We start from the raw sequence: 123,460 nt of genomic DNA on the forward strand, positions 1-123,460 counted from the left end.
AGTTCCATCCATGTCGTTGCAAATGGCAAGATCTCATTCCTTTTGATGGCTGCATAATATTCCATTGTGTATATATATATATATATATATATATATATATATACACCACATCTTCTTTATCCATTCATCTGTCGATGGACATCTTGGCTCTTTCCACAGTTTGGCTATTGTGGACATTGCTGCTATAAACATTGGGGTGTTTGTACCCCTTCGGATCCCTACATTTGTATCTTTGGGGTAAATACCCAGTAGTGCAATTGCTGGATCAAATGGTAGCTCTATTTTCAACTGTTTGAGGAACCTCCATACTGTTTTCCAGAGTGGTTGCTCCAGCTTGCATTCCCACCAACAGTGTAGGAGGGTTCCCCTTTCTCCACATCCCCGCCAACATCTGTCGTTTCCTGACTTGTTAATTCTAGCCATTCTGACTGGTGTGAGGTGGTATATCATTGAGGTTTTGATTTGGATTTCCCTGATGCCGAGTGATGTTGAGCACTTTTTCATGTGTCTGTTGGCCATTTGGATGTCTTCTTTGGAAAATGTCTGTTCATGTCTTCTGCCCATTTCTTGATTGGATTATTTGTTCTTTAGGTGTTGAGTTTGATAAGTTCTTTATAGATTTTGGATACTAGCCCTTTATCTGATACAGACATCTCTTTCTCAGAGTTCTGGAGGATTGGAAGTTTAAGATCAAGGTGCCAACAGATTCCGGTCCTGGGTGGGAATGCTCTTCCTGGTTTGTTTATGGCTACGTTCTCACTGTGTGCTCACATGGCCTTTCCTCAGTGCGTGTGTGTGGAGAGAAATCTCTCTCTCTCTCTCTTCCTCTTCTTATGAGGGCACTCATTCCATCATGAAGATCCCACCTTTCTGACTTAATCTAATTACTTTCCAAAGTCCCTACCTCCAAACACCATCACACTGGGGATTAGGGCTTCAACATACACATTTGGAATGGGGGAGGAAAAAATATTCAGTCCATAACACCAATTAATCCAAAGCCCATATCTCCAAACATATAATTTTATCTAATTCCCACACATTAAGTCAGTATTTCCCCTGCCTTAAACCATCCCGTGTCCCAGTACCAGACAACTAAAGACTACCCCTATAGCCCAGAGCCCACTGAAATTATTCCAACTATCTCAATTCTAAACTTGCTCAAACTTGCCTACCCTGCCTTGCCCATTTCTTCACACACACACACCACAAAAAAGTCTCTATATCATGCTCTCCCCTTGTTCGTTCTGCCTCCTGACCAATCCTGAAACTTCCCTATGTGGTCCTGCCCAGTGTGATATGCCCCTTTCTCTTGGGAACTGTGAGTAATAAAGTTTTTCAATGGCATTAACCTCTCCATGTCATCACTCTATTGCTTCTATAAATGAAATCCTGAGTACACAATCAAAACAATGCCACAGACTTAATACTAATGAGAGAAGTTATGATTAATTTTCCTAGTCATTTTGTTAGTTCCTCAGGGCTGCTATAACAAATTGCCACAAACTCAGTGATTTAAACGACAGAAATTTATCCTCTCACAGTTCTGGAGGCTAGAAGTCTGAAATCAAGGTGGGCCTCTGAAGGCTGAAGCCTGTTGGGAACAATTCTTCTTTGCCCTTTCCCAGCTTTTGTTGGCTTCCAGCAGTCCTCAGCTCTGCCAGCGTCCAGTCTCTGTGTCTTCCCATGACCTCCTTATGAGGACACCAGTTGTTAGATTTAGGGCCCACCCTAATCCAGTATGACTCTATTTTAACTAATTATATCTGTAAAGACCCTTTTCCCCAATAAGGTCATATTCTGAGGTTCTGGGGAGACATGAATATTTGGGGGACATTATTCAACATGGTACAGTCACTCTCCAAACTGCCGTTAGGACTAGTTGTCACATCAGGCTGCTCACACAGAGTACTCATGTTGCTGGCTATGCCTACATCCAAAGCCCAACTTCAAGATGAAGTTTATTATCTAATTTAAAATATATACAGATTCGGCTGAGGTGTTGTGGAAAATGAATGTCTTTAAAGCAGTACTTCTCTAGAGAATGTATTTTTTGTTTTAAAGACCTTATTTATTTATTTCCAAGAAAGTGCCAGCATGAGCAGGGGTAGGGGCAAAGGGAAAGGGAAAAGCAGGCTCCCTGCTGAGCAGGGAGCCCAAAGCTGACCTGTCCCAAGACCCTGAGATCATGACCTGAAGTCAGACACTTAACTGACTTAGCCACCCAGGTTTCTCCCAAAATATTTTTAAGGTTAATTGACTCCAGGTGTGTGTATTCCAGTCTGTTAGAGAAAGCCAAGATTGGTGATGGGGCTCCTTGTTCTTGAGGCAATAGCAGTGGTTCCGTGAGACATCTGAGCACAGCTCAGCCAACCAGCCAGTATGTCCTGACAGTGGAACCCTTTGAGAAAGTCAGCTTCCAAAAAGTTGATTCTGGTTACTTCTTTTCCCATCCAAACCTAGCTGGCAAGAGGCCAAGGAAGACAATGAGAACTTGCAGGGCCAAGACTAGGAAGAAAAAGAAAGCCTAGATATGTGAGTTCAGCATTTTGACTCTCTTTCTTTTTAGAAATTTGGGACACAAATGGTGACAGAGAAGCTCCATGAGAAGTGGGACCAAAAAATGGAGGGACAAAAACATGAAGCTCAGAAAAATTTACCTGGCAAACACTCCAGACATTCAGTTGAGATTCTGAAGGGCTTCATCCTAAGAGTAAATGTAAATGGGAGATGGGCTTCACAAGAACTGCAGCCTAGCTTTGCATTATTTTAATCCCAGATTACATTAAGATGAGTCCCCTCTGGCCAAACTTCCTGCCAGAAGTAAAGGTCAACCAGAGCTTCAAATTGCCTTTGTAATTCTTAATGTACAATGTCTAGAACTCAATAAAGAATAATGAAGCCTACAGAAATAATAATTGACCCAAACCAGAAAGAAAATAGAGCCATAGGAGACACAAATATTGGAGTTTTAATTTTAATTTTATTTTTTTAAATATTGGCATTTTTAGACATGATTTTAAAATAACTAGGAGAATATGTTCAAGAAATTAAATGACAAGATGGAGAATTTTGCCTGAGAGCTATAAACAGTAAAAATCAAATGGAAGTTCTAGAACTGAAAAATACAAAGTAAGAACTAAATGAATTGATTTAATAGTAGATTAGATGCAGCTAAAGAGAAAATAAGCAAATTGGAATGTAGGTCAGAATAAAATATCCAGACCAAAGCAGGGATAGATAAAAGATGTAAAGGACATATGAGACACAATAAGGGGTCTTAACATACATCTAGCAGGAGTCTAGAGAGGGAAGAGGGCTGATAGGACAGAATCTGGGAAATATAAAGAGCTCCTAGCAGCAAAGAACTCAAAAGAAAAATGGGCAAGAGACTTGAAAGATACTTCTACAAAAGGGTGTTATGGGCTGAATTGTGCCCTCCCACTGATATGTTGAATTCTTAATCTCTAGTACCACAGAATATGACTGTATTTGGAGACAGAATCTTTAAAGAAGTAATTAAGTTCAAATGAGGTCATTAGGATGGGCCCTGGTCCATTATGACTGGTGTCCTTATAAGAAGAGGAGATCAGAACACAGACACACACAGAGGGAACACCATGTAAAAACAGGGAGAACCAGACATGTACACATCATAGAGAGCCCTCAGAAGAAGCCAACCCTATTGACACCTTGATCTTGCACTTCTAGCCTCTAGAATTATGAGAAAATAAGTTTCTGTTGTTTAAGCCACCCAGTCTGTAGTACTTTGTTTATAACAGCCCCAGCCAACTAATACAGAAGGTATTCGTAAGGCCAAGAAATACACAAAAAGGTGTTCTACCTCATTAGTCACTAGAGAAAAGCAAATTAAAACCATGGTGGGATACCACCACTCAACCATCAGAATAGCTAAAAATTTAAATGTCTGATAGTGCCAAATGTTAAGTGTTACTACAATTATTGACCCAGTTAATAGATATTTATAAAACATTATCCAAGGTACTGTGTTAGAGAAAGGAGCCACAAAGATAAACAAGACAGATACTATCCTTACCTTCCTTGAACTTATAGTCCAAGAGGGAAGATAGATAACTAAACTAGTTAACAGAAATAATATGTACTAAGTGCTGTGATCATGAAGGTGTAAGATGCTTTGGGGACACACAGTAAGAATGCCTAGCCTAATATGGGAGTAAGCTCAGTGGCGATTAAGGACATGGATAAGCATTTCAGGGCTCTTCTAATGAGAGATAGACTGAGATATGCAGGTTCCACAAGCAGGCTAACAACTGGTGTTCCTTCAGGGAGATGGTTTTCAAATAACAGCTCAACATTTGTGCAGAGATGAGTCTACATCTGTTTGGAAGAAGAGCAGAGAAGATCACAAGGTCTGCTTCAACCCCTCCCCTATTATTCACAGCCATCTCACTCTGGCCTCAAACTCATCAAAACAGAAGTCTGCAAATAAGGCTGGCTTCATGGGTGTGTTAACCTGAGCTGTTGCACAGGCCACACACTGAGAAAACCTGTGTTTAGTTTAATTTTCTGCTCTCAAAATTTTTAATAATTTTTTAATAAGGGGCCTCACATTTTCATTTTGTACAGGCCCCTTAATTTATGTAGCTGGTCCAGCCTGCAACTAACTACACTTGCAATCCTTAAACAGCTGTTTAGCATACTCCTTGGAAGTTTCATATGGCCAGGATTGTTGTAGATGCAAATTCTCTGGGCCTACTACAGACCTGCTGAATTAGAATCTGTATTTTAAAAGTTACCCTGGCAATTTAATGCACATTAAAGTATGAGAAGTATTCATTGAGAACACCTCATCCCCCATATGTGCTGAGAGTGAAGCTAACCCCCCAACTTCTCTGGTGGGCATGTGACTTGGCCTGGCCAACAAGAGCATTGCATTCCTGACAACAGTGATTGATTCGTCTGGACATATGTGTGTGACGCATGTTATGCCAAACACTCTATTGGAATTTATGTAGGAACTACTCAGCTGAGACCATCTCTTTTTCCCTGGGACTGCTAACCGTAAGAGTGACCTGAGTCTTGATAGGTCAAGCAAAAAATGCACCTATTGGTATACACACATGATTATAGCACAACGTATTTCTCTACCTCTGAGAGTCCCCTTATGTAGAAATGACCAGGAGTTTATCCATCCTGTCTCTTTTGGTACTAAAGAGTAGAAAACCTGACTCAACTGAACTTAAAATGGAAATTTATTGGATCAATTAACTCAAAAGTTCAGGGTAGATTTAACTTCAGCTACACTTTGACCCAGGTCCTGAGGCAACAGCATCAAGACTCAGTTTCTCCCCATCTCTTAGCTTGTCTTTCTGTAACGTTGGTTTTATTTTCAGGCTTCATGTGGTGGCCACAACAACTCCAGACTCAGGTCACTCTTACTGTTATCAAGTTGCAGAAACTCAGTGGGTAATTACCAAATTTCCCCTTCATTTTACTTTAAGTGATACCAGTCCTGGATCAAAAATATTTTTTCTTGTGTTTTTCTACTGTTTCAAAACATGCCTTTCAATTGTAGCTATTAATAAATGACCAGTCAATTTCAGTGTGTAATAACATATTTTCTTTTGGGCTGTAACTTCCTTGGGCAGTTAGCTGAGCCAACAATGCTGAGAATGAAAAGCTCCTGTTTTTACATCAGGAATACATGGCTAAAAGCTTTTCTCCAATGCCTGCCCTTCCCCCCACCCCTATTCTTTTTCACCTTTAATTGTAGCTTGAGTTATATTATCAAGGAAATGATTAACCAACATTTTTTCTTTAATACAATATCAGAGCTTTTTTTCCTTCAAAGCATTCCAAAACTAAATTTTATTTATCTCTGACTACCTGGTAGGTAGCTCAATGCCTTGCATAAAGTATTTTCTCAATATGTGCTTATTGAATTCTGTTAAATTAAATCTACACACCCTCATAAGCAGGCTAAAGTTTATAAGGTTTGTTAAGGTAACAAATCTAACTTGAATATAGATCATTAGAGCTGGAAGGGACTGAGAGATTCTTTAACTGAACCCTTTTATTACACTCTCTGTCTCTCCCTCTGTCTCTCCCTTCCTTCTTCCCTCCCTCCCTCTCCCTCTATTTTTCTCTCTCCCTTCCTCCTTCCCTCTCTCTGTCTGTCTGTCTCTGAGAAATAAAACGTTATAGATACAACTAAAGCCCACACTACTATTCCCTCCCTCTGCCCTTCCCTCTAGGTAAGCTGTATGGTAAAGTTGGTGTCTATCAACCCAGTCTGTTTTTATACTTTTATGATGTATTTTAATGTCTGAAAATTTTTATAAATGGAATCATATTAATGGATCCTTTTGCAGTATGCTTTCTTTCCCCACTCATTCTTATATTCTTGAGTTTATCCCTGTTGATACATGTGGATTAACTCTAGAACAAGCTTGTATATGAGCACAAGGAACCATGTATACAGCTGCTCACTGTGGCAGTTTAGTAATAGTGAAAAAGTCAAAACTACTCAGTGTAGGGGAATGGATGAGCTATTTCCTATAATGGAATGCCAGTCCACATTTAAAACAGAACTTCTGTGTTTTACATGGTCTAGAGAGGTTATGTGAAATGACACGTACCACTCAGGCAGGTAATGGGAAACCTGAGCTTGTACTCAGGACTCTGGGTTGAAACCTAGTGCTCTTTTTTTTTTTTTAATCTTATATTTTGAAATAATTTCAGACTTATAGAAAAATCATGAAAACAATACATACAAAGAATTCCTATATACCTTTTACCAGATTATTTTTAACATTTTGTCACTTTGTCCCCCCGTCCCCTCCTCTTTCTCTTGATGCAGTTTCTCTTTTTTTAAAAAAATATTATCCAAGTATAGTTGACAAAGAATGTTACATTAGTTTCACGTATACAATATAGTAATTCCCCTTCTCTGTACACTGTGCTTTGCTCACCACAAGTCTAGCTACTATGTGTCGCCATACAAGCTATTACAACATCACTGACTATATTCCCTGTGCTGTGCCTTTTATTTCCATGACTTATTCATTCCGTGACTGGAAGCCTGTTTGTTATAATTTCTTTCTTAAGCCATCTAAGAGAGGTTGTTTGCATATATTATGTCCCTTTAGCTATTCTCCAGCGTGTTTTCATACAGATAAAGATACATTTTTAAGTATTCATATTACAGGTATCAAATGCAGGAAATTTAATATTGATACAGCATTTTAAAAATAATCTACAGTTTGTATTAAGATTTTGTTGAATGTTCTAATAATAATCTTGACAGCAAATATCCCCTCTTACTTGCCTTTGGTATAGGATTCAATTCAGGATCATGTGATGCATTTGGTGGTCAAGCCTAGATTTTAAATGATTATTATTGCTGAATCTGAAAATATTTCACAGGTGTGCCTTTTGTAATTCCTCTATTACACATACCTGCTGACTTTAATATATTCTTGGTGTAACTGCTATATTCTTGGTGCTGTACACATTATTATTACCAAGAAGATTCTAGCCTTGCATGACAAATGTTAATTTAAAGAAACAATTTAAACAGCACCTCCCATATGTTGAGGAATTCATACTAGGACACAGTGCTAAATGAGGGACATGGTGGGAGTGAGGTGACCTATGTGCAGAAGCTAGAGACAAGATGCAGGATCTCTCTGACTCAGTCCCCTCAGCTGTAAAATGGTGATGATACTGCCTCACAATTTCTTGGGAAGTTATGTAAGGCATGGGAAGCACCTGATATGAATTTGTAGAACTCACTTATGGCAGATACTTTTTTTTCCAATTTGTGCACTGAGATTTAGTTTTACGGCAACTAGTAGCCCTTACGTCTGTTCACGTTAGGAGACGTAGGAGGTGACACTTAGGTCATTTTTTCCCCAGTTTATGACAAAGCTACCTGGTTCCTGTGCAAACACAGATAAAGTGCTTTCTCTTTTACATGTTATACCACATAAAACTTGGTTCCATGCAAAAGATTTTTGTTTATGTCAGCATAGAAAAGGAAATTTGCATCACTTCACTTGAACATTTTGGTTAGCCATGCTTTAGTTGCATTCTGAAATTCAGTCATATAATTTATTTATTTTATTTTTATTTTTTTAAAGATTTTAAAATCTTTAAGACATAGAGATAGACAGCACAAGTAGGCAGAGAGGTAGGCAGAAGGAGAGGGAGAAGCAGGCTCTTGGCTGAGCAGGGAGCCCGACATGGAGCTCGATCCCAGGACCCTGGGACCATAACCTGAACCAACTGAGCCACCCAGGTGCCTCTCAGTCATGTAATTTAAAGGGATTTTCCTCTTCTCAGATAACATGCAATATCTTTATCGAAACATAATTATTGAGATGGAAAGATAACAATTATATACATTTATAAAAACAAAAACATTAGAACTTGGTTTCTATTTTAGTCTTCCAAATAGGATGCAAAATGAGTTGATAATGCAATCTAGTGGTCCTTCATAGGCTTTTAAATTTTATGGTGTTTTCTTTCAGCTGAATTGCATTTATTGCCAATTCCTCTGTCTGTAATTACAAAAAAAAATTGATGTAGGGAGAAGTGTCAGGATAGCTTGAGATTTAACCCCAGTAACAATTTACTGAAAACAACATCAAATACATCTTTGTGTGATAGTCCCTATTCAATACCAGGTAAATTAGGATACAAGATAAAACAAATGCCATCATTGCTAATCATCACTAAAAGAAAGTGATATAGATTCTAGGAGCAAAATACAAAGCTTTTTTTTTTTTTTAATTCTAAGGGATTATAATAGGACTCTCAATCATAAATAACAGAAATACAACTCTAAGAAGCTTAAGCAAAAAGACTGTATGATAAATGTTTCTCATATACTATAAGTTATGAAGGTGATTGAACCTTATTAAAATTAAAACCAGGGATCCAGGTGCATTTAGGGTTCCCATTCCATCTCTCTTTGCCCTTTTCTGTTCATCGGTTTATTCTTTTTGCTCTATGTCTGCAGACCATCCTCCTTTTATTCTGGCCACACAGAGAAAAACATGACCGACAACAGCTTCTGAACTTTGCATCTAAAATTCTGTCACTGAAGAGAGTCTGTTTTTTTCCAAAATTCCTGAGGAGAGCCTTTGATTGGTCCAGCTTAGGTCAGGTGTGCACCTCTAGGCCAATTGTTATGACCAGAGGCAAGTCCTGGGGCAGGACTCATCCACAGTGAATGAGGATACCTCATACCAATCAACTGCAGCCAGCTGACCAAGGTGACACCAAAGGAACACGTGGAGAAAGAAAGCGGTAGTTTCCAGAAAAGGGGAACTGGGGAGACAATATATGATCACCATAGGGGTATACTCCATCCATTTTTTGAAAAAATAATTTCTGATGGCCTATTGCATCCATTGTGATTAATTCAGATATGGCTAGCAAGACCAGCAATAACAGTCATTTAAAAACATTATTCTCAGGGTGCCTGGCTGGCTCAGTCTGAGGAGCATGTAACTTTTGACCTCAGGGTCATGAGTTTGAGCCCCACATTCAGTGTAGAGATTACTTAAATAAATAAATCTGTAAACAAACAAACAAACAAACAAATAAAAATATTAGTCTCATCTAAAAGTAAGAGATAAGTGCTCCAGGACAGCTCCTCAAAATCATCTGGGATATGGCCTTCTTCCATCTTTCTGCTCCACTATCCCCAGTGCATGGCTTCCATCTCCAGGTCACCTTATGGTCCCAGATGGCTGCAGGAGCTCTAGCTATTATGCCCAATTTCCAGTCAGGAAGGAGAAAGGGGGAAGGGGGAGGGGGAGAAAGGGGGAGGGGGGTAAAGATTTATCCATTTGTCTGCCTCCCCCTTTAAAAAACCTTCTTGGAAATCCTTCTAACAGCTTCTATGTATATTTCATTGAACAGAACTCAGTCACATGGCCACACCTAGTGGCAAAGGAGGCTGGAAAATGTATCTTTTGGGGGGGGTGCATTGTTGCTTCATTACTGGAGGAGTTCTGTTAGTAAGTAAGAATGTGAGAATGGACATTGAATAGACACTTCGAAGTCTCTACCACATTTACTATGAGACAGATACTGCTAAATGGGAACAAGATGAGTATGATATGTAAATCGATACCCATAGCCAGTCCCTGAGGAGGCACAAGATGAGGGGAAGAGTCCAGTGCCAGCTGGAGACATCAGCCTGACCAGGGAATTTTGCACCTCTTTTGCTTTATGGAACCAAAGGAGAGAAGACGGGTGAACGGGTGAAAGCAAGTTTGTAGCTGGGGTATAGTGAGGTGTCTGGTCCACATCTGTTGTGTCTGAGAAGAAGAGGTGATGGAAGAATTGCTGCTAAATAATAATGAACAAAGGCAAAAGTTCTTTTTATAAGAAGGAACAATTATGTGGGTGGTTCTCAACCCTGGCAGCGCATAAAATACCCCCGATGAAAAGGTATCAATGAGGATGGCATGGTGAGCAGGCTTTGGTAGTTTGTCGTTGTTGTTGTTGTTGTTGTTTAAGTTCTCCAGGTGATTCTAATATTTAGGTAAATGAGAACCACTGGTCCATTTCTAAACAGCTAATTTCCTGTATGTTGTAAAAGAGATCTGGACTAGGAGTCAGGAAAGTGAGAATTGTCCCCTGCACACACCAAGCCAACCCCAGCTTCATTTAGAAAATGAAGATTTTCTAGATTGAAACACAATTACATGGCATTTGAAACAACAAATAAATGAATAGGTACATTCTATGCATTATCTCTACTTGGCTATTTTAGGTTGAATTTACTGACATTTCCTTAAGCCAAAGTCCCTATCAACTATGAGAATGCCCAGTCTTTTGGAATTCAGCTATTGTTTTTTACGAGCAAGCTATTTAATTGATGTTCTGTAAGGTGAAACCCCTGTTTGCTCATTTTCTTTAATACATCACGCAATTCATCTGGCCCCGATTATCAGCCAGAGAGCTGTCTAATTAGTGTGGTGGCCTGAAACCTTTCCTCCTGAAGAAATGAAAGGTACTGTTTGCTCACTGAGGTGTTGTTAACTCTGCCATATACATTTCTTTGAAATAACAGTTTCAGTCAAAAGTAAAAAAGGTGGTTGAAAAAACTGTCATGTTGAAATGATCTAAGGAATAAAAACTGCACAGTCAAAAAGAAAAATGCTTATGTTTACATCATATTATTGCCTTCTCATCAGTCCACACAGTGGCAGTTTAGAGAGAAGTAACAATGATGGTGATAATAGAGTGTTATGGAAGAACTTCAGAAAATACATTGAGGTCTGAAAGTTCTTGGACACCTTCGTGTAATATTGATTTCCTTCTCATGTGAAGCAGATGGAATTAATAGATTAGACCATTGCTAATTTATTCATTCTTTTAACAAACATTTATTGAACATCCCACTACTTGGCAGGCACTGTTCTAAGCATTAAAGATTTATGGGAGGAAAAAGAAGACAAAATTCCTCCCCTCTTGGATCTTATATTGTAGGTGAGAGTGAACAGATTAATGTCTAAAAAGTGCAGCGTACTTGATTTTAAGTGGTGGCGAGTGCTTTGATGAAGGAAAAGCAAAGGAGTATAGGAAAAATGGGCTGGGGGGTGGGGGGTTGCAATTTTAGATAAAGTGACCAGGGAAGGCCTAAAGGTAGTGTGTTCATGAGCAATGCAACAATCTTGGGGAAGAGCATTCCAGGAAGAAGGAATGGCAAGAGCAAAGGCCCTGAGGTACTTGCTAGGTGGCCAGTGGGACAGACAGAGGTAAACTAGGTAGGGCCTCGTAGGTCACTATAGTGACTTAGACTGCTGTTGTTTATGGGATAGGAAGCTGTTGGCAGGTTTTAAACAGACAAGTGTTGTTTCAGCAGGATCATCTAGGTACATACAGTTGTGTTATTGAAGATGGACCTTAGAAGACTTTTGCAATAACCCAGGCAAGGGATAATAGTGATTGAACTAGGATGATCAAGTTGAGGTAGTAAGAAGTGATTTAATTTCTGGATATGTTTTGAAGGTAGGGTGGATAGGATTTCCTGACAGAATAGACACGAAGAGTGAGAACAAAGTCAAGGATAATACCTAGATTGGTGAGCACTGGAAGAATGGCAATACTATTTACTGAGATGGGGATGTCTGTGAGAACAGAAGACTTGGAAGGTCATCTCATATGGGTGTGAGGCCACGAGGATGTGCAAATGGGTATGTCAGACAGACAGTTGAAGAGTCTGGAGTTCAGAATAGAGGCCGGACTAATCTGTTGTCATGATGTGTAGATAGATAGTGCTTAAAGCCACAGGAATTGATGAGGTCAACCAAGGACAAAGTAAGGCCTGAGCTGTGGGGTCTCTAATGTTTATGTGACAGAGATACTAGGGGAAAGCAAGAAAGGAAGCTGTGAATGAGTAGTCAGAGAAAGAGGTCATGGGCTTGTGGTGTCCTTGGAGTGAAGTGAAGAAAGTATTGTCGGAAGCAGAGAGGGTCAGCTAACCGCATCTTTTTTAGCAAGGTACACCAAGGTCAGTATCCCTGTCCCAGAAAATTAGACAAGGAGAGAACACCTGAAACTCCAGTGATTGCCCAAGGTCATAGAGTTGGCATGGGGTAGATCTGAAATTCAAAAACCCTGATTGTTTGACCTTAATCCAAGGGAAAAAAAAAGGAGAAAATAAAGGGAAAATAAAAGGAGAAGGTTTAGTCCACCTATTTGCAACAGCAGGTATATTTGTAGTTCTACATGCTTTTTTGCAAATTTTTTGCTAAATGAGGATTTCCACTGTTTAGTAAAACAAAAGAAACAAAGTGGAAATTTAAAAAAACACAAGAGTTTTAAAGAGGCTTTTAAAAATGAACATTTCATTGAAGTGCTGAAGATAGGTTGAAATCTATCCTGTATTGTGTTTCCAAAGCACTTCTGGGTTTGTCTCCCCGCCCCCCAGCAATACAATTGCTTTTCCGCATTGCTCTGGGCTTTAGCACGCTCCCTCCCATCCCTCACAGGGTTCTGCATAGGCTGTCTGTCTCTGTTCAATCAAATGCAATCTCCAAAGTAGCACATTGAAGGGAATGTGCAATGAATACTAAAAAAGGAAACCTGAACCTGCAAATACGTGGCAAGCTGGCAGCTTCTTAAAATCCTAATCTCCTCATTTAATGAAATACAAGTGATTTTCAATTTCAACAACTAAGACAAAATAAATCTTCTACATTGACTACCAAAGTAAAATGGGGGCCGAACTTCATTTAAATCCAGATAAGAAGAGGTTTGGGATAAGTATCACATCATCTAGTATCCAGTGAATATCAAATTTTGCATGTTTACTAGGAAGTCCTGAACACAAGCAAGAGTAGGGTGGGAATTGAGGGTCAGTCCTATTTACTAGGTGGACAAGACTGGTCCTGCAATACCTAACAGTGCATCTTTGCAGGTTCTCTAGGGCTCTTTCCTCACCTCCTCTTTACTCCATACATCTACTGCCTACCAACATTCCCTGATTCTCTCTCCTCTCGCGTACCTCATATTCCCATACTTGCCGCATCCATTTAGGCATCTATCCCTCCCCCCACCATTCTTATGTGTGTGTAAGGATCATCTATACAAAAGGAATTATTACAGGAATGGGCTTAATAGTGAAAAATTGTAAACAATCTAAATGTCCGTAAACAAAATAGGAAAATATATTAAAACACGTTTATTCTATGAAATACTATTTAACTGCTGAAAGGAATAAGATAAAAGCTATATATAACAACAAGTGAAGATTTCCAACATATATTGCTAGGTGAAAATAGCAAGTCACAGAGCAATACCATATGTTAACCATTTGGGTTAAAAAAAATGGGAAAGAAAAACATTAACTTGTTGAGAGTCACTACTTTAGATGATGGGGGTGGGACACAGGAAGCAGGGGTGTGAAGAAGTACTGTCACTTTTCACTCCATTTACATTGGTATTACTTAGATTTTTCAAAGTGTTTTTTCGTGAATTACTGTGTAGCTTAAAAATTAACTTTAAAATGTCGCTGTTGTATTCTTTCTCACTTCTAATAATATTCTCAAGCAGGATATGAACAGAAAGAAAACAGTCAGGTTTATTGACTTCCGTATCTCACACTTGGGCTCCAGTGTTTGACTATGATTTCCTTCCTGTGCTCTGACAGAGTCACTAATTTTAGGTATGCCTTTATGGTTAGAAACTGCATTTTGTTTTGCTTGAATTTTTGAACCAATAATCTCAGGAAAGAACTATGTTTCTGTAATACTTGTGTAGTATAGTGGTTTTTTTTTTCTTTTCATAAAGCTAGGCCAGAATCCTCTTACCATCCCAAATAAAAATAGACCATTTAAGAATAAGTTCCTAATTTGTTGTTAAATGCTAATTATGAGAATTAGACAATAAGTTGTTTTCCTGAATATAAGCATAAAGGAAATGCATCTTCAGAAAATTGATGGAAATACTAGATATAAAAGATGCAGTGTATCCTAAATTAAGTTGAAAAATGAAATTAGCAAAATGGCTAAAGGAGTTTTAACATGAAACATTAATTGGGATTTAATGGTATAATTTTAGCAGTGGGAAAGAGACATAATAACATTCTATCAATCCTTCGTTGGAGTTCCTTGTAATATTGCCTTAACTGTAGCTTCCAAGAATGTGTTACACAATCCACTCTATGAATCAGAATCCAATTATTTTATATTGGTTTTTCATGCTTTTACCCAAGAGAAATTCATAAATTGTTTTTAATTACTTCTTTTATTTTAAATCAATAGTGTCTGCCAAGTGGATAACATTTCCCATTAAAACATCACCTCCTATAATTGGTATAATTACTTTGTAAAAAGATAAACCGCAACACAATTTGACAATCGTTGGGTTTATAAAATCTAATTATGTTCACTACACAATATTTTATTCTCAGCGATCACAAAAAGAGCAAAATCTTGAACAAAACCCAAACATTTATGATAAAGTAATTGGAAAGAAACAAGTTAATTGTTGCATATAGAACTGCCTCTATGAGCAGTCTTTGAGAGAGAGATCCTTTTTATGCAGCTGTTCAGGAAGTAAGGAGGTTTGAGGGTGTTCTGGTCCCCTTCACCTGGGCTGGCAGTCTTCTGGCTGGAGATGGAGGGTTTGGTACAATCCCAGGATACAGGTTTTTCAAGGAGGGCCAGAACCCAGGTCACACAGGTTTGGAAGAGAGAATCCCCAGCCTGGGATTTTCATCCTGCAGGCATAGGCTGATGCAGAAGAGGGTTGTTGGAGACAGGCATGACCTTCAACATCTGTTTCAGCAGTTGCTTTCATCTATTTTAAATTTTGGGCTTCTGCAACAGATTTCATTTGGAGAAAGGGTATCAGTTGCTAAAATTTATTTTTGAAAAACCTCTGCTCTATGCCACGGTCACTTGCTGCCTCTATGTCAAAGGGAGGATGACTGGAAATATAAGAAAAGAAAAAAAGCTGGGAAAATGCTTTGATTGAACCAGGAGCACATTACATGAGAACCACATGCTAAAACTCATAAGCCTTTTTATATCATCAATTGTATATCTAACTCTGGTAAGGACACATTCCTAATTTAAAAAATGATAAAACACACACACACACACACACACCAAGAAAACAACCTCAAACTATACTTCACTTGTACCTCCCCCTATTGCTTCTATATAAGAAAAGGGAGATAGAGTGTGAGGAGGATTCTAGAACAGGAGGAAATTAGATGTCCCTTAATCAGCTTTAATATTGTCTGGAACTGGGGTTCCATTTTGCTTCAGCATTACTGAAGATTAATCTGCTTCTCTGTATTTGTATTTCTTTCCTCTTCTTCCCTTTCAGTGGTATCTTGAGAGACTTTTTCTGCCTCTTTCTTTCTTCCTCCTGCTCCTTAACCCATACCAATAAGCGTGACATCTCCACTTAGGAAGTGGCAATTTACAAACATTGTGAGACTCAGAGAAAGAAAGTTAATACTAAGCCAGATGGAAAGATAAAAAGATATACACGTGTCCCCCAAAATCTACAGAAGATTCTGGCTGAGAATGGGAAGGTGGCAAGGGGGTGGGATTAGGGCCAACTTGTACAGGAGACAAAGAAGTAGAGATATGAGCCACTGGAGAATTTTTCTATAGAGGAATTTAAAGTGGCAAGCTGACTCTCACACGCTGGCTCCTACCTGTGATTCAGACGGCAACGTCAGTGTCCCTCCCTGGGAGAGAGCTTCCCTGACTGCCCAGCAAAAAGTGGCCATCAAATCACTCTCCACTTTTTTTTTTACATTTTACCTCTCTACGCCACATTTATCATTATCTGGAATTTTTCTTCTTTATTTTTTCTGCCTCTCTCCAGCCTTATCCTTATCCCCTTCCCCACTAAAATGTAAGCTCCTTGAAGGGCATATACTGTCTGTTTCTTGCCCCTAGAATATAAGCCCCAAGGCTGCAGGGACTTGGCTGGTTTTATTGACATCTGTATTGCTCAACATGCCTTGCACATTTAATACTTCAGGGGATAGTTATTGAATAAAAGAATCATGGAAAGAAAACTGTTTCTTACTGACAAGGTTGCATTGTGATGAAACAATTGAAACTTTCCCTGAGTTGGAGCAATGGCAGGTATGTTGCCTCCATTATAGGTATAGCCTCAGTGTTTAATCTATTGGGACCAACAAGGGCTAATGGTAGAGATGGAACTAGAAGTATCTTCTCTGTGCTAAACAGTGATGTGGGTATGGAAGAGACACCATAGGAAGAGAAAGGAACCTCCTTCTCACTCCAGGGGACAAGAAAAAGTTCTAAAGGAAGCGCTCACTGCAGTGGAAGCATACATAAATCAAATAATGCTGCAGTCCCTTAAGCTTGACAAAAGCATTTTTGATGTGTGGCAGATTACAATTATACTGAAATACACTATGAAAATATTCTTCCTATGTTAACAGATGTCTTCATCAGGTTGGTAAACATCAAAGATTTGTCTCAGTCTTTTGCTATTTTTTTTTTTAAAGATTTTATTTATTTGAGAGAAAGAATGAGAGAGAGAGAGAGCACATGAGAGGGGGGAGGGTCCGAGGGAGAAGCAGACTCCCCGCCGAGCGGGGAGCCCAATGTGGGACTCGATTCCGGGACTCCAGGATCATGACCTGAGCCGAAGGCAGTCGCTTAACCAACTGAGCCACCCAGGCGCCCAGTCTTTTGCTATTTCTATCCCAAGTATGACCTGCCTTTTTGCTTCATTATATTCTCCCTTCGAAGAAGAATAAAGGAAAGGCATATGATCATTTACAAGTCATGCTTAATATTAGCATTTCATTAGTGATTTAAAATATACTCCTTTTAGAATATGTAAAGTACAACAAATATACACATATTTTAGGATAAACAGAATAGAAATTCATAGCAAGGGGTATGTTTTTTACATTGTGAATAGTAATGTTCCATTTTGGAGCAAATGGCTTTAGTACATGATAAAGTAAAATAAAGATTGTCAATGCAAAAAAAAGTGAATTATAACAAATTGCTTATATGCTGGACATTAAAGTATTCATAGATAGAGCAACCATATGATTTATCTTCCAAATGGGATGCCTCTAAGAGTGAAAGAGTGCACTGGTCATAATTAACACTGGGTCAACAGACCATAAACCAGCATAAACCAGGGAGTATGGTCATCTTCCTCATGGGGATACTTAATGACAACACAACTGCTTTTAGGGTTTTTTTTAATTAAAAAAAAAAAGCCAAAACAAAACAAAATAGCTTGTTCATGTGCTAAACACACAGTAGGCAACTGGTCCTTTTTTTGATTAACTACTCAATTTGTTATAATAAAATTAAACTATTTAATCTGAATATAAATTATTATTGTTGACAACTGTTTAGAAGAAAAAGAGAAACTCAGTGGGTAGTCTACCCTATTTTCAAATTATTCTGATCATTAGAACATTTTTTCCTTGGACCACAAAAATTAATCAGAATAGAGAAGTCTGTGGGAGGCCTGGGTGTCTCAATCCGTTAAGTGACCGACTCTTGACTTTGGCTCAGGTCATGAGCTCAGCATCTTGAGATTGAGTCCCATACTGGGCTCCTCAATAAGTGTGGAGCCTGCTTGTGATTGTCTCTCTCCCTCTGCCCCTCCCCACCCTGCTCACGCACTCTCTCTTAAAAAAAAAAAAGAAAAGTCTGCTGAGTACCATTTTCAGCTGAAAAATATGCATTTCATATTTTAAGATCACCTATCTCTCAGTATTGACCTGGGTGGCAGATACAGTTCACCTCCAGTCCTAGACCTTATTGAGTGTAGCTGTCAGGAGCACCATGTTGAGAGGACTCTGAGGTTACCTTAAGGCTTAGCAGAAAGGCTTGTGGTAATCAGTTAGTGATGTCTGCAGGAGACATGGGCTATAGGGCAATGGTAGGTGTGGCAAGAATTGCCATCCCAGATTTGGACAAATACTTGTTTTAACAATAATTTTCTGACATATATCTAATATATAGTTGATTACAAAAGGAATAATTACATCTTGCTGATACTGCATCTGCTACTTCAGTTCTGCCATAGTGTAATTAATACACCAACTACACCACAGGACGACAATGCCATCACGCTTAACTTGAATGAAGACAGCAGTTTCATCATGTCATCACATCATTGTTTTATAACTCTCTTAGTCCAAAATCAAAATAAAGAAAAATCAAATCCCTAATACCTGAAAAGAAAGTAGTAGAAAAAAATAATACAACCAACATGCCAATTAATGCTCTCTGATTCTATTCTTATTTTGTTGTTGGGGACTATATTTTTACCTACCCAAGAGAATTTTAAGCCATAAAATGAAAATTAAATTTGCTTCTCCCATTGCAAACAAACATTAATGTCTCAATTTTTTTTTTAAGATTTTATTTATTTGACAGAGAGAGACATAGCAAGAGAGGGAACACAGGCAGGGGGAGTGGGAGAGGGAGAAGCAGGCTTCCCGCGGAGCAGGGAGCCCGATGTGGGGCTCGATCCCAGGACCCTGGGATCATGACCTGAGCTGAAGGCAGACGCTTAATGACTGAGCCACCCAGGCGCCCCATAATGTCTCAATTTTTAAGAACTATTTTCAACGTTTATTTCACCACCACATATCTTGTATTATTTATCCTTCATACAACAGAGAGATCTGTTCTGTGCCTTGCAATGAGTGGAAATAAAAAGGATATAATTGTTGATACTTTTTAAAAAATACAGAAGCTGTACCTAATACCGGTGCTTCCTTTGTGACTATGAAGTATGTTCCATCTTTGGATCTTAACTCTCTAACTTTAAAAAATAGGGCAGAATTAAACTAAAGAGGAGATCCAACTTCAGATTACAAGGCAGCTTTCCTATATTGACTTTGACTATGCAGCTCTATTTTTCCAAGAGTGAAATCGTATTGAAGTGGTTTTCGAAAATATTTTGTGGAAAATAAGAATTAATAGATGGCAACTCCTCATTCATGACCCCCAAACAGGAAACAAATTCGTCGGGCAACAGGGTCTGTTCTGGAATAGTTTCATTGGGTGAAGCATTTTCCAAAAGCATGGCAGTTTCTCCCTCAACTGAGTTTTGTATGTCCAGAGGATTGCATTCTCCTTGATTTAAAATGAGGCTTAATTCTTCAAGAAATAGTGTGTTGCTTAGCGAATTCCTACTTGAGACAGAAAAAGCAAAATTAGGGTATCTTTTAAACCTGGCATTTTCCCCCAGGTCTAAGGAATCAGCCGGTGGTTTGAGAGTTGAGGAAGATGTGTCATCATTTTTGCTGAGATGGTTTCCTCCAGTGAGAAAATTTGAAATCTGGGGTTTATACCCAGTGCTGAGACCAGGAATATACACAACTGTAGTGTTGGTGAGTAGTGACTTCTGCAGGCAGTCTCTTGTCTCCAGGGATCCTGTATTCTTTTCTGTCTTGTAGTCTATGGGCTTGTGTTCTTCTGGGATTTCTATCTCTGTAATCACCGGATCAACATATAGGACCTGTTCGCTGGAATTATTATTCATAAATTCACTTTTTTCCTAGGAAGAAAGATTTTATTTTTATTTCACAAAAGGCATTTAAAGGAGCTAACTGGATAATTAAATAAGGACTGGAATCCTGCTTTCCCTCAGCTTTCCTTTGCCCTCCTTCTTCTGATATTGTTTCTCTTCCCATACAGTTTCCTCCTTTTGTTATCCTCCTCTATTCCAAGTCTTTATTAAATTCTCCCACGAGGAGACTGAAGAAAGGAATAATAAAAATAATCCCTGTTTTGCACACGTCTTGGTTTAAAAATTTTAAAGAGAAAGATGTATCTTGCATATTAACTCGCATACGATTTCAGGGCCTTTTAATATTTGGAAGTTCAATGTGTTGGAATATTTCTTAATATCATGGAGCATTACTACAAGAAAATATCTCATTGCTTAAATAAAAGAAAGGAAGGTGGGAGAATCCTGTTTTGCTTCTATTTTCAAATAAGGTAGTAATAAATGCTTTGTGCTGAGGTTCTAAAGGTGTGCAGCTACTTACAATTCAGACAGGAACAGGAGGGTCAGTGAAGAAGGTTTTCATTTGTGTAAAAGCCTGATGACTCTTCTGGGTAAGAAAATGACTCGAGGCCTCACAACTGATGGCTGGCTTCTGAAGGCAAATAACTCCCACCCAATGCTGTTATAAAATGATAGCCACTTGCTATCGACTGAATGTTCGTGTTCCTACAGAATTCATATGTTGAAGCCCTAATCTCTAGTGTGATGATATTAAGTGGTGGGGCCTTTGGTGGGTAATTAGGTCGTGAGTATGGAGCTTTCATAAATAGAATCAGTGCCCTTATAAGAAGAGACATGAGATTGTGATCTCTCCTTCTACCCTGTGAGGATACTGCAAGATGGTGGCTATCTTCAGGAGAGCTCTTACCAGGAACTCAGCCTGCTGGTGTCTTAATCTTGGACTTACCAGCCTCCAGGGCTGTGAGAAATAATGTTTGTTGTTTAAGCCATCCAGTCTATGGTATTCTGTGATAGCATTGCAAGCTGAGTAGAAGACTGCCCCTTAGTCTTTGGGCAGAAAACAAAACTTCATCTGAAGGTTTGTTTCTAATTCCAGGAGCCCAGAATGGGAAGGAACTCTGGCAAAAAGAAAGACCTTGAATAAAGCAGCATGAAGTGTCTTTCAAATTTTCTTCAGCCTCAGCCTTCTTAGGGAACATGCCAGGTTTGGGTTGGGAAGGGCAGACATGTAGTCAAAGGTCAGATGAAAGTCAAAGAAACTAGACTTGCAATAAGAAACGAAGAATGCAAGGTGGCTGTGTTCTGTAGAGGGAGGTATTTTCCTTACTTCAGGCTGGCAACTGAATGATGTGGGTGGGAGTCAGACTGCAGTGAAGGACACAGAAGAGCAACAGGGACCATTCCAGAATGAAGGCAATGAAGGAAGAAGAGGACCTGACCACAACAAGGTCAGGGACAATTATCTGAGCCACAGAAAGTCCCCAGTCCCCTTGGATAATAATTAGTGGAGGAACAAGATAGAACTAGCAAGTGGAAGGGATATAAGATTACAGTATTTATTATCTGTAGTTTGATGAACATATGCTTGTCCTTCAGTTACTTGTTAACTATGTACTTCGTCACATATGTGGGTTCAATTGTTCTAAATCACCCCTCCACTATTAGGCAACATTACCTCCTTCAAAATCAGCCATGTGCACACCCTTTCTCACCTTCAAGTATCCAGAGACAGGAATCCTCCCTTCTGCCTAAGGCGAACCTTTCCATCTCACCCCTTTAGACCATCCCCTCCCCTCTTCTTCACAGTCTTGTTGGATCAATATTCCCTCTTTCTCTGTAATAGTCCCTCTTAAGCCTGTCAAATTTAGTATAAACATGCTTCTGACTCACATCCCTCCGAAGCTACTGTTGTTCATTCACTGCACGAGGATATGAGAGCTGACCACGTATCAGCATAGCTCCTTTCTCTACTCCCTTTTAGAAGAATGTCTTCATTCTCAACCTCTGCTTCTTCACTTCCTAATCACTTCTCAACTCACCAGTGACCTCCCCCTTGCCACATTCCACTGAATGTTACAGACCCTCTACAAAGTGGTCAGCACCATGGGTCCTTGTTTCTTGACACTTTGCTCTTAACCTCATGATGTTCATTCTCTGACCTTCCTCTTCTGCCTCTCTCCTAGGACCTTGTCTATTCCAATGGAAAAGCCCTTAGTTACTCCTCATTGTCTTTAGCAGTAGTTTTCAACCACTTAACAGTGTTCTCAACCTCAGCTGCATAGTGGAATCACTTGGGAAGCTTTGGATAATACTGATGCCTGGGTCTCTCCATGCCCTCCCTCCCTCAGAGATCCTGGGATGTGGCCCAGGCATCAGGATTCCAATATGTAACCAAGGCTGAGAACTACTACCTTAGGGATTTCTCTGGGGTTGGGTAAGGAGTTGATTAATGGGTTCATAAGAGTTCCAAACAAAGCCACTTTTATTTGTTTTATAAATACTTGTCTTCCTCACATCTTTAGAACAAAGTGTTTCTAGGGGTGTCTGGGTGACTCAGTCATTTAAGTGTCCAACTCTTGGTTTCTGCTCAGGTCATGATCTCAGGGTCGTGAGATCAAGCCCCGTGTTGGGATCTGTGCAGAGCATGGAGCCTGCTTAAGATTCTCTCCCTCTCTCTCTCAATCTCTCTCTCTCTCTTTCTCTGCTCCTCCCCCTCCACTCATAAAAAAAAAAAGAAAGAAAAGAACAAAGGATTTCGAGGGCAAAATTAATTTTTTTTAAAGTTTGAACATTGTTGTCAACAGAATGAAGTCTGAGTTCTGTAAAGTTCTATAACAGGACCTTTTATGATCTGATCCCAGTCACCATTCCAGCAATATACCAACCACTCCTCACATCAAGCTTTTCAATAAAGCAACACCTAACAAGCTCTTCTCACTCTGTGCTTTTGCTCATGCTGTCCTCTCTATTTTGAATGTTTTCTGTTTCTCCTAAGCAACTCCTTCTCATCTTTCCATATGCTTCCCGTATACCCCCATCATGTTTGGTCTCATTTCTGTCACTGCACTTACATCAATGCACTGCAATGCTTGGATGATATGTCTGTCCCATCAGCTGGGTTTTGAGCCCCTTAATGGTGAAACCAGACTACCAAAAAGTAGAAGGAGCACACATAGCAGAATCTTTTCCCTTCTCCATAATCAGCAGCAGTTCCTCCATACTTGGCAAAGTCCCCTATAGTCTCCGGGTCTTCCCAGCACACCTTTCTCTTCTTTTTGAAATGGAAACCTGGCCCAGCCCTGGTGACACCATCTCCCACAGTCCTCTCACATCTATTTTCTCAAATCCACTGGACCTCAGGAGTGAAGCAGATCTCACCTGCTTCTCCAATCTCATGTAAAACAGAAGCCTCTTTGTGTCTTTGAGCTGCATTTTATTGAGCTTTTCTACCCATCTCCTTTTGTCCCCAAAGTCATCTATCAACTATTGGCCACAAGGTGACTGATACCTGGCCCACAAGCTTCCTCTTCTCTTTTCTCTTTTGAATAGCATTGTTTCTTTCTTCCTTCTCTCTTTCCTTCCCCTAACCTCATGCCCTCATCTCTAAGTATAACTTGAAATATGTGTAATTCTGTCTTGACATATGTTTATACAATTATGCTAAAATGTACACACATTTATGTATTTGAACAGAAATTCTATTCTAATTATTGGATTGCACTTTTACTCTTAGCTGCCACTTAGTTTTTATTTGATGGTGTTTGGTTACCTGTAGCATTTTTACAACATTACTGTTTTCCATATTAGGAATATCTTCATGAAGCCACTTTGGTATTAGCAATAAGATTCTTCTTTTAATTCTAGGAAATAAAAATGACACGTTTAGAAGAAGCATTTTACTTAAAGATTGGTGCAAGCCATCACATAGGAGGCCAGGAAATCAACTGGAATGGAATGCATAAAACTTCCTGATGCAGATTTCCATCTCCTACTTTAGAAAGTTAAGTGGGAAGTTGATTCACTATCTTTTCAGATTTCCTCCTCCCTCTATTGCTCCGCTTTTCTCTAATGAGCCAGAACATTTCAAAACACTCACACTAGATTCAAGGTAAGTGGGAGAACCACCCTGGAAGTAAAACTGTACACGTGTTAAATATGGCTAACCATTATAAGCAGATATCAGTGTGGAAAGGTTTGGAAAATGTAAGGGATATTTTGCAGAGCTTTCCAAGTCAACCATAGCCACAGAAAAATATTGAAGAAGAGAATGCTATATAATAAAAAGGTATAATTCTAGCTCCTCTAATTCTGAATTTGTACTGATTTCATACAGGGTTGAGGTGATAGGGATGGCTCCAAATGTTGTTTATGTGGATAGAGTAGGAGGCTGCAGAAGTTGTCTTGCAGTTGTATGGCACAGTGAGAATACTGGTTTTTCCCTGGGCTGTGTGCTTATTAAGGAACACTAGGGTGGGTGATGGAAAGAAAAGGGAGAAGCTGTGAACACCCCGCTTCTTCCCCAAGCTACCCTTGGCACTGCCACTGTGTCAGAAGCACTTTCTGTATTTATAATACAAATTGACTTGAGCAAAGGTTGCAACAGGAACTTAGACTAAACTGATCTCTGGCACATTTTTACCTGTAAACAAGTACCTGTTAGCAACAGGTCAAACTTGTTTATCTGTTTAAGCAGGTTTTCTAAGGACTTTTACTGAGTAACAACCAATATCCTGAATGAACTTTGCTCGCTCAATTTGACCTTCAACTGTAGGGTAAAAATAATTTCTTTACACATATTTATATAATGTTTTATGATTCAGCTTTTTTACTAATTCACACTCTCTTTCTATACTTAAAATTGGACCAAATTAGTAAGTTCATGTTATTACAGAAAAGTTTTTATACAGCATGCTGATAACAGTGAGAATATCTATATATATGTGTGTGTGTATATATATATATACACACACACACATACATATATATACACATATATATATTTACCCATTTTGGGTTTCAGTTTAGAATGTTTTCCAGTTTTGTTTCTGAAGTAAGGCTTTTATAAGTAATGTATAGTTATAGTAAATAACAGTGTCTGTTTATATATAAAATAGTTGTATTGAAATGGTCTCGTTTCATTTATCTTTTTAAAAGGAATACTTATTTAAATAATTAAATTAGCAAAGAATTGTCCTATTTTCTTATTTGTCATTGCCAACTGGAAATTAATTTTTAAGTTATTGTAACAAGCTTAATGCTATTTAAAATTTCACAGTATCTTTGGACAATAACATAAATACTAATATTTTTATGTCATACAAGTTCAAACATTAAGAGGGGCTTTATAATCAAGTATATTTTTAAAACTACCTGAAACAAAGTTTTATATTAGTTTGCCCACCTCATAATGATATCAGGGATATATTTATTAATGGGTAATTTAAATTTTGAAATATCACTAACTTCTGAAGAAAAAAGCCTACTTTGTAAATTTAAAAAATCACAAGTGTACCTTACTTAGAATAGCTCATTCTAAATCTTCCTACTGCCTTTTGATTATAAATTTAAAAGAAAGAAAAATAATGTCATGAAGCAAGTGATGGCAAGAAAGAGAAATTCAGTGCTATCAGTTAAAGAACATTTGTACAGTTAAAATTTGTGAGTTGTTAGCTGTACAAGGAGACTGCCACATCAAACAACTGTGTATTCACAGATTAGAAATACTCAACACATCTAGTAAAATTTAGAAAATTGAAGGCTTTGCTTTCCTCAAAGCCTCATTTATCCATCACTAGGCATTGATCTTTACTAATTCCATACTGGAAAACAGTGATCGAAGGCCAAGGAGAATGGTCATGGGAGCTGGTTGCTAACACACCAACACAACTTGTATCAAAGTGATGAATTCAGATGTTGCCACACTTCTCTTCACACTGATTCAGAGGATTTGTTTGGGTAGGATTCGAGGCAGGTTATGACCTAACCACTTTAAAGAATCCAGGCACAGTGAGCAGGCTGTGTAGCCTGAGAATGTGGGTTGTGATGTCAGCCAGGTCTGGGCTCCTGACTTAATGCTTAGTGACCTTGGGCCAATCACTTAACCTCTTGAAGCCTAAAGTAAGTGATCTGTAAAATAAGCCTTTGGGTTTTCCCAGCAGGGTCATCATGAGGTCATCATGAGGATTAAATGAGTGACATGTGTCAAGAGTTTGGCATGGGTTGGTAATCATTAAACACTACTCATTTTATTTTTTTCTTTCTCTGACTAAAAATGTTGATGGGTTTTCCTAGTAAATAACTGAATTGACTAGGTTTACTATATATGGTCTAAATCAGAAAATAGAAATTCTACAGAAACCTACCCCGTTCGGAGTGATTTGTTAAATATCCCAATCAAAGAAAGAATTGACAACATAACAGCAAAGAGGACCATTCCTGATAAAAGTCCAATGTCTTGTTGCCTGTTGTCTGAAAGAAAGAAAAAATAACTTTAGCTAAGCATTAGTGTCCGTGGGATGTCAGAATCATTGTTCTCTCTACTCTGTGCAAAGCAAAATTCATTGAGCTCAAAGGAAAAAGGGAAGGGGAGAACAAAATTAACTTTTACCTTGGGCTGTGTGTATAGTGACTGTCCTTCCAAAATGCACAACAGTACCTTTCTTTTCTGAGAAAATTGGGCTGCACATATCTGGTATCAGTGGGTTTCTAGAAGTGCATCTCTGGCAAATGTGGTCAGCATTAGACATTTTTTTCTGAGCTTGTGCATGCATATTTTATATAAAAGGGTTTAGTGATGAACCTCGTTTGTTTTGTCTGACACAAGTGAGAATTCCCAGTTGCTGGTAACAGAGTCTAAAGCTGGCCACAATCACAACTGAGGTTTATTAGGTTTTCTTTTTAACCTTTCGAGCAAGACAGAAGTTATGTAGAACTTGTCACCATTCTTCAAAATGTATTGTTCATGAATTTTTTCTGCCGAGAAAGGATATTTGCTCTACTTAAAACAATATATAAGAAAGAAATTCAAGTTGCTATATATCTTGCACTCACATTTTATCTTAAAAACAATGCTTTTCTTGTGTTTTGAAGCATCAGTTAATCACCCCAAATCTTTAAGTAATTAATATGATATATTCAACATACATTACCTACTGGGCTCATCACATTTTCTCCCTAGTTTATAAAAAAAATCCTGTTTTCTATTTTCAAATATAAACTATCCATTGAGACATGACTATCACGCTCGAGTTCTGAGTGATGATGGATATTGGCCTCCTTTCGATCTCTCATTCCTTCCTTCCTCATTCCCTTTAGCAAATATTTATCAGATACTTACTATGTGGCAGACACTTCACTGGCCCTTGCCCTCATTATCTCCCAGCTGCACCTGACATGCACCTGGGTGTCTCCAGGCTGCCTGGTCCCTCTCCTAAAGCCAACTGGTGAGCAGGGGCCAGGCCAGTGTAGCTTAGCTTACTCCAAAGTCCTGGGGGTGGGGGTGGGGGACTCTGGGTGGCTCAGTCGGTTAAGCATCCGACTTTGGCTCAGGTCATGATCCCAGGGTCCTGGGATTGAGCACTGGGACCGTCCCATGTGGGGCCCTGTACAGTGGGCTCCCTGCTCAGTGGGGAGTCGGCTTGAGGATTCTCTCTCTCCCTCTGCTCCTCCCCCAGCTTGCATGTGCGTGTGCTCTCTCTTTCTCTCTCTCTCTCTCTCTCAAATAAATAAGTCTTAAAACAAACAAACAAACACACAAACACGCCCCTCCCTCCCATGCCAAATCCCAAGGGAGATATGGAATTAGTGTTTTTCTTGGAAAACTCTATTGCTGAAGATTTCATACCACCTAATGGTGCCACATACCTTTGGGCATTAGTGCCTGGGAGAGAATAGAGAAGTCCCACAATAACTGGGGCCAGGCTGCCAGGCATAGGGGTCTAAGGATACAGCAGAGTGATCAAGAGACAACCGTAGGTATGTGGGTTCACATTGGGCTCTGCCCCTTACCAGCCCTGTAACCTCAAGGCATAATTATAAACTCACTGAAACTCAAGTGTTCTGTAACATAACTTCTGTAAAATAGGGATCATAACGCCTATCTAATAGGGCTGCTGTGAGCTCCTGGCCTCCCCAGTTCCCACAGAAATGTCAAGGTGCAGACCTGGGTAGGTGTCTGTATGGGACCTAAGCACTTGGCTCATTGATTTACATGTACACATTCAGAGTGGCCTCACTTGCTTCATGTTTCTTTATAATACTTAACTGCCACCTGACTCTTCTCTTGTTGTTCTGTTTATTGTTTTTCTCCCCATCTGTCCAAAATGGAAGCTCCGTGAAGACAGGGCCTTTGTTCATTTTTTTTACTGCTGATTCCCGACCCAGAACAGTGCCTGGCACATAGTAGTTGCTTAATGAATATTTGTTGACTAAGTGAATGAAAGTCCCAAGAATGTCAATGTAACCTGCAAAAATTCTCATACTATTCCTGCCAGATTTTTATGCAGGGAGATAAGTGGTCTACCAGTGGTCAGAGGTGAAATAGTTATGCCTAAAGTTTTTCAATTTGAAATTTCTGTTTAGAGTTATATTTGTCCATTGCACAACCTGATCTCATAACTTTTTATGCCTAAAACATTTAGGTAACCTCATCAAAGGAAAATACTGAGTCATACTAATGAAACAGGAGCTGGTTTATACAAGAGAAAGAGCACAGATTTCAGGATTTGAAAAATAGGATTTGAATTTTAGTCTGTCACTTAGTGTGACCTTGGACAAGTTCCTTAGCCTCTCTGAGCTCCAGTTTTCCCATCTATAAAATAGATATATGACACTTGTCTCATCTGGTTGTTTTGAAGATTGAATAAATGATGTATACAACCTCCTAGCACATGGTAGACACTCAAATAATGTTTTTTTTTTAAGAAGGAGTTTAGGGGTCTTGAACCCCAGCACCCATTGAAATGAAAATGTATCCAACCCATAGCAAAAGCTGGTGCAGTCCACCTAAATCATTCTTTAAATTCAGTTTTAAGTGGATCTTTATTGATTATTTTCCTATAGAAAGCATATAGCATATCTTATTATTAAGAAATTTATGCCTGACACATGATTTTTCAGTTGGAGGATTCAAATGGATGATTAGTAAAGACTACCCAAAAAACCCAAGTAGTATTTTCTTACCAGAAGTAAGGTGTCCTTTAAAGATGGACGCAATTAGATGCCCAGAATTCTGAGTATCATGTTGGAATGATTTCCGTGTGACCTGGGGAACTTCAACAAAATGAAAATAGGGTGAGCTTCTTACATTTTGCATTCACGTTACCCACATTCTTTTAAGAGTTTCTTCACTTGTTTGGAGATGATTAAAGTACACTTAAATAGGCTTGAAAGTTGAATAAAAGCAAAGGCCTTCAAGTATGTGTGTCTTTTCTTCTCCTTTTTATTTAATTGGGCAAATCCTAAAGAAGGAAACACTGAAAGGACAATAAAAACTACCTAGGGTTTGTAAAACTTCAAGGTGTGTCCTCTAATTTCATGAGGCTTCTAGGCAACAAATACCAAGGAGCTTTATTTAGTTCACTGACCAAAAAATGCACAATAACTGGTCTCTACTTGATTCCTTCCAACAGATGATGCAATAAAGTTTAGGTTTCCTGAAGAGCCTCCAAGATGTGTCACTTTTGTCTTTGCACAATCTTTGACACACTGTTGGTGAACAGTATCTTGGCTCCATAGAAGAAGCCCAGTTTTGATTAGCAGACACTTTGAGATTATAACACAGGGGTGGAATGCTATTAATGACTTCCCTCTGCTCCTTTCCCACTGGCTAAGATCCTGGCCAGCCCTGTCTAGTCATAAAGACTGTCAGGACATGGCTAATGAAAGCTTCTGACTGGGGTGTGGTGAGCAGCCTTGGCAGCTAACTCTCTTTCACGCTGAACCCAAAAGAGTCCTGGAGCTTTCTTACTCATCTCCTCCCTCCTGAGAATTAAAAGCTTCCAGAGGTGACTTCAAGGACACTATTCTTCAGCTGACAGAGACATTCCTGAAAACGGTTCTAAGCTCTGGATTCCCAAGAGTGCCTCAAGCCCTATTTATTCAGCTATTGTGATTTTAGTGTTCAGATTTTTCTTTTTGAAGAATTACTTGTGGGGCCAGGGAGAAATCACGACTTGAGGCAGCTTTAACTGCCACCATGATATCACAGGCTTGTATAACAAGCTAAGTGGCACAGACAGCTCTCTTTGAGAAAAATATCATGGAGTTGGAATAAAAAGATTCCTATGGTCTTTGGAAATTTTTGAAAAAGGTCGACTGGGTGCAGGCACAGGCTCAGTAGTTTTCTAAGAACAATGGGTAGGGAATTTTAGAAGGTGAAAACATCAGAAGAGCCAAAAGTTCTTTTCTGTGTTTTTATTCTGTCTTCTCTACAGTGAGAGGAAAATGTTGCACTGTGAATTGTGACAAATCAGAAATTCTTTTTGGCTTCTCAGTGCTTCACTAAGTCTCTTTTGTTTCCAAGTATGCAGTTCCATCAAACTCTGGGAGCAAGGTTATGCCCCAATGGTCACCAGCCAAGTTTATTCATCTAAATTAGTATTTTGTAGGCTGATGTTCAGTCTTTGGGAGCCAAGCAGGAGTCTGCATCTACATTATTTTGAAATTTTAAGACTAGACATATTACATTAAAATATAACGCAATTTTCAACTTGGCAAGATCATGGGTTTATAGCATATGTTGCTAGATTATTTTTGTTTTCACTTTCATTATTTTATAATTACCGTTTTTATTTAAAAGTAATATGTGGTGCTGTGGGGCTTTTAATGCAGGTTAACTTAATTCTGTTGTATAAAGTACAGGTGATTATTTAGCAGTGAAACTTCAGTTATTAACTTGTTTCACATAAAAATAATGTTCATATCTAACTAGGGCTTTATTAGCCCTAATAGGGAGAATAAACACAATCATCCTTTAGGGTCTTTTTGTTATCATAGTTTCAAATCAACCAGGTGCCTTAATTTGAATTAGATTAAAGTCATTTAAAAGAGATGATTAATTATCAGAGGGTAATTTCACAAAGAATCAGCTATCTGAAGTAAGACAGTTTACAAACAAGATTGTCAGAGAAGAAATCAAGCCAATGACAAAATTTTTAAGCATAGGACTGAAATGAAGTTATATATTGTATATTTTTCATGGTCTACTGCCACCAAGTGGCTAGGTCATTTCTTTTAAATCATACCTAATATTTACATTATAAAAGCAGTAACCTTAATAGAGAAAAGAATTTTAAGAGGAAAAATAAAAGGGAGAGAAAAAGAACCATCCCGAATCTTGTCCCCTTAATCCACTTGCTGTTAGTATTTTATAGTATTTCCAAGTGTTTTGACACAGAAAAGCATTCACAAACGCAGAATGATGTACACACACACAGAAACTTTATAACTAAAAAACATTTATGTCTTTCAGCTCTAATCATCAGTGTGTTGCCTAATGTGCTAGAAAAATCTCATGATATTTTCATTATTAATTTAATATCTATGTTGCTATATCCATAATGAGACAATTCTGTCCCTGCTTGTTTCCCTCACAGCACATACCTGAGTATACTCAGAAACTCAAATTATCTCTAATTTGGTAAGAATTTTTATACATCTTACACAAACTGGTATTAGACTTTAGAATTAGTCTTGCCAAAGACAGTGCATTTAAACGAAGTTAGTTTTTAAACAAAAAAATGTAGTCTCCTATTCTTGAACAAGACTAGAAACATATAACATAACTACATTCTGTACCCTATCAAATGCCAGCCTATTTTAATCAAATCTGCTCAAAAGTGCTTGGTTTTAGTCATAATGTATTTCTTCTGTTTCTGAGGGATGATACCAAATCCGTCTCCTGAGTCTTTCACTCTATGCCTATACCATGGGGCAAAGTGTATTTTATTATTCTTTTTAAGTGACCATTCATTGAGTACTGAATATTTTCCAGGTAATATACTAGACTTTACATGCTTTCTCTCAATTAATCCTTACAACAACCTAATCAGGCAGAAAATATCATTGTCCTCATTTCACGGATGAAGAAACAAAGGTGTAAAAAGGATAGATGACTTAACCGAAGTCACCTAGGTAGCGGTCAAAGAGTGAAAATTCCCATCCAGTCCTGATGCATAGTTTGTGCTGGTCACTGGCTCCATTAATTAATAACCTCACTTCCACAGCAGGATGGCTCTGGATGGGGCAGCTCAGTCAGTCCTGCAACAGCTGCCCCCATGCTGAGACTTACCCATCGCTCCTCTGGGGGCTGGCCATGGTTTGTTAGAGCTGCTTGGCCTTTTAAGACTCCAGCCCACACCACAATGGGCTCTGGTTGGGCTGACCCATGCAGCATGGATTCCTAGAATCTTCCAGCCTACAGTTATTTCCCTACTGAAAGCCAACTATTTTCTTTGATTATACAAGCAAGGCACACTAATTGTAGGATGCTTTTGAAAAGTATGGAAGAGTATGGAGAAGAAAGTACAATTTTATATTTGTCCACAGACTAGAAGCAATCATTTTTAAAAAAATATTTAACAGTCTTTTGTGTATCTCTGTACCCTAGTGAAGATCATTCTCTTTACTAAGTGTTGTGTCTTGTTTTTTCTTTCTTTCAGTATTATGTCATGAACATTTCCTCATTTTATTAAAAATTGTTCAAAACTGTCATGCTAGTAACGATATGATATTTCATCATGTTTGTACTGTATTTATTCAGTCATTGCCCTGTTGAGAAACTGTCTGGCTTGGTGGTTTCAAACGCCATCTTTGGATTCAGACAAAACTCACTTCAAATCCTGGCTCCACCACCTGGAGTTGCATGGTTCTGGGTAAGTTGATTAACCCCTCTGTGACCAGTGTCTTCATTTGTAAAACGGGATAATAACAGTACTTCACCCCTGAGATCTATGGGATAGTTCATATCAAGCACTTAGTACCATGCCTTACACAATTTGGAAGCTTAATAAGCATTAGCTATTGCTATTATTGGACTTTTAGATTGTTTCCAAATTCTTATTATATAATTAGTTTTTGGATAAATATCATTGTACATAAATCTTTTTCCCATATCTCTCCTTATTTCCTTTTTTTTAAAAGATTTTATTTATTTGTCAGAGAGAGAGAGAGAGCACAAGCGGGGCAAGCTGCAGGCAGAGGGAGAAGCATCCCCACTGAGCAAGGAGCCCGATGTGGGACTCAATCCCAGGACCCTGAGATCATGACCTGAGTGGAAGGCAGATGCTTAACCGACTGAGCCACCCAGGCGTCTCTCTCTTTATTTCCTAAGGCTAGATTTCTGTTAGTGGAATTACTGGTCCAAAGGGTATGGACATTTATAAGTCTTCTTGACTTATTTTTGCCTTTGCCAATCTTGGTGTCAAAGCCATGCTACCTGAGGCCTGTATCTTAAAGGCTTTGACCAGAGCTGACACAAGAAACTTTCTAGACCCTTCTTTCAGTAGGTTCTAGATATGAGGTGTCATATTAATAGAGACAATGGGTGTTTTTCAAATTATTTTTCTTAAAACACAAACATCTCCTTTTGTGTTCTCGCTTTCTAATCTTCTTCTTCTAATAATCTCATCTGTTTCACAGTGTTTACATGCTATTTCCCCAGGCCAGTTTAGGTCTAGGGTTGGAATTCAGCATTATTGGGCTAAGGGTAAGGATAAGGATTTGACACTAGTCTGAGTCAGTTGGCAAAGCAGAAGACCTATCAGAAGACCTATTTGATAGGCAGACCTAACAAATAGGCACCAGAAGCCCAAGGCAGGGAAAATCATATGTCAGAGCAAACTCATTACCACACCTAGAAAAATAAGTCAAACGATGAATCATTTAATGAGTTACAGTCTCATCCTTGTGTATTAAGGATAGGAGAATGTGCTTAGATGTATTCAAGGGATTATCTTCATGCTAATGTTCCTAGGCTCTAAGTACTTGGTATGTATAGGGAGAAGAAGGTAAGAAAGAGAAATATATGTATTGTGATCACATGTTTAAAGAAAAAGATTAAGAAGAGGAAAAAGTAAAAAGCAGCAGCAAACACAGGAAATTTTCCTAAGTGACATGGAATACACAGAGGCAGGGGTCTGATGTCAACGTGTAACAGAACTCTATGTGCAGGAATGGGCAGCTTCCAAGGCTTACTCAGTAGCTTAAGATTCTTCAAAAGTGCAACCTTGCTCTCAAGCATAGCATGTGCCTATTCCTGAGTCTGAATAGTCTAGTGGACATTTATCCTTTTTTAGTTGCCCAGCACCAGGATGTACTTCTTTGCGAGCATCCTAAAATAGGTAAGAAGCAGGTAAGGCTTCCCACTGTGGAAGCCTCAATGGAACAAAGACTCCCTCTCCCCATTGCCAGCAAGTAGCTATAAGCAGATGATCTAAACCTACCCGATCAGATGCTTTCTTCCCTCCACTGGCACAGAACACTCAGCTCCAGGAAATTTCTTATAGCAGCATCTATGTTCAGGGTCTGGTAACAGTAACACCATGGGGAGTTCAGGCAGGGCACAGTGCAGGCAATGGCCGTGTGCCAGCTGCAGGGTCCTCACCAGATTTTTCATGTGCTGCAGTTTTGGCTGTGGTTCTGGCTCCTGCTCTCCCTTGTATCCTATTTAGTACCATTTGCCCGCCCTCCTACTGATTTCTAGCTATCTTTCCAACAATTCCTTTTCTGTTAAGAGAATCAATTTATTTATTATTATTTATTTATTTATTTATTTATTTTGGCTGGCGTCAAATCACGATGACTAGTAAAAATTGCAGTAATAGGTGGTGGAGTTAGATAGGTGAGGAGATGTGGTAGGACAAATAGTGATCTTCCCACCTCCCCCAAAATGTCCATGTCCCAACCTTGGAACCTTTGAGTTTATATATATATTTATATAATTTATATAGCAAATATTTCTTATATTTATATTTAGCTATATTTATAATTATTTTCTGTGGTATATTAAATATTTATAAGTAAATATATAAATTATATAATTTATATAGCAAATATACATTTATATATATTTATGTAATTTATATAGCAAAAGGGACTTGAGATTGGGAAATTATCCTAGATTGTAGGGGTGGGTCCAAATGAAGTCACAAGAGTCCTTACAAGAAGAAGGCAGGAGGGTCAGAGAGAACAAGATTGGAAGACACTATGCTTCTGGCTTTGAAGACGAAAAATGGGGCCACAAGCCAAGAAATGAGGGCAGCCTTTAGAATCTGGAAAAGATGGTGAAACTGATTCTCTCCTAGAGCCTCCAGAAAGAATATAGCCTTGCTGATATCTTGACTTTAGCACAATGATACAGATTTTAGATTTCTCACCTCCAGAATTATAAAATAGTAAATTTGTATTGTTTTAAGCCACATAACATGTGGCTTATGTTTGTAATAACTTGCTAAAGCAGCAATAGGAAACTGATACAGAAGATTATTACTTCCTCACAGCAAAGCATAATCTTTATTCTTTATTAGTGGATATTGTGAACCTCAGAGAGATTGTAAAACTCTTATGCATCTTTTTTTTTATTCTACAGAACTCTGATTCTTTATTAGGAATAGGCCATGAAGAAGATTAAATAAATCCAGATGATTAAACTGATAGTATTTCAGGGAACACTGTGTGTCTGTTTAACCTGGTTTTAATAATCATGAATCTATACATTTATAATCCATTTCAATGTGAATGAATCAGAAACCCCTAATTACAAGTAACGGAATTTTTGAAAAAGTACAGTTCTGTGTACCAGCCTCTAATCTGCGTTCTATTTAATATCACTTATATTTAGTTCCATTGACATAACTTTTGTTTTTTTTTCCTCTTGTAGTCCCTGAAAGTTCTGAAAAATTAATAAGACTCTTTAAGGAGTCATTAGTAATGCACCAACCAATGGTGTTGTGTGAGAACAAAACACAGTGTGGTTTAATATCTTGCTCATACTTGCTTTCCTCTGGAGAATTGTCAAAAAAAGAATAATATGATTTCTCTGGGAAACTTTCCTACTTCAAGTAGCAATTCAAGCAAGTTAATTAATCATTATGAAATATGACTGCCCTTCCCTCAGGCCTCTGACTTGTCATTAAAGGGATTATGGAGGCTGTGCCTTTCCTTCATTGCAAAGAGACTTTATACAGCAGAGTTGGACAACACTCTTGCTCAAAAGTCATCTGTTCACCTTTTTTTTTTTAATCAGTATTATTGAATTTAGGGAACTGACTTTCACATTTTCAGTGTTGGCTTTCTACACTCACAGATTATCTTTTCCCCTTTGGGGCTCTTTCTGTACTGCTTAAAGACCCCAGGAATTTTTTATAGTGACTTTCCAGGTTGGTGGTCTAAAACCTCCAACTTCAGCAGCCCTCAGTGGTTCTCAGAGCTTCAACCGAAGCTTCACATCCAGAGGCAGGGCAGGGTCTGGGCAGAGGGGATAACGTGGGACATGATGGTTCACCGGCGCAATGGTCCTGCATCCTGTGCTTCTGGGGATCCTGGGCTGCCCAGGTGGGCTGGGGTGCTCAGTAACTCAGGAAGCAGTGGGCAGGAGGAAGAGGAAGCAGAGAGGTGACCAGATAGTACTAGAGATAATGGCCTGAAATTCTCATGTACCCACTCTGCTCTGACCCCCAAAACCACTATTACTAAGGCAATAGCTTGGGCCATCAGGTCTCCCCGTTTCTGTCCACGTTTCCTGCCCACACCCTACGTCATTTTTCATGACGCTTCTCTCTCTTAAAGGGTGTGTCTAAGCCCTAGAGCAGTGGTCCTTACAGTTTACTGCAGAAGTATCACTTGGCTAGAGGCTCAGCAATCTGCATTTTAAACTCGTACCCAAGCATTTCCAGTGCAGGTCGTCCACAGACTCCACTCTAAGAAGCACTGCCTTCTAGACACTTTATTGGACCAGGACCAGCTGGAAAAACACATGATGAATTGCCTGTGGAGGTCCTGTCTTTAAGAGAACCCCTTTTTCCACCTGTACTTTGTCTTTATCTCAGGCTGCTCCACCCTAATCCCTGTTCTCCAGGTTCCTGGAGTCCTGTGGCTTCATTTTCATTGCCATAACACAAACCTACTTCCCCATCTTGTATTCAGGCCAGTATAGAATTAGCCGATAGCATCCTGTGGTTCCCTCTTTTCTCATGTATTTGCATTTTCATAACAAACATTACATTAAAAGTGAACTTCTCCTGGCATTGTCTTATTTTTAGCTAACGTGTAGAGGAGGATTTGGTTCAGTGGCTGAGGGGAGGAGGTTGGCACAGGACCCTCTTAGGTCTCTTAGGAAGACCAGCAAAGCTATAGTGCAGGTGCTGGAATTGTACAGGATGAGTTACGCCCTGGCTCCACTGTTACCAGCTTTATAATGTTTGGCAAAACTGCTTAACCTCCCTGGGCTTCATCTTCATCTGTACAATTGGAATAAAACTTTTATAGGGCTTTGGTGTTGAGTAAAGGACAATTCATATGTAAAATGCTTACCACAGTACCAAACACATGGTAAGCATCCAATAAATGTTACCTATTATCTATTTATATTATATTATTTATATTTATATATTTTATAGATAATAAAGTATATGTATTATATATAATTTATATTTATATCTTATAATTCACATATACTATATATATGAATTATATAATATATGTTATATTATACTATTTTATTTTCTATTATTTGCATACACAATTTATTACCAGGATAAAAAATATGCATCTCCAATCTAGAGAAACTTCTCCTGTGTGTTTGCTAAAGCCTGATATTATATTCTGAGGTTTATTTATTTCTTTTTTAGTATAAGACTTTGCTTTCCATTGAAGTCCAAATACTCAGGGTGCCTGGGTGGCTCAGTTGGTTAAGTGTCTGCCTTCAGCTCAGGTCATGATCCCGGGGTCCTGGGATGGAGCCCCACATGGAGCCCTCGCATACGGCTCCTTGCTCAGCAGGGAGCCTGCTTCTCCCTCTCCCTCTGTCTGCTGCTCCCCCTGCTTGTGCTCTCTCCCTCTGTCAAATAAATAAATAAAATCTTAAAAAAAAATAAAGTCCAAATACTCTAAGGAAGGAAAAGAAAATAAGGCTAATAAATCATTTAACTCTTACTATAAATGAGTTTTTTTTTTTTTTTTGGAGACTAGGTTTTTAAAGACCAAGGAAAGCGATACAGAAGAATGCTGGGGGGTTTGCAGGACAAGCCATATCTACTGCATGATTTGCCCTGCAGTACCATCTCAGCATAATTTTGAAAACACATTGCTTTGAGATAAATAGCCTCAGTGATAACATACATAAGGATCTTAGAAAGTAAAATAGCAAATTCCTGCATGGAAAGATCATTATTGCCTAAGCTGTCTTTCTTCATAAATAAATGAACCTTTAATTAGTGGGAAAATTGACTGGTCAAAAAGCCCCATTATCAAACAGGTTCGTTAATTAAAGTGTTACAGAAATTGTATCGTTTAATTTTTTCAATTGTGAAGCAATTCAGACTTCAGTTGTGAGGTTTGATTCTTACTGCTTTTATTTGTAAGGTATTTATAGTGCTGTGTAATTTATTTTTTTATGATTATTTTTGCTGTCTTCTCTAGAAGTCAGAGATCTTTGTCTCCTTTGTTCACGAAGATTCTGCAAGTACATAGCAAGTGGCTGGTGCATGGTAGAGGTTATTTGAATATTTCATGAATGACTAAACGAACGACTGTCTTTTCTTAGATATCTTTTTAAAAAGCAATTAATATTAAAGATTTATTAAAAAGCAATTTGGCAACTTGCATCAAGCATCTTAAAATGTGTTTAAGTCTTGATTCAATAAAATCTAAACACGTAAGGAGAGTTTATATAAAGAGCTATTCCAAGAAGATTATTGATAATGGAAAAAATGGAATAACCTAGATATTGTTGAAATAGGGAAAGGAGTCAATGTATTATAGTACATCCATACACTGTGTGGCCATTAAATAGATTTTTTAACTTAACAAGGGAGACTAAGTAAGAAAATCAGGATGTAAAACAATATATACACCACAACACCAATCATTTAAAAAATGACAAGAGAAAGACACATACCTATGATTTTACTTATATGTGTAATATAAAAAACACAACAAATGAACAAACAAACATCTCTCTTAAATACAAAGAATTGGTGGTTGCCAGAGGGGAGATGGGGGGGCGGGTGGGTAAAATAGATAAAGGAATTAAGAGGTACAAACTTCCAGTTATACAGTAAATAAGTCATGGAGATGAAATTACAGCATAGGGAATATAGTAAATAATATTCTAAGGATGTTGTATGATGACAGATGGTGACTACACTTAGCATGGTGATTAATGTGTAGAATTGTTGAATCAATGCCATACACCTGAAATTAATATATCATTGTATGTTAATTATACTTCAATAATAAAAAATATGTGCACAGGAAAAAACATTAGCTAAAAAATGTAAACAGCAGTTATTTCTAGGTTGTAGATTACAATAAATTTGCATTGCTTTTACTAACAAAAAAAAGAAATTTTGAAAATATTTAATATTAGCACTTTCCCTACACATAGTCACCGTTTTTCATTTAATGTGTCTTGGAAGAAATTTGTACCAGAAGAAGTTTATGGTTCCTCTTAGCTACATGTTAAATTGGATAGATGCAGGTTTTCAGGGATATTTAATTTTAACTAGCATTTTTGCCTCTTAAGTGATTTTTTTCCCATTAGGAAACAAAAGACTTTACATTTAGACTCATTGTATGGTGGCTGTGGTTTCTATTTTCTTCCACCTGAGATTTAGGACTTTTGCCTTTAAAGGAGAACATTTGTGGTCCTATATTTAACTTGTAGAATATTTAATAAGCTGTTCCTTTACTTTGAAGTAATGAGTTAAAGAAAGAAATTGATGAAATTGCTGAGAGCTGGTGATGACTAAGAAAACGTATGTTCTTGCTTAGGCACTATTAGTCACTAGCAATGTGCTATTTAGCAAGTCATGCCTCAGTTTTCTTATTTGTGAAATGGTGCCAAATTGACTACCAAATGTGGCTGGTGTAAAGATCAGACAAGCTTATACATAGGTGTACTTTGCAAGTGGTAAGTAAATATTAGTTATGAATTTGAATCGTCTTGATAGACAATTCTAAATTTCATTTAAAAATAACTGAGTTATCAACTAAATTCTCACTGTTACAAAATGGCACCTAAAGTCCTAAGAACTTTTAGCAATATAAATTTAAGAAAGAATATTTAATTTAAAAACTAACTTTTAAAAAGGAACTGATAGGGCCCCTGGGTGGCTCAGTCAGTTAAGCATCTGTCTTTAGCTCAGCTCATGATTCCTGGGTCCTGGGATCGAGTCCCACATCAGGCTCCCTGCTCATCAGAGAGACTCCTTCTTCCTCCCCTTCTGCTGCTCCCCCCCTTGCTTGAACTCCCTTTCTCTTGCTCTCTCTCTCAAATAAGTAAATAAAATCTTCAATAAAAAATAAAAATAAAAAGGAACTGATGGCATTGCAAATTATTCCCTTGCTGATGCATTTCTAAGATTTGGGCATTAGGGGGCGCCAAAAGAACTGTTTAGTTAGTCTGCCATTTCACTCCCTCTGTTGATGTGGCAGCCATCAACGTTTATAATGTATACCAAAGTGCTTAAAAAAAAAAACTCAGTTCCCAGATGCTATATTATTATAATAAAGATGGTATTAACAATCCTGTGATTATAATTAAGTGCTTCAGCTCTGAAAAGAAAAATTTCAATCTAAGATATAAGCTCCCTACAATAGGGAGACATCATGAGGTTAATGGGAGCCATTATGGAGTATTATGATACTTATAATAGATTCACTTTGTTTGCTTACTATTGAAGTCGATTTAGCCAAGATTTTATTGAATGACATGTGTAAATGGATAGAAAATTAAACTAATCATGTTAAGAGCAGGGAAATATCTAAACAATAGGTCAGCTAGCTTTTGCTGAGAAGAGAAATAATCCCATTAACTTTCAGATTACTTTGCACACAGTAGGTTATCAATATTTATTGATATGATTTGATTTGTGTCTCTCTTAGGAGAATATATTTCATCAGAGTGGTCTAAAGAGTTTAACATAACCCTAATAATGTGTTTCAAAAGAAAGTCTTAGATAATTATATGCCTCACAGTCAGTCCAGATGCTTGTAAGAAATGCTTACTCTTGAGCACCCCCACCCACCCACTCCCTTAGGCAGGTGGACACAGACCCTCTGGGAGCAGGGACAATGAACATTCATACCAGGTGGTTTTAATTGGGTTTTATGCCCAAGAATGTTTGAGAACCATTACATAAATTGTAGTCAGCCTTAACAAAATCAAAACAAAATGACAATTTAAATGTAACCACCTGCCCAACAGTAGTTTTGTCAGTATTGTTACAAGTCAAGAAGAAAGAATATATATATATTTAGAAAAGACAGAGGTCAAAAGAAAAGCCTAAGAGATTAAATATATAAATACACTCACCTGTTTCAGCTGTTTTATGAGAAAAGGGTGAACTCCAGGGCTGCCAATACTTTTTACCTGTTTCTTGGCATCTCACTTGAAATATATAATTAATGTTTGACTCCAAGAAGAATTCTGACTGTTGCTCATATGTAAAATTGGTGTCAAATTCTTTAACCTAAAATGAATGAATAACAACGATGCAAAATACAGTGTGCTTTGAAAACAATTACTGCATTTAGACAGAAATGTATGGAGCACCTATTATGTTCCAGGCACTCCTTTGGACCCTGGGAAAACAAAGAATAGGGCACTTTATATAAAACATGACCATAAATAATCAAATACATGTTATTTAACATTAAAAGTAAAATACACATTGCTTTGTGTTTTACAGTGCTCTCAAGCTTTTAAATCTCAAGTCCAAAATGTAATATATTCTTAATTTTGAAGTAGCTGATTTTAATGGGATGGAAGAAGTGGGGGACCTAAGAGCAATCGTTTGAATCTAGAATTTCTTTCACCCTACCCCTTCAATCTCTCTCTCTCATTCCCTCTGCAGTTGGATATTTACATCAATAATTCTTCATGAATGATGAAATAATTTTACTTTCTAGTGATGACTTTTGGAAAAAATTATTCATAAACTAAGCTGTTAAATTGGTCCTTATTGTAGACTTTTGTTGATTCTATAGAACCTATTATATATATATATATATATATATATGTTTGTGTGAGAGAGAAAATAAAACATTTAAGAATGTTGAGCTATGAAAACCCAATGGAAGATAGTCATGCACATAACTGAGGTCTAAACTTACAAATCCTTTTTGGGGGCACTATGATTTGCTATAAAACGTAATGAAAGATGACCCCTTAACAAGCTGGTTCAAATAGGAGAGAGAAACCAGGGTATTTACATACCTTCCGTATGTTGTGATAAGTGGATTGACTGAAAAAAAGTGAAGCATGATTGAAAATAACCACAAAATATGTCTAGAATAATGCACTTAGGCAACAACCAGGAGGAAACAGTTACTAGACACTCATGAAAAAGAAAGTTGAAACTGTAAAGATTAAAAAAAAAAAAAGAGCAAACTATCAACCCTACTGAGGGATTCTTCTGTGAAAACCCAATCTTAACATAAATCTTTAAAACTTTAATGTATTGAAAATGTAAAATTCATGAAAATATCTGTTTGGGGGATGTCATGCTCCATCTAAAGTACCCAGAGTTTCCATAAGCTGTGTCTCCACCCTTTGTCCTTGGAATTTTCTGCCATGTAAGTATGACGGGCAGGCATCTAGGGTCTCCTGGGATCCAGGAAAGATTTTACTTGTAGCTGAAGTTTGACTTTCAAATGCACTCTGCTTCTGTTTGCTTCTCTTGGAAGGGAGTTGTTATTCTCTAATATGTCTCTTGCCATTACATTTATAGATCAGTCCCCTTGAAGAAGAGAAGTACACTAAAGCACAGCCAGAATTCTAAAATGGAAGAATTTTATAGAACTGTTAACAGATTTGTTTCTACCATGAGGCAAGCCAGGTGACTGATGAGGGTCTTGTAGGCACAAGATGATACCTCAAGGTATTTTCAGAGGCTAAAAAGAAACATTGAGAGAGGTAATTGAGTGCCTGTGTAGAGGGTATGATCTTGAGTACAAGAATGACTTTATTTTTTATAGCAGTTAATTTCTACTTAAAGCCTCAATTCTGAATGGAGATGAGGCATAGAAACTTATTCTCCATCAGTTTGAGATACCCTCTTCTCTTAGGGTTACATTAAGTTTCTGGGAGCATCATTGGGTGGAGGGAAGGAGAATCTCTGACCGAGTCAGGAAGTTCTCTAATCCCCACTTCCTCCAGCCCCCTACCTGGGGCAAGGCCCAGGGTGAAGGGGTCCTTCTCAGGGACCTACCACTGTCTAAACTCTTCTGGTTCCTTTTCCTAACTCCCTCTAGCCTTCCAACTTCCCCCGCTCTCTGCCCAGTTAATCTTTACTTAGTGTTTGGTGGAGGAGGGAGTGGGGTGTTGATTGAGACACTTAGTCGTGACTAACCACAGTTCTTCCAAGTCTTGGTCTTACACCAGCATTTACACTTTTGAAATGTGAAGATCAAAGATTTGACCCTTTGCTATCTGTGTACTGTTCTATTAGCCTTACCTGGAAAAGAATGAATGCTTGGTTTTATGCATGCCATAAACTAAGAATCATTTTTACATTTTTAAATGGCTGTATGAGAATCATAAGAATATTTTGTGATGCATGGAAATTATATGAAATTCAAATTTCCATTTCCAAACTTAAAATTTTACCATGCCCATTCATTTGTATATTGCCTATGGCTGCTTTCACACTACAAATGCAAAGTTGAGGAGTTGGATCAGAGACCTTATGGCCTGCAAAGCCTAAAATGTTTACTCTCTGGCCCTTGAATAAAAAGTTTGCCACTTTCTGTGTGATAGTGCTCTTGCAAACATGGTGAATGTTTCTAAAACCCACTGAATTTTCGGTAAGAAGTATAGCAAGCATCTACCCCACAAAGTGATACGGTACAAGAAGGGCAATGATTCTCTCTAGGCCCAGGGAAAGTGGCTTTATGACAGGAAATAGAGTGGCAATGGTGGGCAGATGAAGCTGATTTTTTTGGAAAACACTAAAAAGTACAAAGAAGATTGTGCAGAGACTTGAATGTGTTGAGCCCAACTGCAGATCTAAGAGAATGCTGGCTATCAAGAGATGCAAGCATTTTGAACTGGGAGGAAGGGCCAAGTTCCATTTCTAAGTTTCACATTTTGTTTTATTATGAAGACAATAAAATCTTGAGGTTATGTTAAAAAAACCAAACAGGTTGCCAATACCCTAGTCGAGTTTAATTAGAGAAATGAGCCACCATTAATCCACTTACTTGAATGTGCAGCAAAGACTTTTCTGCCTTACCATCACTACTGTTGGGCACTTATTAAAGGCAAACAATAATATCAATAGCTAAGGTTTCAAATGTTATCTACATGAACTACACATTATAAAAATCAATGGAGATACAAAAAATGATTATGGAACAGCCTGCCTTTAGGGGGCTTATAGTTAAAGGATGGGGAAATAGAAGAGTGAGCCAGTAAATAGATACACAACATGGTAATGCTCCTGAGATGGGATACACGGAAGTGGGCAAGGATTGCTGGTGAAGATTGTGAGCTTTATTTTTAACACAAGTTTGAGGTGCCAAAGAGAAAGTCCATGAAGATAAGCAACAAGTAGATGAATATTTTCCCTGTGGTGTCAGCCTTGCAGAATCACCTGAAGGACTGGCTGGTTCCCGTTAATACCTCAAAGTCTATGTAGCTTAGTTAAAGGGGGATGAAAAGCAACCTCAATTCAGTTATTTTAATTTTTCGGGAGGGCTTCCTTTGCTCTACCAAACTTGTTGCATGGCTCTCCTGGAGGTTAAGATAAACAGTAACAACAGCTAGTATTTACTAAACTTGAACTCTATTCCAGACTCTGAGCTAACTTCTTAGATTATTTGATCGTCCCCACAACCATATGAGGTAAGTTACTGTCTTATTCTTACTTTAGATATGGGAATAATGAGGCACAGAGAAGATAAGGAACTTGCCCAAGGTTGCATAACTAGAAAGTGGCAGAACCAGGCCTTAAATTCTAGAACCCGTGCTCTTAGCCACATGGCTTTCCTGCATGGTTGCCTGTCTCTTTGAAGTAAAGAACCTCCCTCAAGTAATATCTGACGGAGGCACAGGTGAAGTAGAAGATCAAACCTGGCTTGAGGTCTTTCGAGCTCTACATCCTCATTTGTGTAACGGAGCTGATACTTACCTGTCCCAAAGGATTGTTATGAACATTAGATGAAATAACAAATACTCTTTCAGCTCTTTGATTTGCCTGCTTCTGCGTTACCAAGTCTCACAAGTCCCACTAGTAGCACCAGCAGGGGGAGCAGAGAACAAGAGTTTGAACCAGTAAACGGTTTCTGAAAACCTATTCAGAGTTACTGATAGTGTAATTACTTTCTATTTTCTAAACATTCTCATAGCCTATAATCTCCGCCTAATTATGCCAAATAAGGGAGTTTTGTATTATCAATATCTTCCTATGATCATGACACTAAACAAAAGGCCCCAGGTGTTCTATTAGAATAAAATCCTATTGACTCAGTATCTGAGACTCAGAGGATTTCAGTTGGGTTGTTTTCAAATTTACCTAAATTCCACATTTACAAGAAGATTGACTGTGGAGTTGTGTTTTGTTTTTATCCCGCTTGTCCCAAGCTTTAAGTACGGGCTTGCTAGGCACACAGATGCCACAACTGTTTAGTCAGTGAGTCCAGCAGGATCTTCACTTGGTAATTGACCAAATGATGCAGAACATGGGCTCACATCTAAACGTAATCTAAACTGTAAAGTTCATATCACATTTCTGATTTATAAATGAATGGTGGTAAATAAACAAGTTGATGTCAGGGATTTATTTTTAGAGAACAATCTTTAAAGTATGTCATGAAATCAGTATAGTTTTACCCTCACCTTCTTGACACTCTAAACACATTGCTCTGCAGCAAAACTGATGGTTAGCATGACTCCAAAGATAAGTATTAAATATATACCATTTTTTTAACTTCCTGAAAACAGATAAAGTCAAATATGTTACATAACTCTTAATTAAACAAAGCTAGAAACTCCACTCCTTAATTAGTTTGACTAAATGGCAGTTTATTGTACTTAAACATAATAAAATGGCATTTCTTTTAAAATACACCAAAATTGGAACTTTTTCCTTAGACTAGTGTTCTTCCATAGTTCAAATTAGTTTTTATTATAATGTTCACAGGTGCTGTCACGTGACGTGATTTCATTAATGAATCTTGTACCTATGCTTCTCCTAAGTCAATTGGTAACTTACCATTGGTATTTAAGGTTAGTTTGTCTAGACATTCACTTTTTACCTTAGCCTCATATAAGACTGAGGCCTATATTAGTAACAAACCTTATATTTTGAGTTGCATTTTTAATTTAAAAAGAGGCTCCCATAAATGTGAAGTCCTTTTTTTTTTTTGAAGTTATTACTGGAAATGCATTTAAATTTCAGCATGGAATGCTTACATCTTATATATCATCACTGATGTAAATTTCACTCTAGGAGGCACAGAATTACAAGGAGCCTAATAGATCACTCTTAGTTGAACACTTGTCTACTTAGCAACTTAAAAAAGGTAAGAGGACATTTTCAGGAGACATCTCTCCGTTTGGAAGCATATGGTAATGATTATTAAAACTAGAGTGGTTTAGGGCCCCTGAGTGGTTCATTCAGTTGAGCCTTGGCTCTTGGTTTTGGCTCAGGTCATGATCTCGGAGTCGTGGGATTTAGCCCCGAGTCAGGCTCGCACTCAGCGCAGAGTCGGCTTCAGAGTCTCTCTCTCCTTCTGCCCCTCCCCCTCTTCCTCTCTCTCTCAAATAAATAAATAAATAAAATTAAAAAAAATGAACCTAGAGTGGTTTAAGGAGCGCCTGGCTGGCTGTCAGTAGAGCATGCAACTCTTGATCTTGGGGCCATGAGTTCGAGCCCCATGTTGGACGTAGAGATTACTGAAAAAAAAAAACAAAAACCCAACAAGCTAGAGTGGTTTGAGTATCAGACAAACAGATAAAAACATGTAAAATAGATCATGTGGGTTGGCTTTTCTTTCATTCACTTACGTGCTAAAGAACAGTGGAAGTTAGCTTACCTTCCAAGTTTGGTTTGTTGTAGTCCTGTATCTCATTTCACAGGAAACCTTTTCAATTTTTGTTTGACTATGCCAGTGAATTATAGTCTTGGGCACTGTAGTATTTATATCCTCAGCCTTGGAAATGATGGATACAGAAGGTATCACTAGAAAAATAAATAAATAAATAAATACTCAGCAGTTTAAAACTTGCCTTGGGAGAGATCAGTATCTTTTCATCAATATATAGACATGTTAAAACTAAACAATTGCATGATATAATTAACAATGAATTTTTTCTTGTTTTCTAAGCTATTATGTAGGAGAAAACTGCTGCTGTTAAGTGAAATTCTATTCAACCTATTTTCCATTTCTTTTAAGTGGGACTCTTATAGTTCACTTTCCCCCACCCCCTATTCCCTTCTAATCCTAACTAATGAAATTCCAAAGCCTGGCTTTATTAACAAAAGAGAGTGAAAAAGAGATAAAGGAGATATCTCTTTCTTCCTGCATCTGTTTAGGGAAAAATGATGTTTTGCCTTCTAAATTTAGTTCAGAGAATCTGATTTGATAAGATATTAAATTGAGACCTTTCACAATAATATTTTTATTCTCTTGTGTCATAGGGAAACTTATATGAATAATTAAATCTATTGCTAACTTATTTTGTTATCTATTAAAATAAATCTGTACTTGAAAGTATGATTTGAACAAAGCAAGTCTCATAAGACTCTAAGGCTTTACAAATTATTGCCATGCTCTGTGATAATAATTTTCAAAAGGAAACTGAAATTCTGATGGGTTATATTACTATCGTTTTGTTGTACTAGGAGTAATGGTGTAACTGGAATCTCTGTATTTCTAAACTGTATTAATTCTTGTACACTTGTTCTGTCTGAATAGAATGAAATCACTGGCATTTCCTATTTCTCCTATGTGCACCACAGAATGATGAAAACCTATGATTTTGTTAGATGTATTATTCAACAAAGAACTGAAGAGCCTACATATGTGTTTTTAAGAACCATTATTATAGCTTAATATTCTCTATGGATTAGTTTCCTTTTCATTTATTCTAGATGTATAAAGTATTCTTTGGGAATATGATTGTTTTATTATTAATGATTTATTATCTAAAATTATATGCCCTGGTATATGATTTATAGAGAAATTTAAAATTAAAGATTTGCTGTTTAGTAGCACAGTGCTACAATAAAATCCTTGGGCTAAAGCTAACATAGAAAGGAAGTAGTAACAAAATCAGTCTAATTAAAAAGCTTACTGTACTTAACTTTTATTATCTGAATGCCACAGTTGATTTCCTTTTGGTAGTGTAGGCTTCTTGTAATAAGGATCAGTATTCGCAGATTTCTATAGTCAGGGAAGTGTTTCCCAGGGCTCTGAGACCACTTGGGACCATTTAAGCACCCTCAGGCTAAATTACCCACCCACTCTTCTCTCTCATTCTCTGAGTCTGGCCTGCTCTTGGTAGAGTAGCACAAGCATTCCTGAGACCCTTCTGCAGAAAGAAATACTCTGGGGACGAAGCAAAAGTCTGTTTAGTCCTATGAGAAATGCAGATGGAATAGTAAGTCCTGTTTAGGATAGAGTCTTAACACAGGGCAGGTCAATGCAATAGAGAGCTAAGCTTTTAGGTTTGCATGACCTCATATGTTTTCAAATAAACATGCTACATAATAAATACTTGACTATGTACTTTGTTAAATGACTCAAATGTTGAATGTTTGCTCTCATTACTTAGGTTTCAAATGTTCCCATCATATCTTAGGTTTTTAAAAAACTGTCAAATCCATCATAGATGCCATGTGTTTAGTTTTCACTTGTATTGAAATGAAGAACCAGATTTATAGTTGTTTGGTATCTTCCCAACAACATATATTTACCTACGTGAGAATTAACATTCAAAAATGGCAACTGGAAGACACTACGGGGCATTTATTTCTCCACAGGAGAAGCTGAAGCATCCCTCTCACAATCACTTAGGCACAGTGTTACTGTACTATGAGCCTGGGACTGCCTTTCAGCACAGCCTCCCTAACTTAATTAAAGCCCAATCCTGTAGCTGTTATGTGAAAATTGTTCTCTGGAGAGTCCACTGTCCCCAGCTCCATAAAACAGTTCATTTATCTAACATGCAATGTCTCATTCTTAAAAGTGTCATAAATGAGTATAGCTCATTTATTATATAGCATGTTTATTTATCTGGTGGCTTTATTGGGTGGAACATCCTACACAATCAACCTATGTTTTTCCACCTGAGTTTCGAAGAGTCTGTTTTGAGGTTTAGAAAAGAAAAAAAAGCAGGTGGAAGAACAACTCCAAACAAGAGGCTTCCTGGTTCGCAGTGTGAGAAGTCAGATTTGGAGGTGGTGGCCAGATGAGATTTTCCCTTTGTGGGAGGCGGGGTGGTGATTAACCTTATTCGCAAGTCAGCAAGTCTGCAAGGAAATCTGGCTGTCCTCCTTACTAGCTGTGGGACCTTGAGCAAATTATTTTATCTCTTTCTTTATCTGTAAAATGGGCACAGTAGAACCATGTATGATGGTTTCCAGAATTAAGTGTGATTTGCATGCTAATTGTCTGGAACATTGTAGGCGTTTAATAAATTGATTGATGTTAGTAAGATCATAAGATCACAACGATATTAATAGCAGTAATACCACTACCAATAATTTAGTTCTAAAAAATGATATTGCCAAAATGATACAGGACACGGTAGCCTTTAAACATCATTAATCCACTGAGGGGAACCTGTTTTAAGAAAAGGACTTTTTATGGCATCCTACCTCAAATGGTAAATTTACAAAAACATGTGCACCATGGTCAAGAGAACTATACATGGAGGAATATATCATCATAGTCAGCAGTGTTTGTTTTCAAATCCAATATTCAGAGCATAAGGACAGACTTTTAGGCCAATCCTGTTAGCTGGAATAGTTGAGTTTGGTTGAGGCAGAAGTTGAGAAGTTGAGATATTAGTTCCAATGAAAGACTCCAGTGGTCCCCAAAGGATACCCAAGAAGGTGTCACATCCCCTAGATCACTAATCAGCAGAGAAGTTGTCAGACACATAGCATGCTTTTAAATAAAGATTGAGGGTAGAAGATGAGGATATTGGAATTAGAGCTACCTAGCTCTAAATTTTTAATGTCATCTAGCCTTGGTTCCCTCAAGTAGAAATTATAATCTCTTCTACTAGGGTTGTTGTGGGAGATTAAATGAGGTAATTTATGTAAAAGCAGTTAGCACTGAAAAAGTGCTCCATAAACGTGAGCTTAACTGAAATCATCCTTAATAATAAAAACAGAAATAGTTGGTACTAGGATGTCCAAACAGAGGGTGATTCACTTGGTGCTCTTTGGCTGAACTTTGGCTTTAGGACTGGGATGTAGCTGTAAAAGGCTCAGGGGCAATTACATTTTGGAATTTATCTTAAGGAAAAAGAAAACAAGGGTGCCTGGGTGGCTCAATTGGTTGAGCATTTGCCTTTGGCTCGGGTCATGATTTTAGGGTCCTGGGATGGAACTGCGTTGGGCTTCCTGCTCAGTGGGGAGTCTGCTTCTCCCTCTCCCTCTGCCCCTCCCCCCATGCTCGCAGGCACTCTCCCTCTCTCTCTCTCAAATAAATAAAATCTGTTTAAAAAAAAAAGGAAACGGAAAACAGCTACTATGAAAAAATTTATCCAAAATGTTGTTCATGGCAGTATAGTTTATAATGGTGAAAATTTGAAAACAGCCTAAATCTCCAACAATAAGGGACCAAGTAAAGACGTGCATTAAAAATTATACTGTAGATTAAATCAATAGAAGTATTTATTCTATATTATAAGTTTTAGAAGGCAAGGTCTAAAATATCTGAAGCAAAACGTTAACATTTGTAAAATCTGGCTGGTAAAAACAGAGATGACCACATAATTCACCATTTTTTATGTTTTTTGAAACTTAAAAAAAAAAGCCCATAACCTCCAAAATAGTATGTTCAGTAGAATCATTTATTATGCTGTACTTCTCACAATGTAAGACTCATCACAGTTTATTATAATCCTTGTTTCTTTCTATCTTCCCTGGTAGATTTGCAAGATATTTAGGGCAGCAGATACCTTGCTTATCTTACTCTCCCTAGCCCTTAGAACAATGCTTGAACATATGAACTTCTTGATAAATATGTGTAAAACTGCATGCACCCCTGTAGAAATAAGACTGGAAGGATATACAACAAAATGGTAGCAGTACTTATCTTTGAGTTGTCTCGGGCTGGTCAATTGTGGGTAATTCTTGTTTTCTATATCATGACCTGCAGGAACTTCAGGGGAACTCCTTTCAGATCTAGACTTCATTCGTCTAGGTCAGCACAAATAAATTGTTTAGTTGTAAAGACATACTATTTCTCATCCTTTACCTATATCATCCAGATTAATTTGCAGTTGTTTTGACTTCTCTGTGCCCAATGCATTTGCAGCTTGGACCCAAACCAAATATTTCTTGCCACCTTGCAATGAATCAGTGGAGATGTTAATATAACTTGAAGAAAGATATTGTTGCTCTTCTTCTGTCTCTAAACTTAAAAAAAAAAATTATGATGACCAGTTACATTTGGTTTGAATGAGTTATTCCTCAATTTTTTATGCTACTTTTTTAGCCTGCTTTCAGAATACAAAAATGATTTCAGTTTGAAAATTTTTAAAAATAAATTCAAGACTATTGAGAGTCACACTATGACTTTCATGGGCCCTAAGTCGTTTTGCCTTTATGGACTCATTCTTCCATCAAGAAAAAAATAGTATATATGTGTGTGTGTGTGTGTTTATATAGATACATATATATGTTCATATAGATTATGTTTTACAACATTGATATAAAAGCAAATATATTAATATTACATCTTAAACATATTCTTTGACCTAATGGTTTATTTTTTCTTCTGATTTTATTTTATTTATTTTTTAAGATTTTATTTATTTACTTGACACAGGGGAGGGGAGAGAGCAAGCACAAGCAGGGGGAGTGGCAGAGGGAGAGGCAGACTCCCTGCTGAGCAAGAACCCGATGTGGGGCTTGATCCCAGGACCCTGGGATCACGACCCGAGCTGAAGGCAGCCGCTTAGCCAACTGAGCCACCCAGGTGCCCCTTTTCTTCTGATTTTAAATTAAATTAAGCATTTTCATGGACTCCTCAAAGTATCGTGGGCCCTGGGGACTGTGCCCACTATGCCTACTGGATAAGTCGACTCTAGACAGAGCTTGAAATAAATGTGTACCCTCTGGGAAGGAGCAATGCATAGGAGCTCAGTACAAGGGCTTTGAGTCAGACATTTCTACCAGGTGTAGAGTGAGGGGTAAGAATGGCAGGAAGGATCAGGATAGGGTGAGAGATATGGATGGGGTAGAGAAAGACCGATCTTCCAGGGGAAAACAACAACAACAACAACCCCCCCCCCCACCGGGGCATGTTCTAAAGTGAATAAATGAAGTGTCATGCCATTTTCAAGGAAGTTTAGAAAGTTCATTCTCTGGAGCATGAATGTGCAAGAAGTAACTTGAAGTAGAGCAGACAAGATCAAAAAAGACTTCCTGTGGACTTTGAAACGAGAACTGACCAGATCTGGGGGCTGGTTAGGTAAGGGGAAAGGAAGTCATTTGCTGCCAAAGAGGATGGAGGAGATAGAGGGGAGAGGCACGGTTTGGAGTGAAACACAGAGCTTCTAAATCATCACTTCAAATTATGTTCTTTTAAGTTTTTATCATTGAATGAGTGAGGATCTCTAATCAGCCAATTTAGCTTAGTGAAATTTCAAATGTTATTGTTAAGGCTAAAATTTTAAATTTTATTAATTTCCATTGGCTTTGGTTAGCAAGTTTGAGCCTCTTTGTTATATCTGTTAAAAATTTCTGGGGCACCTGGCTGGCTCAGTCAGTAGAGCATGCAACTCTTGATCTGGGGGTCCTGAGTTGGAGCCCCATATTGGGTGGAGAGATTACTTAATCTGTCTTAAAAATTTCTACTCCACAATATCTTTAGGGGGTAGGGGCTGGATGTAGTGGTGAGGGGAGTATTGGGAAATGTTTCTTCCATCCTTTTCTGGTTTCTGGTTTTTGTGAGGAGAAACTGTCCTCAAAACTCCCCTGTTCTGTTTTGTCCCTCCCTCCCTCATCGCTCTTGAAGGTGGGCATGATTCTACTTATGAAGAACTGGCCTGCATACCTCACAGTCCCTTCCTCTCTCCCGTTTTCCCTTGGGAGTCAGAAGACCACAGAAATGACCTTTTCTGGTCTTCTCCAATAAGCTGTAAGATTTAGAGGAGTTGGCCCCCAAGTGGGGATGTGCAGCTGTCTAATACTGGCTGTGGTTCAGGGCAAGGGTAGTAAATCTGTTTATTCTGGGAAGATCAGTATTAGAAAGTTCACTGTTGCCACATACCAAAACCATGCTCTCCATTAACAAGCTTCTTCAGTAATAAATATTATAAAGTATTTTAAATGTTTAGTTATTTAAATATATATTTTAAAATATTTAAACATAACTATTTTTATATTTCTATTTTCACCTATTGGCTTTTTGATTTCTCTCAGCTGGTTTAGAACTCATGAGGAAAATCTACAGAGGTAAATATTGAGCCACCTCAGACTCTTATACACCATTACCTATAGTCAGATCCATTCATAACATGAAAGTAGTTTTCACTAGACTTCACTAAGTTTGCATTTCTTGAACCCTTTGAACTACCAACTCTTTTTATTTCCTTTTCTTAAGCTTCTCAGTCAGATTTTCTACATCCCTGGTAACTACATCCAAATTACCATTTCCACTTGTTCTTTAAGCTTTTTGTTGTGCTTTCTGCCTTCACTTTTCCCATGAAACTACTCTTCTAAAATGGCATCCTTTCCAAGGTGAAGTCCTCTGAATCCTCTTTGTAGCATCCGTCCCTCTTGATAACTTACAAATCTTCCTTCCCTTGGCTACCCAGACCGTGTCTTCTGGGTGAGAGAGCCTACATCTTTTTCTCACACCTGCTTGGTGATGTCTTTCCTCCTCCAACCCTCCACTTAGGTTGCCCTCCCTACTCCTCTAACCCCACCACACAGTGAGGGTCAGCTCTTAGTGCTTGCCTTTTCCCTCAGCTCACTCATCTTCCTGGTTTCAATCACAACAATGGACAAAACATTCCACACATAGAGCTTCTGGGTATCTGCACTCTCACTGGGAGCTGCATTTGGAGATCTGCCTGAGACCAGAACTGTAGCATATTTACAACTTGTAATTCTTCTTGCCCATTTCTCTGTTGTTGTCAATAGCGTGCTGCCTTTCTGATGTCCTCAGTTTGCCATTTTTAACAACTTTTCCTCCATCACTTAAGAGCCAACCAAAGAAGGTGAAGTATTTCCTTAGCTATTATTTTCTTATCTTTTGTTTCTGTTTTGATAGCTGTGGCCATGGTCTAAGCCCTAGCTCTGTATTATCTGTTTGATATATTACTTGTAGATTCCTGCATTAATTGTATTACATTGTGAAACCTAACTTTATATACATCTACTAACTTGGAGGGAAATAACCTTGGAATTTGAACAAAAGTGAAAAGACAAGTCCCCAAAATTTTTACATTTAACAAACAGAAACGCTTCACGAATTTGTATGTCATCTTTGATTATGGGTCATGTTCATTTTCTCTGCACTGTTCCAATTATATACATTGTGGCGAGCACTGCTCGGTTTCTTTATCTAATACCATCAACTTTTTTCTGTCCTGGGGGACTGACTTGATACGATTTATGGGAAAGGAAGAGTTGAAAAATCACAATCATTTCATCTCTACAGCTGCACTTCAGGTCCTATTACTACTATGCATCTATTCAGCAATGCCCCGAATTTCTCCAGCCCCACAATACCCCAGCCCAGATTATAACTTGCCGGCCACTATGATCTGTTAGAATCCAAAGTGGCATGCTTGCTGAGACACAGAACTCCAGGGGAGGAAAGAGGAACCAGCCTCACTCTACCAAGCAATAAATGCATTTATGAATCAAAATACTACAGAATTTACATATCTGTATTTTAAACTTATTGCCACCATCAGAGCAGGATAATCTCAGCAGGCAACCAAGGAATCTAAGGCTGACATTGCTACGTGGATGGGGGTGAGGGGTCTACCTGGAATGAAGGTGGCAGCAGCTACTCTAGTTCAGCTTAGGTTTTTAACCCTCAGTGCATATTTTCTGGTGCTGCCTCTTTCCTCTCAATAGCAGGGAGATCACTATGAACACCAGGAGAAGACAAGGACATATCATAGTGATGAAAAGCAGAGGGCTTGGGTTTTAGAAAAAAAACAGGTTCAAATCCCATTTCTTCCCCTCAATAAAATGTGGGAGTTGGAGCCAGTTTCTTAACCTCTATGTACTTCAGTTGACTCATCTGTACAACAGAAAGAATAACATTGATGTAATCATGAGTAAATAAGTGAGTGAGATAAGGAAGCATGGAGCAGATGGCTTAACAACAATAAAGGGCTTATTAAACACACATTTATTACTGTGAATTAAAAGGTATTTATGATAAGACTTTTACACATTCTAAAGAATACAAATGAAACCTTAAAAGTTGTTTTATTTCAACAAGCAAAATTTCTTTTATATTACTTGTATCTGAAATCAAATCCTTCCATTAAATTCAGGTGTTTGCATAGTTCCCTTATATATTTTTTTTGAAATAAGACGGAATGTAAATAAATTACAGAGAGTTTGTTTTAAGGTATGCTAAACTCATGCTCAATAAGATTTCAAATGTGAAAATAAGAAAATGGCAAATATGGTTAAGTAGCAAGTAGGGCATCTCTGAGTATTTTCCAGTTAGAGAAAACCACATGCATGTCCTTGGTTTGTGGCTAATTCTTTTATCTTTTATATTGAGACCACAGTCAAAATGGAAATATATTCTTAAACCAACATTAACCATAGTTATTAGGTAATTTAATTCTGCTTTTAAAGTCTAACTTCATGTTAGCACCTAGATCACAAACACTGTTTTAGATGAAGAATCAGTAATAATGAATGAATGACTATAACTTTGGGGCTATTTTTACATAAAACCATATATTACAAAGTTTTCAAATTTCTTATTTCTATTTCTGGTTTCGGTATGCTTACTAATACATACCAGATTATTTTTTGAAGGGAGTCAGCATGATTTATATGTCTCTGAAGTTTCCCATGCACCTCACTCTAGTTGTTTTTAATAAATTTTCAATGAACACTGACAATTTATGATGAAAATGATGAATAGTGTTTTCCATTTATTTAGCCACTCATTCAACAGATATTTATTTAACATCCACTATGGTCCAAGCACTACTTTAGACACTGGGAATACAACAATGGACAAAACAGATAAAAGTCCCACTTTTTCTTTCTGAGCCCATAGCGCTCTTAGAAATATGGTGAATGACGAGAACATTCACCATTCAAAACATGGTGAATGTTCCTAAAACCCACCGGACTTTCTGCAAGTGTGGCAAGGACCAACCCCACAAAGTGACACAGTACAAGAAAGGCAAAGATTCTCTTTATGCCCAGGGAAAGCAGTGTTATGACAGGAAGCAGAGTGGCTATGGTGGGCAGACTAAGCCGATTTTCTGGAAAAAGCCTAGAACTACAAAGAAGATTGTGCTGAGGCTTGAATGTGTTGAGCCCAACTGCAGATCTAAGAGAATGCTGGCTATTAAGAGATGCAAGCATTTTGAATTGGGAGGATATGAGAAAAGAAAGGGCCAAGTGATCCAGTTCTAAGCTTCATATTTTGTTATATCACGAAGACAATAAAATCTTGAGGTTATTTTTACTTCATTTGGTTGGAGTTGGTCTTTTAAGAGGGAAATAAACTAGTGCCATCAATAAAATTCCCCTTGTGGGGCAGTTTATACTTAAAAAAAAAAAAAAAAACACAGATAAAGTCCCAACCTTCATGGAGCATACATTCTGGTGGAAACAAATAAATATATGATATACCATGTGGTGATAGATGTTTAGAAGAAAAATAAAGCAAAAAGGGGTTAGGAAGTGCTAGAAGTAGGAGTGGGGATTTTTTTTTTTTTTTAAGGAAGTTGAAGATGGGGAAGGCCTGTCTGTCTAAGAAGGTGACTTTCCTTCTCTCTGGAGGAAGAGCTTTCTAGAGATATGCAAAGACCCTAAAGCAGAATCTTGCTTGTCTTGTTCAAAAGAACAGCAAGGACATCAGTGATGTTTGGTGTAGGTGAGGCAGATAGAAAGGGATTAAAGATGAGATCAGAGAGTCTGGAAGACGGAGGGATTTCAAAGTTATTAGAAGGTCACACCATTGAAGGACTCTGGCTTTGATCTGTGAGAGAAATGGGAGGTTTTGAGCAGAGGAGTGACACAATCTGAGCTGCATGTGAAAAGAATTACTCTGGCTACTTGCATATAATAATAACTATAGGAAGGCAAAAGTGGAGACTAGGGCACCAGTTAGGAAGTTTTTACTAACCCAGATGAGAAATGATATGGTTTGGCTCAGCATTGCAAAGTGGATAGTGAGAAGAGGTCACATACAATAGGTTTTGCTGATTAATTTTGTTAAGGGCATGGTAGGGAGGAATCTAGGAGGACTCCAGTGATTTTGACCTAAATAATACGAAGATGGAGTTGCCATTTACTGAGAAGGGGAATGCAGTGTGGGTAAAAGAAACAGGGTGTTTGGTTTTGAACATGTTAGCTTTGAGATATCTTTTGGATGTCTAAGAGAGAGTGCTGAATAAGATGTTAGATATATAGTAGCTGTGGACAGGGGAGATGTCTAGACTCAAGGTAGATAAATTAGGAATTTACACTATAAATTTGCATTATGTCTTTTAGGTAATGAGTATAGATAGAGATGAAAGGAGATCCCATGAATAAAGCTATGGGTACCTATTACTTTACTAGAAATGAAGAGGCATCAGCTGAAGAGTCTGAGAAAAAAGCATCCAGGAAAGTTGGAGGAGTGGTGTCCTCCAAGCCAAAAGAAGGAAGTGAAAAGCTTAATTAAATGCTCCTGATAGGAAGATAAGGACTGAGAGAAACCACTGAATTTGCTAATGCGGAAGTCAACAGTGACACTGATAAGACCTGTCTCAGTGTACAGCAAAAAATTGACTAAACTAGATTCAAGAAAAGATGAGAGAGAAAGTAGAGACAAAAAGCACAGACAACTGTTGAGTTTTGCCATAAAGAGGAGCAGAGAAACAGGGTAGTGGAGAGAGGAAGGACCAAGGGATTTTGCATTTTTCAAGAGGGCAGATGCTGCAGGTTGTTTGAAAGCTGGTGGGAATGATCCAGTAAAGATAGAAGAGGTGATCATGCAGAAAAGAGAGGAACATTGTTGGAGCAATTTTCTCCAGGAGACAGGAGGGTTAAGATCTAGCACACAAAGTGGAGAGTTGGCCTCAGGGCAACTGTAGTTCATCCACAGTAGTAGAAAGGAAGACCAAGTATATGGGTACAGATATCAATGCATCAGTAGATGGGGGAGGCTTATGGTATTTCTCATTGCTCATATTTTCTCAGTGAAATTATAAAGTAGGTCATCAATAGAGAATGAGGAGGGAGAAAAGCCGCGGGAGACCAGAAATGAGAGAACAAGTAATGAAATAATTATTGGCTTAGTGGAGGAATGAGTTGGCCAGTGATAGGTAGCAGGATACTGGGTGGCTATCTGGGCCCCACTGAGATTAATGGTCATGAATATAAGTCGCATCAGTCAGTAAGTCTATGTTTGTCCCCATCCAGAATTAGCTTTCCTAGTATAGGTGCAGAATCAGTGAGGACATGGATTTAAAAATATGAACTGCTTAAGTCCTAGAAGAATTATTGAAATATAACATCACAGCCTTAAAAATATTTGGAATCATGCCAAAGAACTCTTTCTGATTATTAGGAATATGCATATAGAGGAGAAGAAGAAATGGCAAAAACAGGCCATATGAATTGACAGAATAGGCAATTGACCCTAGGGGGTCTAAAATAATATCTCATCTAGAAATAATTGCCCTACCGGTCTTTCACAGTGCCTGAAATTCCATCATTGGTGTTATTCTAATAACTTTATGACCTTGTCATGCACAGAGATGGTGCCTATCCACAAAAAAATCTCTAGAGTTTAACATAGTAACAAGAAGGCACAAAATGTTAAATAAATATTTGCTAAATTGGCTTGAATGGAATAGAATGAAGGGCCATCATGCATTCATTTTTATTCAACAAGTATTTATTGAGTAGAAGACACTACAACAGACATTGCAAGAATTTCTAAGAAAGCACATATTTTCATGAAGCTGTTGAGGGTAATAGACAATAGTCAGTAGATGTTTATTAGCAGAGTTTCTTCTTTGGTTTCTCCTATCACCACTTATTGATATAAATATCTATCTATCTATCTATCTATCTATCTATCTATCTATCTAGCAAAATACAGAGGGGTAGAGGAAGGTATGTGAATGGCCATGCAACTCTGCTGGTGGGGTCACCACAAAGATACTAGGGGGAAAGAAAGCTCTTGAAGCAACACAGATAAATTCCTCTGTTTTACAACTTCAACCCAACACCAGAAGGGAAGCCCTGATGACCTATAGGCTGCAATAGAGGGAATGCCACCTTTCTGCCACTAGTGGAACAAGTGGGTGGACTGAGGTAAAATACCTCTCCTGTATATGTGATTTTACTGGAAAACAGAACCACATGGGTTGGAAGTGAAATCTTGCAAATGCTGATCTCTATACCTCTCTGCCAAAGTGGAAAATAACCTAAGAACCAAGGATCCAGAATAACCTTTTTAAACTACCTCAACCACAGACTTTTTCCTGGGGGGAAAGACCTTTCTGATAGTTAGAAAAATTAGCTTTCTTTTCTCTAGTTTTTTCAACTCATTGGTGTGTTTTTAATTAATTGTAAGATGAACAGATGTTTATTCCCTTTTCCAGTTTGTGCCTCTACAAGCTCATTCTTTGAATTTGCTACAGGAGAACATTCGTTTTTATGCTAATCCTTCACATCTTTTAGGTCCTTTTTAAAATATGATAAAATTCCATTAATCTGGACTTAATTTAGAATTTGAGTTAGGTTTGTCTGAGTTTGACTATAATTTACTGTTGGATTTTAGAAAATACGGTGAAAAAGCTTTTCTAATAGGTAAGACTTTGTATTATTATTATTTAACTAAACTGTGAAGGGATAATGCGGGAAATGTCTATTTCTACTTATCGGAGTAATCACTCAATAAACATTAATTGAGCAGTTACAATGCACCAGGCGTCATTCTAGGCTCAAGTGATACAGCAGTGAACAAAATAAAAATTCTTGCCCACATTGAGTTTACATTTCTAGTCTGAATGAATGAGTGAGTTTACTATTGACATATGCACAACTGCTAAAAAATTAGTCTTATTTGTATTTTTTTTAGTTTTATTTATTTTTCTCCAGGAAAGTCTTGATTTTAGAGCACATTTAACATCTCTTTCTAGATAGTCATCTGCTTAAAGTTACTGTTACTTGAAAATAATGTAGTAAAATTATTGTTTATAATATCCTGTAAATGATCATTTTTAATGGCCTTATGTTAATCTCCTCACCCAAATCAGTCAGGTTTTGATGTAAGAAAAAATCAAAATCAAACAAGCCTAGGATGTCAGCCTTGAGTGTCACCATAACACTCTGCCTTTTTGTTGTTGTTTTTAAGCATTTCTATTTGCAAGTCATTTTTTATAGCTTGTGTCTTATAAACTTAGGAACACCCAGTATGGTATTATCCTCATTTCTCAGGAAGCTACTGCTTGGCAAAGCTAAATAACTTTTCCAAGATCACACAGCTAGAAATTATGCCAGATACTGTTAGATGACAGTGCTAGATTCTACCAACAATGCCCTTCTCCTAGGTTCCCATCCAGATAGAGTAGACATGTAACGCAGTTCTGGCCAATGAGATGCCGGTGGAAGTCCATGGGGGGACGCTCTTTTTCCTTCACCACTTTTCCTGCCTGGGACTTGGATGAGAAGCCTAGAGGTGCAGCTTCTGAAGCTTAAGGCCAACACACTAAAGCTTACAGAGGAGAAAGGTGGAAAAAGCCTTTGGGATATCAGTGAGTAATCATGCCAGCTCTGTAATTCCTACCACTATGGCTTGATATAAGTAAAGCCCCATCTGTTTAAGTCATTGCACTTGGGTTTTCTGATATTTGCATGATAAAAAACACCTAACGGATAAATTTCAGAACTGGAAATCAAAAGTAAAACTCAACACCCCCCATTCTTTCCAATGGATAGTTCTGAAAGCATGCTCTTTTATAAATGTATTCTTAATACTTTCAAGGTGACTTTTTGAGTACTGAGAAAATCTCAACACTCATAACTATATACAGGTATTTCTCACTTTATAAGCTAGATGTATTTCTCAAAAAAGCCATGTGTAAATAATTTAAACATGTAACTGAATGCATTAATGGATTTTAAGAAAAATCTATAATAAATAGTCAAAATACTTGGAGAACATTTTTTTTTTATGATACTAAATAGGAAATTAGGTGGTGGTTGGCAAGTTTTTGTTCAACAAATATATCTTCTCAAATTGTGGTATGCCTGTTCCAAATTTATAATGCAATTTTATTGTCAGGAACCTGAGACAGCAAGTAAGTGGGACCTGAAAGAATTAATTCATACCCACTAGGTTGGCAATAACCAGTAAGATAATAATAAGTGTTGGCAAGAATGTGGAGAAGTTGGAATCTTCATATAGTTCTGGTAGGAATGTAAAATAGTGCAGTTGTTTTAGCAAACAGTATAGTAGTTCCTCAGAAGGTTAAACAGAATTAACATATGACCCAGCAATTCTATTCCTAAGTATATGCCCAAGAGAAATGAAAACCTGTGTCTACCGAAAATCTTGTACATGAATATCTCAGAAGCATTACTCATAATAACCAAAAAGTGGAAACAACCCGAATGTCCATCAGCTAATGAATGGATAAAGTAAATGTGATATATTCATACATTATTTGGCCATAAAAAGGAATGAAGTACTTATACATGCTAGACTAAGGATGAAACTTGAAATCCTTGTGCTAAGTGAAAGAGCCAGTCACAAGAGACCACATATTATATGACTCCTTTTATATGAAGTGTCCAGAGCAGGCAAATCCCCAGAGGATGCCTCAGGATGGGAAAGTTGAGGGAAATGGAGTTATTCCTAATGGATACAATTTACTTTTGGCATAAGAAAATGTTCTAAAATTGTGGTGATGGTTGCACAACTCTGTGAATATACTAAAATCATTGAATGCTATACTTTAAATAAGGTGAATCGTATGGTATGTGAATTATACTCTATAAAGCTGTTATATTAAAAAGAAAGAAAAAAACCAACCAGTGAAGATCAGTGGGCCCATGAGGTAGTAAAATTTCCACGAGATAGTAAAATCCTCAAGGCACCATGCTTTCTCTGTCAATCTGGCACTATCTAGCTTTTCTGTCAGCTTCCATTGTGGGAGTTGCTTCCATACTGCTTTCATTTTCAAAACTAAAGTTGACTGTATAAGGAGACTCTTAAGTTTTCTTGTCCTCTTTTCATCTCGAAAGGACTACTTTACCCTAGAAGCAGAGGGTAAAGGTTAAGTCTCTGACCTGTGTTAGAACCCTGGCTTCCTTACCATCTTAGCTAAGTGACTTTGGAGAGGCAATATGAGCACTGTGAAATGGGTACAGTAACGATCGTTATTTCACAAGGTGGAGTTGAGGATTGAAGATGTAGTACACATGACAACATAGCCTATGCCTAATCTCCATGTTTCCATCATCTCTTTGATACCCGACCTTGCCTCTGTGTAACCCCTGCTTAGAATGAAAGGTGTGAGCATCTTGCCCATGGCATATACCTGGTGACTGCAGGCTTAGCAATGTATTCATAAAATCTGCCCAGTTTTTACACAGAATTTCTTGAATGGAGAAGTGTTACCTTTTATATTTCAATCAAAATTATTCTGAGTATGTCACAGGTGGAGAGAGAGAGCAAGACTGGAAGATTATTCTCTTCTACTGTGATGAGACCTGGTTATCATCTTTCAAACATGCTCTGTGATCTGGTTCCCATGCTACATCAGCAGAAAATAACTAAATTGGGAAGAAGGCAGTAAGGCCAGCCCAAGTTAAAATCCCACCTCTCCCTCTCTGTAGCTAAGTGGCCCTGGATGTATCACCTAACCCCATTGAGCCTCAGTCACTTTGTCTACAAAAATCAGAAAAATAATCATATGTACCCCACAAGATTGCATAAGGGATTAAATGAAGTAACACATATAAAGCTTTTGGCTGAATGCTTGGCAAATAGTAAGGGTCCCATAAATGCTTTTTAAAAAATAAGTAGTTCGGGAAATTTTTTGAGAGTTACAAACAGGAAAAAGTATACTTCAAATACACCACTGAAAGCATTCTTAAAAAAAATAATAATAAACTAAACAAAATGAGAAACATGGATGGGTGACCACCTTAACCTTTTTTTTTAAATTAATGGTTTTATTTCCAACTTTAACACTAACAGAGGATTCCAAAACAGACTAATATATGTGAGAATAGTTTAAATGTAACAAAGAAAGAATTCAGCTATGTACATTGGAGGGAAGGGGATTTTTTCATATCAACCTCTTTCGATTTTGCTGTTTCTGAACAAGTATACATGTTTTCCCAATTTAATTTAGTACAAAGTAGAACAACTTTGATAACCAACGATTTTTCTGTAAGCATAAAACTTAAGAGATTTTGGCTGTGTGGTCATCTTGGCTCTGGTTATTTTAAGAACGTGACAAAAGAGTATTTCCACAAAGCCCTTCTGGACTCCAAGTAGAAAATTATCATTTTCACTCAGTTATCACTTTCACTTTTAAAACTGAAACTCCTGTGTCCTGGGAACTTCCTTTAGTCTCAGACAAACCAGAAGAGATGGTCAGCCTGTACAGACACCAAATTTAAGATTTCGAGATCATTATTGATAACTAATGGCTTCCATGAATTTAGTGCTAATGGTGGACATGGCGCTGTGCTACATGCTTTAAAAGCCAAATTCCACTGAAATAATTAGAATAAATCTGTGCATTAGGTTCTATTCTTATGCCCGTTTTCAAGATAAAAGAAAGGCAGTTTGGAGAGGTTGACTAAGTTACCTAAACCCTAGAAAGAGGATACAACTGAGATGAAAGCAAAGGTCCTTTTAAAACTATTCTGTGCTATATTCCCATTAGGTCTCTGCCCCCAGTTACATACCAATGAATTAAAGGACAGAAAGTTTATAGAACACATTGTCCCAGAGAGTGAAAATATGAGTGGCCCTAAAAGCGTTTGGGTAGCTTCACTGATGATAATTAGGGAATTGGGGGAAATCAGTGTGTACATTTACTGTTTATGGTTCATTTTTTTTTGGAACCCTGGTGGAGGCAGAACACTGGCTGGACTGGAGTGGAATTGTTCATAAAACTGTTGTAGGAACCTACCTCTTCACATACACCACATACTTTGTGTCTATGTAGGTGGGCTTCCCGGAATTCCAGGTACAAGTCATGTTGCCTGAATATTCATAAATGACACAGGTTACCTTGTCAGGAACATCTGGTGGATCTGCAACAAAATGTATCACTTAGAAGCCACCCTAGAGACATAAAGTTCTTTATCAAGTAGTTAGTTGATAAACTTTCCATTTTATTTAGGAAACCAGCCCAATCAGCACTCAGCACCTCCCTCATTCCATCCTGATCACCTCACCTTACTACCTACTTTGACATCAGGCATCGCTACTCTCCTTTGTAATACTTTACTATATTCTCCACGCTGCTGGGGATACTAATATGATCAAATTTCTCCCATCCCCCCCAAAAAAAAATCACTCCTCAAATCCCCCATCCTCATCTATCACTGTATCTCCTTTTCTTAACAGCTAAACTAAGGGTCCTATATTATGCTGGTCTTTTACTTCATCTCCCATTTGCTCTTGAACCCCAGACAATCAAGATTCAGACCCACAATTCCATCAAAACCCTGTTGCTAAGGTCATTAATGACTTTCTAATCAACGAATTCCGAGATATCTGTGCAATCACCATTGAGCTTGACTTCTGTGGCATATGTAAGTAAACTATAATATGCTCCTAAAATACATCCCAAAACAAAGTTGTAGATGATAATTTAAGTATCTAGTCTCTGGAAAGCACTAGAAATATGTTTAATTAAAGGAAGTTCTGGCCATATGATAAAGTGAAAAATGCAGGTTGCAAAATAGTGTAATATAGTGATCTCATTCAAGAGAGAGACACAGAGAGAGGGGTTGGGAAGGAGGAGAGAGAGTGAGAAAGGGAAAAGAGAGAGAAACTAAAACTTGAAAGACATATTTCAAATTATTAAAGCTGGGTTGTTAGTAGTGAGATTATGGGATTATAGAGATAATGGGTATTTCCTTTCTGCTGGTCTAAATTTTTAAAAACTTTCTATGTTGTATGCAATTTGATTTTATAATTAAAAAACAATTTCAAGCAGTAAGAACATACTAAAGTACTTTAAAACATTTTGATGAATTGTAGCATTGAGTTACAATGGGGAGAAACTGGACTCCAAATAAGTGAAAAGAAATATTTAAGTTTTATTTGAGTCTTAAAGGAGGTAGGTCTGGAAACATAAATTTAAGTCATTTTGAATATTGATTGAGTTGTGGTCCCTTACTGATTACAGTGATTTGTGCTAAAGTTATTTTTCCCTTCTGGTTTTAGATAGAGTACGATTGATTTGGCCATCATAAAAGACAATGGTCAATATTTTGGGCTATGTTATTCCACAGCATTCTATATAAAGTGAATGCTCAGGGTTATAAATGACTCGTGGTTAATTAATTTTGCAAAAGATCAAATAGATTATATACACACATGTGAATAAGTGCAATATTTGTTAATGTGAAATATATAAAGATGGGAGTATGATTAGTTATGAGAGTAAAACCGGGTTGTTGTTAATCTCATTGCCAGTTTATCCAACATCAAGGAGAAAAACCCGCTATCCAGCCAGGTATCAGAGTATACTCTGACATATACAAGGATGAGGCTTATGTGTTTGTTTTTGTCTACCAATCCCATCCCTCCCCTATTATTGGAGCACTTACTAATCACAGGCCAGATTTCTTGTCAGAGTCTAGCCAAGGATCATTTTCTACTAAGAGTTTCTTGAAGGTAGAATCCCTCTTCTTTGGATTTCTAGCATTTAAAACATTTTTGGTGCATGGCAACCACTCAGTAAAGTTTATCTCATAATTTGATTGGCTTGATTAATAAAATGATAATGAGGAGAATTTAAAATGAACAGAGGCACAGTGCTTCTGGCAAAGATCACTGCAATTCCTTTCCCAAGGAGAGCACAGGCCAGCCTAATTGTGCCAGGAATGATACTAGATAGCAATGTTAAAGACAAATATTCAGGGACTTTCATTGGATAAAAAGTGTGCTTTCCTCACAATAAGTAGAAATCAAAGATGGTCAAAATTTAAGTCAAAGATATTTAAACGTTTAAATAAATGATTAAGTGGAAACAGATTGTTCCGTGTCTGGTTTACTTTAATTTGGTATTTTTAAATGAATAAAGACATCTTATAATATTTTATCCCATGATTGATGTGAAACTGATAGAACAAAATTCCCATAGTATGTGTGCATTTAATCACAGATGAGATTCTTGGAAGTGTTTAAAATGATGACTAAAAATGGAAATTGTGATAATAATAGTTTATATTTCACAGATTACATATTAAAGTACAGAGCTTTTAAATATATTTGGATTTCTTTTCAGGGAAAGCAGTGACTCATTTATTTTCTCTCTCTTTTATGATTTGTTTCCAGTCTAAAAAAAATACACATAATCATTTTATTCAAAACAGTGATGATAAGTTAACATAGTAAAGCTCACAGGACAAATATCCTGTGATCAGAGTAACCCAGTGAAAGCAATGTGATTTCTAGAGTACCACAAAAACCCTCAAAAAACTTTTTTTGACCTACTTAAATAGGAAGTTTTGTTTGCTAAGAATGCAGAGCCCAAGAACATAGGGTTGCTTGGGTCCAAGAGTTAGAGTAAATTCTTACCTGGCAGTTACAATGTCACACTCATAACCAGAGCCCTATGTAAAAAGTTACAACTCACAAAGTTAAATAAATGGAAAGAATAATGTTCTTTCTAAGCAGCCAGCAGCAGAGAATCTAAATTCTTCTATGATGTCGTCCCAGAAGGGGAGCAAAGTCTGTTCCCTGACCCTAAACATGGCCTGGTGGTTGTGTTTGGGGGCAACACTAGAAGAAGCTGTTGGGGATAATTTGTCACTCAAATTGTAATTCAAGGAAGGAGGCCATACTTCTTTTGCCTCCTTTCTTCCTCTGGCTCAAATTAAAAGCTAACCTTTCCCCATAACTGTGAAAATTGCTTTGCCCTCCAAAGAAATTGTATCTTCTCTCAACACCCCACCTCCACCCACAAAGGATAAATAGTAAAATATTTAAGCATTAAGTGTTATGTTTCCTGAGGATGTAGACAAGCTAAGGACTCCTCATATATCAGATAAGATGTCCACCTATGTCTTCATTTCCCATAATTTAGGGCAAGTTTAGTTTGCTTTTATCAGTTTAAGTCATGAGTTGGCCAACTTTATTCTTTGACCCCAGAAGCTACTGCAGTCCTTCCTCAGTTCACCTCTACCACCTCCCATGGCTCTTCTTTCTTTTTGAAAATCATGCAAGATCAGGTTCCCAGAATTAAGTACGACAATGGCCTTATTTAAAACAAGGAAGCCTCTTGCTTCTCAGGTGTCCACTCTAGGGGCAAGTGGTGACCACCAGGTGGTCTTGTTCTTGCTAGTTAAGGTCTGGAGATGAGGAAGAATAAGAACTCATATTTGATTGTCAAAAGTATGGATGAAGGGAACATGACAAAGTCCCCAAAGCCCTCTATCGTTCTTCACTGAAATTGGGTCCAGATGCTCTGGGGAATGAATCTCTGGGTTAAAACAGTGCTGAATTTATTGATCTATTTCTCATAATACTAGAACCAAGAATTAAGTATATAATTATACAAGTGAGCTCATATTACTATGATAACTTACACATCTTCAGAATACTATAAGTACAAATTGAATTTAGCAATTATTTTTTAGATGAACGTGATTTTTTTCTTTTTTTATAAGATTTTATTTATTTATTTGAGAAAGAAAGAGAAAGCCTGTACGCATGTACATACTGGAGCAGGGAGAGGGGCAGAAGGAGAGGGAGAAGCAGATTCCCTGCCGAGCAGTGAGTCTGATGCAAGGGCTCTATCCCAGGACCCTGAGATCATGACCTGAGCCGAAGGCAGCAGCTTAACCGACTGAACCACCCAGGCACTCCTAATTTTTTTTTTAATAATTACAGTTACAAAAAATGATTCACATTTGAGGCAGTGGGACTAGGAGCAGGGAATTATATCAGAATCTCTTCATGTTTTATCAAAAGCATGCAATTTTAAGTGCATTTAACACACTGGTGTTGTACTTTAAAATGTATAATATGCTTTCAAATAGTTTATTAAAATTTGGTGCTCACTACAGCTGGAATAATTGGCCTCATTTTACAGACATGGAATCAAGGCTCAGACGGATTAACCGGCCCAAGGTCACACAGCTCGTAAGAAGTATAGCAGGAACACAAAGCTAGTTTTGCAACTATTTTTTTCTCCCTAAATCTTAGCCTCAAAATTTCTTGATGGGATCTGCTTCAAGGCAGATGATATTAGTTTGGAAAGCAAATAAACAAAAAATATAAGTGTAGAGCCAATGAAAAATACAACATGTATTTAAAATCATGTATGCTGTTTGGACAGGACAGTTAAAATTTTGTTTTTTGAATGCATCAGCAACATTTAAAAATTTGTAGAGTTGATATTGAAAGTTTATATTTCTGTCTTCTTTTAGAGTCAAAAGATTTAGGATTACAAGATCCTCATAAATGATGGAGTTGGGCAGTGACTGTCCGCAGTAGACCATCTATGTGCTTTCCTCTCTGCACAGATCCCATTAGCCTCCTTGACTCATATTTTACCAACCTGGCCCCTGGAAGCATTTGGGTTTGCAATTCCTATATTAAACTCATAAAAGAAGTAAACTATATTAATTTGTCTCTAATTTTAGACAAGATTTTATTTTTTATTATTTTTTAAGATTTTATTTGTTTATTTATTTATTTAACAGAGAGAGTGTGCACAAGCAGGTGGAGAGGCAGGCAGGGGAAGAGGAAGAAGCAGGCCCCCCACTGAGCAGGGAACCTAACCTCCCCGCTGAACAGGGAGCCCAGCTGAGCAGGGAGACTGATGAGGGCTTGATCCCAGGACCCTGGGATAATGACCTGAGCCAAAGGCAGACACCCAACCAACCAACTGAGCCACCCAGGCACCCCAACCAGATTTTAGACTAGTTTGCTAGATGAGCTTTCATTTGAATTTTGAATGCACCCCAACACTTACATCCAGAAGAAATGTCTTTTCCACATATCAGTGTCTCTTGAAAATATCCAGGACATTCAGCAGTGCAGTACATAGAGGCATGTGGCTCCAGAAAGTTGTTATACCAAAGCCGAGCTGTCGTTTTATTAATTCTTGTGATTTGAAATCTTTCTTTAATGCCATTTTTATAAAAATAAAGTTTCCTTGGTTGGCAGTTCTTAATTGCTGCTTGACAATATATAGAGATATTCATACCCATCTTAAAAATTGTGGCTGGTTCTACCCAGATGTGGCCAGAGCAGTTTATATTTGTAATTCCTGGAAACAAATAGATAAAATTTTAAAAATTCCATGTAAAACATTAAAACAAGAGATTCAAAAGAATATACTGTTGCATTTAAATTTTATTCTTTTCTATTAACTAAATGATTTTCATTGGAAAAAAGTTTTAGGGTTAACCGTATCTTTTAACTGATTAGGTTATTATAATGTGCTTTTTACTGTACTTCTGCTGATGCTCAGCAACATGATACAAAACTAGAGTCAGCCTTTAAACTACTCTGTCTAAAGAGCAAATATAATTAGCTCTCCTATTTTAAAGTAGAGAACTGAGGCATTATGAGGCTATGCCATTTTTCAAAGGTAAGATTAGAAACAACACTTGGCACTGCAGAATCCAAACCCCTTTCTCAAGCTACTCAATCAGTCTTTCATTGTTCTGTAGATAATGGCTACTTTCTCAGAAAATTAGGAGTTTAGGGGCGCCTGGGTGGTTCAACTGGTTAAGTGTCTGCCTTCAGCTCAGGTCATGATCTATCCTGGGATAGATTCCCCAGTGGGGCTCCCTGCTCAGTGGGGAGCCTGCTTCTCCCTCTCCCTCTGCTGCTACCCCTGCCTGTGCTCTCCCTCTCTCAAATAAGTAAAATCTTAAAAAAAAGAAAATTATGAGTTTAATGAATAAAATCATACTCTTACTAATGACAAAAATCTATTGCTTGATAACCATTAATTCATCATTAATTTAATAATATGGGAAAATTCAGAATATATTTTGTTAAAAAGCAAATTGCAGAACAACATATTTAAGACAGGCTCAATATCAGATATAGATAAGTGAATGAAGAGAAATACACTAAGATATTAACAATGATAATCTCTGTATGTTAGACTAATTTTTTCATTTTTAATTTCATTTTTCTGTGTTTTAAAAATTATATAGTGAATGTAATTACTTTTATAACCCAAAATAATAATTTAAAGTCATTTTCATAAACTCAAATGATAGTGCAATGCAGTATCAGTTAAATTAAATTCACATCAAGGAAAATTTATTATTGTGTTTTTCTGGAAATACTTGCATTAAAATATCTTAAAATCTTATCAAAATAGTGATAAAGGTAAGTATTTGATTTTAAAAGGTCCTATCTTTAGACTTCAGTGCTTAAAGAATTAACTTGTATAATACAAATGTAATTGAATATTTCCATTTACATAATGAACATTATGTAAAAATTATAAGTATTTAAATATTGAAGTACTGATAAAATAATTCCATCATTATTAAGAAGATATTTAAGCCAAAGACATGAAAAGGAAGTTTTAAGAAAGCATCCGACTGCTTTAAATAAGGTCAACAATTCAAGTTTAAACAAACTGAATCCCCAGGACTTTAAAAAAATATGTGAATACTATCATGGAATTATTATGAATAGTGTTTGAAAAAAATAGAAAATATGAAAAATGTCAGAAGACTTCAGATTTGGACAAATGTCCTGGTTTTCAAAAATAGAATAAAGAAGAACTTTGGACCACTGAGCTTTACTACATTCAGGAATAAATTAGTAAGTCAATGATTTCTCAGTACCTAAAAAATCAGTAGTCAGTGGGAATCAACACAGATTATATAAGAATAAGTTATACAAATATGTTAATTTCTTTTTTTAATAGGGTTAGTAGATTGATCAGAGGAATGTTAAACTTTTTTTAAATTTTTTTAAAAAAATTTCAGCAGAGCTATTGAAAAGGGGGAACTTGAAAAAAATGTAGTCTGGATGATATTAAAACTATTCATAGATTGAACAATAATACATAAAATAATTTCTTTTATCTTTTTTAAAGATTTTTGTTTGTTTGTTTATTTGAGAGAGAGCAAGCGCACGAGCAGGGTGAAGGGCAGAGGGAGAAGCAGACTCCCTCCTGAGGGGGAGCCCGATGCAGGGCTCAATCCCAGGACTCTGGGATCATGATCTGAGCTGAAGGCAGATGCTTAACCAACTGAGCCACCCAGGTGTCCCTATAAAATAATTTCTAAGGGACAGCTTGAGGGTCTCTAAAGCCATGTCAGAGGGGATTGACTCATTTCTCTACACTCTATATTAATTACTTGAATGTATAAACACAAGTCCTACTTATCATTTGCATATTTCAAGAAGCTGGAAAAAGTTGGTTAGTGACCTATTTCTTCTAAATCTTCTTGGATAGCTGTGGTCTGACTCTGGGAGTGTCTGATACCTGCTGCAGGGATTCTAGTTCTGATGATAGGGCTACCTCTACATCTCCAATATAATCGTGTTCCAACCTGCAGAAGACAGTTTCCTTTTGTCATTAATCTGAGTAACTTGCACGATTTGCAAAGCTTTCTTCAAGGTGTAGAAACCTACCTTGGTGTTGCTTGTCTCCCAGTAAATGAATTTCTGCCACCTTCCCAGGACACAAAACCCTCAGTCGAAACTCTCAAATGCCAACAGCTATCCTGCCTGAATTTCTGATGATCCCCCTCCTGGATTCCTCAAAGCTGCTTATGCCTGTATCTGTAATAGTGCCAGATGTTTGTGTGAATTATAAGATGGGAATAATAGCACAATACCATTGCACAAAGTTGTGAGGAATAAAAGGCTTCGCACAGTGCCTGATACATAGTAACTGTCAACAAATGGTTTGTGGAGTTGAATTACATTCAAATGTTTGACGGATTATCATGTAACAGTTATAACAGTTCAAAGATAGAATATGCCAACTCAGAATAATTAGCTTCTTCATGGAAATGTTCATATATGAGTTAGAGGTTTGTTCCTTAGGGATGCTTGAGAAAGGAATCCTGCCATTAAGAGGGAGGTTGGATTCTTTTATTTCATTCACGCATATAATTTTTATGTGCATATAGTTTTTCCCAAACTAATAATTTTTTATTCTTCGGGGATCTTAGAATAATGCCTTGAAAATAATAAACACTCAACATTTTTTTGAATAAAAGATAACAATAGGTACTAAAAATACTATACCTCCATGACACCAATTGAAGAATATGTAAAGAGCTATTACCACATCCCATTGAATTGTGACCTGATTCATTCCTGAAAGCAAGCAAAAGCTCTTTGTTGCCCTCTAGGAAAGAAAAAATATGAAAATTGTTTAAATTATAATATTTTAATAAAATAACAATAATAAAAGGCATTCCTTTTTTTTCCTAACAGTTATTATTGCCTTTAATGAGACCATTTCAGTATGAAGAAACTAAGGAAGGAGGGAAGGAAAAAAAGAAGAAGGGGAGAACAGAAAGGAAGAAGAAACAGGGCAAAGAAAAGTCAGTGGTATGTGAAGAGGTATAATACAGATGGAGGAATAAAGCGAAAGAATGGTCTTTTATACCCTTCAAATCACTATGAATTACCTTAGTAGGACATTGTGACCCTTGATAAAATACACTTTCTTCTAATCTTGTCTCTCTCATCAGAAACCTCTGCTCTAACTTCTGATGATAAATTCTCCTGGCCAGATTTCTGTGCCTAAGAAGCCCCAGAACTATCAGTCTTTGATGGGTTAAACTTGGGAAAAGCCAAAAATTGCAGAACTTCCAGAAAGTAAGCATTCAAAATGACGAAAGATGAAGTGAGACAAAGTCATAGGTGCTCTCACCAGTTAAATTTATAAAAAAGCCTTTTCATCAGTAGACAGTTCAAAAGAAACACATTATATAAATTCCAAACAGTATTGCCATATGTTTACAATTAGAGTTGCGTTATTTAATTGGTTACCTACGTTATTGAGTAATCAGTTACTCAATAACCAACATTATCTAGTTATTTTTATCTGTTTAATAAAACCTGAGCTTTTCAGATAAAACAGCAAAACAAAATCATGACTTGTCTTATAGCATAAAATATAACTTTTTTTTCTTAAAGATTTTATTTATTTATTTGAGAGAGAGAGAGCACGAGCAGGGGGAGGAGCAGAGGGAGAGGGAGAAGCAGACTCCATGCAGAGCACGGAGCCCGACATGGGGCTCGATCCCAGGACCCTGAGATCACAACCTGAGCCGAAATCAAGAGTCAGGCACTCGGGGCTCCTGGGTGGCTCAGTCGTTAAGCGTCTGCCTTCGGCTCAGGTCATGATCCCAGCGTCCTGGGGTCGAACCCCACATCGGGCTCCCTGCCCCGTGGGAAGCCTGCTTCTCCCTCTCCCACTCCCCCTGCTTGTGTTCCCTCTCTCGCTGTGTCTCTTTCTGTTAAATAAATAAATAAAATCTTAAAAAAAAAAAAAAGAGGCGCTCAACAGACTGAGCCACCTAGGCGCCCCATATCTGATAACGTTTTTAAAAACTAGGGTCCCCATTACCCCCATGAATATAGGAATCCCTTTCATAATTTGTTAGCAATATTAGGCCTTCTCTTTATAAATAACAGGCAAAACAAGGCCTAAAATGTTCCTGGTTAGAAGTTAACTACACACCCAATAGAATATATGCAATAATTATTATTTAAAGTGATGGGCTATCAGACAGTATTTTAGATTCAACTTTCATCAGTAACCACTATATGAAATATCACAAGAACCTATAAGAAAAAACAACGTGGCCCATGTATTTCCAAAAGAAAATATAGCTGTTTTTAAGTATTTGGGTGATCATTGTCTCTTTACCTTTCAACTTGCTGGAAGCACATAATTCCACTTCAGGGCCAGGTTGCTATCTTGTGGCCTTTATCATGTCTTCCTTCCCCACTGCCTGCTTGTCAATAATCACTTCAGATTTTCAGCAACGAGGCAAATGGAAATGTCAGCAAAGCCCTGACCTACATTTCAGATTCTTGAAGAGGAACTCAAAAACTGTCCAATTCGAAATGACTGGCTCACATGTCACTATTTGGGAAAACCCAGATTACTGAAAGTGAACTGCTTTGTCAGTACTTTTTTTCTCATTTTAATTTAAAATGATCTGTCTCATCCAAGAAGTAGAACACATACGTAGGCTCTATCTGTCAAAATATAACGCCAAAATATACAAAAATATAATGCTTAGTTTTAATTTGCAATTAACATAGATATTTATTAAGAACCAGTTTCTTAAGGCAGTTTAAATTCTACTGTTGACCATTTATTTATTTACCAAGCGTTTTGAGTATCTAATATGTGTCAGGTATTGTTTTGGGCATTAAAAATATAATGGTGATTAATTACTGAAGAGCTCTTTTGTTGTATTGTTTAACTATCACCCATGCTTTAACAGGATTCTGCAAGCAAATAAAAAATTACCAAATATTTGGTGTGTTTATACTCGGCATCACCAGGGACTTTTCCCAGCCTGCTCTTTCCTCCCACGTTCTTTATCGCTTCTACATGAATATCTTTTTACTCTGTGTATTTCTTTTTATTGTAAATGACAGTTAAGTTACTTGTTTCAATGAAATTCTTAAAAAAATTTTTTTATTATGTTATGTTAGTCACCATACAGTACATCATTAGTTTTTGACATAGTGTTCCATGATTCATTATTTGCATATAACACCCAGTGCTCATTACAACATATGCCTTTCTTAATACCCATCACCTGGTTACCCCCATCCCCCCACCCCCTCACTTCTGTAACCCTCAGATTGTTTCCCGGAGCCCACAGTCTCTCATGGTTCATCTTCCCCTCTGATTCCCCCCCTTCAATTTTCCCTTCCTTCCCCTAATGTCCTCTGTGCTATTCCTTATGTTTCACATATGAGTGAAACCATATGATAATTGTCTTTCTCTGCTTGACTTATTTCACTTAGCATAATCCCCTCCTGTTCTATCAATGAAATTCTTAAAACCAGAAACTCCATCCTGCCTTTTAAATGTTTGTATCTTTGGTATCCAGCACATTAGAATACTCTGGGGAAACATCTGAAACATTTCTATGCTCAGATTTATTCTAGACAATGAAAATTAAAATTTTTGTGGGTGAAAGCTGGACATCAATTTTTTTAATCCCAAGTGATTATAATGAAGAGTCAGGGTAGAGAACTACTGGAATATAAGAATAAGAGGGTCTTTGAAGACCACACAGAAGAAAGGACTTCTTTCTTTCCGGGGCTTTAATGATTAGTAACAATTTTCCAAGCTGTAAAGGAGAGGGTATGGGAAATATTTCACATACAGGAACAGAATGTGCAAGTAATAGAGATGTTTTGGGACTGGCTAGTTGTTTCTTCAGGTTGGAGGGAGTAGGTTATGAACTGGAAAACTAAAGTCAGTGGCAGCTTGTAATTAATTACTGGGCCTTGTATTCCTGCTAAGTAGTTTATTTTATTTTTTTTCCTGCTAAGTAGTTTAACCTTTGTCTTGAAGTCAGTCAGAGATAGCCAAGATTGGTAAGCAGAGAAATAACATAATCAGATTGGATTATTAAAAGATAATTCTAATTATTGTGTGGAGAATTGAATGAAGATGAAGAGCCCAGTTAGGAGGCTATTGAAAAGCAAAAGCTAATGAGGGTCCAAAGCAAAGTCGATGCAGCCAGAACTGAGAGGAAAAATGCAACTGAGAGCTATGTGGAGGAAGACTGGACAGACCATTGTGATGAGTAAGGGAATGGAACCCCCTGGAGTTATGTAGTGAAAACACATGTGTGTATGGGGGGGTAAGAATTCAGGAGCATGAAGAGTGACTCTGGTGGTGATTTTTGTTGACCCAGTAGATAACATTAACTGAGCATGCAAATGGAGGAGTCGTGGGGAAGTGATGAGTTTGATTCTGGTTATGTTGATTTGGAGGAGCTTACAATATGTTCAGAGAGAACTGTCTGGTGGGCCATTGTAGATACAGGTAAACTTGGGAGAGAAGTTTGAGATGGAGATCTAAATTTGGAAGACTTCAGCATGTCAATAGTATTAAAACTAAGATTAGAATAAGAAAACTGAGAGAGCACATCCAGAATGATAAGGGAGGGAAATAGGTGACCAGAACCAGAAAATCTTACCAAAGGACAAGGAGAGATACAAGGAGTGTGTGGCCAACATCTAATGGTTAGAGATTAAATATGATAAGAACTAAAAGAAAGTATTGGATCTGACAGTGTCTTCCCTTAGAACAGTTTCAGAAAAGAAATGGAGGTAGAAAGGGGATTGAAGTGAGTTAGAATAAAAAATAAAGAGGACATCGGCTAATCTTTCAGGAATTTGAACAGTGAAGATGAGATTGATAGCTCAATGCAAATGAGGATTCATTTATTTTTTTAGTGGGGACCAGTGGTGGTTCTTCTTCTTTGGTGAGCAGTCTGTTCTCATCTTTAATCTGTTTCATTGGTTGGTTGTTTTTCCTACTATTTAGTTTTGAGAGTTCTTTACATGGTTTGGAAACCAGTCCTTTATCATATATATTCTACAAATATTTTGTCCTAGTCTGTGGCTTATCTTTTCATTTTCTTACCAAAGTCTTTTTTTTTTAAGATTTTATTTATTCATTTGAGACACAGAAATACAGAGAGAGAGAGAGCATGAGCAGGGAGAGAGGCAGAGGGAGAAGGAGAAGCAGGCTCCCTGCTAAGCAGGAGCCCGATGTGGGGCTCCATCCCAGGACCCTGGGATCATGACCTGAGCCGAAGGCAGATGCTTAACCATCTGAGCCACCCGGCTGCCCCACCAATGTCTTTTGAGATCAGAAATTTTTTAATTTTGATCAAGTCTAATTCATTATTTTATTGTTTCATTTGTTTTGTCCTGCTTACATTTTCATCAACGGATTAATACATAATCTTGTCTTATGTATGTTTCTGTTTAAAGACACCTTACTTAATCTATATTGTTGATTAACATTGAACTCAGGGCCAACAACACTATAATTCATGCCTGAACAAAGCTCATCTAACACATGAAGTTTCTTTGTAATGTACATTGCGGCCTTATTGTACTTATGAACACTAGATGGTACTTCAGGACAATGCTTGGGGGTCATTTTGAACAGTGAAATCACCAAAAAAAAGTACAAAATGGGAAATGTGGCACTAAGAAGACCTCCCAAAAGACACTTGTTTATAGTACGAGAGCTGAAACAAGTATTATTAGCTGGGAACTTGCATGTTGGGTGACCCAAATTTTTCACCACTCTACACATGTCTGCAAATTACTGACAAATGCTACAAATATTGATTTGGGGGTTACAAGTAAATTTTAGCTCATAAAAGAATTAACAAATGTGGAATCAGGGAATGATGAGGATCAACTATATCAAATCTCATATGTAAGTGGTTTGACTTCATTTGCTAATCAAAGACCCACTGTCTTGGCTTTTTCTCCATAGACAAGGTTGCCATCTGGGCATACCAGGACAGTTTAATTTAAACTGGTTTAATTATAAACTGGTCCCTGGTTATTATAAAGAACACTCCATTTTATTTTCAAAATTATTTTGGTTTAGAAGATATATTGTCACTCTTTTATAGGCCTACAAGTAATAGACTTTTTTCCTAAAACTATTTCGAGTTTTCTCTGGTATTTGGTAAAAGTTTGGAATAGTTGTTGGCTGAGAGGAATGAAAAGGGCAATTGAGTATAAAATGCATGATCCTGAAAACATCATATTAAATTAGTAAGCATATTTTGAGTTAGCACATCATCAAGGCAAATACATCATAATGGAATATTTAAGATTTTTTCCCAAATTTCAAAAAATCCTCTTTAGGGCACTTAAGGCTAGAACAGAAGAAAACAGCTAGAACTGTAGTACTTATGTAATTGTGCTCATCTATAAATTGACCTGCCTATTGTGGATTGAAAATATCTGCAGTTTCCCTATCCAGAGGCAACAAACATTGTCATAAACTAACTGGCTACTAGAAGGAACTCCTTGAAGTAGTTAGGATCTCCCAGTTTAAGAAGTATAGCTGGACCAAGACCTGGAATGTTAAACTGGTTGCCCAGCAACACTGGTCTACCCATTGAAGAGTAGGCCTAGAGGGCTCTACCTTGCCTCAGGACACAGATGCCATATGTTGGTGGGAATGAGTGGAACAGGGAGTGGACTGTTGACCCCTGAAATGGGAACTTAGTGACTTTTTACTGAAGAGAGATGGAAAACCTACCACCTCTATATGGGGAAGTGATACAGCCACCCTCGTGTTTTTAATAGGGCTGGTAATCTGGTTAGAGAAGGGGAGTAGGAAACTAGTCCTGAGTTTGTGCTTGCATAGAGGGTACACTGTTTTTACTTAGATTACAGCATTTATTTGTGGTAGCTTTAGCAGGAGTGTTTACACACAGTAATTCAGTCTCTCACTCCTGAATATTATCATGTGTAAAGCTCCTTAGACATTCCACTGGAGGCACCACTAAATTTGCAGATCCCATTAGATAGACTTAATGTGGGAGGCTTAAGATTTTGTAGAGTGATCTAGTAATTCTGTATGAAATAAAGAAATCAATATCATGGAAGGGTAGGGAAACTGTTGGTGATGGGTGGTTGGATGAGTTGGTTTTTGAAGCAGAGAAGATGGCAACAGCTACTCATAGGGGCCAGAAGAAGTCCCTTGATATATGGGTATGCTCAGGTAAGATACTTTGTACATATCTGCACAGTTCTTGGTAGGGAAGGTGCAGTGGTACAGCCTAGGCTGTCTCTATACCTGGGTGGAAAATAGGTGTCCCCGTTTGAGAAGGCTTACAGTACTATAATGGGTAAAGTGTGACTGCATCTGCATGGGTGGGTCCCCAGAAATTGAGGATAAAAGCAGAAAAGCCCACTGTGAACTGTGGTTGGACATGTACAGTGAGTCACCCTTCATAGCCTAGTTAAGATCATTTCTGTATATGCTGCATTAAGGGGCTTGATCCTGGGGTAAAGAACTCTTCTGCACTCTCCTATATACTATAGACTGTATGTGTAATTGAAGTGAAGACTTATTTTGCTAATTTATTGTGACATCCTGCCTTTCTGTTATAGGCCCAATGAAAGGGCTGCATATTCCCGAGTGCCTTAGATGTACCAGCATACATGGTACTTGGGGCTGTGACTACAGAGAGGATGTTAATGGCTTTCAAGGACCCTTCAGTGGGAAAGAAGATTGTATTTAAAAATTAAAATGCAAAAGAATAAAATGCTAACGGGAAGATATGAAAACAGTGAAGGGAGCAGAGAGGAATATACAGCAGCCTCAGGTCCACACTTTTGCAAGCTTCAGGCCTGAATGCCAACTCCTGTAGGATAAAATTTACCTGACCTGGGTCAAGGACTCAGGCTGTTTCTTGCGTGTTCCCTCCAGTTTGACCACCCTTGTTCCTCTAAACTTGATTTTATGGTATCAGCATATCTCTTTCAAGTGCCTCTCCTGCTGCCCCATCATCCTTCAGTGGGTGTGTACCATGCTGTGCCCACTTTGCTTCACCAGTGGTGTGCAACTCAGCGTCTGGGGCTGCCTTGCTTTTCAACACTCACAACTCTGAGTAACTATGAAAAATACAATTTTAGGTTTGCAGCCTTTATTTAAGAAGGTAACAGAAAATGTTACTCATTTCAGAAAGCTTTTTATCAAAAATACTGAACTTCTGTTTCTAACTTCATGGCCTTGAAGTTATCTTTTAATTATCTTGAGCGTAGTTTTACCTGGAAGAACTCATTCTTCAAATATGCCGGATAAATGAGGTGTCATTTTGTTAATTTTCTCAACCACTGAATTAATAACCCCATCATTCATAAAGAGATATGTAGACTCTTTGCAGAGAAATAAATACCATAAATCTTATGGCTCATCCAGAGGATGGTACCTACATGTAGCTTCTGGATTCCTCTCAGCATCAAACGCCCAATGGCATGTTCAGTTATGTTGGAGGCTGACATAGGCACAGGCTGAATCATCGCTATTTCTTGTGAGGTGTGCATTAAAACTCAGCTTTACCTTATTTCCTATGAGTGTGTTAGAGACTTAAGAATACTTAGAAGTGGAGATGATTTCAAAACCTTATTTCTAGCTCTTGGACACATATACACTTTTAAGGAGGTCAATTTCCTGAGTCTCGATTTCCATCATGTGCCCTTTCCTAAATTTGATTCCTCTGAGAATGAGTCTGGGTATAAATAGCTGCAGGTGCTGTAAACACTTAAGGTTTCTCTCATCTTTGCCTGCATTTTATATATATTTTTAGAAATGTGAAGCTTACCAAAATACTTGTATTTCAGCCCATGTTGAGATCTCTGAACTTTAGCCAATTTGGGGATATTTGGATCCGTTTTGGAATAGTCTGAGTGCCAGGCATCAGAAGCACTATGGGGACTTATGGTTCCTTTCTTTCTTTCTTTTTTTTAAGATGTTATTTATTTACTTTAGAGAGAGAGAGTGAGCGGGGGAAAGGCAGAGGGAAAGGAAGAGGGAAACTCAGGCAGACTCCACACTGAGCTCAGATCCTGGCGCAGGGCTCTCAGTCCCACAGCCCCGAGATCATGACCTGAGCCAAAATCAAGAGTCTGATGCTTAACTGACTGAACCACCCAGGCACCTCAGTTATTTTCTTAAATGTAAATGAAATCTTTGATAGACTATTGCAGTTTTTCTAGACACATTGTATAAAATTTATGTGTTAAAATTTTACTTGATTTTTTTCAGATTTAATGTACATCATTCCATAAGGTAGTTCTGGCATATTTGTTCCTATTATAGTTTAGTTGAACCTGTTTCATCATCTAAAATGTTTAATAATTTCTATTGTCTATATAAAAGGAAATAAACTTTTTTAGACTTATGTTTAATATTTTAGATATTAATTAAAAATATGCCAGTGGGTACATATTTTTAAAAGCTTCTTCTAAGAGTATTTCAGGAAAATATTTGGAAGACCACTGTACTAGAGATCAACTATACAAGCCAATCAAAAATCATGGTGGAAAAAAAATATATCAAAATATCAATAGTGATTTCTTTGGATTATTGAATTATGGTTATTTTTTTTCTTCCTTTTGCTTTTCTATAACTTTCCATTTTTTAGGATGAGTATATTATATATGATAATTTTAAAACACTGAAAAAATACTAAATATGGGCAACCCTGTCAGGACCCCTCACTCTTGAGAGCTTTTTCTTTTTTTTTAAATTTTTTTTATTGTTATGTTAATCACCATATATTACATCATTAGTTTTTGATGCAGTGTTCCATGATTCATTGTTTGTTCATAACACCCAGTGCACCATGCAAAACGTGCCCTCCTCAATACCCATCACCAGGCTAACCCATCCCCCCACCCCCCTACCCTCTAGAACCCTCAGTTTTTCAGAGTCCATCATCTCTCATGGTTGAGAGCTTTTTCTGTCTTCACTTAAACTTTTATCACTTTACTCACACACACACACAAACACAAAAGAAAAAATTCTAAATACATTAAGGACAAGGAAAACTTTAAATGAAGGGATATAAAGGGGAGTTTCCTTCCTAGTTGATTCTAAAATATGTGACAGCTGGAGGGAATTATTGATTTGTCTACTGATGTACGCATTTCATTTATGCAAACTTAATTATAAGGGGCAGGAATGAGAAGTTTTTCTTCCTATAGAAGAAAAATGAATTCTTTCACACCTTTTAATATAGACCTTAAGCCTTTATGACTCAAAGAAAAGAAGGCCAGTGAAAAATGCAACAATAATTATTTTTTAAATTGAAGTAAAATCAACAAATAAAATTATGTATGTTTCAAGTGTACAACATGATGATTTGCTGTATATATATATGTATATACATATGCATATATATGAAATGATTACAAAAATCAAGTTAATTAACACATACTATTTTTTGGTGAGAACACTTCAGATCTACCCTCTTAGCAATTTCTTTTTTTTTTTTTAAGATTTTATTTATTTGAGAGAGACAGAGAGAGATAGGGACAGAGATAGCAAAAGAGAGCATGAGCGGGGAGGAGAGGAAGAATCAGGCTCCTCACTGAGCAGGGAGCTGGACGAAGGGCTTAATCCCAGGACCCTGGGATCCTGACCTGAGCTGAAGGCAGACGCTTAACTGATTGAGCCACCCAGGTGTCCCTAAATTTCAAGTGTGTAATACATTATTATTAACTATAATCTCCATGCTGTACATTCAGTCCTCAAAATTTATTCATTTAATAACTAAAAGTTTTCACCCTTTAACCAACATCTCCCCATTTCCTCCACCCCATAGTCCCTGGCAAATACCATTCTCTTTTTCTATGAGTTTGACTTTTTTTTGGATTGCCCATATAAGTGATACCATACAATATTAGTCTTTCTCTTTCTGGCTTATCTCATTTAGCATAATGTTCTCCAGATTCATCTATGATGCAAAGGACAGAATTTCCTTCTTTCTCATGGCTGGTGTGTGTGTGTGTGCGCATGCATGTGTGTATCATATCTTCTTTACTCATCTCTTCAGACACTTAGGTTCAATATCTTGCTTATTGTATATAATGCTGCAGTGAACATGGTTATAGGTATCTTTTCAAGATAGTGATTTTAGTTCCTTTGGATTTATACCCAGAAGTAGGATTGCTGGATTATATGGTAGCTCAATTTTTAATTTTTTGAGGATACTTCATAATGTTTTCCATAATGGCTGTCCCATTTCACATTCCCACTTACAGTATATAAGGGATCCCTTTTCTCCATATCCATAACATTTGTTATCTGTTGTCTTTTTTTTTAAACAATTTTTTTAAAGATTTTATTTATTTATTCATGAGAGACAGAGAGAGAGAGAGAGAAGCAGAGGGAGAAGCAGGCTTCCCCACTGAGCAGGGAGCCCGATGCGGGACTCAATCCCAGGACCCTGGGATCATGACCCGAGCCGAAGGCAGACGCTTAACCATCTGAGCCACCCAGGCGCCCTGTTGTCTTTTTATAAAAGTCATTCTAACAGGTGTGAGGTGATAGCTCATTGTGGTTTTGAGTTGCATTTTGTTGACGATTTAGTGATGTTGAACACCTTTTCATGTACCTGTTGCCATTTGTATATCTTTTCTGGAAAAATATTTATTCAGTTCCTTTGACTATTTTTAAAATCAGATTATGTGTTTTACTGCTATTGAGTTGTAGGAGTTCTCTATACATTTTAGGTATTAACCCATTATAAAATACATGGTTTGCGAATATTTTCTCCCATTCCATAGGTTGCCTTTCCATTTTTTTGTTTCCTTGCTGTGAAGAAGCTTTTCAGTTTGATGTAGTCCCACTTGCTTACTTTTGCTTTTGTTGCCTATGCTTTTGTTGTCATATCCAAAGGATCATTGCCAAGGTTAATGTTGAGTTTTTCCCCCACGTTTTCTTCCAGGAGTTTTAGTCTTACATTTAACTCTTTAATTCATTTCAGGTTAGTTTTTGTGACTGTGCAAGATAGGGGTCCAATTTCATTCTTTTGCATGTAGATATCTAGTTTTCCCACTAGCATTTATTAAAGAGACTATCCTTTTCCCATTGTGTGTTCCTGGCACCTTTGTCAAAGATTAATATACACATAAGTTTATTTCTGGGCTCTTTATTCTGTTCCACTGATCTGTATGTCTGTTTTTTTTTTTTAAGATTTTATTTATTTGACAGAGAGACAGTGAGGGGGGAACACAAGCAGGGGGAGGGGCAGAGGGAGAAGCAGGCTCCCCTCTGAGCAGGGAGCTCGATGCAGGGTTGGATCCCAGGACCCTGGGATCATGACCTGAGCCAAAGACAGACGCTTAACGACTGAGCCACCCAGGTGCCCCTGTGTGTCTGTTTTTAAGCCAGTACCATACAGTTTTGATTAGTATAGCTTTATCCTATAGTCTGAAATCAGGAAGTGTGGTGCCCTCAGCTTTGTTCTTTCTCAAGATTGTTTTGCCTATTTGGAGTCCTCAAATCCACAAATTTTAGGATTCTTTTTTCTATTTCTGTGAAAAAATGCCATTGAAATTTTGATAGGGATTGCATTGATTCTGTAGATTGCTTCAGAGGTAGTATGGACATTTTCACAATATTAATTCTTCTAATCCAAGAACACAAGACATCTTTCCATTTATTTGTATCTTCTTCAGTCTCTTCCATCAGTGTCTTCCAGTTTTTAGTGTACAGATCTTTTGCCTTCTTGGTTAAATTTATTCCTAAGTATTTTATTGTTTTTGATGTTATTATAAATGGAATTGTTTTCTTAATTTCTCCTTAGATAGTTTACTATATAAAATGCAACTCAGTTTTGTATATTGATTTTGTATCCTAAAACTACTGAATTTGTTCCAATTGTTTTTTGGTGGTGCCTTTAGGTATTTTTTTAAGGTATATTTTATTTATTTATTTATTTGACAGAGAAATAGAAATAGAGAGAAATAGAGAGCACAAGTAGGCAGAGTGGCAGGCAAAGGGAAAGGGAGAAGCAGGCTCCCCGCTGAGCAGGGAGCCTGATGTGGGTTTTGATCCCAGGACCCTGGGATCATAAAATATCATGAAATTTGCAAACAGAGACTATTTTCCTTCTTGTTTTCCAATTTGGATACCTGTGATTTCTTTTTCTTGCCTAATTGCTCTGGCTTGTTGACTAGAAGTGACAATAACCGGCATCCTTGTCTTATTTCTGATCTTAGAGGAAAAACTTTTCACTGTTTTTTGTTTGTTTTTTTATTTTTTTATTTGAATTCAATTTAGTTAACATATAGTGCATTATTAGTTTCAGGGGAGGAATTTAGTGATTCATCACTTGTATATAACAGCCAGTGCTCATTACATCAAGTGTCCTCCTTAATATCCATCACCCAATTACCCCATCCCCTCCACCTCCCTTCCAGGAACCCTCAGTTTGTTTCCTATACTTAAGAGTCTCTTATGGCTTGTCTTCCTCTCTGTTTTCATCTTATTTTATAAAGCTTTTCACTCTTGAGGATGATGTTACCTGTGGCTCTTATTATGTTGAGATATATTTCTTTCATACCTAATTTGTTGGGAGTTTTTATCATGAAAGAATGTTGAATTTTGCCAAATGCTATTTCTACATCCTATTGAGATGATCATATGATTTTTATTCTTCATTCTGTTACTGTTTCTTCATTTATTCTTCATTCTGTTATATTTATTAATTTGCATGTTTGGAACCATCCTTGCATTCCAGGGATAAACCCCACTTGATTATGGTATATGATCTTTTTAGTGTGCTGTTGAATTCAGTTTGCTAGTATTTTGTTGAGGATTTGTGCTTCTCTGTTCATCAGGGATATTGGCCTGTAATTTTCTTTTCTTGTATCATTGTCTGACTTTGTTATCATAGTAATGCTACCCTCATAAAATGAGTCTTTTCCACCTTTGTGGAAAGAATTTGAGAAAGATTAGCATTAATTCTCCAAATGTTTGGTAGAATTCACAAGTGAAGCCATCTTGTCTTTTCTTTGTTGGAAGATTTTAGATTACTGATTCAATCTCCTTACTACTTTTAGGTCATTCATATTTTCTATTTCTTCATGATTTAGTCCTGGTACGTTGTATGTTTCTAGGAACTTATTTTTTCTAGGTTATCTAATTTGTTGGCATATAATTGTTCATAGTAGTCTTTCATGATCCTTTGTATTTCTGCAATATCAGTTAAAATGTTTCCACCTTCATTTCTGATTTCATATATTTGAATTTCTTTTTTCTTTATCTAGCTAAAGGTTTGTCTATTTTGTTTATCTTCTCAAAAATCAGCTCTTAGTTTCACTTTTGATCTTTTCTATTGTTTTTCTAGACTGTTTCATTTATTTCTGTTTTGATCTTTGTTATTTCCTTCAGCTAACCTTGCACTTAGTTTGTTTTCTTTTCTAGGTCCTTCAATCGTAAAGTTAGATTATTTACTTGTGATCTGTCCTTTTTCTTAATGTAGGTGCTTATTGCTATAATAATAATTTGAACAATGAAACTTACCATTTATTATTATTATAATTATATTGGCTTTGATGGAAAATTTATATCATTTGCTAAAAACATAGAAGTTATTAGAAGAAAAAAGTTTTCCTTATCCATTCACTACTGTCAATTGATGGGAAAAATTATGAATTCTTTCACGATGTTCAAGATATTTTTAGAGAATTTTTCAGATAGAAAAAAATATAGCAGCATGATCAAAGCACACATTCATCACTCTGTTTTGCAGAAACAGACCCCCTCCTTCCTCTGGTCTTCACATATAATTCTGATAGAGGCTCACATTGTAAGGGTGACTTTAGGCTGTTCAAATTATCAGAGATATCAATTAGATATTTTAATGTTCAAATCCATTCATTAAAACAGTTTTGAAAATTGAAGTTTCCTCCAGTAAGATTTAGAGTCCTATCAACTCAAATGGAAGAGTGAGGACCCCACTACATGAAAGCTAATGATCTTCAGTGATTTTCATTGCCTCTGCTCATCTCCATGAAAGGAAGAATCTAAGATTTAAGAGGACTTTGGATGATACAATTAACATTTGAGAAGAATCATTTAAATACTCATCTTCAGTTTGCAAATGTGTGCTCAGCGTTGTTTGTTTGTTTTGCTGATACATCTAAACAGCGACTAGATTATGCTTTCAAGGCAACCATTTCTGTGCACCACTCATGAGCTTCTCAAAGTGACAAGTCAGTTAAGTGCTAAAAAGATTTCAAGAATGGGCTTGAAAATTAAAACATACTAGTGAACATCATCATCCAAGTTACACATTCCATGAACAGCTCTAGAAGAAAATTCAGTCATGGAGGTTTACAGCAATCATGGGCGGCCTGAATCCTACTCCTGTGTTCATGTAGTGTTCAGATTAGCACTGCTCTACTTGCTTTAGCCTTATCTGGGAAAGTCACGTCCAGAAAAATCACATTTCTGTTAGGCTAGTTTTATTTTTCCTAATACACATTAAAATAAGCACATGGCTATTAAATGGAAATGTTTGTGTATAATTTAAAATTACTCATTTATCACCAGAAATACACACACTGCACTAAAGAAACTTTTTTTTTTTTTTCAAGTTTGGTATTAATTTTATTCTATTTTCTGTATAACTTTAAGTACATAAAGGTTTATTTCCACAGGCCTCAGGAAATGGGTAGAAGTCACAGGACAATCTCTCTTCCCACCAAAAAAGTTGCATATTTTGGTAAGTGTCCTAGAGAGAAAAACTGTAATTTACCTTAGCAGTGCTGTGCAAGATGCTTACATAAGACCTAAAACCAGGCTACGGTGGAGATTTTCGTCCTTTGTTCAGGTGCCCAGACAGAAACCAAAAGCAGTTGAGCATGACGGGGCAGTGGAGGCAGTGAAGGTGGAGGACAGGCACCTAGCACGGAAGGAGGAAGGAATTCCAGATTTCCTTGGAATGGTGTGTTTTCCTTTTTTTTTTTTCTTGCTTAAGTCGTCTCTGTAGGAACGTGCTGGGCAGGGATCCCAGTGAAAGGAAGGGGCCAATACTCCTTAAACTGGCCTGGGTGCAGGGCACTGCTGCAGCAGCTCACACCAGGAGAACCTACTCTCTCAGGTTCAGGCAGACCCAGGACGGAACGCAGAATGAAAGGAATGCTTACGGGAAACAATTTTGCTTGGAATGCTAGCTGGCCAAGCTTCAGCCTTTGGTCCGGTGCAACCCCTGCCTCACTTGTCAACAATGAAAAATTAGTTTGGTTAGAAGAATCAGCTAGAATCACACCAGCCTCTGCTACCTTCATGCTCATTGTTAGAAAAAGAAGTTGTGTGAACATTCTGATCTGTTAATCCCTGGGGACTGCTTTATTCTTCCAAAAGACTGTTGGTCAGATAGCCCCCAAAGGCTGAAAGCTAAAAACACACCAGTCCTGGTGTGCAGTTCCTTAAGAATGGACTGGTGGTGTGGTTGAGCCGATAGGGAAAAGCCGCACCTTCCTGCAGAAGATCAACTGACCTGCTCTCCCGCCCCAAATCTCAGCCTGAGGTATATTTCAGTGAAGGCAGGTAGCTGTGCTTCTCAAAGCAGAGAAGCAGTTTAAGAGCAGAAAGGTAGAGGAAATCTAGAAAAGAACCGTCTTGATAGAGATTTATCCCATGGTGTGAGGGAGAGGGCAAAGAACCCAGTGGCACTTCGCTTATCCAGCAATTTCTGTCACTGTGGTGACCAACTTCTGCCCATTCCATAGGGTCTTGAACTGCTCAGGGATTGGGAATTCATTAAAGTCACCGCCTTCTGTAGGAATGAGGACATTCATCTCAGAAGATTTGGCACTGACTATCTCGCAATCCAGGGAATTCTTGCTCAAATAAACGTGGCAGCCGTCTGTTTTATTGATGGAAATGGTTGGCACTTTACCCATTACCTGAACTTTGACATCCCTACTATTGATTATCTCCACAATGCCCACCACGTCATCGAACACCAGACCGACTTTCTTACAGTTATCTACTGTAATGGAGTTTATTTTGCCCTTGATTTGCAATGTCGTGTTGACACATTTGTATATGTAAGCCACCTGTTTGAGCTCTGTGTCATCAATCACCAGGTTGGGAATGTTCTCCTGATTTTCCACTCGCCACTTCTTGCCCTCCAGTTCAAGTACAGCCGGCTCCTTCTTTGTGGTTGGTTTGGGGGATGGGCTGACTCCTGGTTTAGGTGCAGAGAATGGTTTGGGGCCACTTCGTACTGGACCACTCTGAGCCTTCAGGGCAGGGTTCTTATGAGTCTTCATGTCATCAGATACATGTTTCAGGGCATGTGTGATACTCTCTCCCTGATTAATCTGCGCAAACAGTGCTGAGCGGGAAGCAGACTCATCTGAGCCTGAACTGGTGGGGACTGGTGGGGGTGGTGGACCTGGTGGGGGAGGAGGAGGACCTGATCCAGCAGAGGGTCCAGATGGCAATCCACTCAGTTCTTTTGCCACAGGCCCCGTTTTGCTCCAGGCCAGTCCGGTGGTATGGAACTCCTTAATGTAAGCCTGTAGCTCCGTCCATATACTCAAGTAAGCTTTGACCCAATCCACATGCTTCCTATCGACATCTTTGTACTCCTTGAGGACTCGGTTTGTATAAAACATGGCAGCATCATTCATTTCTTTCACATAGGGACCAGGCTTGGGAGCCATAGCCACCCAACCCAGGGCTTGGATACTTTCGCTGACAGCTGACAAGTGATTGAACAACTTGCTGCCTCGGTTCTTCTCCCGGAAGGTTATCACTTCTTGGATCTGCTCTGAGATGGGTGCCAACAAATCAGAAAGCTTATTGCCTGCAGGCTGCTGACACTGAGAGGCTGTAACCAAGAGAGCTCGCTCCAACTTCAGACCTGTGTGGACCATTTCCGCATGTTTCTGCACATCTCCCCCAATCTCTTTACTGATCTTCAGGTACTCTGCCACAGGACCAGCAAGCAGTGAGTCAAATACTTGCACATATGGAGCTGCTCCTGCTTTTGGAGCACTGTCTCCATGACAGTGCATGTCAGAGGCATGGGATACTGCCTCCAGGCGGCCAACTGCCCTCTCCAATCTTTCTACCAGATTTTGCATGTCAGCCATAATGTACCACCTCAGAGTTCCGCCTCACCTCCCGACTACGATCAGCCGCTCCTAAAGAAACTTTTTTAGAGTATCCCTATAACAAGCTGATTTTTTTTTTAGAGCACCAAAAAGATCTTTTTTTTTTTTAATTGCTTTATTTTGGCATATTTTCTCTGCCATTCTTTTTTTTTAAAGATTTTATTTATTTATTTATTTGAGAGAGCGAGATGAGAGAGAGAGAGAGCATATGAAGGGGGGAGGGTCAGATGGAGAAGCAGACTCCCTGCTGAACAGGGAGCCCAATGTGGGACTCAATCCCAGGACTCCAGGATCATGACCTGAGCCAAAGGCAGTCGCTTAACCAACTGAGCCACCCAGGTACCCCTTTCTCTGCTATTCTACCCATATGTATTTTAAAATAACTGAACGAGAGTGTTTTTTATTAACAATGTAAAATATACTATGGAATCATTCTTGCCTTGTAAATGCATTGAGAGGTATAATTCAAGGGAAAAGAAAATTATTCTTCTTCATTTTGTTCTGACCTTCTGTACTTATCTATTTCTAGAACTTTCATTTATTGAAGAGATATTTATTGAGTGTTTCCTATATTCCAGTAATTATTCTACTCCTGAGAATAAAGGGTAAACAAAACAGAAAAAAAAATCGTCCTCATGGAGCTTACTTACATTCTAGTGTAAGGAGACAGATGGTAAGTAAAATAAAGTATAGTTTTAGATGATGATAGCGTTTGGTGAGAAATAAAGTAGGAAAGGCAGACAGAGTTCAGTGTGCTCCAAGATCTTGCTATATCACTTGAGCAAAGATCTAGTAGAAATGAGGGAGAGGCTATGGAGTTAATTTGAAGAAGAACAGAAAGAACAGTAGGAGATGGGGGAAGTGAGGAGAAAAAGCAGCTCTGGGATGCATTCAAGGACCAGGAAGGAGGTCAGTATGGAAGGAGCAAAGTAAGCAAGGGGGAGAACAGTGAGAGATGAAAACAGGAGGAAATGAAGTTGAAGTAACTGCAGTAAGGGGTGATGGGCAATAGTGTACGGCTCCATAGGGCCTTCAACTCTTCTGATGATTGAGATGAGAAGTCATTGGAGTTTTTTTTTTTGTAATTCAATTAATTAACATATAGTGTATTACTCATTTTAAAGGTAGAGTTCAGTGATTCATCAGTCTCATATAATACCTAGTGTCATTACATCATGTGCCCTTCTTAATGTCCATCACTCAGTTATCCAATCCTCCTACCCTTTCCCTTCCAGCAACCCTCAGTTTTTTTCCTGTGGTTAAGAGTCTCTTATGGTTTGTCTCCCTCATCGATTTCCTCTTGTTTTTATTTTTTCCCTCCCTTCCCCTATGATCCTGTTTTGTTTGTTTCTTTTTTTTTTTTAAGGCTTTATTTATTTATTTGACAGAAAGGGAGAGCACAAGCAGGGGGAGCAGCAGACAGAGAGAGAGGGAGAAGCAGGCTCCCCACAGAGCAGGGTATTTTTATTTTTATTATGTTATGTTGATAGGGATTGCATTGAATATATAGATTGCTTGAGGTAGCATAGACATTTTTACAATATTTGTTCTTCCAATTCATGAGCACGGAATGTTTTTCAATTTCTTTGTATCTTCCTCAATTTCTTTCACGAATGTTCTATAGTTTTCTGAGTACAGATCCTTTGCCTCTTTGGTTAGGTTTATTCCTAGGTATCTTATGGTTTTATGTGCAATTGTAAATGGGATAGATTCTTTAATTTCTCTTTCTTCTGTCTCATTGTTAGTGTATAGAAATGCAACTGATTTCTGTGCATTGATTTTTATATCCTGCCACTTCGCTGAATTCCTGTATGAGTTCTAGCAATTTTGGGGTGAAGTCTTTTGGGTTTTCCACATAGAGTATCCTGTCATCTGCAAAGAGTGAGAGTTTGACTTCTTTGCCAATTTGGATACCTTTAATTTCTTTTTGTTGTCTGATTCTGAGGGTAGGACTTCTAGTACTATGTTGAACAACTGTGGTGAGAGTGGACATCCCTGTTGTGTTCCTGGCCTTAAGGAAAAAGCTCTCAGTTTTTCCTTATTGAGAATGATATTTGCTGTGGGTTTCTCATAGATGGCTTTTATGATATTGATGTATGTTCCCTCTATCCCTACACTGTGAAGAATTTTAATCAAGAAAGGAGTCTGTACTTTGTCAAATGCTTTTTCTGCATCTATTGAGAGGATCATTTGGTTCTTGTACTTTCTTTAATTAATGTAGTGTATCACATTGATTGATTTGTGGATGTTGAACTGACCTTGCAGCCCAGGAATAAATCCCACTTGGTCGTGGTGAATCCTATTGGCTAATATTTTGGTAAGAATTTTTGCATCCATGTTCATCAGGAATATTGGTCTGTAATTTTCCTTTTTGGTGGGGTCTTTGTCTGGTTTTGGGATCAAGGCAATGATGGTCTCATAGAATGAGTTTGGAAGTTTTCCTTCCATTACTATTTTTTGAAACAGCTTCAGAAGAATAGGTATTAATTCTTCTTTAAATGTTTGGTAGAATTCCCCTGGAAAGCCATCCAGCCCTGGGCTCTTGTCTGTTGGGAGATTTTTGATTACAGCTTCAATTTCCTTGCTGGTTATGGGTCTGTTCAGGTTTTCTATTTCTTCCTGTTTCCATTTTGGTAGTTCATATGTCTCTAAGAATGCATCCATTTCTTCCAGATTGCCTAATTTGTCAGCATATGGTTGCTCATAATATGTTCTTTTAATTTGTATTTCTTTGGTGTTAGTTGTGATCTCTCCTCTTTCATTCATGATTTTATTTATTTGGGTCCTTCCTCTTTTCTTTTTCATAAGTCTGACCAGGGGTTTATCAACCTTATTAATTCTTTCAAAGAACAAGCTCCTAGTTTCGTTGATCTGTTCTACTGTTCTTTGGTTTCTATTTCATTGATTTCTGCTCTGATTTTTATTATTTCTCTTCTCCTGCTTGGTTTAGGTTTTATTTGCTGTTCTTTCTCCAGCTCCTTTAGGTATAAGATTAGGTTGTGTATTTGAGACCTTTCTTGTTTCTTAAGAAAGGCTTGTATTGCTATATACTTCCCTCTTCGCACCGCCTTTGCTGCATCCCAAAGATTTTGAACAGCTGTGTTTTCAATTTTCATTTGTTTCCATGAATTTTTTAAATTTTTCTTTAATTTCCTGGTTGAACCATTCACTCATTCATTCTTCAGTAGGATGCTCTTTAGCCTCCATGTATTTGAGCTCCTTTCAAATTTTCTTATGATTGATTTCCAGTTTCAAGGCATTGTGGTCTGAAAATATGCAGGGAATGATCCCAATCTTTTGGTACCAGTTGAGACCTGATTTGATCTATTCTGGAGAATGTTCTATGTGCATGTGAGAAGAATGTGTATTCTGTTGCTTTAGGATGAAATGTTCTGAATATATCTGTGAAGTCCATCTGGTCCAGTGTGTCATTCAAAGCCCTTGTTTCCTTGTTGATCTTCTCTTTAGATGATCTGTCCATTCCAGTGAGTGGGGTGTTAAAGTCGCCTACTATTATTGTATTATTATTGATGTGTCTCTTTAATTTTGTTATTAACTAGTTTATATAATTGGCTGCTCCCATGTTAGGGGCATAAATATTTACAACTGTTAGATCTTCTTGTTGGATAGACCCTTTAATTATGATATAGTGTCCTTCCTTATCTTTTATTATAGTCTTTGGTTTAAAATCTAATTTGTCTGATATAAGGACTGCTATCCCAGCTTTCTTTTGATGTCCATTAGCATGATAAATAGTTTTCCATAATTCACTTTCAATCTGGAGGTGCCTTTAGGTCTAAAATGAGTCTCTTGCAGATAGCATATCGATCGGTCTTGCTTTTTTATCTAATCTGATACCTTGTATCTTTTGATTGGAGCATTTAGCCCATTTACATTCAGAGTACTATTGAAAATAAGAATTTAGTGCCATTGTATTACCTGTACAGTCACTATTTCTGTATATTGTCTCTGTTCCTTTCTAGTCTATGTTACTTTTGGGCTCTTTCCTTAAAGGATCCTGTTTAATACTTCTTGCAGGGCTGATTTAGTGATCACAAATTCTTTTAGTTTCTCTTTGTCCTGGAAGATTTTTATCTCTCCTTCTATTTTGAATGACAGCCTTGATGGATAAAATATTCTTGGCTGCATATTTTTCTCATTTAGCACCCTGAATATATCATGCCAGTCCTTTCTGGCCTTCCAGGTCTCTGTGGATAGGTCTGTTGCCAGTCTAATGTTTCTACCCTTATTGGTTATGGACCTCTTGTCCCAAGCTGCTTTCAGGATTTTCTCTTTGTCTCTGAGATTTGCAAGCTTCACTATTAGATGTCGGGGTGTTGACATATTTTTATTGATTTTGAGGGGGTTCTCTTCCTCCTGGACTTGAATGCCTGTTTCCTTCCCCAGTTTAGGGAAGTTCTCTGCTATAATTTGCTCCAATATACTTCTGCCCCTCTCTCTCCCTTTCCTCTTCTTTTTGGATTCCAATTATTCTAATATTATTTCACTTTATGGTATCACTCATCTCTTGAATTCTCCCCTCATGATCCAGTAGTTGTTTCTCTCTTTTTCTCAGCTTCCTTATTCTCCATCATTTTGTCTTCTATATCACTAATTCTCTCTTCTGCTTCATTTATCCTAGCAGTTAGATCCTCCATTTTTTTTTAAAGACTTTATTTATTTGTTAGAGAGAGAGAGAGTGGCAGGCAGAGGGAGAAGCAGGCTCCCTACTGAGCAAGGAGCCTGATGCGGAACTTGATCCCAGGACCCTGGGCTCATGACCTGATCCGAAGGCAGACATTTAACCAACTGAGCCCCCAGGCATCCCTAGAGCCTCCATTTTTGGTTGCATCTCATTAATAAGCTTTTTGATTTTGACTTGATTAGATTTTAGTTCTTTTATTTCTCCAGAAAGGGATACTCTAGCATCTTCCATGCTTTTTTCAAGCCTAGTTAGTATCTTTATAATAGTTATTCTAAACTCTAGTTCCAACATCTTACTTATATCCATACTGATTAGGTCCCTGGCAGCCAGTACTGCCTTTTGTTTTCTTTTTTGAGGTGAGTTTTTCCATCTTGTCATTCTGTCCAGAGAAGAATAGATGAACGAGAGAACAAAATACTAAAAGGGTAACAATGCCCCCAGAGAAATATACACTAAACAAATCAGAAGAGACCTGAAACCAAAAAAAAGTAAAAAGTAAAAAAAGGAAGAAAAAAAGAGAATATAATCAGATAGGTGAATGGAACAGAACAATACACTGGACCCTGTGTGTATTTTGGTCTTTTTGTTAGAAAACTAGATCCTAAAATTGTGAAGAAAGAAACACACACACACACACACACACACACACACACACACACATATATATACAAATAAAATTAAATACATTGACAGGATAGAATGTATCTGTAAAAATGAAAATTAAAAGGCAAAAAAAAAAAGGAAGAATATAATCAGACAGGTGAACAGAACAGAGCAATGCACTGGATCCTACCTGTATTTTGGTCTGTTTGTTAGAAGAAACTACATCACAAAATTGTAAAGAAAGAAAAACTTGTATATATACAAAAATAAAACTAAATACAATGAAATGATAGAATGTAACTGTAAAAATGAAAATTAAAACACAGACAAAGAATATAAACAAATAGATGAAAAGAACAGAGCAATACCCTATATCTTGGGTATATTTTGGTCTGTTTGCTAGAAGAAATTACATCCCAAAATTGTAAAGAAAGAAAAACTTGTATATATACACACAAAAGTAAAATTAAATACAGTGAAAGGATAGAATGTAACTGTAAAGATGAAAATTAAAAAAGACTTAAAAAATAGTTGATAAAATAAGAAATTGGTTGAAAAGGAAAGAGAAAAAAATTAAAATTGAAAGAGTAAAGAAACATGAACAAAAAACCATGTATTCTTTATACTATTTTCCACTAGTGCTGGAGTTTTGCAGTTCTGTATGATCGGTAAACTTGGTCTTAGCCAGATGTTCTTGCTGATCTTCTGGGGGAGGGGCCTGTTGCGCTAATTCTCAGGTGTCTTTGCCCCAGGCAGAACTGCTCTGCCCTTGCCAGGGGGTCAGGCCAAGTAAGCGGTTCTGGATTTCTCAATGTGGCTTTTGTTCCCTGAAGGTTTTCCGCACTGCTTTAGAGGATGAAAATGAAAATGAAAATGGCAGCCTACTAATCTCCAGCCCTGGAGCTGAAAGCTCCAGGCCCCGCTCCTCAGTGTGCCCTCAGGGAAAAACAGTCAATCACTCCTGTCTCCCTGGTCTCTGTCTGCAGTCTGCACTCCAGGTTCACCCAGCCTGTGACCAAGCATTTCTATCTCAGGCATGTGACCCTGCTTTGAGTCTCCAAACCCTGCAGACTCCTGTGGCCTGCCCCCATACCACTCCTCCTGGGGGGAGGTAGGGGAGTCTCACCACAGTCCTGCTGCCTGCTGGGCCCCTGCTCAGAGAGTGGTTGCCCAACCAACACAGTTCATGGTTTATGACAACACCAAGCTGAGAGCCCATTCCTGGGCTCACTGACTATAGCCAGCTTCCCCATTCCGAAACTTGGGAACTCTGCTGCACTCAGGCACCCCCGGTCTTCCTGGTACCCCAGGGATCCTGAGACCACACTGTCCCACCTAGGTTTCTGCCCCACTATGCCACCTGAGTGTCTTTCAGGAAGGGAAGTCCCTCATCAGAGCAGACTCCTAAAAATTCTGATTTTGTGCTCCACTGCTATATCACTTTCCGGTAGCCAGCTTATGGAAACTCCCTCCCCCTGTGGTTTATCTTCTAAGATATCACTTCGGATTCACTTCTCCACACCTCCTCCCTTGCAGAAAATGGTCACTTTTCTATTTGTAGAAGTGCAGCAATTCTTTTCTTCAATGTCTGGTTGAGTTCACAGGTGTTCAGAATGATTTGATAGCTATCTAGCTGAATTCCTGGGACCAGACAAAACTAAGGTCTCCTACTCCTCTGCCATCTTGGACCCAACCTCCATTGGAGGGTCTAAATAGAGGAATGACAATGATTTGACTCCAGTGATTCTGGCCTAAGCAACTAGTAAGGTTGGGGTAAAACTTGAGATGGGGTAAAACTTGAAGAGGAAAATATTTTGCAGTGGAATGGGGAAGGGAATTAGAAATTTGTTTTGGGACATGTTAAGTTTAGAGTGCCTAATATGCCTCCAGACAGAGATGTTCAGTAGGTAGCTGGTCACATCAGGCTGAAATTCAGAGAAGAGAGAAACAGGTGGGATATAAAATTTTGAGTGTCACCTGCACACAGATGGAATTTAAAGCCACAAATATGAGTGAGATTACCAAGAAAGTAGATATAAACGAGAGATCTAAATGGGGAGAAGCCCTAGGACAGTGCCCAGAACATTGCTATGCAAAGATCTATGATCTTCTGGGGGAAGGGCCTGAGGAAAAATAAACCAGGGCAAATTTTCTACCAACTATCCAAAGAAGGTTATTAGGGAATGCATTTATTTATGATTGGAAAAATAATTAACTGCCTATTTCACAAAGCTAAAGAATCTTGATGCTAACATAGACCTTAACCTAAGGGATGATGACATTCAACCTGTTGACCTTTTGGCAACAAATACGTTGACCTTTAAAAAAACTAGCTGACTGAGTCATTCATCAAATTCTAACTTAGGGGTTTAATTTCAGTCAAATGATGGGCAATGATTGAAATATGAACTTCCTGTCTAAAGTAAGTGAATTAGAATAAATGGGCTTACTTGAACAAAAAAATAAAGAGATCTAGTTTTAACTCAAGGGTTTGGATGGGGAACCACACAATTTCACAAATATTTATTCAGTGCCTGTTATCACTTGAAAGGGTAATTGGGGAAATACAGATAATTTAAATTAAACACTTTTTCTTCAGAAAGATTGCAACAGAAAAATGGACAATGAGCTAAGTAAAACATGATAAGAGACATAGAGAGGCAAGCACACCTCATGGAGGTTCAAGCTTAAGAAGGTGATTCTTCATTGGGTGCATCTTAGAAGCTCCATAGAGGACATGGCATTTAAGATAGCACCTAAAATATGGGTAGAATGGGATATTGACAGGTAGAAGATATAGTATGAGCAAAGGCCCTGAGGTGGGAAAGCTCAGGAGTATGTTTCATGGGTGGGTAGTCATGTCCCCAAACCATTGTTATTGTTATCCATATTTCTTTCATTTTTTTCCTTCCAAAGTACAAAAGAAAAGATCGTATAAATAATTATTAGCTTGAATCCACTAAGAAAATAAGTGTATATTTGCACACTTATGTTCATTGCAGCATTATTCATAATAGCCAAGAGGTAGAAACAATCTAAATGGCCATCAGTGGATGAATGAATAAGGAAATTGTGGCATATAAATGTAATGGGACATTTTGCAGTCTAAAGAGAAGAAAATTCCATCAGATGTTACAACATGGATGAACTTTGAGGACATTATGCTAAATGAAATAAACTGGTCACAAAAAGACAGATACTGAATGATTCCATTTCTATGAGGTATCTAAAGTAGTTAAACTCACAGAAACTGAAAGTAGAATGGTAGTGCCAGGGGTAGAGAGGAGACGGAAAAGAAAAATTGTTTCATGGATATAACATTTCAGTTTTGCAAGACAAAAATGTTTGAGAGATCTATTGTACAATAACATGCATTTGGTTAACACTACTGCACTCCATTCTTAAAAATGGTTAAGATGGTAAATTTTATGCTATCTGTTTTTTACCACAATAAAAAAAAAGAAAAAATGTGAATGTGCCCATACTCCTTTGATTGTAATTAAACCCAACCCAAATAGCTTAGTCAAACAAAGGAGAATTTATTGGTTCAGAGAACATAAGGAAGGGTAAGGATGCAGCAAAGCCTTAATAAAAACTGCCAACCAGGGACTCTAAAAAACCACTAGGTGTTGCTCTTTGCCTCCTGACTCATTTTCTCTCTGCAAATGTACTTTCTCTACAGGCTGATGATAACTCCCAAGTTTTACACCTTAAACATCCTGCCATAGAAAGATTGCCTGACATTCTCCTTCCGAGTTCAAAACATTGAGAGCAGTTCTAAGTAGCCCAGTCAGCCTCTGGACCAACTGATGACAGGATCTTACAAGAGGATATTACAGATCTTATAAGAAGTTTGTAAGTCCTGTGGGAACAATATGATTGGGAATGGAGAGGGGTGACAGGTATATCAGCTAGCTATTATCACTTTAATGCTGTATAACAAACATCCCAAACTAGTGATTTAAAACAACTGTCATTTATTTCCATGATGTGCTGATTGGCTGGTGCAGCTCTACTTCAGACTGTGGTGACCAGGATATCTGTATTCCACACCTTGGTCATCCTCCCTGGGGCCAGTAAGCTAGCCAGAGCTCGTGGGAGGCCTCTGAAGTTTAGACTGAGAACCATCTTAATGCTGCCACTCCTACTCTCATGGCATTGGTCAATGTAAATCACATGGCTAAACAATAAGTCAAGGGGCAGAAAAATACTTTCTGCCCACGGTGAAGCTATAGTCAGAGTGGGATGCAGAGGATTGGGAAGGATGAGGCTGAATCATTTCATCCACCATAGGGGGTAAATGTGAGAAACAGCTCTCAGAGAAAGACTGGATACAATAGGTATCCCATATAGTATTATTACATAGATACAAACATAGTAAAACCAAGTAGTAGATTTTATCAATCCCAAAATGCTAAAGTAGAGAGCAATTAGAAGCGAACTAGTTAGTCTTACAACATAACAAGTACTATACTAAGCTTTTGCAATAGTCAGAATTTTTTTTACTATACCTGATAGAAATCCAACTCAAACTACCTAAGTAAAAAGTGAGAATTAATGGGGGAAGAATGGGGCATGTTATAGCACTAATGAAATTTCTATGGGGAGCAGATCACTTCAGGTATCTCAGGGAGAGAATTTCTAACTTGACACTTCTAACTTCTAACTTGACCAGGACTCATTCTTTTTCATATCATTCATCTCTCATCTGCTTAATTCTTCTAGACTTTGCTCTCTCCAAGTATCTTTCACATAGAAGCCCAGATTACAACTGTATTTTATGCCTCTATAGAACTATAGAATGAAGGAGTGGTCTTCCTGAAAAAAATCTCAAAGAAGGACTCTGATTGCCCTATCATGGGGCCTTTACTCATCCTTTAGAATAATCCCTTTTCCTAGAGGGATGAAGTACTATGATTGACCAGAACAGGGTGGTGTTCCTATCCCTGTGGGCTAGTATCCCTGTACTATAATTGACAGTCCAACCACAGCTAATTGGGAAGAGGGAAGGGCAGTTTCCCCAAGCAGAAGGGTAGCTGTTAGTAAATGAAGATGAGTAGAGGAGAGGTACTCCGCACTGATTAAACAAACAAACAAACAATAAATGTCTCCAGTCTTAATTCACTAGAATCTGAGCATGTTGAACCTCTTGGTTTTGGCCTTCTCTAGATATGTCTGAAGGTCTGGTGAGCTTCTATCCTAGGATTTGTTTCCATGAAGGACTTGGTGCCTGTCTGGAAAGATTTCAATCCAAGGGAAGGGAATGTCATGGCACAGAAGTATGATTTAAGGACAATGTCCAGGATAAAGGATGAGAAATGATTATGAATGTAGCACTATTTCTGTCTATCTCTCAGATTGGTTTTTGGCCATGACCCCATAGATTCATGCCTGAGTCCTAGAGTGAAAGGAGTATAATAACATTGTGAGTCAATCAGAAGAGCTGTTTTACAATGATCTCTGTGGGACACTGAAGTGCAAGAAGTCAGCAGTATCCATGACAAAATTTCTGTAGTGACCTGAGAACACACCCCAGTGTAGACATCTGCACTCTCAACATTAAGTACCAGCAGCATTAGCAAAGACATTGGCAGACACTGGTAATCAGCCTGGCATGACAAGGACTTGCAAGGCAGCAGAATCGTTACTTTGGTCATTACATGTATAGAAGACATGACCACATTAAGCCAGAATAGGAAAGAAGCTGTTGATTAGGCTAAGCTGAGATGTTCTTCTGTCCCCCATGATACTGATGGGGCATGCAGTCATCTTGTTTGGAATATCAAAATGACTCATGCATGGAGCTCGTAGCTTGTGCTGGCTGGCATTTGGGAAATCAGCTGGGACTGTTAAACAGAGTGCCTCAGTTTTCCTCCTTGTATGTTCTCCACGGCTTGGGCTGCTCCGAGCATGTTGCCTGGTTTCCAAAGAGGAGTCTCTGAAGCAAAGAAGTTAGAAACTGCAGATATTTTAAGCCCAATCTTAAAAGCTGCACAGCATCACTTCTTCCACATTCTATTAACTAAAGCTAACCACAAGGCCAGTCCAGATTCAACGTGGGAATGGTTTACATAAAGTGTGAGTACTGGGAGGTATGATTCATTAGGGACTATTTTGGCAAACTGTATACCACAGCCAGAGAAGGCAATTTTATGGCTTTTTTAATGATCCTGCTTTTCCTACAAGCTATGTAAGAAATTATTATAGCTAAAAATATTATTCACTTATTCACATATTCATTATTTCATTCAACAGAGGTTTAATTATCTAATATGTGCCAGACCTTGTGCATGGTAGTGAAGACATTAACATGAATCTGACAGTGAGATGAACACAGACATGGGAATAAAGAGCTACACGCAGTGCATAAGGACTAGAAAAAAGAGGGCCATGGGAACACAAAAAAGAAGAGATGGAACAAAGTGTCAGGGAGGATTTCTTCCTAAAAGGCAACAATTAAGTTGAATTTCTTTTTTTTTAAAGATTTTATTTATTTATTTTAGATAGAAAGAACGCAAGTGTGGGGGAGGGAAAGGGACAAACAAATTCTGTGCTGCGCGTGGAGCCCAACATGGGGTTTGATCCTACAACCTTGAGATCATGACCTGAGGAGAGATCATGACCTGAGGCGAAATCAAGAACTGGACACCTAACCAACTGAGCCACCCAGGTGCCGCCTAAGTTGAATTTCTAAAGATGCATAGAAGAGGCATTCCCAGGAGGAGAAACATATTAGAAAAGCAGAATAAGGTATCTTTGGGAACCTGAATGGGGTGAATATAAGTTGAGGTTAGTGGCCAAGGATCCTGTAGCCCATACTGCAGAATTAGGGCCTTATCTACTGGGGCATGGGAAGCCATTTAAAAATGTCAAGGGAGAACAGGGCATTAATATATTATTTTAGAAGGGGCACTCTGGGCTGCACTGTGGAGTATGGATTGGAGATGGCTGAGGATGGGGGCAAGAAGATCAGTCATTTAGAAGATTGTGGTAGCTGTCCCAACTAGAAAGACAGTGAGGGCTTAGCCTTAGGCACTGTGCAAAAAACAGAGAGGAAGAAGAATTAAGGAGGAATGAGATTTGCTGATTGATTGCATGTGGAAAGTAAAGGAGAGAGAGAAATTTATTGGCATATTACCTGTATTAGTTAGGATAGGCTAGGATACACTAGGCTCACGACAGACCCTGAAATCTCCAGAGCTTACTGCAGAGGTTTTATCCTTACTCATATGGAGTCTCCTCCATCGTGTAGCTCTGCCATCTGCAATTCATCGCCTCTAAGGCTGCCATAGCTGAGGAAAAAAGACATTGAGAGGAATACCATTTCTTAAATACATTGGCCTGGAAGACATATGCATCATTTCCATTCTTATTTCACTGACCAGAACTAGATGGATGGCCCCAACCTAACAGTGAGGGAGGTGGGAAAAGGGTTAGACACATATGGATATTTGGTGCTGTTATCATTACCAGTGTGGATTAGTAGTATGGACTCTGAAAACATACTGCCTGAGTTTAAATCCCAGTTCTTCTACCTACTAGCCTTGTTGCTGTGGACAAGTCTCTGTTTCCTCATTTGTAAAATGATATTAACTCTAGTACTTACCTCATAGGCTTGTTTTGAGCATTAAATAAGGTGATGCACATAAAAGACTCAGTGCCTGGGACAAGGTAGGAACTCAATTAGTAATATGATTATTCACATTAAAATGATTTCAATATTTCGTTCTCAATGACCAGGTGAAAGGGAAAAGGCTGTGGGATGGAACAAGTTTGGGAACAAGTTTACCTTCTGGGGGCACTTCAGTGGCTCAGTCAGTTAAGCATCTACCTTCGGCTCAAGTCATGATCCCAGGGTCCTGGGATTGAGCCCCGCATTGGGCTCCTTGCTCAGTGGGGAGCTTGCTTCTCCCTTTCCTCGCACACCTTGCTCATGCTCTCTCTCGCTATCTCTCTCTCTCTTTCTCAAATAAGTAAATAAAATCTTTAAAAAAAATAACTTCTGGACATGTTGAATTTGCAGTGTGTGGACCTCCAGTGGAGATGTTTAATAGGCAATCAGAAAATAAAACTGGAGCTTTGGGGAGTGATGGGGCTAGGAATATAAGTCTAAGAATTGTCAGTAAGTGGAAGATTATGAACGTTAGTCATGGGTGAGATTGCTTAGGGGAAGTGACTAGGTTGAGGGAAAATAGAAGTTTGAATACAGAACCCTGGAAAATATCAACGTTTAAAAAGTGAGGAGAGAAAGAAGAGCCCACTATAGAAACAATCAAATCAGTGGGAGGAAACCAAAAAGAAAGTAGAAGGGGAGTGTGAGAGTATATCAATCCTTTTAGGATTAATAACAATTTATCAATATTTAATTTTGCATTTAGTTCAAAAATAATGATGGTATTTTATACAAGCTTTTAATTACATTTACTTAGGTTTTTAAATGAATCACTGTAATTAGCTTAAGAAGAAATGTGAGTATAACACAAGAAGTGAATAAAAAAATGGTTATTTTATCAGCATTTATAATAATTCTTGGTCAGAATTTTTAGGAAAACAGCTCCTCTCTTACTAAAAAGAAAGATCTTTCTGTTCTATAATAAAGAATGCCAATATAAAGAGACAAATCAGACCTCAAATAGCAGCATAAAGAGACATACAAAGAAAGTGGTTTAAGCATTAATTCAATAATTTCACCGCACTGTAATAGTAATTTCATGATTGTAATAGGTGTAAAAATGGTCAGGGCCAGGGGCAGAAGGGAAGCACTGGAGAAAACCCTTCTGAAAACCCTACAATATAGTAGTAGCTTAATATCCAACCGGAAAAAGGCACATTTTGAAGAAGTTGTTTAGCAGCCATTATCATGGGATATTTGGTGTCATTTCAAGTCAATCTTCTTTCTTTTCAAGGCTTTCTTTTCTTTTTTTCTCTTTCTTTCTTTCTTTCTTTCTTTCTTTCTTTCTTTCTTTCTTTCTTTCTTTCTTTCTTTCTTTCTTTCTTTCTTTCTTTCTTTCTTTCTTTCCTCTCTTTCCATCTAAACTTTGATATACTGCCACCAAGTGGTAGGAGGATGAGTACAAGTTAGAGAATATCACTTTTCTCCTCATTTTATTCTATTGAATCTACTTCTAAAACTGTGTTTTATTTACTGAAGTTACACACACACACGGTATTATTTATTGGTCGCTATGGCCAACTCTGTCGATGTCCTGCCTGTACTCCCTCAGTCCACTCTTTAGGTCACCTGCAGCTTCATGGAGAATTCCTTTATATGCCAATGGCATCTTAACCTCAAGCATTTGTGCTCTCTGCCTGGAGACTTTCTCTGGTTTCAAGAGTGAGCTTAGCCCATTTGTGGGCAGAGTGGAAGTGCCAGGGATATAATGACACAGAATAACTATTAATCGATGAGGGATGAGTGTTGCAGATAAATACCCTAGCTTCCTTACCCATAGAAGAGAAAATTCTGCTGTGTGTTCTACATCAATTCCATCAACTCTCAGAGCTACCCACGGGAACTGAGCTCCAGTTGCCAGGAGCAGTGACCCACTCATTAACATATTAAATTTTCTTCTTTTCTTGCTTTACTTCCTCATCACACTTTATAAGATAACTTGCTGAATAAACTCCTTGTACCCAAACCCTTGTCTTTGCTTGTTCTGCTTTTGAGAGAACCCAAATAAGACAGTGGAACCCTTTAGTATGATCTTTATATTTTCATTATCTATTCACCTTTAATTTTACTTTTGAAGCAAAAATTCTTCCCAGCATTATACCCTAAGTTATGTTACTCATTTTCAAACAATCTAAAGATTGTTTATCTCTTAGCAGACTGTCAAATTTGTCTTGAATCACAGACAGGATATTCACTCTGCTTGGGTTCTCCCCATGAAGCACATGTATAGCTTTTGAATTTGTTATGCTGTGAGGGGCAGTAGAAAGATCCTGGCTTGGAAAGGAAAAGAAAAATTAACCTCTCACTACCTGAGTAACTTTGTCAAATTACTTAATCTATCTGAGTGTCAGTTTTTATCATTTATAAAATGGGGATAATAATACCTCTTTCTTAAGCCTGTGGGGGAGATTGAATGAGGTTATGCCCTAACACGGTCCCGTTAAAAGTGGTTTATTCCTTAATAAAATAATGGAGATAGAACATCTAGCAACATACCTCACACATGTGTCTTTGCTCTTTCTCCCTACCCCCTTTCTCTTAAAGTTTTACCTTCTTTTTCTACATGGTACCAAAAAGAAAATAACAAAAGAGATATCTATGACATATTCTTATTTGTATAATAAAACCTTTTGTGATTATTTTTTCTTATTTATAAATAACTTATTTGCTCTTTAATCCCCTCCCCCCTCCCATTCAATTCATTCTGATTTCTCTCTTTCTTCTCTTCTTTCTACCTTTCCTGCCTACACTCCTCTGCCCACCTTTGATTGTGGTTTGTCACTGGTCTGTGAGGACTATAATAATAATATTTTTCTCATTTAGTTTTAAAGTATTTTTTAAGTAGTTTAAAATACTAAGATTTCTGGGAACTTTTTAAAAAAGTAACTGAATCCCTTTGCAAAATTTCAAAGAAAATGTATAAATATTTCTTTTTTTTTAAGATTTTATTTATTTTATTTGACAGAGAGAGAAAGAGCATGAGCAGGGGGAGTAGCAGAGGGAGAGGGAGAAGCACGCTCCCTGCTGAGCAGGGGACCCAGATACCAGGCTTGATCCCGGGACCCTGGGATCATGACCTGAGCCAAAGGCAGACACTTGATGACTGAGCCACTCAGGTGACCCAAAAATATATAAATATTTCAAAATCATGTTAAAGTCACTTTCTATCACTGTTCTACAAAAGTTGAAAACCTGATTTTGGAGTTATAAGGTAACACTAAGTTAATCTAAGCAGGAATTCTATGTTCAATTCAGCATTTGAGATTCTATTTTAATTCAATTGGTTGTATCCTCACTAGTTATTGCAATAAAAATATTTATATCTGATTTTGAGTCATAGGAACAACTAATCTATTATTTCCACTCTCAGATACAATCTGTACTTAGGAGTCTTGAAGTCAAAATTTAAATGTCTTGCTCTTTTCAGATTTTTCCTGCTTTAGGATTAAAACAGATTGTATTTGTAAACCATCTTGGAGAGCAGGCTAATTGGAGAAGCTCCAGCTCTTATTCACAGAAGCAGGTCTTGGCCCCTCCCTCTGGAAAAAGTGCCTCAGCCTGAAAGAAGAGAACAGAAGGATTTTAAAGGGGTTTGCTCGAAAATTATCAACAATCTTTCTTTTGTCTACTTTCAGCTTTTCTATTTATCCTTAACTTTTGAAATCATTAAGTTATTATTGTATTTAGCTTTATGTACTTTTGTAAAAACTGTTTTGGGTGTTAAATGGAAAGACATTTTAATTTTTTTATTTTAAAAAGGCTTTTGACTTTTCAAATCTCGCAAGAAGAGGCCATATTGGCCATATTGAAGTTTTAAAATAACTTTTTGGCTGCAAAAATAATACATATTCCTATATATTCTCTATGTGTTAGTGTTTGTGCATTTAGAAAATACAAGAGTATAAAGCAGTAAAAATATTCCAAGATAACCACCTTTTAAGACATTTTATCACAGATCTTCTTCTGTGAACATAGACCCATACTTTATCTTGTTAAGAAAAAAATAATTCTCTATGTAAAGTCTTACAATATGTTTTTTTCAACTAACACAAATATCATAAACATTTTCCTATGTCATTAATATTCCTTTATGTCACTTTTAATAGATGCATTATATATAACATCATATGGCTAGATAAGAATTTAGACAAGAAAATCCAAAAATAATAGTAAAGACCTAGGTTTTGGAAACAAATATAACTGGGCTTCAATTCTGAATCTGCCACTTAATAGCTTTATGATTTTGACCAAGATGCTTCATGTCTCTGAATCCAATTTTTAAATCTATAGAATAAAGAATAAGTGAGGCAATGTGTGTGAAATTGAGATTTGACAATAAGTAAACAAATAATAGATGCCATTATTCTAGTTTTAATTTTTCACACTGTTATAAAGACTATTGTTACATTTATATCATTTCTAATTGTGGATTTCTATGATTAATTTCTAAATATAATTTTTGAAAGTGGAATTGTGGGGCCATAGATTATATATTTTTAAAGATTTTCTGTAAATTGTAAGTTACCATCCTAACAATTTACTCTTGCACCAGCAGAACATATGTATACATATTTCTCTGCTCCTTTCTCCAACTTACCAATATAAGGGAGAAATTCATATCTTGTTGGTTTAATGCATATATATGCCTTTGAATACTTTGTTGATATTAAAAATATAATTAATGGTCAGTTGTAGTTATTCTTTTGCAAATGGACAGTTTATATCCAACACATATTTTGTTTTCATTATGGGTCCTTTTCTTAATGATTTGCAAGATTTTTAAAATACTCTGCGTTTACATATGTTGGGCAGTTTCCCAAGTTCAATATGTTTTAAAATTTTGTTATGATGTTTTTTAACATGCAGAAATTTTAAATATAAAGTCAGATCTAACAATCTTTTACTTTAAATATTATGTTTTTGCATGGAAAGCAGGAAAAACATTTTAAGATGCTGTTACAGTTGTGGTTTTTAATAGGAGGAAAGGATTTATGGAGAAAAAGGTCTAGGATTTGATAATTGAAATATTTGAGAATATGTATTTTCTTTTTTTTTAATTTTTTATTGTTATGTTAATCACCATATATTACATCATAAGTTTTTGATGTAGTGTTCCATGATTCATTGTTTGTTCATAACACCCAGTGCTCCATGCAGAATGTGCCCTCTTTAATACCCATCACCAGGCTAACCCATCCCCCTACCTCCTCCCCTCTAGAACCCTCAGTTTGTTTTTCAGAGTCCATCGTCTCTCATGGTTCGTCTCCCCCTCCGACTTACTCCCCTTCATTCTTCCCCTCCTGCTATCTTCTTCTTTTTCTTTTTTCTTAAAATATGTTGCATTATTTGTTTCAGAAGTACAGATCTGTGATTCAACAGTCTTGCACAATTCACAGCACTCACCGTAGCACACACCCTCCCCAATGTCTATCACCCAGCCACCCCATCCCTCCCACCCCCAACCACTCCAGTAACACTCAGTTTGTTTCCTGAGATTAAGAATTCCTCATATCAGTGAGGTCATATGATACATGTCTTTCTCTGATTGACTTATTTCACTAAGCATAACACCCTCCAGTTCCATCCACGTCGTTGCAAATGGCAAGATTTCATTCCTTTTGATGGCTGCATAATATTCCATTGTGTATATATACCACCTCTTCTTTAGCCATTCAGCTGTCGATGGACATCTTGGCTCTTTCCACAGTTTGGCTATTGTGGACATTGCTGCTATAAACATTGGGGTGCACGTACCCTTTCGGATCCCTACATTTGTATCTTTGGGGTAAATACCCAGTAGTGCAATTGCTGGATCGAATGGTAGCTCTAATTTCAACTGTTTGAGGAACCTCCATACTGTTTTCCAGAGTGGTTGCACCAGCTTGCATTCCCACCAACAGTGTAGGAGGGTTCCCCTTTCTCCACATCCCCGCCAACATCTGTCATTCCCTGACTTGTTAATTTTAGCCATTCTGACGGGTGTGAGGTGGTATCTCATTGAGGTTTTGATTTGGATTTCCCTGATGCCGAGTGATGTTGAGCACTTTTTCATGTGCCTGTTGGCCATTTGGATGTCTTCTTTGGAAAAATGTCTGTTCATGTCTTCTGCCCATTTCTTGATTGGATTATTTGTTCTTTGGGTGTTGAGTTTGATAAGTTCTTTATAGATTTTGGATACTAGCCCTTTATCTGATATGTCATTTGCAAATATTTTCTCCCATTCTGTCGGTTGTCTTTTGGTTTTGTGGACTGTTTCTTTTGCTGTGCAAAAGCTTTTTATCTTGACGAAATCCCAATAGTTCATTTTTGCCCTGGCTTCCCGTGCCTTTGGCGATGTTTCTAGGAAGAAGTTGCTGCGGCTGAGGTCAAAGAGGTTGCTACCTGTGCTCTCCTTTAGGATTTTGATGGACTCCTGTCTCACGTTTAGGTCTTTCAACCATTTGGAGTCTATTTTTGTGTGTGGTGTAAGGAAATGGTCCAGTTTCATTCTTCTGCATGTGGCTGTCCAATTTTCCCAACACCATTTGTTGAAGAGACTATCTTTTTTCCATTGGACATTCTTTCCTGCTTTGTCAAAGATAAGTTGACCATAGAGTTGAGGGTCCATTTCTGGGCTCTCGATTCTATTCCATTGATCGATGTGTCTGTTTTTGTGCCAGTACCATACTGTCTTGATGATGACAGCTTTGTAATAGAGCTGGAAGTCCGGAATTGTGATGCCGCCAGCTTTGCTTTTCTTTTTCAATATTCCTCTGGCTATTCGGGGTCTCTTCTGGTTCCATACAAATTTTAGGATTATTTGTTCCATTTCTTTGAAAAAAGTGGATGGTATTTTGATGGGGATTGCATTGAATGTGTAGATTGCTCTAGGTCGCATTGACATCTTCACAATGTTGGTTCTCCCAATCCATGAGCATGGAACGTTTTTCCATTTCTTTGTGTCTTCTTCAGTTTCTTTCATGAGTATTTTATAGTTTTCTGAGTACAGATCCTTTGCCACTTTGGTTAAATTTATTCCTAGGTATCTAATGGTTTTGGGTGCAATTGTAAACGGGATCGACTCCTTGATTTGTCTCTCTTCTGTCTTGTTGTTGGTGTATAGGAATGCCACCGATTTCTGTGCATTGATTTTATACCCTGCTACTTTACTGAATTCCTGTATGAGTTCTAGCAGTTTTGGGGTGGAGTCTTTTGGGTTTTCCACATACAGTATCATATCATCTGCAAAGAGTGAGAGTTTGACTTCCTCTTTGCCGATTTGGATGCCTTTGATTTCTCTTTGTTGTCTGATTGCTGTGGCTAGGACTTCTAATACTATGTTGAATAGCAGTGGTGAGAGTGGACATCCCTGCCGCGTTCCTGACCTTAGGGGAAAAGCTCTCAGCCTTTCCCCATTGAGAATGATATTCGTTGTAGGTTTTTCATAGATGGCTTTTATGATATTGAGGTATGTACCCGCTAACCCTATACTCTGAAGAGTTTTGGTCAAGAAAGGATGCTGTACTTTGTCAAATGCTTTTTCTGCATCTGTTGAGAGGATCATATGATTCTTGTTCTTTCTTTTGTTAATGTATTGTATCACGTTGATTGATTTGCGGATGTTGAACCAGCCTTGCAGCCCAGGGATAAATCCCACTTGGTCGTGGTGAATAATCCTTTCAATGTACTGTTGGATCCTATTGGCTAGTATTTTGGTGAGAATTTTTGCATCCATGTTCATCAAGGATATTGGTCTGTAATTCTCCTTTTTGATGGGGTCTTTGTCTGGTTTTGGGATCAAGGTAATGCTGGCCTCACAAAATGAGTTCGGAAGTTTTCCTTCCATTTCTATTTTTTGGAACAGTTTCAGGAGAATAGGTATTAATTCTTCTTTAAATGTCTGATAGAATTCCCCTGGGAAACCATCTGGCCCTGGGCTTTTGTTTCTTGGGAGATTTTTGATGACTGCTTCAATTTCCTTAGTGGTTATAGGTCTGTTCAGGTTTTCTATTTCTTCCTGGTTCAATTTTTGTAGTTGATACATCTCTAGGAATGCACCCATTTCTTCCAGGTTATCTAATTTGCTGGCATAGAGTTGCTCATAATATGTTCTTATAATTGTCTTTATTTCTTTGGTGTTGGTTGTGATCTCTCCTCTTTCATTCATGATTTTGTTGATTTGGGTCATTTCTCTTTTCTTTTTGATCAATCTGGCCAGGGGTTTATCAATCTTGTTAATTCTTTCAAAGAACCAGCTCCTAGTTTTGTTGATCTGTTCTACTGTTCTTTTGGTTTCTAGTTCATTGATTTCTGCTCTGATCTTTATTATTTCTCTTCTCCGGCTGGGTTTAGGCTTTATTTGCTGTTCTTTCTCCAGCTCCTTTAGGTGTAGGGTTAGGTTGTGTATTTGAGACCTTTCTTGTTTCTTGAGAAAGGCTTGTATTGCTATATACTTTCCTCTCAGGACTGCCTTTGCTGTATCCCAAAGATTTTGAACAGTTGTGTTTTCATTTTCATTGCTTTCCATGAATTTTTTTAATTCTTCTTTGATTTCCTGGTTGACCCATTCATTCTTTAGTAGGATGCTCTTTAGCCTCCATGTATTTGAGTTCTTTCCGACTTTCCTCTTGTGATTGAGTTCTAGTTTCAAAGCATTGTGGTCTGAAAATATGCAGGGAATGATCCCAATCTTTTGGTACCAGTTGAGACCTGATTTGTGACCTAGGATGTGATCAATTCTGGAGAATGTTCCATGGGCACTAGAGAAGAATGTGTATTCTGTTGCTTTGGGATGGAATGTTCTGAATATGTCTGTGAAGTCCATTTGGTCCAGTGTGTCATTTAAAGTCTTTATTTCCTTTTTGATCTTTTGCTTAGATGATCTGTCCATTTCAGTCAGGGGGGTGTTAAAGTCCCCCACTATTATTGTATTGTTGTCAATGTGTTTCTTTGCTTTTGTTATTAATTGCCTTATATAATTGGCTGCTCCCATGTTCGGGGCATAGATATTTACAATTGTTAGATCTTCTTGTTGGATAGACCCTTTAAGTAGGATATAGTGTCCTTCCTCATCTCTTATTACAGTCTTTGTTTTAAAATCTAGTTTGTCTGATATAAGGTTTGCCACCCCAGCTTTCTTTTGGTGTCCATTAGCATGGTAAATGGTTTTCCACCCCCTCACTTTCAATCTGGGGGTGTCTTTGGGTCTAAAATGAGTCTCTTGCAGACAGCATATCGATGGGTCTTGTTTTTTAATCCAATCTGATAGCCTGTGTCTTTTGATTGGGGCATTTAGCCCATTTGCATTCAGGGTAACTATTGAAAGGTATGAATTTAGTGCCATTGTATTGCCTGTAAGGTGACTGTTAACTGTATGTTGTCTGTGTTCCTTTCTGATCTTTGCTGCTTTTAGGTTCTCTCTTTGCTTGGAGGACCCCTTTCAATATTTCTTGGAGGGCTGGTTTCGTGTTTGCAAATTCCTTTAGTTTTTGTTTGTTCTGGAAGCTTTTTATCTCTCCTTCTATTTTCAATGACAGCCTAGCTGGATATAGTATTCTTGGCTGCATATTTTTCTCATTTAGTGCTCTGAAGATATCTTGCCAGTCCTTTCTGGTCTGCCAGGTCTCTGTGGATAGGTCTGTTGCCAATCTAATGTTTCTACCATTGTAGGTTACATAGCTCTTCTCCCGAGGTGCTTTCAGGATTTTCTCTTTGTCTCTGAGACTCGTAAGTTTTACTATTAGATGTCGGGGTGTTGACCTATTTTTATTGATTTTGAGAGGGGTTCTCTGTGCCTCCTGGATTTTGATGCCTGTTTCCTTCCTCACATTAGGGAAGTTCTCTGCTATTATTTGCTCCAATATACCTTCTGCCCCTCTCTCTCTTTCTTCTTCTTCTGGGATCCCAATTATTCTAATGTTGTTTCGTCTTATCGTATCACTTATCTCTCGAATTCTGCCCTCGTGATCCTGTAGTTGTTTCTCTCTCTTTTTCTCAGCCTCTTTATTTTCCATCATTTGGTCTTCTATATCACTGATTCTCTCTTCTGCCTCATTTATCCTAGCATTTAGTGCCCCCATTTTTGATTGCACCTCATCAATAGCCTTTTTGATTTTGACTTGGTTAGATTTTAGTTCTTTTATTTCTCCAGAAAGGGTTTCTCTAATAACTTCCACGCTTTTTTCAAGCCCAGCTGGTATCTTTAAAGTCATGATTCTGAACTCTAGGTCCGACATCGTACTAATGTCCGTATTGAGTAGGTCCCTGGCTGACAGTACTACCTCTTGTTCTTTTTGCTGAGGTGATTTTTTTTGTCTTGTCATTTTGTCCAGAGGAGAATAGATGAATGAGAGAACAAAATGCTAACAGGTTTACAACGTCCCCAGCAAATATACTGTATACAAATCAGAAAAGACGTGAAACCAGGGGAAAAGAAAGGGAAAGAAAGAAAAAAGAAAGAGAGAAAAAAAAAGAAAAAAGATAAAAACAAAAACAGAACAATACAAAAAAAGCAGAATATGATCAAATATGATCAGACTAGTGCATAGATCAGTGCCACACACTAGATTTTGGGCATATTTTGGTCTGTTAGAAAAAAGTGCCTCCTAAAATTTTAAAGGAAGAAAGACATATATGTACAAAATAAGGGTTGATACAATGAAGGGATGGAAGATGACTGTAAAGATGAAAATTATAAAAGATTTTATAAAAGGACTTGATAAGATAAGAAGTTGTTTGAAAAAAGAAAGAAGATTTAAGAAAAAAAAAAGGAAAAAGGGAGAGAATGTGATCAGGCAGGAGACTAGAACAAAGCCATACACTAGGGATTTAGGGTATATTTTGATCTGTTAGAAGAAACTGTATCTCAAAATTTTAAAGAGAGAACAACTTATATATATATGCCAAAAATAAGGGTAACTACTATGAAGGGATAAAATATGACTCTAAAAATGAAAAATAAAAAATGTTTTTTTTTAAAAAAAAGGGATTGATAAGATGTTGGTTGAAAAAGGGAAAAAGAAAAATAAAAAAAAAAACAGTCAACAAAAATTAACTTTGATGAACTAATGAATCATGGTAAAAAAAAAGCCATGAATTCTATGTTCAGTATTCCCCTAGCGCTGGAGTTCTCCCCTTCTCCTTGATCGGTAAACTTGGTCTTGGCTTGCTGGCTGTTCGTGCTGATCTTCTGGGGGAGGGGCCTGTTGCTGTGGTTTCCAAATGTCTTTGCCGGAGGCTGAATTGCCCCGCCCTTGTCGGTCCGAGCTAAGGAAGCTGCTCCGGTTTGCTCTCAGGAGCTTTTGTTCCCTGCAAGCTCTCGGTACAGCTTTGGAGGACCAGGGCAAAAATGGTGGCCTCCCAATCTCCACCCGGAGGAGCTGAGAACTCGGGGCCCCGCTCCTCAGTGTGCCCCCAGAGAAAAGCAGTCACTCCCGTCTCCCTGGTCTCCGGCCGTGCTCACCCAGCCTGTGACCGAGCGTTGCTATCTCTGGCACCCGACCCCGTGTGGAGTCTCCAAACCCAGCAGATCCCTGCGGTGCGTTCCCACGCCGCTCCTCCCCGGGAAGGAAGGGGAGTCTCCCCAGCTCTGCCGCTTGTTGGGTCCCTGCTGGAGGAGCAGTGGCCCAACTGAGCCGCAGATCACAGTTTATGGAACCCCGAGCTGAGAGCCCGCGCCTCGGCTCTGTCTCTGCAGCCAGCTTCCCCGCTCTGATACCTGGGAGCTCTGGCGCACTCAGGCACCCCCCGTCTTTCTGTGACCCCAAGGGTCCTGAGACCACACTGTCCCGGGAGGATTCCACCCCCTGCTTAGCCACTGCAGCGCCGTCCCTCAGCCGAGCCAACTTCTAAAAGGTCCGATTTTGTGCTCCGCGGCTCTATCACTTGCCAGAAGCGGCCGGCGGAGGCCCCTCCCCCGCCGTCTATCCTCCCGAATATCGCCTCGGATTCACTTCTCCGCACGTCCTACCTTCCAGTAAGCGGTCGCTTCTCTGTTCAGAGAGTTGTTGCTACTCTCCTGTTCGATCTCCTGTTGAGTTCGTAGGTGTTCAGAATGGTTTGATCCCTATTCAGCTGAATTCCTGAGACCAGACGAAATCTAGGTCTCCTACTCCTCCGCCATCTTGCCGAGAATATGTATTTTCTTAGCACTATAAAATCAAGTGCTGGTAGCAATTTTGAATTGTGTCGTGTGGACTTTGTGGGGAAAGGGAGAGGGCTAAGGGCACAGAAACATAAAGAAGGTTTTAAGTATCTGCCTTTTGCTAGGCATTGTGCTTGGTGCTTTCAGATTGGTAAATCACTTAATTCTCAGCTTAGTCCTATGAGATCATTAATCTCCTAACTTTACCATTTCCCTTTATTTGACAAGTATTTGTTGAGCACAGTATCAGTTTTTAGACTTCCTCTTATAGAAAGTAAAATAAATAAATAAATAAATAAATCTAAACTAGTTTATGTGTTGTGGAAAAATAATCAGACTGGTGAGAAACCAAGTGACACTCGGAGAAGTAGGAGAAGTAGGAGAACTCGTGTTATATTAAGCCAGAGGACCCAGACGAGCTCGCACTGGAAATTCTGAGCCCCAGGCAGCAGGGTTACAGGGCTTTTGTAGGGGAGCGCAGGCAGTCAGGTTCCAAGGGCCAAGGGCCATGCTGACTGCAGGTAGGTGGGTATAAACTGCCCCCTGCCCCGGGAGGGGAGGCTGCTTTAGACAGGAACAGCAGTTAGGGAGCTTGTGGCAGGAAGCCTGTTCACAGAAGCAGAAATGGCTGGTTATCCCTTGCTCCCAGTGGGGCTTCTGGTTATCTCTTACTCTACTGACTGAGCTAGCAACTTTCCATCCTCTGGGGCCTGCTGGTCTGGGCCTGCTCTGGGTAATTTTCCTCTTCATATGCACAAAGAGAATTTATTTCATCATGTGAGATGACAAGGTCTAGCAGTAGTTCTAGCATCAGTGGTAGCTTTACCCCAGGCTCAGATGATACCACCAATATCCATCTGTCAGTTTGTTTCCTCTGGATCAGCTCCATTCTCAGACTATTTATGGTGGCCCCCAAAGCCAAAAACAGACTAGGAGAAGAGAGAGAATCCGCTTTTCTGGAGGCTCCATGTCCCAGAATTGAATTTTCTGGGTCCTAATTGGCCTGCCCTGAGTCATTTGCCTCTTGCTGAGCCAATCATTGTGGTCAGAGAGTTGTGGCCAGGGGTCTCATTGGCATTGCACAGATGAAGTGCTCCTCCTTTGGAGCCACAGTGTTGAATTAGTTCTTTTAAAGTGCCTGTGCACGGGAAGCAGCATGAACAAAGACAAAGAGATAGGAAAAACCTGGAACATCTGAAGAATTTACATTAACTGATAAGCTTGTCACTTTGTGTACAATAGGTTGGCTGAGGCAAAGCTGGAAAGGATATCGGAACTCAGTTCAACATAGACAAGACTCAGATGATACAAGGTTCCATATTCTATGCTGTATAATTTTGACTGTATTCTGAAGGCAATGTCAAGCCCAGGAAGGGAATGAAGGGAGAAGAAAACAATAAAGAATCTCAGGGAGTGAGCAGAGAAATAGGAGTTCATAAGGGAGGGTAAGAAGGAAATTGTCAGTAAGGCAGGAGAAGTAGGAAAGAGTGGGGTCCTTGAAACCAAGGGATGGGAACATTTCAAAGAACCATAATTAAAGTGTCAATTTCAAAACAAAGATCAAATAATATAGGGTCTGAAAGATGTCCATTGGGTTTACAAATGAAAGAGATGGAACTAAGGGGTGATTAAGGGACCAAAGAGCCTATTATCTGGAAGAAAAGAGGTAATGAACTAAAGGGATAAGAGGTTGTGATCAGAGATGATCTGTCAGAGCTCAAGATTTTAGACTCATAGTTTTAGAGGATAAAGAAGTAAAGGTAGCTTTAATATGGGAAGTTAATGAGTTTAGAGGCAAAACTTTTGTCTTTATGGATTTAATATGGAAAGGGAGACTGAGAACATTCCTAAAATAGTATAAGTGGGAAATGGTTAGAAATTTGTTAGTAAGTAGGTGTGGAGAGATGGTTGGCATGAACCTCATAAAAGGAGGCCTCTCGAAAGGAAGAGGAATAATAATGGTATGAAAGGGACAATAGGAAAGCTGAAGAATATTGACATGTCTCCCAGACCTCATGGTTTGTGTGAGAGGACAGAAGATGGAAGTGGACAATCACAGGCTTTTCACCATTTCAGAATGGGTAAATAAAAATTTAGATACTTTCTAAACCAAATAAAGTAAGTGTGTAGGAAAGAATTTACAGTACAGAATCTCTTGCTTTGGAGAGAAGTTCTGACCTTTGCCCTTGGCTATTCTAGGGGGTAATCTTTGGGTCCTAGGGTTGTTGTGCCTGATAGAATGTCTTTGTTTGCTCAAGGGCCTTGGGTCATACTAAATAGTCTAACAGTGTGATTTGGGGTGGAGGGCTGGCCACACCCATATGTCTTAAGGTGGAGGCTGACCACTCTAGAAAGACCAACAATGTGACTTAAGGTGGGTGCTTTGGGTCAACATGGAAACTAGATTAACCATGCAGGCAATCAGTCAAACATCCCTATATGATGAAGCCCCATTAAAAACTCTGGACACGAAGCTTAGGTGAGCTTCCCTTTTTGGCAGTACTCCTTATGTATTGTTATACAACCATACCAGGAGAGTAACCTGTCCTGACTCCATTAGAAGAGACAGTGGAAGCTCTGCATTTAGTCCTTCCCCTAGACTCTGCCCTATGTACTTTTTCCCTTGGCTTATTCTAATCTGTATAGTTTCCCCGTAATAAACCATAATCCTGAGTATAATAGCTTTCAGTGAGTTCTTTAAGTCCTAGCTAATTATTGAACCAAGGGTTTGAACTTGGTGTCAGAAGTGAGAGTGGTGTTGGGAATGTGCCCTCTAACTCTGTGGTTGGTCTAAACTCTTTGCAGGAAAAAGTCTGCAGATATTACTTTCCTTGCTTTCTTATAGAATTCAGTTTATATTTTAAGAAATTGTATACTTTTGCCTTTTTTTCCTTTTTTTAGTGAGAGAGTGCACAGGGGGTGGGACAGAGGGTGAGGGAGAGAGAGAATCTGAAGCAGGCTCCATGCTCAGTGCAGAGCCCATCACGGGGCTGGAGCTCAGGATCCTGAGATCATGACCTGAACTGAAATCAAGAGTCAGGTGCTTAAGTGGCTGAACCACCCAAGTGCCCCAAGAAATTGTATACTTTTAAAATAAAACATTCATTAAGCTCTTTTACTCAATACTTATCTATAATAGTTTCATGATCTCATTCAGTAATTTCCTGTTGATTGTTTTAGGGTACATTTTACCCAATGTTTTTTAGTAAAGAGAAAATATTTTTCATTATATTAATAGTTACTAATTGTATGATGTTGGGGAAATCGTGTAATTTCTTTGAGTCTTATCATTTCTAAAACTGAAGATAATACCTTTCCCATAGATACTAATTAAAGATTATAGATTAATGAAAGATGAAGGATGAAATGAGATATGTCATTAAAAATTTCTAGTGTAGCAGCTGGCACATAGTATGCATCCCATAAATATTAACTGAGATAATGGTAATATTCTAAGAATTTTATATAAGATTCATGCTTTATAAATTTTATTGATTATAAATTGGTGAGTAGCTAACATTTCTGAATTCAGTTCCCCTTTATTTAAGAAGATAATGTCACCTTTGTGCAAATTTATGAGCTGAAGGCATTATAATAATCTTAGGCAAAACTCCACAGTCAACTAGATTCTAGTTACCAATTCCCTACAAATCATGTACTTGAATGTACATGGTTTTAAAATGTAATAGAATTAAACTACTGTGTACTTTTTATTATTGTATTTCTCATATTTTAAGTGTGTGAAATAAGTTGATTCCAATGTTTTCATGCAGACTATGAATAACAATGTCTAGCCAAATTTTGATCACTACATATTAAAGCACATTTTTTGCAAAATTTCTTCCATTGCCACTAGCATGGACCTGTGTTGGGATGTTAATGCTGTTTTAAAAAACTTTTATTTCTATTTTGCTTTGTATGATGAGGTGAATTCCTGAAATGCTTACCAACATAACTCTTGACTAACAGCTTAATTAAGTTGTAGAAATACTCCACCATTCTCAAATCAAGAACATTTTCAAGTCAGTCATTTTTTAATTATGATTCTGTGGTGTGTATGAATGGGTTGTGTGTGTGTGGTAGCGGTGCCCAAAGCTGCTATCTGAATAATAAAATACAAGGGTGATCTTACTAATTACACGGGCAGCTTCTTGATATTAAGAATAAGAATTTTGTTGTTGTATTGTTTTTTATGTCCTAAGTCATGAAAGCAGCCTTTCAACAAATATTCAAATACAGGCTGTTGACTTCCACTCAGACCTGCAGGCTGCATGGAGGAAGTTTTAAGCTTCTTTTCAGAATTCTGTGTTTCCAGGAAAGTACAAAAAGAAGAAAGAAATAAAGAAAAGCGGAGTCACTACTCCCAGTCCTTTTATACTTGATCTTTTCCTTAACCTCTTTATTCTTCTGCTCTTTCAGCATAATTGTTTTTATATCTATAATATGTGGTGAGTCACTTTAGATTTTGGTGACTTAAGTGTGTGGGTGAAACCTCTCTCTGGGGAGAGAAAGCTGACCTTTTCAAGGTAGGGAAAGTTCTGGAAACTTTCGATGGACACAGGATGTGTTTAACAGGGCTGGAGGTGGCAGGGTGGGGAGAGAAGGACTACTAGAGCCACAAGAGAAAAACAGGAAGTAGAGGCAGTGGCATTGGAAGACCAGAAATTAAAATTTGTATGGAAATGGGCGATGAACTGGGAAACACATAGTTTTATCAAATCTTAGGCCCTTTTAGTCCTCCCAGTCAGTGGAACTATCTCCAGCCAGATCTAGTTGGGGAGAGAGAGAAATTGAGTGGATGTGAAAAGTGGCATGGATAAAGCTGGGCTACTGGGTTCCCCCCACCATGGTTTCTCAGGTGAGGGTAGGATGGAGGTGGGAGGTTGGTCTGGGGCTCTTCCAGGTTCTTTAAAAACAACCTTTGCATCTTCTGTACTTTGTATTAAGGATCTTCCTCTTTTGCCCCTAGTTTTGACTTTTCATTAAAGGACAAAGGCATAGAGTGTTTTAGTTGGGCTCTCTATGTTCTAGCCATGCCCTCCACCACTGTGCGGGCCAGTTGGGAGTGGAGGAGCCACCTGGAAGGTGAACCTGGGGAGGGGGTCGGAGGTAGGGGTGGGGTGGGCACAAGGTGTGAGCCCCTTTAGGGGCCCTAATTGGTACATTCCAAACTTGCCAGACAGAAACAACCTGGAATGGGATGGTGAGAATTGATCACTCTTGCAAAACTTGTAGAATTTTGAGATTCTTCCAAGTGTTATCTGATTGGTTGCTCACAATAATATTCCCCAGGTCCTGTACAACATATTTTTTCAGACTTTTATGTTATTTATTTATTTATTTATTTAGGTAACTATTTATTTTTAATTTAAATTCAATTAACATATAATGTATTATTTTTTTCAGGAGTACAGGTCTATGATTCATGAGTCTTTTTTGGGGGGGCTCTTTTTTATTATTATTTTTTATTAACATATAATGTATTATTTGTTTCAGGGATACAAGTCTGTGATTCCTCAGTCTTACACAATTCATGGTGCTCACCATAGCACATACCCTCCCCCGTGTCCATCACCCAGCCACTCCATCCCTCCCACCCCTCTCCCCTCCAGCAACCCTCAGTTTGTTTCCTGAGATTAAGAGTCTCTTATGGTTTGTCTCCCTCTCTGGTTTCATCTTGTTTCATTTTTTCCTCTCTTTCCCTATGATCCTCTGCCTTGTTCTTAATTTTTTAAACATCCTTGACATTTTTCCTTAGAAGCCTCCTACCCAACATCAAGTTGGCGATAGGCAAATTTTAGTAGTTTCAAAATAAGTGTAAATTTTCTCTCCTTCTCTCATAACAAAAAGACAAGAAAATGTGTGGTATAGATCTAAGCACATGGGCCAGATTTAATACTTAAATCTTCTGATAGTGAGCTTTTAAATTACTACTCATGATTTGTGGGCTACATTAGTTCACTGGGTCTGCCATAACAAAATGCCACAGACTAGGGGGGCTTAAACAACAGAAATTTATTTCTTTCCGTTCCGGAGGCTAGAAGGTCAAGATCAAGGTGTCTACAGGGTTCGTTTCTGCTTAGGCCTTTTTCTTTGGCTTGGGAATGGCTGCCTTGCTGTGTCCTCACATGGGCTTTCCTCTCTGCATGATGTCTGTGTCCTAATCCCTTCTTACATACCACCAGTCAAATGGATTAAGGTTCAGTCTAATGACCCCATTTTCACTTAGTTACTTCATAAAATAAAGGCCCTGTCTCTAGCCACATTCTGAGGTACTAGGTATTTGGGCTTCCACATAGGAATTTTGGTGAGGCATAATTCAGCCCATAATTATGGGCCATTTATCAATGTTTTAGACTTAAAAAAAAAAAGGATTTCCTTGTGTCTGTACTTGAAATGTGAGGTGGAGAAATTCAGCCTAGTATCTCATTATTTAGTAAAACGTAATCATTGAACAGCGAGTTCAATGTGCTCAATACAGTGTTTAGTGGATGTGTAAGATAAAAGCATAAGACAGAGGTCTTGCCTTCAAGGAGTAAATGTTTGAACTGATAAAACCAGATAATGGAAGAAAATTTTAATTTAAACTTCCATTTTCTAGATAATTGCTCAGTCTTACTCTTTAATTTGTGAATCTGAGACCCTTTTGGTTTTCCTGAGTTCTTCCTTTAATAGGAGACATTTAGAACTTACTAAAGAAGCCTGTTTAGCAGAGCTTATTATGTTGAGCATGGGGGTTTTTTGTTTGTGTGCTTTTTGAATTTTTTTCAGTCCCAAAGGTGCTAACTTTTAAAAATGAAGTATTGCTCTTAAAAGCAACTTTTTAGTCTGATATTGTTATTTTTAGTATGACTCAGCCTCTGATGTGCTTATACCATTGGCCCTGCAACCTTGAAATTGTTCATTATGCAGCTAAGTCTTCACAGCAAGGTCTGTGAGTGATTTACTGGAAGAGCGACTGAGAATTTCGTCTGTCCTAGTTGGCAAGTTCTCTGTTTCATTGTGTTCTTTTTCAAAAAACTGTCATTACTGAGCCAGTAATTGAGAACATAAATCCAAGTTTCCTTTGAAAATAATTTTACTGAATTTAGATTTGGCAAGAACCATATTTTATAATCATTCACTCAACTTCGTGTTTCATCCCCCAGTAAATCATCCTCGATTAACATCATCTATTACAGATAAACTGGGATTACTCTCCCTAAAATGATATAATCAGAGACATCTACAAATTAAATTGTAATTTTCAGATCCAAGTAAGGTATAAAATCCTTTACCTGGTGCTGAGATTCAGAGGTAGGTAATCATGAGCTTTCAACACAGTGAGGAGGCAATTTGTCAAAGAGTGAATTTCTATAGCACAACATACCAAAATCTATGGTGTAGGACAAAGCATGCTAGGAGCACACATGAGGAAGAGACTGTCACCAAGACAAGGAATGTGAGGATGTCAAGGAAAATTTCGCAGAAGAGGTAGCTTTCATACTAGGATTTGATAAAGAGTAGGCTTTAGACTGGAAGACATGAGGAGAGAACATTGCCAGGGAAAGGAAAAGCATGAGTGAAGAACATGCCTGGGAGAAAGGCAGGATGCATCCAGGGAATAAGAATCATAGAGTATGGCAGTAGAAGACTGGATATGGGGGGAGATTAACTTAAAAGGTGGACTGAGCCAGATCCTGGACTGCCTCTCTTTCAGACATCTCATATGTCATCTGAAGAGTTTGCATGTTATTCTGTAGGTAATGGGGAGCTAGTTAAGGTTTGTATCCTGGAGCTGGAGTTGGTCAACAATTCAGTATCATCAAAAAGACAGCTCTGATGGAATTATGAAGAATAAGTATTTGAGGGATGAGGAGGAAGA

At 38.0% G+C, this 123,460-nt stretch overlaps 3 protein-coding genes and 1 pseudogene across 4 annotated transcripts; 1 reads left to right on the forward strand and 3 right to left on the reverse strand.

The window, feature by feature from the left end:
* Window positions 1-18,298: 18,298 nt before the first annotated feature.
* IL23R (interleukin 23 receptor) lies at window positions 18,299-74,822 on the reverse strand. Of its 2 annotated transcripts, XM_025871907.2 has the most exons (11): window positions 74,702-74,822; window positions 73,066-73,168; window positions 69,806-70,102; window positions 64,781-64,904; window positions 51,667-51,827; window positions 47,269-47,414; window positions 41,546-41,702; window positions 29,194-29,283; window positions 26,376-26,481; window positions 23,783-23,873; window positions 18,299-20,040 (listed from the first exon to the last, which is right to left on the reverse strand). In XM_025871907.2, exons 2-11 carry the CDS (start codon window positions 73,133-73,135, stop codon window positions 19,393-19,395), a joined length of 1,890 nt encoding a protein of 629 aa, XP_025727692.1. In that variant the 5' UTR covers window positions 73,136-73,168; window positions 74,702-74,822; the 3' UTR covers window positions 18,299-19,392. The 2 variants fall into 2 exon arrangements, with proteins under 2 accessions (XP_025727692.1, XP_073752669.1); XM_073896568.1 differs by lacking the exons at window positions 73,066-73,168; window positions 74,702-74,822 and adding an exon at window positions 72,445-72,558.
* On the reverse strand, window positions 54,870-54,968 carry LOC112824093 (U6 spliceosomal RNA; annotated as a pseudogene).
* LOC112824052 (large ribosomal subunit protein eL42-like) lies at window positions 56,727-57,044 on the forward strand. The gene has a single exon (XM_025871908.2). It carries the CDS (start codon window positions 56,727-56,729, stop codon window positions 57,042-57,044), a length of 318 nt encoding a protein of 105 aa, XP_025727693.1.
* A 13,141-nt stretch (window positions 74,823-87,963) lies between the features above and the next one.
* LOC112823952 (adenylyl cyclase-associated protein 1) lies at window positions 87,964-90,519 on the reverse strand. The gene has a single exon (XM_025871794.2). The coding sequence runs from the start codon at window positions 90,472-90,474 to the stop codon at window positions 89,050-89,052; it is 1,425 nt and encodes a 474-aa protein (XP_025727579.1). The 5' UTR covers window positions 90,475-90,519; the 3' UTR covers window positions 87,964-89,049.
* Between the last annotated feature and the right edge of the window lie 32,941 nt (window positions 90,520-123,460).

This window comes from Callorhinus ursinus, unplaced genomic scaffold (assembly GCF_003265705.2).
Source record: "Callorhinus ursinus isolate GAN/ISIS: 27379988/994484 unplaced genomic scaffold, GSC_fseal_2.0 scaffold9, whole genome shotgun sequence".
Taxonomy (NCBI): domain Eukaryota; kingdom Metazoa; phylum Chordata; class Mammalia; order Carnivora; family Otariidae; genus Callorhinus; species Callorhinus ursinus.

Coding starts and splice junctions, on each gene's coding strand:
- LOC112824052 (XM_025871908.2), top strand. CDS start 56,727: ATGGTGAATGTTCCTAAAACCCACCGGACTTTCTGCAAGTGTGGCAAG.
- IL23R (XM_025871907.2), bottom strand. CDS start 73,135: ATGAATCAGGTCACAATTCAATGGGATGTGGTAATAGCTCTTTACATA. Junction 47,415..51,666: donor AATTAATCTGGATGATATAG/GTAAAGGATGAG, acceptor TTATTTTTCTAG/TGATACCTTCTGTATCCATC. Junction 26,482..29,193: donor TAAAGGACACCTTACTTCTG/GTAAGAAAATAC, acceptor TCTTTCTTTCAG/ACAACAGGCAACAAGACATT.
- LOC112823952 (XM_025871794.2), bottom strand. CDS start 90,474: ATGGCTGACATGCAAAATCTGGTAGAAAGATTGGAGAGGGCAGTTGGC.